We start from the raw sequence: 144,179 nt of genomic DNA, 5'->3' as shown, positions 1-144,179 counted from the left end.
AGCGAGAAAATGTTTCCTCTGGGATCACAGTTAAGAGGTTCTCTCCCAGATCTCTGGGATTCATATTCAAGTTGAAAAATAAATATTATTGGTGGTAATTATTTTTTGCTTTACATACACAGCTCAATAGGTGACAGGAGAGAGCATATAATGAATAGAAGAGTAGTCTGAAACATATAATTTACCGTTAGGAAAAGATTCGTCTGTAGCAGTGATACTTGAAATAATGCTGTTTTACAGCATTATGAAATCGTAACGATAAATTTTGGATATTGTAATAACACCGAGTATTTTCCTTTTTAATTGAAATGTAATAAAAATCATCGTCTCACGAAAAATATTCATACATGCAAGACATAATCATACTTACAAGACTTCTAGATTGTCCAGGTGAGAAAATGTAGTCGAAGTCAATTTCCTTACAAAATTTCCTGTCAGTTTTCTGGAGAGTTATTACGATGGCAGAAAGTACAACAAATTAGTGGAAATAACTGTAAGTTGATGGAGAATTTTTTCTCACTTATCCAAATTTTTTAAGGTTGCTTTACTATTAAAAGTATAGTACAATCAATTTTATCAGGAAACAAAGGAGCTGTGTTTAGGAAAGATGTGTAAGCCAGTGTTCCCATGTGAATTCACGGTGTTGTATACTTATGTCCAGAAATACACACAATAACCAAAATGGCACTATTTGACAAAATTTCGTCAAACTAAGTGAATTTCCATGGATTTGGCGCCGGATTATGACGAATTTCATTGACATTCGTCAAAGCGAGTCAGCTTGACGGATTTGACGATTTCGTCGAATTTTCGCATTTTCTTTAATGCATGCATTTCTGGACATGTCGAGATGAAATCCCACTGGGTTTGAAATGAAATCCAACTGGCACGTAATGTAACATCAACGGACACATGAATCAATGACACAAACCTCAAAGTATACGAATTAAAAACAGGCAACAGCTTCTTATGAGTATGAGCGTGCAAGCTTCATTTACACCGTAACATAGGAATCTGTCTGTGACACGGAGGGAAGAAAGTTCAACAGTTACGTAGGGGTTTAAGTGTTTCACCAATGAAAACCTGTTCTCTTACATGGTTTTTAAATTCTGACATTCTTGAAACGACGAATGAGCTAACATCAGAATTACATTTCTACTGAGATCTCTAATCCAAACAAAGAAATTTCGTATGAGTTAGTCATGATTCTAGAATAATTATCTTCATGATTGCTGACGATAACTGTTGATGTCTAGCTTTCGGGGGGATTCCGTTCCAACGGTTCGTTATCTCCAATATTTCAGGTGGCCGTGGGGACCATAACTACATTTTAAGCATTCGTTAGTCTTAAATCCGGTTCTAATACATCGCTATAAAACGACTAAATTCACGATCAGTGCTTGACCTACAAAATAAGTACTTAAGGCTAAAAAAGTGAAGCAGACTTACATATACTCCAACAGAGGCAACTTTGATAAAGCTTTCTTCTGAATCAAGTTTATTCTATTAATGCCAAAAAGTTTGAAATGAAATTAAAGTCGTGTTAATGTCTGACTTAGTCGTAGAACGAAATATAGATATTCTCATGTGAACGATAGCAGCCGTTTGCATCTACACGCGCAATAACTTTTCCATAGCTTGTGCGCTTGTCCTATGTAATTCCTATTGAGTATAAATGTCTTTATTATAAAGACACTAATAAAACACCAAGTGATCTTTCCCCCCAAAACATAAAATGCTCACTTGTGAGGATAACATGTTATTGGATCGGCTCTGATCGTTCGGGAGAGGGTAGTCCTAAAAAGGAATGTTGTCGGTAGTAGTGTCTAACGCTTCGACAACCTAGTCTGAAGTCAGATACAATGAAATATATGAAGTACATATATTTTGAACTGCGGTTTAGATACGTATGATGCACGATCCTCGCAGTAGATAGCGCTATTTCAGCAATAGCGAAAATCAGACCTGAAAAAAATCAGGCCTGTACGGGACTCGAACCACTGACCTCTGCGATACTAGTGCAGGGCTCTACCAATTGAGCTAACAAGCCAACTGGGAGCAGGCCGTTAAGTTGATTCGTAATAAACCCGTGAAAGTGATAAATCAGATACAATGAAATATATGAAGTTCATATATTTTGAACTGCGGTTTAGATACGTATGATGCACGATCCTCGCAGTAGATAGCGCTATTTATGCAATAGCGAAAATCAGACCTGAAAAAAATCAGCCTGTACGGGACTCGAACCACTGACCTCTGCGATACTAGTGCAGGGCTCTACCAATTGAGCTAACAAGCCAACAGGGAGCAGGCCGTTAAGTTGATTCGTAATAAACCCGTGAAAGTGATAAATCAGATACAATGAAATATATGAAGTTCATATATATTACGAATCAACTTAACGGCCTGCTCCCAGTTGGCTTGTTAGCTCAATTGGTAGAGCGCTGCACTAGTATCGTACTAGTATCGGGTTCGAGTCCCGTACAGGCCTGATTTTTTCAGGTTTTTATAGAAACTGCGCGGTATAAATTTAAATTTAATAAATTTAGCTCTGATTTTCGTTATTGCTTAAATAGCGCTATCTACTGCGAGGATCGTGCACCATACCTAGCCTCAAGTCATCATAAGAGTCTTCAGTCGAATGTGTTAAGCCAGGTTCGTGTAAACTAATTGGTCGGTTAAGCCGTGATTTTACGTGGTCAAGGTATTTGTTCTAGTCGGTTGCGCTACGTTGAAGATACTTTACCGCCGCACAACACAACGAAATCGATTTCTTCTAACCATCACCTGAACGAACAAACACACAGACCAACAGTTTATCAGATAAGTAAAAGAAAATGGTTACACTTCCTTTTCTAGACTGCCTAGTAAGCCTAACCTAGCATGTGCGCCTGGTATGCCTAGCCTGCAGATTAACTATTTTTAACGACTAAGTCAACAGGTGTCAACAATTACCGGCACCATGCAAACGACTTAATCACGACATCTACACCACAGACGAACCGAACAGAACGTCCAAGATTACCGACGGATCGAAACTGATCCTGCGACGGGTTTACACCACTTGAGTCTTAGAGCTACTAGGGTCTGTAAAAATAAGTTTCTAGAAATTTCTAGAAAACCTAGTCCTACTAATAACACGCATACACGAACTTTCTACTGTCATATCATGGAACTTTCTAAAACATTTATAAGGCTAGGTAATTCTCCCTAAATAGTCGCGGAATGTTAAAGAATACTTTGTAATGTATAGAAGGACTCAGTCGAGTAGAAGTGGTTGTCGTTACTGGCAGTGATCACTTGTCTGGAAAGATATACTGAGAGAGTTACTGTGATGTACTTCAGAGATTGTGCGTTTCAAGAACAACTACGAGATTGTGTTAGTGGTGAGCTAAGTTATATGATCTTATAGTGGGCTTTAGTTGCTAAAGTAGCTGGGTTTTTAGGAGTGTAGTGTTCTTTCTGTCGGTTAAATTAGACCGTAACACAGCCAATGCCATCATAGCTAAAGTGACCAATCAGTTCACAAGAACTGCACTTATAACGGCTCAACTCACAACAATTCTAAACTCTGATAATGACTGCTTCTTAGATTGTCGAAACGTCAAATGTATTTACTATATACATAAAAAATAGATTCCATGTTGCCTTGTGTGTGTTTAATAAGGATCACAGAGGTGCAGCTGAGTGTGTCATTGATATTCCTAACACATTTTGACCGTACTGACCCACCACAACGTGAATTTAATTTTTTTGTATGAAATGTGCGCTGACAAACTTATTGTTCAACAGGAGAACACAAAAGGCGAAGAAAAAGACCATGTATGACCACGACGGTGTTTCAGAATTTCTCCGCACGGTTCGGAAAGAAGAGACAGAATTAAACAAAGTCCCACCGTAGCAGCTGAATTAAGAACCTCTGCGAGTTTATGACTTATTGCAGCTAAGACGAATAAAGGTGAACAATATGGGCGGTCCTCCTCATAAGAATGTTGACCAGCGTTGACCGTTATCTTATTAGGATGGAATTGATTTTGTTCTAGAAGCCAGAGTTTCTCTCGGCTGTGCTCTTACGCTTTTCTCCCGTTCTCTAAACTTCCCGCGCGTATTCACACCTCGATATACGCCCGTTAAGAAAAATACAGTTGTAAAGAAACATTTCTCAGCCAATTTGTACCACAGCAATCCAATCGTAAGAATTTGTTAAACAGGTATGAGAGACTTTCAAGGCTCTTGTATAGGAGGGCATATTTCTAGGAACACTTTGCAAGTCATCACCTTGGATCACAAAATTCCGAGGGTTGTCTGAAAGCACAAACAGGCTGATGGGCAATCTAAAGTAAACAAACATGAGAAAAAGTGAGTGCGATTCTAGGTGGGTAGTATCTACACATATAGCTGTTATAGGTAGAATATTGGAAACAGACCAATGAAATTGAGAAATGTGCATCAGCCCTAGACCCAACAGAGCCCGAGAGTTTCACAAGAAACTGAGTTATTTAAGCGAAGCCTGAGATTTTCCGTAATCTGTTACCTCGTTTGCTGCTACATATACTGTCTTCAGCTTGTTCTGAAGAGAAAAAGGAAGTTCACGTGGTTTTCGAATCAATCTCCTTCACATCGATAATACTCAAATCACAACGTACGAGATACCAGAATAACTGACAGAATTGAACTTTTGGGATCTTAACACCTAACCATTTGAAACAAATGACGTCAGCATGCTTGTCAATTAGTTGGCTTGAAACTATCGAAGGAAAGTCGGAAGAGGGCGATGCACTGCCACTTATAACCATAAGATAATCATAAGATCCAACAAACCTTTAAACGGATAGTGCAATTTAAAGTCTGTTCCTTGGATGTTTCTGTCCGACTTGAATGTGACCAGGGCCGTAGCTAGCATGAGGCAAGACGAGGCAATTGCCTCGTCTTAATTTTGGCCTTTTTAAATTTAATCTGAAAGATTGACTCTTCTGAAGAAAAAATACCACGGAAAATCCTTAAAAGAGCATTTCCAAACCTTTAGATTTCAAAGTTTTCAAGGGGGCATGCCCCCAGACCCCTTTAGCGGCTCGCGCCTTCGGCGCTCGAAACTTGCCTCGTCTTGTCCTCAAATCTGGCTACAGCCCTGGTGACTCGCAGAGTATTTACTGTGGACTGAATTAGTTTAGGAATCTCCTCTCCACAGTATCTTCCCAAGGTTTTTTTTACCCAATGTGTTTCCATCGGTCACCTCAAGGTGGTCAGCAGCACAACGAGGGTCATGCTCTAGTTGAAAATACAGCACCTCAAGGCATATCACGTGACCAACTGGTGCGGTTATTAGCCAATAACAACCGGAATTCGGTTTATAAAACCCAGGATAGTAATGTGATAAGATAAAACCAGAAGACGCCACCAATGTTTTCCTGCATACTTGACTGGTTAGAATCGGTAGAACTTGAGTTTTACCTTGATTAGCTGCTGAAGCAGGCTAAGATCCACAATACCCATCGGTCCAGGATAGTCCTCCGGCAGCTATGTAACCCGGCATCCCTTCCGTGTCTACTTTGATGACAAACTTAAAGAAAAATCACACATGCCTAGAATAAACCGAACTCCTTTATCGGAGATCGGATTTTGACATCTATCCTCGCTCTAACAGCTGTTTTATACTCCTTCTATACTAATTTCAGAATAAGCAATAAACAAGGGAAATTTACTAGGTGCAGTAGGACCACCCTCCATAAGATTTTAATTTAGTCACCTCCAACCTATAAGAGGAATCAGAGCAGAAACTTTGAGCACGACTTCAAAATGACCATCGATAACCAAAGAATACTTCTTTCGTCTAACAGCAAAAACACCACGGCCAATCTGTTAACAGAACAAATGTAACTGTGCAATCGACATTGAATGCCTTGGAAAACGTATTGACTTTTTCTAAGAGAAAACAATTTAATCTATGAGCTGTTTTTTCGGTGTTACCTTGCTCTTCGCAAGAGAACGCAGAGAAACTTGTCCATGTCGCCAGTATGGCACCATGTTACTTGAATATTTCCAAATTTGCCTGTGATCTGTTTCAAGTTGGTGATGAATCTCCATGTCTTTAGCACCAGGTCCGAACATTAGAATCCTAAACTTGAGACAACTTCCGTATTTGTCTGCTGATCTGTTGTTCCATGGGCCCAACAACGTAGCTTTTTCTGCAATACCATCGCTGACTACTGCCATTACACCTATTAAAAACGGTTTTTAATACCTTTCCTAACCTCAGTACACCTGTGTACATTAGTCAGGCCAACGAGAAGACACCTCCGCCCCCTATAGGAGAGAGAGAAATCCTCTGCAAGTTCTGCGCCAAAACACATGTTTGGAACAAGCTTAAATGTCCTGCATGGGGTAAGACTTGCTCTAAATGTGGAATTCAAAACCACTTTTCGGTGGCCTGCAAAACCAAACTGTCTCCACCCGCTTTGGCCACGTCCTCTGAACGCCCCACACCGACACATGTCCGCAGGCCAGTGCAGGCAGTGGAAGATTCTGACTTAGATGAATATGTTACTTGTGTCGACGTCAAGAAACAAGTCTGTGCTGTGGAAAAGCCTTATCATAAAGACAAACTGCTTGCGGTAATGCTGTTAAATGGTCACCGAGTCCCATTCCAACTGGACACTGGTGCCACAGTGAACATCTTACCCGAAGAATCCTTCAAAGAAGTATATGGTGAAGACAGTCTACCCCTGCTGGACAATACAGAAGTAACTCTTGTTATGTACAACAAAACGGAGGAAAAGCCAATTGGCAAGAAACGTGTTCAAGTTCTGAACCCCAGAAATGGAAAATAATACAGCGTGGAATTCGTAGTTGTAAAGGGGAAAGGGAAGCCGCTGCTTGGTTTACGAGCCAGTGAGCAAATGCAACTCATATCTGTGGTCCGACAAAACATCATGGCTCTTCAAGCGGAAGAACCATCGCAGAGCAAAACACCACTTACGACAGAATCTATTCTCGGAGAATACGCCGATGTATTCAGAGGAGAAGGAAAGTTAGAAGGTGACCTCCACCTGGAAGTTGACCCGAACGTACCACCAGTCCAACTCCCAACAAGAAAGGTGCCGATCGCCATTAAAGAAAAGCTAAAAGAGGAAATGAATCGCTTGGAAGGCCTTAATATTATCACGCCAGTAAATGTCCCTACCTCTTGGATATCAGCAACTGTCGTCACCCTGAAGAATAAAGGCAATGTTCGACTGTGTGTGGATCCCAAACCACTTAACCGAGCCCTCAAATGGAATCACTACCCTCCGCCGACAATCGAGGATGTCCTTCCTGAGCTCTCAAACGCAAGATGCTTTACTGTGTTAGACGCCAAAAATGGGTTTATGCATGTGTCCTTAGACGAGGAAAGTAGTTACGCAACCACATTTAGCACTCCGTGGGGAAGATACAGATGGCTTCGAATGCCATTTGGGATCTCCCCGGCCCCTGAAGAATTCCAGCGAAGACTGGATCAGGCATTAGAAGGGCTAAATGGATGCAAGGCGATCGCTGATGACATCCTCGTATTTGAATGTGGAGCTAACGACGATGAAGCAGTAAAAAACCACGACGAGAAACTTATTGCTCTCCTCCAACGATGCCGAGAAAAAGGTGTGAAGCTAAACAAGGGAAAACTGCAGCTTAGGCTTAAGGAAGTGGCCTACATGGGTCACATGCTCTCTGACGATGGGCTGCAACCTGACCCTGAAAAAGTCAAGGCAATCAAAGAGATGCCAGAACCGACTGACAAACAGAGCATCCAACGTCTCTTAGGGATGACTAACTACCTGCAAAAGTTTGCTCCGAGACTTTCAGAGGTCACGACTCCTCTACGCGAGCTGACCAAAAATGACAACGAGTTCCAATGGGATGAGCAAGTTCATGGTGCAGCCCTGGATGAGACAAAGAAGATCCTTTCTACGACTCCAGTCCTAAAATACTTTGACCCAAGTGCCACTCCCACACTACCATGTGATGCCTCCATGCATGGCCTGGGAGCATGTCTAATGCAAGACGGACATCCAGTCGCATATGCATCCAGGTCCCTGACCCCCCTTGAGGTCCAGTATGCGCAAATCGAAAAAGAGTTACTGGCCATAGTATTCTGAATGGAGAAGTTTGAAACCTACCTGTATGGAAGGAACGTGCTGGTCGAATCTGATCAAAAGCCCTTGGAGACGATCTTCAAGAAAAGCCTCCTGAACGCACCCAAAAGGCCACAACGAATGTTCCTTAGACTCCAACGCTACGAGTTTGAAGTATCCTACAAAAAGGGAACCTCCCTTCCTATGGCTGATCCCCTGAGTCGCGCGTATCTGACACCTAAGGAAGCTACTGAGGATCAGGAAGATGTCATGACAGTCTCAGATACTAGGTCTCCTGCAGAGATAGAAGCAGAGCAAATGAACATGCTACAGTATCTTCCAGTCAAAAACGAAACTCTTCGCCAAATCCGAAAACTTACTCAAGAAGACGCCATCCTCAAGACCCTCGCTCGCGTCAAGGCTGGCCAGAAAGTAAGTTCTATCTCCCACTGGAAGTTCAAGACTACTTTCGATTCAAAGAAGAACTTGCTCTCCAAAATGGAGTTATTTTCAAAGGAGACCGTGTTGTCATACCGTTTCAAATGAGAGCTGAACTCAAAAGAAAGCTACACTCCAGTCATCTAGGAATACAAGCATGCTTGAGACGGGCGCGGGAAGCTTTCTACTGGCCTTGTATGAACAAAGAGATTGAAGAACATGTCTCCAACTGTCAAGTCTGCAATTCATACCACCAAGGGCAGCAGAGGGAGCCCATGATCTCACACCCAGTACCATCAAGACCGTGGCAGGTCCTTGCCGTTGATCTCTTTGAGCTCCAGGGCCAGGATTACCTTGTCACCACTGATTATTACTCAAATCTCTTTGAAGTGGATAAACCTGCTAGTAAGACAGAAGAAGAAATTGAAAAGCTCAAGCCTCATATGGCAAGACATGGAATCCCGGACAAGATAGTAAGCGACAACAGCCCCCAATTCAGCTCACAGGAATTTCATACAATCAAAGATTTATACGAGTTTGATCACGTAACAAGCTCCCCCACCTACCCGCAGTCAAATGGCAAGGCGGAAAACGCGGTAAAGACTGTGCAGCGAATCATGTTCAAAGCCTCAGAGGCTGGCAGTGATCCCTACTTGGGATTCCTTGACTTTCGCAACACCCCTACAGAAGGGCTGGGAAAGTCTCCAGCTCAGCGCCTCTTTGGCCGCCTTACCAAAACCCTCCTACCTACCTCTTGGCGACTACTAACACAATCTGAATTTGACACCACTTCCCAGCTTCTTCAGGCCCAGAAGAACAAACAAGCCTTCTATTACAACAATGGCACCAAAGAACTCCAGCCACTTGAGCCAGGGAGCACCGTACGTATCAATCCATCCAAATATAAACAACAATGGACCCAAGCAACGGTTGACAAACAAGTTGGTGTACGCTCATACCAAGTTACCACTGACGACGGACGGGTGTATCGTAGGAACCGCCGACACCTGCGTCTCACAGCCGAACTCCCTAAACAATCACCTCTTGACATAGAGATACCTAGCTCCGATCATGGTCCCCTGCCCCTGACCAAAGTTGAACAGGTACCACCAGTCCTTGAATTAAAGCCCCAAGAGGTGGTCAAGCCACAAGCAACACCGAACCCTCCAGCTGATGACGTAACGAGTCCAGAAAGATGTAGCGCTCGGGGAAGAGTCCTACGTAGACCAGCATACCTCCGTGACTATACATGCTGACACTTACCTATGTTGTTTATATTCTCCGAACAATGACTCGAAGAAACGATTTAGTTTTTTTCCTTGTTTATTCTTTCCTCTTTGAATAACGGAGAGAGATGTAACGATGTTAATTTATGTATGTTGAGTTAATTTATACAGTTCACCTTACATCTGAGTTCCCGGATGTATTCGTTCGCTTCGCTTGATGTCTCTGGTGTTTCACTTTCTGTCTCAGCGAACACGTTACAATGGGGGTTTGAGATTTTGATGATCTTATTTGATATTTGGTAAATGAATATTATTATGAAGGTTGAGGACATTTGTCTCGGTTTTCAAGATCCCATAATACACAACCACACATTGTCTATTGCTTCTCAAAAAAGTAGATCAATCTTGTGTAGTAAAAAATTTGAAAATTTTCGTGTTGGTGGAAAGCTTTGAGGTGAAAGACTGAATTCTTACACTATATAGAGGTTTAACCCATTTCACTATTTACGAAATTAATCAAATAATTCAACGCAAGAGTAAAAGAAAGCTACAAAAATAAAACGTACGCTACGTGTAGGTACATTCTTATCTCTATACAAGTTGAAGTCAGGAGAGCAACCATCTACTTTGATAAAGAAAACTTTCTTAGTGACCGAACTTCTCAAAGCAAAACAACGATAAAATTTCTTTATTTACCATCACGATAGGAGCAAGCTGATTCCTTCAACTTCTTTTCGTCCTCAGTCATATCTACCTTATCCTTAAGATCAAACCATCGCAGAATTTTTCCTGTTTCATGTCCACATCCAAGAGAAAGACGATATACTTCCTCCATTCCTATATCAAGGTCCCACATATTGACACCAGTCAGTCTCGATAAGAAAGTTTGATTGTCTTGTTGAAATTCTATAATTGCAACTCCTGACCCTGAAATTAAAAAAAGAATAGGTCTGATGGTTACAATTTCACAGTTCATCCGCAACAGTTCACTTATCATCTACGGGTTTATATCGAATTAATTTGATGGCCTGCTCCCAGTTGGCTTGTTAGCTCAATTGGTAGAGCGCTGCACTAGTATCGCAGAGGTCAGTGGTTCGAATCCCGTACAGGCCTGAAATTTTTTTCAGGTCTGATTTTCACTATTGCTCAAATAGTGCTTTACTGCGAAGGATCGTTCTCATATACAGTTCACTTACAGTGGCGACTTTTGTTCTAAATTTTGATTTGATTTAGACTGGCTTGCATGCAGACCTTCGATAAAAGGGACGCTGGCAAATATTTCATCATTAATCGTGCTCCTTTGTCCTGTTGTTCAGTCTCAGCATTTACTACATAGCATAAGTTTATTTTGCGAAGCATATTTCCTTGATCTGAGGGCTTGGAGATCAGCAGTAAACAGAAATGATAGAATCGTGCGGTTGTAGTGCTATCAAGGGCTAAAATTTACAATACAATCGGCTTGGCAACATCTCACCTGGTAATACCTGTTCGGGGCTAAGCCATCTATTAAAATCAAAAAGCACTCCATCTTTGTAAATTTTCCATAATCCTAGTTGAAAACTCCAAGAGGCACAGACATGATGCCAGACATTTCTTTCTGTGGAGACCCTTGACAAACTACAGAAAAAGGCAGCATTTTTATAGTCATCAGTTTTAATGAGTACACAGTAGGTTTGTAGAGCCAAACAGATCACAGAAAACATCTAAACAATATAAAACCGTCAGTAACACAGTGTCACTTTTTTGTTCCTACCACATTCTGACGTCATCTGTGATCTATTACTGAACAGAAACACGACAACATGGAATCTATTTGTTAAATTGATGAAGAGAATCAAGAAGTTTCTATCAGCCTGCACAAGTTAACAAGCCGAGCAATGGATAGAGATACTTACATAACAATCTCCTTGACAGTCAATCTAACACCACCTACACTGTGATGCAAGCTGAAGGATGCTGTCTCCTTGGTGTTGTTGTCAGATGTATATTTCAGAGACAAAATAACAAAGTTATCCTGTAACCAGTAACATATTGTCATTGCGTCAATGCTTGTCCCTATGGATAACGGAGTAGTGATTCGATGTTGCATGTTCCTATTTGTTTCCAGTGCATAACGCCTGTCATTTAGATTTTCTGCCATGAAAGAAAAGTTCATAACGGCTTGTAAATTATTTATTATAGATATCATTTACCTTAGTTGACCTAACGTTCTTTAACAACTATTACAACTCCAGAAAAATCCAAACAAATAGCAGGTTTGCCGTTTGCATTCTCTACCTTCTTAGTACAGTCTAGAAAGCAGATGTTTCGAAATGAAATAATAGAACAAGAGTTTTTTCTTTCGAATGTCAAGTTTTCTTGTAAAACTCCTTTCTACTTTACACAGTCAAAGCAACCCACTTGATTCTTTCGCGTTACGTTTTCACCGACCACCACATCTAAGTGTGAGTTGGACATGACATTTGCAAAAGTTTTTTATCAGTCTCTGTAGGAATAAATCGACAATCATAACTTACCCTGCAATCTCCGAGATTATGGCTTAAAATGTATTTCTTGTAGGCTATTCGAGGCCCCTTAGTTTACTACTAATAATGCCCGAAACTCTAATTCCATGTTTGAGCAAAAATGCATCCTTGCTCCTGATTGATCACTTGATATACCTAAGCTTGTTTCCCAAAAAAGGCGAGTTTAGTCGCTTCTAGTTTATACACTTCTGCCAATAAAACTCAGTAACACTCTAAAAGCTGCAAGATGTCTTACCCTTGACATTAAAATGATGTGCATATTCTGCAATGGATTTGCCAGCTTTCACCAAGTCAGCTGCCTCCGTTAGACTCCATGTTGACTTGGTATCATTTAGGCTCATCCAACCACACCATTCATCAGACGCATTGCATTTTCCTAGGCCATTGAATGTACAAGGAAAAATATCGGAATACCATAGTTTTAAAAAGAGATGTCTGTAATATGCTTCAACTTTTGTACCAAAAGAAAAAGAAAAAAGGAAAAACGTTACGGGAACCGATCACCATCCTCATTACGCACAGAAAGATCTTTAACTTTCTTACAGGTTCTCTCAGGTCAAGCAAGTCCGCAAAAAGTTCCGTAGTGTATGTATGCACTAGCAAACGACCTGCGTGGCTTCAACACGTTACAGAGTCCGGAAAAATGTATTGCATTGCTTAAATAAAAACTAGCTACACTATCACTCCTCACATTTTTCTTGTTCCATTTCTTACTTGAGATCTTAGAGACTTGATTTTCCCATGGTCCCCCGGGGCCGTTCCCTTGACACTGGGTAGACTTGCCGTATTTTTTGTAATTCAAATGAGGTCTGATTCCTCCCTTACACTGCCCACCGTTTTGTACCGCAAAAATGTCAAATTGTAAATCGTATGCAGCCTTCGCACATCGTCTTATAGCTGCCTCCCTTTGCATGTAACCGTCATCTAATAATGGACTCGTTGCCTCCAGCAATGGAATAGCCCTGTCGGGATAATCTTTATAGCATCCTAAGTATTCAGTTTTCTCGATCTGCAAGGTGACTTTCGGAGAAAAAGAGAGAAATTAATTGAAAGAAATCTTAAATGTTACATGGCCAAATCCTCACCTATGCACATTTAATAGCTAAGTCTACTTTAGCTTAGCTACGAGATCACATCCTTACTTTGGTGCCTTTCATTTACTACACTATTGCAAGAACATCATTGATAAAACTCAGCAAGTGGACAGAGTTAAAGGAATAGGTATTACACAAGCCAGCATAAAAACCACCACAGTACAACTATTGTTACCGAAGTTCCTTTAGTGTATGAGACTGAAGCAAGCAAAGCTGGCAATTAATTTCTGAACAATTCATTGCTCACTCAGTTCCCGCTACTGGATTGAACAGGTTCGTGTCGGTGACCCGGATAACAGGAGTAGCGCTGCAACGGTAATTGATGGAGGGAGTTATTGAAGCGAATTCGACAAGATACGTCGTTTTTTGAAAATCAAAAGTAGATCACCCGCAAAGCAGCCGTAAATTTCAGTTCTCAAAGCCACTCCGTTAACCCAGGTACGAGGATGAGTTCGAAGACACCTGGCCAACATGGACGGGCTAATGGTGTTCATTGATACCGTGTTTTCATTTATGTTAGCAATAAAAACCCAAAACCAAAATATAATATACAATTATAAAAGACATACACCTTAATCATTATCAAAACTTTAACATCAAGTTCATCTAGAAATGATCTTAGACATAATAGGAAGCGGTCGGGGGATTTTAATTTTTTCCATGGAATTATCAACACAATTAGTTTCTGGAATGCCACAGACTTTCATAAAACAAATCAGCGTAAAACACTTGTCATAATCCAAAATAAATTTTAATCTCTGTGGCTTTGTTTTCGTATATAACCAAAACGATTGATCAAAACTGGAAAGAAAATAACAGGTAAGTGCAAGGGAAGTAGATTCGAGTGGAATAGATACTAGTGCCCTTTGAGGACTCACTTCTTGTTAACTACTTTTTTATATGATTGGCTTTTACAAAATTTCTGGACAACATTGAAAAAAAAAAATAAATGAGCGTAACACACATACCTTAGAGTGAAACTTGAGGTTGCTTCCCATTGAGCTGTACGATAAGATAAAAGCGTTGACCAATTCGGCCACCCCGTGTCGTCCCTGGGTTGCCAGGCCTTTTATCATGGCAAGGGTCCCAAGGTCAATCTATGAACAACAGAATTTTTTTTTGTAAAAAATTTATTTTAGAGAAACCCAGATCATAAAGAATTCCCAATATCTCTAATACAATCATTTGCTAAATAAAAGAGAGAAATTTTCAATTTCAATTTTCACAGCCTTTCAGTTGTCGAGTCTTCTCGCGAACTTCAGTGTAACCTGTCTACAGGGTGCTAAACAGACGTCCACAAATAACAGAAACATTTAACCACAGCAGAATGTTGTTTTTCATCAAACTCTATCACATACAGAAGTGGGGTAAGACTTAGGGAGTACACTCAACTATCTCTTCAAGATTCATCTAACAGGGTGAGTCGCTGTATGTCCGTAAACGTTTACAGTAGAACAATGCATGGTCTCACCTGGAGCCACTGGTTCGTGTCTGATACAGCTGCCACCCAGGCTCCAGGTTTATCGCCCTCTTCGACGGTGTACAGCCGCGCACGGTGAGCGGAGCCAAGTTTGACGATGTTATGACAGATGCGTTGGGTATTTGACCATTTTGCATTCCCAGGGGAACGTGACAGGGCGGAATTTCTCGAGTCATATTAACTGTAGCAGCTTCATCTGTTAGAAAGATATAGGAAAGCAATGAAAGAAAAATAAAATGGTCGATCAGGTATTCCAATCAACTTTGTTATAGAAGAATTGAAATATAACGCACCAGCAGGACATCCATAGTACTCAACTCGAAGACAACCAAACAGACTGTATCTGTATGGGTAAATCCTGACAAACTGGGCGGTGCTGCGGGGACAAGATGTTGGATTACCACTGTATGTCGGTCAAAATTACTATCAAATATCTACAGACACACGAACAAAAACATAAGCTGTTTTGTGTGCTTCTAGAGTAGACAAGGGAAGATATAGGAGAGTCACATGACAAGCGCATCATACCTAAGGTGATTTTCAGGTGTTTTTCAACAAGATTAAAAGCTCTCGAATTCTACCAAGGCAGTGTTAGTAGAATAATTAATTGAAGGGATACTCGTGTCCCGGTATTGGAATTCTTCCATGACTTTTATCCTAGGACTGTCTTGCAAATCACAGTATTTCTACAAACGTTCAGCTCCTTTTGGGTAAAATTCCATATAGAACGGTCCACTATAAAAGAAATGCTGGTAAATTCATTTATTTAAAGCGTAATATTTGGACTTTGTACACATCTATCGATGTTTTTAGAGTTTTCGCCAAAATGAACATTTTAACAGGAAGATCCTCATGATAAAAAGACAACAAACTTGTACTGACAACAGTCTGAGAGCTGTTGTAATATTTGCAGGTGAGCGAACTTTACATTACCTTTTATTTTGATTTGATACATTGCTGGTTAAACGGTGTTCGTCAAAATTTGATTTTTATTCGGCCAATGAGCTAAAAGAGATATATCGCCACGCAGGCTTGGATGGGACAAGAAGGACCATGAATGACTTTATAACTAACTAAACTACACAAGCATAAGCCATATCGTCTGCCAAATACAATCGTACACCTCAATCGTCCTACCTTTATGTTTCCATATTGTCGATAGTACAACAGCTGGCTCTTATCATCTCGTTTGTAAGTCAGGAAAAATTTCGTAACCCCATTCTTGTTTTCCTCGAGTAGCGATCTTGCCTATGCTTGCTACGAAGCCAAAGTCAACTTGAAGCCACTGGTACTTTGAACTGGGATACTGACACCAACGCCTGTGAAACCACCTGGGATATATATATATATATCAGGTAAAGCCATATGAAGCCTGGCTCTGTCAGGGGTCAACCGTCTTCTGTAGTAAGATGAAACTGTTATTGCAGAGTCCAAGATTCGGCCGTCTTGCATTCCAAGAGGGCTCAGGCAATCAGGTAGCAGAAGAGGAAGAAATCCTAAACAAAACAAATATACAGGGTCCGAAATTAACTTTTTCCTAAGGGAGCCAACTGGCGACTAAAGAAAAAATTTTGTTTGCCAGATGGACGGGTTTGGTCGCCAAAAACAAGTGTTTGTTTTTTTTTTTTGGTTTCTTGCTTGCCACGCCACGATCGTGGCTTCGCCGCTGAGTTTGCGCAAACTAAAGAAAACTTAATCCCTCTGGAACCCATGGTATAACTTACCTTAATTTATAGTAAAGAACAAAATTTAACCTTTGAACAAAATTTTTTCATTTAACGCAATATACATACTTCACAAAAGCCGTATAACGGTAACAGAGTCCTACATCTCGATGAGCGTGTTTGTCCGTTCGAAGAACGTTCTTGTGAAGGCTTCGGATGTTTTTCTCTTATTATTTCCATTTAGTTGGAACTATGCTTGTACCCTGTTAAGTTCTGTGTATAAGACATATGGGGGCCCTCTTTCTATACCTAGATTCAACTAAGAGTGCTTCGCCGAAACGGAACGAAAACGCAACGACGATCAATGTGCTAGTGCCAGGCCCTCACACTCTCATTGCTCGAACCGGTCCCCACCTAAGTCGATGGCCACGATAAAAAATATTGAGATAATAGAGACACTTTTGTTCTTTTTGTAATGGCTGAAATATAATCGAACATTTATCTAAGTCGCTGAAACATTTCAGAGCGGATGTTTCGTCTCCTGAGAGCAGCAAATCACGAAATGATCGCAAAGAGCTGATAGCCATCTTTCGCATATGTTTTACTCGGTAAGACAACACCATAACTCGCATTTCAGAGCTGGAATTTACAGGTATTTAAGTAAAGTATTAAGGACTAAGCGCATGTGATTCCGCCGACGCTTTCGATCCCGTCACGATTTCGCCACGTCACGTTTTCGTCCGCGATGTCCGTATTGGGAGAAGCCGCTGAAACAATATGGCGCCAGGTAAATAAAAATCGTAAAATCGTCGCTTCGTTTTACTACAATTATCCACGGGAGCTTTAAGTTTTATTTTAAAAAAAGCCCTTTTACCTTGGAATTTCAAATGCCGAGGGGACAAAAGGTTAGTCGCCTACTGGCGACCAGTTCTAAAATTCTGGTCGTCAACACCTAATTTTTGGTCGCATTGGCGACTAGTCAGTTGCAAGTTCGGACCCTGATATACTGAAAATATTATCAATCCAACCGGTACAATCTATGAGGTGACATCATAACATTTCGAGGCACCTGTTGGTTCTATTAGTTACCCGTTTTCTAAAATATTTTACTAACTTCTTGATTTTCTGGTCGTTTTATCGAATATCACTCTGAAACAATTTTTCGTTGTACCGAACATAAACTTAAAAGTCACATTTGGGCTATTTATATTCCTTTTTAACCTCAAGATTGCTTCACAATTATACTCCAAATTACCACGTTAACTGAAACGTTCTGTTGAGTGTCGTAAAATAAGGCAAAAGTTTTTTTAGTTGTCCAATACGTACCCTGATAGGGAGCCCACGGCATTTCATAACAGGGCTCCTTGCTGAAGAACAGATTCTCGATATCAATAGACGTTCCTCAGCACGTACCGGCTATTGTTACTGACAATAAGAAAGAAGTACCCATAAGAAAGCTGAGACCACGAGTACCCAAGAATAATACGAAGGCAGTTGGTGAGTCTGATGATAGAGTAAAAGCCATGTAGCTTTTGTATTTTGGTTCTTCACGTTAAGGAAGTGAAATCCAGAGAAAGTGCGTTTCATAATTGGGAAAGGTTTTCATGAGGTTTTCTTTATTCTACAACACAGAGGGGTAGTGAATGGGAGAAACCCCACAATATTAAAAAAATGCAATGTTGGGTCTAAATTAATGAAACCTTTGTTTTTAGGAGTTTAAGTTAGCCTTTTCTATGGTCTATGTTCACTCTAAGTCTGTGAGGACAAGTTTTTAAGGTATCTACAGGGTAAAACTGAACCACTGTGACACATTACGTCAAATTATTATACGATCGCCTGAACCTTTTCGTCCGGTACCGGGGATCCTTTTGAGCAAATTTAAACTGAACTTCGTTTTCAAAATTAGTTATAACTTTGTTATGTTCACCCTCCACGCTAAGCCATCTTAAAGTACTGTTTGTATACGGAGTAGAATAAAAAGGTCGATGCGCATTGTTGTTAACCTGGGCTGTTCCCTCGGCGTTGATTGTTAGCTGAACAAATTGTCAACCGGTTTTTCTATGAGCCGTAGTCCAAAGCTTTCGAACTGCTTCTGATATATTTAGGAATACTTTTAACTGGACATTACGCCCCGAGCCGATTCTGTACCAGAAGCGGCTACATTTCCACTCATTGCCACTGCACATGGGGGAAGTTACTATTCCCCCTTCGATCTTCACTGCCCTCCGGCCTTAAACTCAGGAAGAGACCCAAAGGGTAAAATCTATTGTTGAAACAAATATTGTACATTTTTGTGAGTCAACCCTCGCCTGTCATGCTAATCATTGTCATTACAGCTCTACTAGAGGTGGTGTATCGGGTGGCTCTTCGACGAAAGCAAAAGTGACAATTTTTACTTGTATGATAGAATTAGTAGTAAATCATGTTTAATCAGTTCAGTTGTAATAGACAGTTGGTGTTACTATTCTCAAAGAAAGAAAACCATAGTTAAAAGCACATCTAACACTTAGAAATGTTAAAATGCAATTATTCAAAAGGCCTTTTTTTGGGACATTTGGAAAAAGCCACGTATTCACTCCCTCACAATTGTAGTTTTAGTCATCGGACTCAGGCGTGGGTTACGTATATTACTACATTTATGGTTCCAATAAAACTTCGGCAGGGCTGTCACAAAAAGGGAAACTAAAAAAAAAACCTTTTTCGTTTCTGCTGTGTTCTTTCAGAAACCAGGATCTAACCGTGTCCCAGTTGCATATGCTGTCGTCAAAGTAGCAGTGTAGACTCTCTGTAGTAATACGAAGCAAACATTTTAAGAATATAGTTTGCACACCACAATGACACGGAATCATTACTCATCGCCAGAATGATTGAGACGCACAAGCAAAAAAACAACAATCGTCAAATCTTGTGCTTGTATACAGTTAGTTTATGTCTTAAAGGCCAGCCACAGGACCAACGTCTCAGTAAAACACAAGTTATGGTGTAAAGGTAGCCCATACGGAATCTTACGGTGCCCAATAAGGGATATTAGATGGAAAACACTTTTCGTAACAAGCAGTGCTACTTATTTATCTGGCACTGCCACTTATAACTTGCACTGCTACTTACAACACAGTGCCAGACAAATAAGTAGTACTGCCACTTATTAAGTAGCAGTACCAGATAAATAAGTGGCAGTGCTAGATAAAAAGTGTTTTTCATCTGATGTCCCTTACTAGGCACCGTAGGGTAGGGTGCTACTACAGTACTTCTTATTCAGTGCCTTGAGCCATGACCGCTATTGCATTATAACTTGTTTATCAGAATGCTTCAAAGTTCTCAGATGGTCAGCAATTCGCATCTTCTTTGGGGGCCCAATTATTTTTATTTTAGTAAGGGAGAATTTTGCGGGCAGTTGCGATCTTCGTCGTAATACACCCGTTTTGTGTATCTCGTGACGTGTAAACTGCATTTCCCTCTGCGTCTAACTTACCCGCGAAGCCAGACACCGCTACGCTGCTGACGCGAAGATTCCACAGCTGGCCAAGGAACTCTAGCAACACGTGTGTACCTCTCCTTGGTGGTGTACATCGAAACGCAAGAGTAGCAGGTGAACTGTTGAAGATAACACTTTCTTCACACTCCGTGTCAAACATGTTGCCATCAGATACTAACATTTTTGTCCATTTTGTATGTTGATCACAGCAGTTAACAAATATGTCTACTGCAGCTGAGAATACCCAGATCCTCTTTTTAAGTGTGATTACCCATTTACCAGCACGTACCTACGCACAGAAAATGAACGGCTTAGAGCTCAGTTTTGATCCATTTCATTTATGAAAACAGAATGAAAATAGATGATCAAACCTACATCTCCCTGAAATAACGGCGCAAAAAGTAGAGACTGATTCATTGATGTCATCAGGCCGTGTCCCTCAAACATACCATCGCCGTCAGTTTTATGCTTGATCATGTTCACTGTTTACAGGAAAAGAAATCCATTTACATTATAGGCCGTTGCAGGAGAAAACATTCAAGATCTTTTCATGTCCTTACTTCTTTCAAACGTATCAAATTTACGATGAGGAATCAAATGAGCGACAGATCCTACAAATGATAAAGTCAGTATGATAAGTTTCTGTGTACTGTGACTTTCATATCATTTTATTATATAGATATTATATATGTACATAACATTTAAGTTGAAATTGTGAGACCTCGACCCTATTCTGAGTTTATGTAAGAATTCGCGCGACGGAGTTCCATAACCGAGAGGCGCAAGGACGTTTGTATGCTGGAGGAGTTGGTGGTCCATGTAGTTCTAATAATATCCATAATTGCTAAACACACCTTTGTAGCTTTCACGTATGAAACCATTCATATTGCTTCGATCGATCGCGCGACATTCAAAACCTTCATGTCATCCCATCTCTTCACCGTTCAGTGGATAACCGCGCTTAAACTGCTGCCTGTCAACTGTCTTTCCGTCGTTCCAAATCCACTTGTCAGCTCCAATCCTCAGCCTTGATCGATGAAATCCAACATAAAGGTCCGTCTCTGCGTTAGTTAAGAGAATAAGTAGCTCTCTTAAAGGAAAAGTACGGTCTAGAAAGTTTATCTCAATTAGAAGACTTTTTCCTCAGCACTTCGAAAATAACTGCCATTTTGTCTAGTTTGATTTGTATTAGCGGCAAGAGCGCTTCGAAGTTGCCCAGTTTTACAACTTTCGTGGTTAGAAAAACGCCATCTTGGATATTACGTCATTGTGACGTACAATAGTCAAACTTAGTTCGACACTTTGTCCTTGTTGACTGGTTTGACCTTTTGTAAAAACAATTTCTAATGCTCCCAATAGTTGAAATGAGGTAAACTGTCCTATCGTTGAAAGTCAAAATACATACTAAAATTCAAAAGGAAAAGGTGTAAGCCTCTACAAGCTACCGGAAAGTGAAATATTAAAGAAAAGTTAGCCGGCCAAAATGACCCGCGACGACGGCTTGCCGAACCCTGTAAAACCTCAGAACTGCCAGAACGAAGACTTCCATGCGCTTTACCAGGCAGTGTACAAATATATCTTGTCTTTCCGAAGTCTGTTATGAGTCCACCGAGTAAATTTTCTTTACCCCAGCAGCCACATTCTCCTCCGGAGAAAAAACTACATGACATTTAATACATCGCTAGCAAATTATCAAGACAAACACGTTTGCGACTAATACAAATTATCCTTCGTCAGACAGGCGCCCATATTTCACTATATCGTATCGATTGGACATGATAAAAATAATATGAAAATATTTATGTCTTCCAACCAACTACTTGACGTAATTATGCAATGCTTATGCTTTCAAAAGAAATCGAAAGTTTCATTTTAGCTTCAGTTATATTAAGGTAATTTCTAATGTAAACACTGTATGACAGAGGCGATTTTCCGGCGCACGTCGAATATGACAAAGCTCTACTTCTCACAAGTCGCGACATTTCAAATATTTAAGAACGAAAAGTACTGCGTTGAAGCTAATTCTAAGCAATAAAGATGAAAAACAATTTTGCAAATTAAAGGTAAATGCTAAAATAAACAAAATTTAATTCGTAACAATTAACTTCTGCCTTTTGTCAGCGTTAATCTTGGCAACTAAGTGTTTGTAATCAATTTTTTCAGTGTTTACGCATACGAAGAATGATCTTCAAGTCTATCATTTTTAACTTGTTGCATACCAACTGCGGCTGATCTTAGTTCCAAATGGCTCGTGTTCCGTTATACACCGAAGCTGGGTTCCTGTAACTGCAAAAATAGTTCGTTTCATTCCGAGGTAGCAGTGTAAAATGAATCCGTAGAGGGCACTGCGGTCTTCTTTAGCAAAGTAACTATCACTCCACAGCTAGGATTTGTTTGAGGAATAAACCTTTGCCTTTCAAATTGAGTCGGTATCCTAGTACAATCAATTCTTAGGAGGATACATTCTCGTTTTCCGTAGGTTTCTTTTGACAGTTGCCGCAAGAGAACCACTAGCGATTTCCAACACGTGGGCGACTGAGCGGTTGACGTTTCTTCTTGAAATTCATTTTCTTGACTTTCTCTCTGTCTTTCTCCCCAACATTAACAGAAGTATCTCCTTCCCCTGAAGACGAGCCATGTTTCGTTTGAAACATAAATGGATGTACTACATCCTCTCGCTAGATTAAAATCCAAGTCGAGAATTCAATAGGTAGCGCCCCCATCGCCGCTGTTTTCCTTGTTTACATCCACTTCAGCAAGGGATATAATTTAGCATGTTTGACTATTGCTGCGTCATAACAAAGATGGCGGATTTCAATTTGAAAATGCCAATTTTTGGAACGTAATTGTTCGAAACTTAAACGCTTTTAGCTCAAATCAATAGCCAGTTAGGATTCAAGCAAGGAACTTTTGAACTAAGTAAACTTTTTCTAGACCGTACTTTCCCTTTAAGGCTGTACTGAAAGTCTCAGAAATCTTCAGTAGAACCAAGTTTCCTCTAAGGCGCCGACAAAACGCACGAGCGCCGTCCCAGGTCATTCTTGTGTTCACAAAGAAACGAAGGCAAGTTGGTCCGACAGTTTTCCAGCCTGGAAACAGCTTCTATTGCTCTCTTCAAGAAAATTTATTGTAAGCATAAGTAAAAATCCTAAACAAATGAACTGAAGATAGATGGTAGAGAGGATGCCTTTGATAAGAACAAATCAAAATGCACGTATACTTTAGCCTACTTCAAATAAAATATAGGCAGTTTGAACGGGAAAAACACCATTCACTTGCGTGGTATCTAGTTATGAGCGATTTTTTTCCTCCCAATTAGATCTAATTGTTACGGGTTTTGCCGCCTTTTTTGTCAGTGGGCCCTGGGACTCACTCGGTCAGCTTAGTTTCCAAGGCTCGTTCGGTTGAGAGCTCGTGTGTTGCGTTTTTTAGTTTCGGTAGGTTTCACTTTATTACCTCAGTTTTTCAGTTTATCATTCATCGTAGCACCATCCATGTAAGTTTTCATCTTTCCGTTATTTTATTGTTTTTGCCTTGTCGTTTTTTCTGTTTTCTGTCTTCGTTTCATCGTTTTCTGTATTTTATTTACATGTAGTTTCACCATTCGACACTGAAAGTAAATAAACCATCGATTTGCATACTCTTCGTGTTTCGGTTGAACACTGCGCTGAGAACGCGACACTAATGTCTTGAATAGGACCTTGATGTCAGATTTAACTCAGTTTTATCTTACAGCGGGCATGTCGCACAGAGGATTCCGAGTTGTTCACAGATCAACTTACTCGGGAGGAGAATGACTGGAATTATGTTTGTCCGAACTGAATAGCAACAGTCGGTTGACTGGTTTGAGACAGTTATCTAATGGAATTGTTAGAATTCATGGTAAACTCAAAAATATCAGTGGTGTTTTCATTTCTCTCAGTGATGAAATAGTCGTATGGGAAACGAGCAGAGTCCTTAAGGTGAAGGACTGAAGATATGATGGACTTTCCTGATCTGGATGGAGGATAAATAAAAAAATCTCGTTTTGTTTTCTGTGCACCTGCTCTGAACAGTTTTAAATGAGAATAACTGTAGCCTGCCATTGGTCGTGGGCTGGTAGTGTATGCACGCGATAAAGCACGTTGTTGTCTTCCTTTGCTGATAAAACGTGAAACACTTGGCGATCTGAAAGAAAGATCACTCTTTTCAGATTATCTTGATGCTTTATTACTCTATGAGAAAAAAAAAATGTGTTGTTGACTTCATTTGTTTGATAAGTACGTGGATCGTAAATTTTTTAGGTCAATTACCCACAATGTGAAACAGTCTTTTAAAAGAAATTGATGTACCCTAAGTCAGTAATGATTTATAATTACATTTTTTTATAACTTGCACTGAAATCATACTTGCATTGCATGCCCAGCTGCCTTATACGATAAAATCCTTTTCGAAACTATTACAATTGGTGTTTCGTGTAATCGTAATGGAGCACCCTCGCTTTTCCGTCGCGCGATCAGTGAGCTCAGAGACTCTCAAAGATTCGTTATTAAAATAAACTGAACATGCTCGGTTAGCTAACTCATATTTCGCCCTCGTCATTTGATATGAGAACGTGAAAGGTACCAACTACGAACCTTGTTTGCATGATACATTTACGAAATGGAATTCATCAAGGCCCGCATCGCCAAATACGAACTTCCTCTGACTCCCTCAATGATGATTTAATTGATGAGGAAAAACAAAAATAACTTTGGTATGCTCCATTTTCCTCAGCTTATCTCTTATCAAAAAATGCCGCCATGATATCAACAAACTCAATTTCAAACGTATTACCAAATTTTCTAATCTCTCTTCTGAAGAGTGGTCGGCTCTAAAAAGTCTTAGAAAACACAAAGACATAGTTATCAAAGCGGCCGATAAGGGCGGCTCAGCCGTTGTTTGGCGCATCGACCTCTACCAAAAAGAAGCTTTGCGGCAACTTTCTGACACCTCTTTTTATCAAAAGGTCGACAAAGACCTCACTACCAGCAATCAAAACTCCGTCAAGAATACGATCAACCAACTCATAACTAAACAAGAATTGCCGGGCACAGCAAAAAATCTCATCATAACCACTCCTAGAACTTCGACAAAGACCTCACTACCAGCAATCAAAACTCCGTCAAGAATACGATCATCCAACTCATAACTAAACAAGAATTGCCGGGCACAGCAAAAAATCTCATCATAACCACTCCTAGAACTTCTCGTATTTACTTTTTACGAATTCAATAACCACTTTGCTAATATTGGTTCAAAACTTGCCAGTGAGATAAATTGTGATAGTGGTAGCTATCAAAGATATCTTACCGCAACAGATAAACGGTTTAAGCTCCAACCCACCAATCCAACTAAAGTATTTTTGCTTTTAAATAAACTAGACAAGTCAAAGGCAACAGGCCTTGACAAAATATCTGCTAGGTTTATCAGGGAATGCGCTGATCTTATTTGTGTGCCGATATGTGATATTTTCAATCAATCTATTAGCCAAGGGACGTTCCCAGACGAGTGGAAATATGCAAGGATTACCCCTCTTTATAAACAGGGTGACCGCGGTGATGCTAACAATTACCGCCCAATATCGGTGATTCCAATAATGGCAAAGGTGTTTGAAAGGATAGTTTATGAACACTTATATGCCTATTTGGAAGAGCACGATATTTTATGTCAAAACCAATCAGGGTTTCGTGCTAATCATTCAACTGTAACAGCTTTGTTGGAAGCGACAGATTCTTGGGCATATAATATTGATAACGAGAAAATCAATGCAGTCATTTTTCTAGATTTCAGATCCTTCCATCGAAACTAAACTATTATGGTATACATGGAAAATCTTTCAGATGGTTTCAGTCATATTTGGAAAACCGAACACAAAAATGCTCTTTCAACGGGTCGCTATCCAGTAGCTACTCGTTGACTTGCCGCGTCCCTCAAGGGACTATCCTCGGTCCATTATTGTTCTTATTATATATCAACGATCTTCCAAATTGCTTATCAAATTGTAAACCGAGAATGTATGCCGATGACACGCACCTCACATATCCGGGAAGCAATCTTGAGAACGTTTAGTTTTGTCTAATTGAAGACCTAGAAAACATCTTCAACTGGCTACAAGCGAACAAACTCACGTTGAACATGACTAAAACCGAATTCATGCTAATAGGGTCGAGGCAGAGACTGAATACTCTCACAGCTTCACCAACAATTAGAATGAACAATACTCAAGTGAGCCAGGTTACAGCTACAAAATCGCTTGGTGTAATAATAGACGATAAACTCGATTGGCATAGTCACATCGAAAAACTAACGAAAAAGATCGCCTCTGGTATCGGGGCCCTAAAGAGAATTAGGCACCTGATCCCAGCATCAACCTTACATCTCATCTACCAAGCTTTAGTAAAACCTCACTTTGATTACTGTGACATTGTTTGGGGTAGCTGTGGGAAAACGCTACGAGACAAACTGCAGAAATTGCAGAATAGAGCAGCCCGTGTGTTGACATTCTCTAACTATGATGCTGATGCAACTGAGCTACTCGATTTTTTTTAGGGTGGAAAAATCTTGCACGCCAGCAGGAAATCCATAAAGCCACCATGATGTTTAGATGTCTGCACGGGCTAGCTCCAAGGTATCTATATTCAAAGTTTACGTGGCGTGACTCTGCTTATGACCTCAGGGACTCTAAAAATAAGCTTAATGTTCCACTACCGCGCACTAATTATTACAGAAAAAGCTTTAGCTACAATGGCGCCACATTATGGAACAGTTTACCACGCGATATAAGGAACACAGAGTCTCTGGGGTTATTTAAACGTAAGATCAATGACATTCTTTAAGTCTAACGCACGGCATTCACGGAAAACAGCTTTAATGTTATAGTATGTAGTTTTAATTTTAAATATCTTAGCGTATGTGATATGTATTTTTATAGGCTGATGAATTGATCGTGTCTAAATAAAGATTACAATACAATACAATACAATACAATACAATACAATACCTAAAATTCACAAACTTAACAACCCGGGTCGGCCCATTGTCTCGGCTTTCAGTTGCCCTACCTAACTTATCTCCAGCTATCTAGACAAAATTATTGCTCCCATCGTCAAAACTTTACCATCATATATTAAAGACAGCCAACACGCTCTTCAAATTTTTCGAGACTTTAATTTCCTTGGCCAAAAAAACTTCTTTTCACCATGGATATTACGTCTCTTTACATGACGAAGGCCTTCTGGCCCTTAAACATTTTTTTGATCAACATACTGATAAGGAACCTAAATCTGAAACACTACTACGCTTAGCCGAACTAGTGCTCACACTCAATTGTTTCTCATTCGGAAACAACTTCTTCAAACAAACCAATGGTGTAGCCATGGGCACCAAAATGGGACCTAGCTATGCCAATCTTTTTGTAGGTTTCGTCGAACATCAATTTATCAGCCAATATAACGGGTCCAAGCCTGAACTCTACGGTCGCTCCATCGACGACTATATCGGCGCTACCTCCTCTACCAGAGAGGAGCTCACTCAATTCATAACCACAGTCAATTCTTTTCACCCGGCTCTGAAATATACCTGTGAAATTTCTGACAATTCTTTATCCTTTTTAGACATCAAAGTTTCAATTGAAGGTAACGGTTTATGCACTCGTGTGTATTACAAACCTACAGACTCGCATAATTACTTGTTATATTCGTCTTCCCATCCATCTCACGTTAAGAATTCCATTCCTTTTTCTCAGTTTCTAAGACTTCGTCGTTTATGCAGTGATGACTCTGATTTCCACCACAAATCAGAGTCAATGTGCCAGTTTTTCGTTCAAGCGGGTTACCACCGCGCCCAACTTATTGATCGACATTCAGCACTACAAACTTCGCATAAGAAAGATTCCGACCGCATTCCATTCACTCTCACGTTTCACCCTCACAACCACTCAGTTAAATCCATCATTCTTAAAAACTTTAAATTACTTCAAAACGATCCAGAGACAAGCACTATCTTTTCGCAGCCTCCGCTCATTTCATTCAAACGCGACAAAAACATAGGAAATTTTTTGGTCAGAAGTTCTTTTCATACTAATGACCAACCAGGCACTTTTTAATGCGCTCGTGCACGATGCAAAACGTGTCCTTTCATTTACAACACTGATAAAATATCGGGACCGAAGCGATCCATTAAGATCACCGATCACTTCAGGTGTACCTCCGCCAGTGTAATATATTGCATAACTTGCACTTATTGCAAAAAGATATACATCGGCGAAACAGGCAGAAGGCTAGGTGACCGATTCCGAGAACACCTTCGAGACGTGGAAAGGAATGACAAGGACACATCGAAACTAGTCGCTAGACATTTTAATTTACCTAATCATTCTAAGCAACATATGGCAATCTGCGGTCTTTCCTTTCACTTAGGTAGCACGGAAAGCCGTAAAAATCTTGAACAAAAGCTCATCTTTCAAACCGGCAGTCTAGATCCCACAGGGATCAACGAACGCTTTTCACTCCACTATTTTATTCTTGTTTTTCTCGTTGCCATGTTCCCACCAATAACGTAGCTCCTTTTTCTGCCTTTAAAAGCACACACAACCCACAATTCCTCTGTTCGCTCCGACGAAGGGCTAACGATCGAAACGTCAGCTTTTGTAATCGTTACGGTGGCCAATTTACCACTTCAACTTTGTTGATATATCCAAATTAAATCGTTACTCCCACCGACGCAGCCCCAAACAGTTTCTTTCGAAACTATCGGCCTTTATTTATCTCTTGTTGAGTGCACTGCTGCTTGATTGGTATCGCTTGTGTATGCTTTATCTATCTGAAATAATCTTTGTCTTACTACAAGGTAGTTTATTATTTTGCACTGAAATCTTTCGCAAGAAGTATTCGTAGAAGTATTTTTCTTTATGCTACCTGTCATAAGGCCAGTTACGCTCTCGCGTCGCTGAGAATTTTCATCAATTGTCACTTTTTTTGTTTCATTGGAAGCGAGATGAGGGGTCTGCACTGTAACTTTCATTGTGGCACTAATTGACCGTATACGCCTGACTATATTATCTTAAATTAGCATAATTGCTTCAATGACTTAAGAGATGCGCGTACTCTAATTGGTCGAGGATTGCGTCATATCTCGCTATAATTACCTCGGGCAAGGTGATTATAGCAGGAGCGCTAAATTTCAAAATGGCTGCCTCGCGTTTTGTCAGGATTAAAGAAGAACTGATGAATGCATCAAAGCAAATTCAATTCCGAAGAACACAAAAGATGCTGCTAAGTTACGTTTGGATTAACACTTTTCAAAAGAAAGATTTTGAGTTTTTTGCTGATTAAATTAATAAAATATTAAAAAATACTTGAATGATTAAATATTTAACTGATTAAGTATAAACCGGCTCGTCATCTCCATGTCATTAATCGAAACAGTGGAAATAGAATGGTTTCAACATCACAAAACAAATATTTACAACAGACATTCAAAAACACCAAAGCAATTCTACTGAAACAATTATCCGCCTCCCGCTCAGTAAATATTGTTGAATGATCCTCGAGACGATTATACAACAATAATCACTGAGCCTGAGGCGAATAATTGTGACTCATTACAGAATGCTGCTATAAATTTGCAACTAAATAGCCCATTTCCGAATTACCTTTGGCCTCTTTATCAAAGCGAGTCCTGGTGCTCATCCTCTCGTGTAACGATAAGTTTTCATTCACATGCAAATTAAACTCATTTTCATAAAAATGGTTGAGCACTAGACCTCCTTTTAAAAATGAGTCCAAGGGTAATTCGGAAATGGCCTCTTATTCCTTTGTTTTCCAATTTCTTTTTTAAATTGTAATAAATATTCAGCCCAGTTCTACAAACCATTAAGTATCCCTGCCTACTTTGAGGATTACGTACTTTCCCAAATCTACACACATTGCATACTAACACCGATTGAGTAGTCGCTCATATCGCTTATGGACCCTCTTTAAATTGGAATAGGAGTTTATGCGGAAAAAAGAAATTGATGACTAACCCGATAGTTGGTTTTCTGAGATACAATGAATATATGAAGTTCATATATTTTGAACTGCGGTATTAGATACGTATGATGCACGATCCTCGCAGTAGATAGGCCGTTAAGTTGAATCAACTTAACGGCCTGCTCCCAGTTGGCTTGTTAGCTCAATTGGTAGAGCGCTGCACTAGTATCGCAGAGGTCAGTGGTTCGAGTCCCGTACAGGCCTGATGTTTTTCAGGTCTGATTTTCGCTATTGCATAAATAGCGCTCTCTACTGCGAGGATCGTGCATCATACGTAGTTGGTTTTCTCTTCACTGATCTCAATTTGTGTTTGCAACTTTTTCAGTACCGTCGGTACTTTGGATGTAAACTATAACACGACGCATGGTTTGGCCGAGAAAGTTGTAATAGAACTTCATACACTGGGTACCAGTCAACAAGGGACTTTGAAGTCTCGCTCTATCTCTTGGACTACCATTTGACGATTCTATGTAAATGTAAAAGCCGTTTCCTATAACAATAAAAGAAAAGTTCTAGCTCCTCCGGGGCGAAAAGCACCTTTTCTATTATTTTAGTAAAAGACATAAATTTTTACAACATATATTTTTGCAACAAAAAGCTCTGTCAGCGTTTCAACTATTAACTAAATGTAAGGAGAAAAATTGTCAAATCGAAGGACAGTGGTAGAAATCTCCCACTGTGAATGTATGGATAACCTCTCTTCTACTTTATACACCATATGTTCCTATGACAAGCTTTGCAAAAGGCAAACAGTTTGGTAGCCTGCAGTGCCGGCGTATTTTGGGCGCACGAGTGCACATTTTCGTATTAGGCCGCCATCTTAGATTTGGTAACTGTGGAGGATTGGGGCGAGGAAATATTTGCCGAGGGAGTAGGTGTTAAGTGGAAAAATGGGCCACGTGGGAGAGGGAGGGGAAAGAAAAATTTTTCCTTCCCCTCCCTCGCGGGCAATATTCTCCCATCCGGCCCGCTCACAGCGGGCGGTATCCGTTTCGCTTGAATCACTTTGCAGAACATCTCAAGTTTCGTTGCAAGTTTCCACAAATAGATCTCATTTTGCAGGCTGGGAAGAATTTTTTTAAGCAAAGGCTTCGGTCACGACCTTTTGGCGATAAATAACATTAATTCTTTCTTCTCTCTCGCTCTGAAATCACTTTGGTTTTTGCGCAAAAATTGAATTCGAACTAAATTTGGGAGTGGTACTAAATTTGTTTTTAAAAAGATTGAAACGCGGCCTAAAAACAATTTGTCATCTAACAATCCTTCAGAAAAGAAAATAAAAGAAAAGGGGTAGCTGTAGTTAACAATTACTTTAATCATGAATACAACTCTCGTTCGTTGATATCTGAATTCTTGGGAAACGTTTTAACTTCTATAAATACACTTTCGCCTATTCTTTGCAAGTTCCTTGAATTTTAACATTTTTTACCGTAAATTTCACAACAGAAACGGAAGGAATTCGATGAACAAAAGTCGCATTAAATCCCCTGCTGTCTAGCTGGAAAAATTCTCACTGACTTCTGCTTCAGTTTCGGTGGAAGAAAGACAGATCTGCACGCACCATTGCAGAAAACAAACAAGCAGACTGACAACTCCAAAACAAACATGTGCATTCACTTAGAATTTGACTTTCCGTGACATTTTAAAACGGAACAGAGGTAAATCTTTGAAGATTGACCGTCGTTGGAAATAAACTGTACTTTCCGTAAGTTCTCTGAGTGCTTTTTTTTTTTTTTTTTTTTTTACGAGAAGATCGTCGCATGGTCATTTAACTCGCGTGTGTTTTTCATACCAGCACTATTGTTTATTCAATTTTTTCCTCTTCAATTGACAGCTGTCACATCATGACGTTACTTATCAACAAATGTTTCAAAGTTTGCTCGGAAGCCTTTCTTAAGTTACCATTTTAAATAAAAATGTTTCGGTGAAAGCTTTCTCTTCAATTTGAATAACATCTGTTTTCTTTACAATCCGCTTGCTAAAAAATTTTTCAGTTCACGGAGGATTTTCTCGTATTAAACTCGCAAATGTCGCCCTAAATCACTCGGGTTCTGCTGACAATCATTTAGTTGTGTGTTAGAAAAAAATAAAAATGTTATTCACCAGCATAGGTCGGTCCGTTCTGGGAAAAACTATGCCCTCTGACTTGAGTACCGCCCGAGGCCGCAGGCCGAGGGTGGTATCCAAGACCTCGGGCACAGTTTTTCCCAACACGGACCTCCCGGCTGGTGAATAACACATATGCATTGAGAAGTAAAGATTTAGTGCAACTGATGAAAAAAAAGAGATGGACTTAAAGAAGTGTCTCGAGCTGAAGCTGTTGTTGTGGGGGTTTTACCACTCGCTTGGCGAATTAACAAGAGGTACCAATACTCTATACTTTTCTTCTTTTATTCTCTTCTCTTCTATTGTTGTTACTACCTTCTACTACCATAGCTATTTCTCTTCTTCTTCTTACTTCAGCGAGGAGTGCCCTCTCATTTAATGTAAAAATCACAGACATGTTTGAGTTAGCTGACCGTGGGAATTTCCAAAACAGGATATTCAGTGAGGGTAAACTCAAGGTCAGTTTTACCAACCCAAACATGACCACCAAACAAACTAGTTATAACAAGCGATTAAAATGTCTAGCACGGTAAGTACTGAGCCAAGTTCAAGCACACACTAAAAATAAATGATCAAAGCTATAGATTCGTCAAAATAACAACGTAGGCGAAAAAATGCGAGACTTAATAAAACAAAAGCTAAACCTAAAAATACTCGAAATATTAATCCTTGAAAACGCTCTACAACAATGTGAAGACTATTGAAAACGGGCTTTAAAGTGTACAAGGCGGTTTCCCTACTTTATTTTTGCGACCGTAACTTGACATTATTCACAAGCTAACTCTCTGCGCGGAATTGAGCGCGGCGGCCCCATGGATTTTTCATTTTAGCAGCTGCTAATGATTTTAATTCTTCATTCAAATTTGCGATTACCTATTGTACTTTCAATGTATAGTTTGTTTATTTGCAGATTCATTAAACCTACGAATACAGCTGCCACATTATATTTGTATATTCTTGGAACTGCACTGAACAGAAATACAACAACACTTGTGTACGAAAACACTACTTCCTTCCTCCAAAGAACCTTTAGCAATCTACGGAACTCTGGGAATGTTTGCTTTAATTTGGACAAAATGTTTATGTAGGTGCAGCTTAACCTTGCAGTCATCTAGACCGCCTATTTGTGAAAGCGAAAGGACTGGAAACTTAAGCTAAAAGTTGGAAATTCACATTTATGATCTACGCCATAAATCAAGCGTGATGCACTGACGTGATTGCTCGGAGACGAAAGAACCATTTTTTATCTGTGAGGTCAGTTGTTAAAACCAAATTGATCTTGTCAAGCTCCCTCACTGACACAGCACCACAGTTTCTTTTGAAACTCACCCCTTTACCACGAGATATCTATGTGGTAATGGTTAACAGAGGAAAGTATATTATTAATATGCAAAATTTAGAGCTACTAGTAGACATTCATGTTAGAAAATAACCACTCAGCCAATCAGCCAACTCGACGTTAGGCTTGTGCATAGGTTTTGAGCTGGATTTCTCTGAGTAAAATAACCGGTTACCAACGCTCTGCTCATTTTTGAATATCAATTCATTCATAAATATCTCAAAATTTTAAAATATATATTCTGAGAATATTTTGAAGACGTTATGTTGGAAACTACAGACAGCAAATAATTAAGGGCACGCTAGCAGATATCATCATACCTTACATTTTCAACAAAATAATCAAGCCCACGAGGAACGCAGTACTCAACCAGGAAAACTGAAATTCATCATGATATTTAGAAAACAGACTTAACTTTCATATCATGATAAAATTACAACACGACTTAAACGGGGTACAATGGTCAAAAAAATAATTGCCATGCAAACTTGAGTCGTTCATTACGGAGAGGAAGTGTTTGAACGCTTTTAAGAACCTTAATGAAATTTTCGATGGAAAATGTCACATATAGTTAGTTCTCCTTGGTGATCCACTGAGACATCGGATGGTGAGGTACGAAAAATAGTTGTAAACTGACCACTCTACCAGTGAAGTGAACTCTCAGTTTTAAGAATTTGGTAGAACTCATTTGTTTGACACATCAATAAGAGTTCTTTTGTGAATTGCTAAAAGTGTAAGTCAAGCCAAGCTAAGCTGGGTAAAAGATAGGAACATCAGACCGAAAGGCAACTTTTATTTGGAGAGGATGACCTAAGATGAATTACATTCAATTCGCATATCAGTTCCATAACTGCAAACTAGGCTAGTCCTTTGTGTAGACTTGAATATTCGAGTAACCCTTTATTTTACAAAGATCTGGTTTAACTGTACAAAAAAGGAAACAAATGTAAGCAAAACGAAAAAACTAAAGCGAAAACATACAAGATTTGTGGACTCGAGGAAAAAGTGAATAAACTAGTGAGAAAATGATCGAACATCCAAAACGAATTTTGACCTCTGCAAGTACGAGCACATGGTTTATCCCATAATATTTAACAATTTAAATGACGTAATTGTACCAGTCCCGCGCGGACTGAACACGTCAAACAAAGTAAACAATTGTAGAACGTTTTGTAACTTACATTCCGGCCCTTAAAAGCTGACGTAATAAACAAAGATTTTAAAAGAAATTTGACGCAAACAAAACGTTATATCTAACAGTTCTGCGGGAGAATATAGAGCTCGAATCATATCAGTTCAGTTCAGTAATGCTTCATTTCATGCCTTCTGACATCTCCACCGACTCCAGGAGAACAATCTTATCAACAGGGCGATCATACAGCGATGTTCAGGTCTTCACAGTTACACTTCTCACGTATCCATCCGTGCTGTTCTTGCGTACAGCAATAATCCGACCAAGAGGCCATGAAGATCTAGGTACTCTATCATCAACCACAAGCACTATGTCATTAACGGCAAAGTTCCGTGATGCGAAGCCCATTTCTTCCTCTCCTGCAATTGCGGCAAGTACTCTTTAATCCATCTTCGCCAAAATACGTCGGCCATATATTGTACCTGGCGCCATCTTCTTCGGGAGTAGCCATCTTCTTTCCTGAACACGCCAGGAGGGAGATTCGGGCCTGACCGTAACAGCAGTAAATGATTCGGCGTAAGAGCTCAGAGTCCGATGGGTCATCTGACGATTTCGTTATCGGACGCCCATTAACAACACATTCTACCTCACACATCAGGGTGGTTAACCCTTCATCATCCAGCGGCTGTTCCTTCACGAGAGCAAGGAGAATCTTTCTGACAGTTCTAATACATCGCTCCCATATGCCGCCAAAATGGGATCTTGATGGTGGATATTCCTTTGCAAGAAGAACTCATGGATCCGACTCTCATTCCACTCAGAGATAGCTTCTTGGAGTTCCTTGTTTCCGCTAACAAAGTTTGACCCGTTATCGGACCTCATCACTTCAGGGATACTTCGTCTTGCAATGAAGCGGCGCAATGAGTTTACAAACGAATCCGTGTCCATACTCTGAGCGACTTCCAAGTGAATGGCTCTGGTAGCCAAACACGTAAACAAGACACCATAACGCTTGACTTGACTTCTGGCCCTCTTTACCCAAAACGGACCAAAACAATTGACGCCTACAAAACTGAAAGGGGGTTTATCAGGTGTGACCCTGTCAGCCGGAAGATCGGCCATCTTCTGAGCTCCAGACGGAGACTGTCTTCCTCTACAGCTAAAACAACGATTTACAACATTTCTCACAGCGACTCTTCCTTTGATAATCCAGTAACTCTTTCTGATCAAAGAGAGCACATATTCTTGACCAGAATGTCCAGAAAGCAAATGGTAATGCCTGACGATCAGATATACAACATGGTGATTCTTTGGCAGTATTATAGGGTGTCTTCGCTCTTGTTCGATTGGTGCGTGCCTCAATCTTCCCCCAACACACAGCAGGCCATTGCGCAACTCCGGATCCAGCTTGGCAATTGAGCTTGATTTCTTGACAGAAAGTGTGCGGCTGGCTCAGACTGATTTCTTGCGCACAACTTCTGATTCTTTATCCTGAAGACACACCAACTCTTCACTAAGGCTTTGCCTTTGTATATACTTCAAGACTTCTATCTCAGCAGAGTGCATTTCTTCTACACTGATGGGACTGGGTTTCCCAGAGATGAGTACTTTGGCTCTGGCTTTCTTTCGTCCGCGACACTCTCGCAGAAGATTAGAACGGTAGCGTAGTATCCACGCCATCAACTTCTTGATGCTATACAAGGAGGAACAGGACTGCACCATTCGGTTTAAGAAGTTAGCTTCAGCTCTAGACGCTACTCAGAAGGCTTCCTTTCTTTCTTTATCTCGAGATCATCTCCCTTTATTTCCACAGGAAAGTCGGGTTAATTGCTTAGGCCAGCAGTCCTCTGCTTCCCAAAGAAAGGAAGGGCCACTGGTCCAGCGGTTTTTGTGGATGAGCTCTTCAGCAGGAAGTCCTCTAGATGCATCGTCAGCAGGGTTAGAACCTGTACCAATATAGTACCACTGGTCTGGTCGCGATCTTTCATGAATTGTTGTAATTCTGTTCGTGACGAGCGTCTGGAACCTCTTTTCCTTGTTCGCGATATAGCTCAACACACATGTGCTATCGGTCCAAAAGAACCTTTCATCCACTGCAACATCCAGCTCGTGCTGCATCATCCTGTTCAATCTAGTGGCAACTACAGCGACTCACAGCTCCATGCGAGGAATAGTAACTGACTTCTGAGGCGTTTGTCGTGACTTCCCTATCAAAAAGGCACAATGGACATTTTTAGCTTCATTGACGACTTGAAGGTACGAAACAGCACCATATCCTTCAGTTAATGCGTCTGAGAAATTGTGAATTTGGCTTGTCACTATGCAGCCAAAGTTCTTGGGTTTTATACGGTCAACGGCGAACTGTTCAAGTTTAGGAAGTTCCCTCAACCAGTCTTGCCAACGCACTAAATCTTCATGTGGAATTCTGTCATCCCAGTCTAATCCTTTCCGGCACAGATCACGCAGAATTGCTTTCGCAGGCAGAATCAACGGGGCAATGAATCCCAGAGGGTCCTAAATTGAGCTTATGAGAGAGAGAATACCCCTCCATGTTGGGGGTCGGTCCTTCACAATAATTTTGAAACGGAATGTATCTGACTGGACATCCCACTGAATGCCGAGGGCACGCTCTACAGGCAAGTTCTCGAGATCGAGCTCTTTGACTGGTCCGGCTCTCTCAGACATGGGGACTGACTGAATGACTTCATAGGCATTTGAAATCCATTTTGTTAAACGAAAAACCCCTCTAGCTAGCAACTGACGTAGTTGATTGACCAATCGACTTGCTTGTTGGTTATCTTCCACAGACTTCAAGCAATCGTCAACATAGAAATTTCTTTTTACTGTTTGAATGGTGTCTTTGTCAAAATGTTCTGCATTGTCATCGGCTGTTTTCTGCAGTGCATAATTGGCACAACTAGGGGACGAAACACCCCCGAAAAGGTGAACTAGCATTTAAAATTATTCTGGTTCTTTATCCGTGTCACCACCCAGCCACCACCGGAAGCGGAGATACCTGCTACCTCGGTTGGTACTTGTACTTGATAAAACATCTTCTCGACGTCAGCCATAATGGCTATGGGCTGTTCTTTACATCTTGTCAGAACTCCACTGAGTGAGTTGGTTAAATGGGGTCCTTGCAATATCTGTTGATTGAGCGAGACATTCTGGAACTTTGCCGCACAGTCGAAGATCACCCTGACCTTGTCGGATTTTTGCGGATAAGTGACAGGATGATGAGGCAAGTACCATGCCAGCGAAATATCACGCTGATCTTCAGGAACCTTTCGTGCATGACCTTTGTTAAACAAGTCATCCATAAATACAGAATATTTCCGGTATAGTTCCGGATCCTTCACCAGTCTCTTCTTCAACAACGCAAGGCGACGTTCAGCGACCAACTTGTTGTTAGGTAGACCAGGAGGGAAGACCTTCCAAGGAAGTGCAATTTCATAATGACCATCGCGAAACTCGGCAGACTCTTCCATCACGGAAAGGGCTCTCTTATCATCTTGCGACAATCCTTTCTCGATGCTGAACTGCGAATCGTTAAATTCCATTTCACAGAAACGTGCGAACTGCTGGTTCAAGAGAACATGAGACTGAATACGGTTTGTAGTACGGCTTGACTTACTCGGCCTACCAAGTGGGCCATTGATGGTCCATCCTAGCAGTGTTCGCACAGCATATGGGCGACCATCTTCACTTCTCTGCACTTCTTGAGGCTCAAGAGCTTTGGGCACATCGCTGCCTATGAGCAATTCGACGTCAGCATCAATACAAGGTAGGTCGATATCTGTTAGATATAACCACCTTTCCACATCACTTTGAACTGCAATGTCATCAAGTGTGACTGGGAGCTTAACTCGCGAGAAAACATCCGACAGCTCAACAACATTACGTCCCTGCAGATCAGAAACTTCCAAATTGACCACCAGACTCTCACTCTTAACATTATCACTATCCATGGTAGTTAGAGACAATGTCGCCTTTCTACCTGTTGTGCCCAGACGTTCTATCAACTTGTCAGTGCAAAACGTAGTATTCGATCCTGGATCCAGAAACGCGTAGGTTTGAACCATGTTCTCCTTTCCCTTAGCTCTGACATTAACTGGAACTATGGCAAGTCCTGTAGCTGTCGCTCCGGCCCCAGTGGCACTACACGTTCCTTTGCACGCAACCACTTCGGTGAAACAGCTTCGTGCTCGGTCATTTTGCTTCTCATTATCTGTGTTGCTCGACTGAGTCTCAGATGGTGATGCAGGTTCTGTTTTGGCTGGTTTGTCATTCTTCGGGTGTAAGAATGTAGAATTTTTTCGATGACCTATCTTACATCCGACTGTCTGGCAGTAGCTCTGCTTGGGGCAAGACATTGCCATATGCCCTGCCACGAGACAATTATCACACAGTCCTCTACTACGCACAAAACTAATTCGCTCGTCGACTGACTTTCCTCAGAACAGCTGGAAGCGTGACAGCCAATGACTCTCCTTATACAGTGGGCACCTAACATTCGACTTCTTCGGCACATTTTCGGTGTCGTCCTTAGGAGGGTCAGTGGGACTTTCTGGGGTAGTTCCATGTGTCGTGAAAGAAGAACTTTTGTGCCCCTTTCATGGTGTTCTATGTCTTCGTTTGGAACCAGCGCCTGCAGCAGTGTTCTTGTCTTCATTTGAATGGATGTTCCCGAACACTGGGTGATTGGCGATTCTAGCCTTTGCTTCGACAAACTCTACAATATCTCCAATAGTAACTTCCCTTTTCAAATCCTCTGTGATTTGGTCAGCCTTTTTGCGCCATCTCTGTCTTAGCCTAAGTGGCAGCCTTCCAATGATCTTTTGGAGAGTGTCAGGGTTTTCGATTTTGCTCAAGTATCCAATTTCTTGGAGCGAGTTCTTACAACTTGTAAGTAGAACAGAGTACCTTTGCAAAGCAGGACCATCATCTGCCTTAATCTGAGGAGATTTTGTTAGTTGATCAATGAGAGCAGTTGCTATTTTGTAGCTTTCACCATATCTATCCTCGAGGAGTGCTCTTGCAGTCTTGTAGCCTTCTATGGGATCCATTGACAAACAGCTTCGCATTAACTCCTTCGCTTCTCCTGACGTATATTGGACGAGATAGTACAAACGAGAGCTCGGGCTGTTTGTCTTTGACTCTATTAAATTCTCAAAGGCTCGTACAAAGTCTGAGTACTTAACAGGATTGCCTGAAAAGACCGAGATTTCGGGCTGTGGCAACGACATCACTAATGTTTGAAGCTGCTGCTGTTTCAGTAACTCTTGAAGCTGTTGATTTTGCTGTTGTTGCAGCTTCTGAACCTCAATTGTGTGACTGACATTCTTGTGACTAAGATCTAGATGTTGTTCTAATAATTTGCTTTCAGCACTTTCACCACAACTTGTATAGGGGGAGTGTGTGTAACCTTTCCATTCACAGGCATCCGGGTTTAAAGGACTGCAATCCTTCTCTGTCTGATCAATCGCAACTTCCACAGTTTCTCTATCTCTATCTTGACATGGGGTGGAAGTCGAAAATTGAGCTACTGGGGTCAGTGTAAGATTTTCTTGACAGTCAGCGACAACCACAGTGGTCCCCTTCTTAGTTTCATGTGAAGTCGGAGACTGACTTGATGGTTTTGGTGGACTTTGCTCCTAGCAATGACTGTACACCTTTTCTTCTGCCTCGGTCTTTGCTAACTCGGTTTCCAGCTCGAAATTCTCTTTCTTCTGCTTCAACAACAGCTCTTGTAACTGAATATCCTGCCGTGTCCTCAATGCGGATGCTTCTACTGACAAGGCAGCTTTCTTAGCAGAGGCTCTCAGCCTTGCACTTGAGGCGGTGCTTGACCGTGAGATACTGGAGCTTGCGTTAGATTTGGACTTACGCCTTCTAGAACCCACAGCAGACTTTGAATTGACTGAACTAATATTACTGATAGAATCTTCGGGATGAAGACTAATGGAAAGATCTAATTCTTCTTGGAGCTTAAACGCAACTGATTGTAACCACGCATCAAATGACTGAAAGACACGGTTCCCACACGCTTCAGTGACTAAGTGTACACAGTTGTGCGGTCCAGTAGGCCTCTCTCGTAAGTAATAATCTATCAATATAAGCTGCGTCTCCTTGGCTGGTAATTTTCTCAATAACAATAAAATTAATTTCAGAAATTTCGTGTTTGGTACAATTGAAATGGACTGCAAGCTCGCACGTTTTTTCGTTTGTTCGCATAGATGACTTGTGATTACGAAAACGCACCTTTAATCCAGTGGAAGTAGAACCCACGTATTGTAAATTGCATTTCTTGCACGAGGCCAAGTAAACAACATTTCTGGAAGAGCAAGACAAGTTTTGGCAAATCTTATAGGTTCGGCCTGTGGAAAAACTCTTAAATTTGGAATCTTGAATTAAAAAATTCTTGCAAAGGTCGCATCTAGAAGAGCATTTAAAACACCCTCCCGTTTCCTTCTCTGCCTGACTAACTTTCCCACCCACACAAAATCTAGAAGGCGCCAGAATGTCTTTGAGGTTTTTGGTACGGCGATATGCTGGAAAAATCGATTTTGATGGAAAGATCTCCGATAATTCAGGTGACGATCTTAAGAGATGAGCATGCTTATGGATAGCCCTCTGAATATCAGGGAGGATAGGATTGTAGTCTAGGACTAACGGAAATACTTTTTTGTTGGACTTCACATTTTTCTTGAGGAGTACTGATCTTTCAATTCTTAGCGCTCTGTCAAATTGATTGTCTACCAGATCTGCATTAAAACCCTGGGATTTAAGATACCCTTTATATTCAACACATCTCTTGTAAAGGGACTCATCCGTAGAACAGTTACGTCTAATGCGTAAAGCAACTCCGTAGGGAGTTTCTCTTTTACAGTGTGCTGGGTGCGAACTGGAAAAGGGTAAATAAAGATGGCTATCTGTAGGCTTAGCATAAATATCAGTAATTATGAACCCGTCTTGAAGGTGCAGTGTGAGATCCAAGACATTGAGGGTGTGCTCAGAGTACACCAGCTCAAATTTGATAGTGGGATAGAGAGAATTGATGTACTCGGTAAACTCTAATAACTTAGGCAAACCATGTGTCCAAACATCGAAAACATTATCCCTATATCTCCACCATAACAATGGTTTCACACCACCTCCAAATTTAGCTTTCTCATCAATTAATCCCATAGCCAAGTCGGCATAACTGCATGCGTTTTTGGGGCCCATAGCCGTGCCATGTTTTTGCACAAAATATTTCCCCGAAAATTGACAATTATTGGCTTGGAGACAAATTTCGATTGCCTCAACAATGCATTCGGTGGATGGAAATTTGATCGATCTAGAATCAATAGCTTTTCTAACAGCTGAAATGCCTAAGTTATTATCAATATTGGGGAACAAAGCCACGACATCCCAGGAGACCAACTGACACCCAGGTGGTAAAGAACTTTCTCAGAATTAAGTGTTTGGATTTAATTGGAGTCTATGATGGTCGTTAATATGATATGCTAATGGAATTACTTTTAATATTCCATAAATGTAAAGTGCGGCTAATATAGGCTAGTTAATAATCAAAGAATACGAGGTAGAGCTAATATTTATCTATTTAGTGTTAACCAATGTAGTGATGCTAATGGTCTATTCAATAAATGTAATGTTCTCGTAACTATACAATCTTAATGCTACTAATAAACTAATGTAGTGATGCTAGGGATAATTTAAAGAAACCTAAAAGGAACTAACTGTTAAAAAATTAATCTATTTATTAAATTAGTTACTAAATCAACTATTAATTATTTACACGAGAATTTTAGTAGTAGTATTGTCTACTTTGCACAGTGCTGGAGCTTCCCACAAATTTTTTAAGTCAGATAAAATGAGACGAAAATGGTCAGAGAATTCTCTTCTTAATATTATCTAGGATATAACGGATTATACCCTCATGATTTTCCTTTCCATTGCGAAAAGTAGCATTATTACGAAACTTCCAAATGCCATACAAGATCGTTTTGATAAGAAAACGGGCCAGTCGCACATTTTTGGGGTTGGCTGGAGCCCACTGAAAGAAGAAAATAGAAATACAAGAGGGGAAGAAATTACCAAGGAGAGAGGAGATCACAGGAGAAAAATACGACCACACTTTTTTGCACGGGAACAGTTAATAAAACAATAATCAATTGTTTCTTTTCGAGAGAAGTAGGCACATTCATCAGAACCGATATAGCCCCAATGTTTTAGGAAATAGCGGACTTTAATGGCCCGAAGGACAACTGACCACAACACATCATTCTTGTGGTTTTCAGAAAAGTCATCTCGAACCAATTTTCACCGATTGTCAAGTTTGAAATCGATAGGAAGAAAGGGGGACCAAAAACGGTGAAGAATCGGGGAAGCAGAATTCTCTCTTAACAGGGCCCGATAGCATTTCTTAGAGGTAAAATCAAAGCCTTGCCACTCTTTGCGGGACACAATCCCGCGAAGAGTGGTAAGCGCCGAAAAACATTTCTCATAATATGGTGTAGAGTCATGCCAACTCGGAGTGGAATTGTCGCGAAGAAAATGCCACTCCGGCCGAAACGAAGCAAGCCTAAATACTAGTAAGTATTTGGTTAAGTGAAAGGACTTCGATTCAGGGTTAGAGAGGTTAGACACTAAAGAGGCTAGCTTTAAGGAGTCACCTTTGATTTGGAAATTGAAAAGTCCGAGGCCACCTTTGTTAAAATGAATAAAGGCTGATAGTTTCTAAAGAAACTGTTTGGGGCTACGTCGGTGGGGGTAACGAAATAATTTGGATATATCAACAAAGTTGAAATGGTAAATTGGCCACCGTAACGATTACAAAAGCTGACGGCGGCAGTCTAAATCCCACAGGGATCAAAGAACGCTTTTCATTCCACTAATTTATTCGTGTTGTTCTCGTTGCCATGTTCCCACCAATAACGTAGCTCCATTTTCTGCCTTTAAAAGCACACACTATTCGCTCCGACGAAGGGCTAACGCTCGAAACGCCAGCTTTTGTAATCGTTACGGTGGCCAATTTACCACCTTTGCTAAAAGGCTGGTGGCAGGTCATTCGACTTACTGTCTCAATACGAGAGCCCCAAACAAAAGGCCAAATTAGCGAATTTACTTTACAAATAACCCATCGAGGGACGCACAGAACCGAAGACAGATAGAGTAGTTTACTGATTCCTAAGACATTGACCGAGAGAGATTTGCCAACGAGCGAGAGAGAACGAGAATTGCAGAGATTAAGATGTTTTTCCAACTTCTCGAGTTTTGGTTGCCAATTATCCTCTTCAGTATCATTGTCGAAAACAACTCCTAAGATTTTTATTTTGGTCAACCACCTAAGGCCATATGGTTGATCGCTCCGTGTACGCCACGCATCCGACCACATGGCCTCCGTTTTGGCGACATTTAGGCGCGCTCCAGAACCGCGTTCATAAATATTAATGGTATCAAAGAGAGATGCCAACGAACGAGTAGATTTAACAGTACAGGTCGTATCATCAGCATATACTCCAACTTTATATCTCATTCCGCGTGCGCCGGGTAAGAGAAGGCCTTCTATGGCGGGATTGTTTCGGATTTTACAGGCGAGAGTTTCAACACATAAAATATACAACAAAGAGGACAGGGAATTCCCCCGTCTCACTCCGCAAGACAAAGGTATCGCCTCAGTTAACCATTCATTAGCGATACTTGCATATTAGCACCATTACTTAATGATGAACCAAAACCAAAACGGTTTAAAAGATTCAATAAAAATGTGCGATTAACTCGATCGAAGGTTTTCTCTTGATCGAGGCTGAGTAGAATGCCAGTTTCGTTAGTGCGCTCAATATAGACTAAAATATTCCGCAATAGGTGTATGTTTGACGTAATTTTCTGACAGGGCACAGAACATGTTTGATCAGGATCAACGATAAACTGTAAAACTTTAGAGAGACGGAGAGAAAGAGACTTGGAACATACCTTATAATCGACATTTAGTAAGGAAATTGGTCTCCAATTTTTAAGATCTTTGTGATCCCTTTTCTTGAAAATGACTCGAGTATTACTAGTTTTCATAGACTCGCACATCTATCCAGCTTGAGAGCATGCACTGAATACCAGGCACAGATATGGACCCAAACGGTCCCAAGAACTTTGAGTAAAACCCGACCGAAAGACTATCAGGGTCGGGAGCTTTGTTTGTGTTCATTTTATTAAGAGCGACTGTAATTTCCTCGAGCGTCAAGTCACCTTCGCAAGAGGATGCCTGATCGGGCGTGAGTTGATGAGACAAGGAAGATAAAAGATCGGTTTGCATCGCGACATCTACCGGCTCTTCGGAAAAGAGTCGAGAGTAAAAATCTACGTGCACTTTCGCAATTTCCTCTTGAGAGAAGACCTCGTTGCCGTCTGAATCGTACACTGAAGAGATGTGCGATATTTCCGCTTTACTTCGCTGTAAATTAAAAAAATATCGGCTGGGGCGTTCGCCCTCTTCTAACCATTTGGCACGACTACGAATCGTAATTTCTTCTGCTTTTTTGGTACGGAGAGCTTTCAGGCGACTTTCCGTATTGAATATAGAATCGGAGACGGTTGTGTCAGCCATTAACTAGACGTTGCCGAAGTCGAATTAATTTATTGGTTAAGAAAACTTCATCTCTGTGTAACCGTCTCCGTTTCTTACAGGAAAAGGAGATCGCTTCTTCCTTAACGGATCGTTTTAGAAACTCCCACCAATCCTGGATGCAAACGAAAGCGTGTAAGAAACGTATGTGATCATCGATTAAATTATCTATAGAAATGCAGAAATCTTTGTCTTTCAAAAGAGAATTGTTAAAATTCCATAAACCAGGACCGCGTTTTATACTACTAGGAAAGTAAAAAACAAGGGAGACAAAGTCGTGATCAGAAAATGAACAAGGAAAAATATCACACTTCGTCTCAGGGGTTGAGGTGGAATAGCCCATTTCCGAATTACCCTTGGCCTCATTTACAAAACGAGGCCTAGTGCTCAACCATTCTTGTGAAAATGAGTTTAATTTGCATATGAATGAAAACTTATTATCATATGAAAAGATGAGCACCAGGACTCGTTTTGAAAGTGAGGCCAAGGGTAATTCGGAAATGGGCTATTGAACCACGTAAATTGCCTTTGATTAGGGTGTAGTTTACGCCATACATCGATAAAAGTGAAAACACTTTTCAATGACTCGTAATCTTTATGAATAGCGACGTTGCCCCCAACTTTTTCTAGAGCGTTATCATAACAGTTAAAATCCCCGCCAATGAGAGTCGCCGGTGATGGAATAAAAAAGTCATGTAGAGAGTCTAAAAAAACTTTTCGTTCAGATGGATTGGTGGGAGCGTAAATATTTACTAAGTTCAGATCGACATCGTTGGTCCTGATCAGGATACTGACGATACGACCGTGCGAATCTTTCTTCCATGATATGACCTCATCTGAAATTCTAGGGTAAACCAAAGTTGCCACTCCGCCTTGTCGGCCGATGGCAGGGGACCAGAAACTACGTCCCGGCCATCGATGGGACACGGCCTTGATCAGAGACTCAGAATTAATAAACGTCTCTTATACAAAGCAAAAATCACAAGACATCTTTTCAATTGAATCAAATAAATAATTGTGGGTGAGGGGATTTTCCATGCCCCCTGCATTGATAGTTAATAATTTGAAAGATTTTAGGAAGAAAGACTCACTTTGAAATCCGTGGAAAAAAGACTCACTTAAAAATTGCAAAGGCTTAGTTGGATTTTCTTGACCTGTTTCTCCCCTTTTTCCTCTCTGGGCTAGGGATCGAGAGTTCAGAAGATTTTCTTTTCAGTTCATGGGTGGTTTCCATATCACCTTCGGGGTTATCAGGAGTAACCAGTGAGGGAGTACATGGTGCAGTGGGCACAGGGATTGAAGAACGAGACTTTCCAGAAACAAGTGTTGGCGTGGTGGGTTTTCGAGAACAGGCAAGAGATGATTCATCAGATAGCTCAGCAGGTGTTCGGCGGGAAGGTGGTTTAATGACAGATTTGATTGAGGCGATAAGTCTTTGTGAAGTGATAAGTGGCGAGTCCAGAGTCGGGGAATCAGAAGAGACAGATGACGGTTGAGAAGATTGCTCGAAGACATCGTGTGAAGGCTGTTCAAGTTGGGAAGGTTGCTCAGGCTCTTTAGGTTGAGAAGGTTGTTCATGTTGTTCCGGTTGTGAAGGTTGATCAGTTTCATTGAAATCGTCTGGCGGTGGGAAGACGGAAGGCAAGTTTTCAACAAGTTCTTCGTTGATGGGCGGATTTGGCTGAGGAAGATTTTCAGAAGATCGTTTGGGTGGAAGAAGAACAGAGGCAAGTGGAGCATTTTCATCAATAGAGCCATGGTCTGATTCGCCAATGTTTAGTTCGCCCGTTTCGTCGTTGGGGTGCAGTGAATGAGTGGAAAAACCCAAGAGTAATCACAGTTGATCCCCAAGTGGCCCTCCTCTTTGCATATAAAATGTGGTAGCCTGAAAGTTCCACTAGCTCCTCTCGCTATTGTGGAGCGTAAAACCAAGCTCAAACTGCTTGGTGTTACATTTGAGGATGACCCTGTGAACTGGGACTCACACATTGATCACGTGCTTGGTAAGGCCAGCAGTCGTATGTATATTTTAAGAGTTTGTTGATTTTATGGCTACCCTAAGGAACAAATTAGATCCGCCCTTCCAAAGCCTAATTATTTTAGTCTTCACATACGCTATCGAGGTGTGGGGTTGCTGTTATTATGATAACTATCTTAAGAGAATAGACAAACTGTTTGCTAGGGCTTTTAAGTCTGGATATTGTTTGAAGAAATATAGTATTTGTGATATTTTAGCCACCAGAGATAGCAAACTATGGATCAAGATCACTTCAAATACCAATGCACTTGATGATCTTTTACCGCCGAGACGTACTAGGCAATTACACAGCAGGGGCCATGATTATATATTACCTAGAGTTCGTACTTCACGTTTTAAATCCACTTTTGTAAATAGATGTCTTTTTAGCATTGTCTGCCATTAATAGTTAGTTGTATTTTCTATCTTATTCTGTTTTGGGTACAATGAAATATATGAAGTTCATATATTTTGAACTGCGGTATTAGATACGTATGATGCACGATCCTCGCAGTAGATAGCGCTATTTAAGCAATAGCGAAAATCAGACCTGAAAAAAATCAGGCCTGTACGGGATTCGAACCACTGACCTCTGTGATACTAGTGCAGCGCTCTACCAATTGAGCTAACAAGCCAACTGGGAGCAGGCCTGTTGTGTTATTTATCGGCGAGCGTAAAAGATCCGAACGACGCCATTCATTCAAGAACTTCAAGTGCCTTTTTACTGCCCGTCACGTGACTCGGTACAAAGTACAAACTATAACAATTTTGACAACACAACATCTCCCCCTTTAAAAACTTTAAAAACTACGGGGAGAAGCCAAAACTACTAAACATGAAGGTAATAAAGTTTGATTTAACTTATAACATGAACTGTGTAAACTTAGAGATCGGACTGTTCAATTCATAAATTTATCCCGCACAGTCACAAGTCCAATCTTCTGGGGGCACTGACTACTCGCCCAGATCTAGTTGTGGTTGCACCAGCTGCACAAGCAGCTGCCGGAACATCCAACTTGATCGCCTCTGGAATTTGCTTGCTCGAATCAGGAAAGCTAGGACCTTGCTTGCTCAAATCAGGACTGCTAGGGTACAGCGGAGTAAGGTCCTTCTGGTTCCTTCTGATAGTTCCTCTGGGGCTGCTAACAATGTATGAACGAGGTGTCTCAGCCTCTTGAGTCACGGTCGCTGGGACTTTCATGTCTCGAATCCAAACCTCGGTTCCCACAGGAATCTTCTTTTGATCTCTTGCGCCATGATGAGAATCAAAGTAAGCCTTTTGCTCTTGCTTTCGAACTTCCTCTCTACCTCGGACTATAGACAAATCAGGCCAACCGGGTTTCAGCTCCACCACAGCAAGTGGAACTCTGGATCTTATCTTTCGACCAAACAGAAGCTCAGCTGGACTGTAACCATTCTCTAATGGTGTTGAGCGATATGCAAGCAACGCCTTAGCAGGATCATCCTCCTTCTTCAGGACATACTTTGCGGTCTGCACCGCCCGTTCAGCCATCCCATTTGATTGGGGGTACTTTGGACTGCTTGTCACACTTGCAAATCCCCATTCCTTTGCAAATTTAATGAATTCAGCTGAACTATACTGAGGACCATTGTCAGATCTGACAGAGTCTGGAATTCCATGTCTCGCAAACATAGATTTCAGCGCCTGAATGACATCTTGCGAAGTCTGGGATGATGAAAGCAAGGCCACCTCAATGTATCGGCTGAAGTAATCCACGACCAGCAAATAGGTGCGGCCCTTTAGCTGAAGCAAATCTGTTCCGATGATCTGCCATGGCCTGTTTGGAACCACTGAAGGAATAAGGGGTTCTGCTCGGGAAGATCGGTGTTCTGCGCATTTGCGGCATCCCTGAACCATATCCTCAATCTGCCTACTAAGGCCTGGCCACCACACAGACATCTTGGCACGGCTGCGACATTTTGTGATGCCCTGATGGCCTTCATGCAAGCGATCAAGAATCTCTATCCTCATGCAGGACGGTATGATGACTCTGGAAGCCTTCAGAAGTAATCCCCGAACTAAGGTAATTTCTCCTCTCTCACTCCAGTACCCTTTTAGTGCCTCCGGAACTCTATCTTTTTCTGGCCAGCCAAGTTGGCAGTAGGCTGTAAGTTGTCGGCATACTTCATCCTCCTCTTGTCGTTCCCTTATCTCTTCCAGACGTCTGTCGCTGGCTGGAATTTCACTCAAAACACTGTGCGCATACAGGGCTATTTCTTCTTCTTGTAAGCCTGACTGCTGCTCCTGGTTTATCGGAGCTCTTGAGAGAGCATCTGCTGTTGTCAAACTCTTGCCTGGAACGTGTGAGATGGAATACTGGAATCTGAGCAGCCTCATTCGTAAACGCTGAATTCTTGGTGGCATTTCATTTAAGTTCTTTGACCCCAGGAGAGGAACTAATGGTTTGTGGTCCGTTTCAATATGAAATGGCTTACCGATGAGGTAGTCCGATAACCTTTCGCATGCCCATGTCACTGCTAGAGCCTCCTTTTCTACTTGGGCGTACCTCTGTTCTGTTGGCGTCAGTGCCCTGGATATGAATGCAACGGGTTTCCAACCGCCATCCTCTTGGGCTTGGGTGAGAACCGCTCCAAGACCAAACGAGGAAGCGTCCGATGATACCCTTGTCTCTTTGGCTGGATCATAGAGGGCTAGTGTTGGCGTAGAGACTAGGGCCTTCTTTACGGCATTGAATGCTTCCCGCTGAGCCCCAGTCCAGAGCCATGCATTGTTCTTACTCAGAAGATCCCTCAGTGGCTTTGTCATGTCCGCCAGGTTAGGAATGTACTTCCCTACTTGATTGACCATGCCCAGGAACCGCCTTAATTGTGCAATGTCAGTTGGTTCCCCCATCTGTGCGACAGCTTCCACTTTAGTGGGGTCGATTTGCACTCCATCTTTGCCGATCACGTGCCCCAGAAATTCCACTTTATCTGTTGAGAACTTGCACTTCTCCAGGTTAAGGGTAACATTAGCATCTGCTAACCGCTCCAGTACTGCAATCAACCTCTTATCATGCTGCTCTTGGGTCTCTCCAAATACTAAGATGTCATCAACTTGACACTCCACCCCATCGAGACCTTCTAGGATCCTCTGCATCGCTTTCTGGAAGTGTTCGGGTGCTGAAGAAATACCGAAGGGCAGTCTTGTGAAACAGTACCTTCCCCATGGTGTGATAAAAGTGGTAAACAGCTTTGAATTCTCACCTAACTTCCTCTGCCAAAATCCACTATTTGCATCCAGCTTAGACATAATCTTTGCGCCAGACAGTTTGGCTAGAGTTTGTTCAGTTGTTGGCATTTGGTGGACCTCTCTCTGAACAGCCTTATTTAACTGGACAAAGTCACCACAAATTCTGACACTGCCATTCCTTTTGGGTACAACAACAATCGGGGAACACCACTGGGTAGGTTGATCGACCTGTTCTATCACTCCCATTTGCTCCATTCGCTCAAGCTCCTTCTTCACTTGAGGTAGTAAAGGAATAGGAATACGCCTTGGGGTACACAGATTAAATGGAGTGACTGATTCATCCAGCTTGATCTCGTAAACACCATCCATGCATCCTAACCCCTGAAACAAGCTGGGGAATCTCTTCTCATAGTTGCTGTCCTTTGAGTCAATACCAGAGATTCTAGCAATTGTCCCGAGCCGGCTTCACGCGCTTCTTCCCAACAAGGACTGTTCAAGGCCAGGAACCACATAAATTTCGTCAGCACAGCATTGCAGGTTATGCGTAAGGGATGCTGTAAATTTACCTTTGCAAAACAGTGGTACTTTGCATGGGCCATACAATTTCTTATCAGGTGGAAGGAGCTTTTCCTGAATTGACAAAAGACCAAAAGTCTTTTCTGATATGACAGAAACATCAGCCCCACTATCAAGCTTGAAACTAACTGGGCAACCATTTACCAGGATTTCAGCTTTCCACGGATGTGCCTGCATGCTGTCAACACCGATCTCTCCAAGAAACACACTGGTATCTGGATCCTCAGAAAACTGATCCTCGGTTACAACTTCTTCAACCTGTTGGGACATGCATACTCGGGCATAATGACCTTTCTTGGAACATTTATGACAAACAGAATTAAGTGCAGGGCAATTCCCTCTGGTGTGATTTGCAGATAATCCACATCGTAAACAGCCACTGGGGTTTGACTTATCTCTAGCGCCAACGACACCTCCACGTTTCTTTGGTGGAAACTTCTGCAACTTTGCTCTGAATTTGGCTCCAATCTCATAGATTTCGGTGGATGTCGACCGCTGACCACTCCTAATGACTTCTTGTTGTTTCTTGACTGACTCGCTTTCCCTGGCCATTTTCACAGCTTTTTCAAGAGTCAAAGTCGATTCCAACTGCATCTTTTCACTTAGTGTAGCATCTTTAACTCCCACCACAATACGATCCCGAATCATCTCTTCTTTCAGGGCGCCAAAATTGCAATGCTCGGCCAAGCAATGAAGCGATGTGATGAATTCCTCGGCGGTTTCGTCAGCCTGGGTTCGCTGGTTGAATTTCGCTCGTTCGTAAATGACATTTCTCCTGACTAGGAAATACTGGTCGAACTTTTCCTTTACTTTGTCGTATTTTAGCCGGTCTCCCTCATCGCCAAACACAAATGTAGTCATAACATCGTCGGCGGCATCGCCCATCGCGTATAGCAACGTGTTTACTTGAATTTCTTCGCTTTTTCTGTGTAGATCACACGCCATCCGATATCGACCGAACCGACGAATCCATTTTTCCCACTCGTCTGGCTTTTTGAAATCGAACATTTCGGGTGCAGTAATCTTGTTAGCCATGATTCCTCCAGAACAGTAGTACGCTTACTTCCCGGGTTTCTTCTGCTGTCGCGGCGAACAATTTCTCTTTTGTCAATATTTAGCTCCGCTCGAGTAACCTCAAAGAACTCTCCTGTATTTTCCTCTAAGGGCCTCGACTATCCAGTTATTCTTCTCGTCAAGGGACTCAAAATCCCACTCCTGACACCATGTTGTGTTATTTATCGGCGAGCGTAAAAGATCCGAACGACGCCATTCATTCAAGAACTTCAAGTGCCTTTTTACTGCCCGTCACGTGACTCGGTACAAAGTACAAACTATAACAATTTTGACAACACAACAAGGCCGTTAAGTTGATTCGTAATAAACCCGTGAAAGTGATAAGTATCAAATTTTTTCAGGTCTGATTTTCGCTATTGCATAAATAGCGCTATCTACTGCGAGGATCGTGCATCATACGTACCTAATACCGCGGTTCAAAATATACGAACTTCATATATTCATTGTATCTGATTTATCACTTTCACGGGTTTATTACGAATCAACTTAACGGCCTGCTCCCAGTTGGCTTGTTAGCTCAATTGGTAGAGCGCTGCACTAGTATCGCAGAGGTCAGTGGTTCGAATCCCGTACAGGCCTGATTTTTTTCAGGTCTGATTTTCGCTATTGCATAAATAGCGCTCTCTACTGCGAGGATCGTGCATCATACGTATCTACAACCGCAGTTCAAAATATAGGAACTTCATATATTCATTGTAACATTATTTCTGTTAACATTATTTCCATTGCCATAATTTCCAGAGGTACGTGCGGCTCTCGAAGCGTACGATTCGCCATTGACAACTGACGAGTCTTCAATAATTCCATCAGCAACTAAAGCTTCAATTAAACCATCGGTATTCATAGCAGAATCCATAGATCACACGTAAAAGCAAAAGTAAAAAAAGGCCCAGAGGCCAACTAACCTTCAATCAACAGTAAATGAGGAAGAACTTTGACTAGTCGAGGAGCACAAAATGACACGTCTGACTAGTATTCTATGGGCTTTCTGGGCCTCATCAGTGCAGTGCTGATGCTAGGATGGGGGAGAACCAATATGGATCCCCAAACGATCTTATGGTATCGTCTAAGCCATGCCAGAGTGCTCAAACAAGAAGAGCCTAGTGAGCTATGTACAATGCTAGCGGCAATGACCACAATATGAGGATCATATACGCCCAAATTTTCTCTGGCACTGATCTCAGCTGGAGACTAGTTGCCGACATTTTGCGGCTATAACTTTGTTACTGTGAATAGTGGACTTGGTGCGACAATACGTGAATCAAGTTTCGATACGTACCATAGAGTTAAGGAATAGATAATACATAGCTCACTTCTAATGTAGTAGTCACTGACTGAATCTGACGGAACAATTTCTCGATTTAGCAGTCGGGCTTGTCTTGAGAAGGGCTGAAATGTCTTGTAAATTTTATTTCAATTCAAATGACAGGTTGATGGACACATTTGTGAGAAACTAGAGCAGAGCTCAATCTGTCCAGTCGGCACTTGCATTTAACCGCGTTCTCACACCAATGAGAGATTATTGTAAACTGGCCATGTCATGTTTGTGCATCCTGAACTTTTTTGGACATGTGTTTCAGCAAAAGATCCTGTAATATTTGCGAAGAATCGTTAAAAATCTAGTATAGATGAAGGTGTTTTTAATTGAAAGGCCCCTTCGACTGATAATAAAATATTCATTTTTCTAAGAGAAACAGATGTGAGATGTTTGCAATGCGGAACGCAGAGTAAAATATCGAGGAGAGAGTGGGACGAGGCCAATTAAAATGGACTTTACATGAGTTACATGATGTAGAAACATATTTTTTGAAAAAACGAATGTTCGCGGGCGCCAGGAGTTTGGGCTAGGCTAGCTTGCATTTGTATCGCAACTCTTAAACATTTTCAGAATTCCAACGACAGAAAATTTGTGTTTGTCGGGTTACCCGTGTTCTAGAAAGTACGAATTTTATTCTTTCACGTCCTTGGATCTCGGCGTATACATATCTCTGAAGAAAAGGATTTGATCTGTATTTGTGATTCAGGTAAGCCCACTGTCACAATCAGCATTCTTTAGTCATTCGAATCATAGCTACTTGAGGTATATCCGTCTAAGTTTTTCCATCGAATATTAGAGCAGTTCAGGGTGTACCTGAACGTGGGTCAATGTTAAACTATTTTCGTATCGATTAGTCCATTTAACCATGGTGTTGTTGTAATTATAGGGTTTTATTTTGTAACTGCTTGTTGAAAACACTCTTGCGCAATTAGAAGGCAGTGAAAGCGTGGTTTCTTTGCCTGTTTGAAGGAACTCGAATATTTATGGTATTAACATGTAAAACTTAATTTCTTACGAAAGAGGTCGATTCCTCTCATCATGTAGAATGAGCGGTAAGTGATCAGGTTGACAAAGACGCTGTGGTTAATAATATTGATCATTGCCTACATCTGCTGCTTATCGCTACAGTTGCCTCAGAACTTTGTCATGTGAGCTTCTTTTTTTCCTCTTGAGATGCTGGTGGGAAACAGGAAACTACTTTTATTTATCCTGATGGAAGAGCTTCAAACACGATTAGAGATACCGTAAATGCTCGAGTTAGCGCCCGGGGCGCTTATTTAATTTTCTAAGGCGAGAGGGGGGCGCTAATTCGAAGGGAGGCGCTTATTTCTATTGGGAGCAAAGTTTTACGAGGAAATTAATAAAGTGAAGCAGCTATGCGTTCACATGGATATTTGTATCAAGGAAATTAGAAGCAAACCTGTGCGACTTTGAAAGGACATTACTATTTATACTATTTAAAAATGTCACATTTTATTAAAAGAACCGTATGGACCGTATATGTCTGGTATATCGTACGGAGTAACGAACCTCATTTTTTCTCGGGGGGGGGGGGGCTCTTATTTGAAGGGGGGTGCTTAGTACAAATTTTGAGCCTTAGGAGGGGCGCTAATTCGAAGTGGGGCGCTTATTTGAGGCTGGGCGCTAATTCGAGCATTTACGGTATCTATAAATATACAATGTTCATAAATTAGATGTAATCTAATCCTTTTTTGTGATAAGCCACACAAGCATTGCACAGTTTGGTTTCTTAAAGAGACAGCCTCATGAGCTGCACATGCATGGGATTATGCATCTTATCTGCTCAAACATTTTGTCTGCCATTTTCAAACTCCTAAGTTTCAAGCAACACTGTTGTACTGCTGTGAGACTAGAAATTCAAAACATAATATGAATTCCTGTGATCAAGCTACATTTAGTGGCTAAAGAGGTATGGACTTTCAATTGTAATGAGGAACAGCCAGATGTGACCCAAACAACATTTTACTTGTTGGTGTAGTTTGTGTTTTACATATTTTGGAAGGTTAAACATAGAATCTATTTGGAAAGTGAATAAAGAGGTGAAATCTACTTTGCATGTGAGACTAACCATCAAAAAGGTCTTTATTCATACAAACCCCCAAAGCAATGATGTATTAGCAGAAAGCTTATGTTAAGATACAGATAGCAGAATCCTTTTCTTAATTGCAAATCTTTACCATTAAGCAGCCTTTTGAGATCCAATATGCATGCTCCAAATTAGCCCAATTTCAACAATGGTGTATGCAAATTCTAGATAGCATCTGGATTTCAAAGGTTAACCTATTGACGTCCAGTGCACCTGTATGTGCCCATGTGGACCCACACCCTTTCTACGCCTTGTGACGTCATCACTTTTAACCCTGGAGCACGACTTTGAGCACGTACTTGAACACATTGAAAATATCTTACAAACGATACCAGAATGAGCGCAACTGAGTGAAGGAGATTGGAGAAATAGCCAAAAAACCATGTAACTTTGACCTGAAAATCTGCACGAAAATCTTGTTCCATTACCCACCTACCTTTCCGAGCATGTGGTTTGAAAATAATGAGTAGTTTCCTAAAAAATCTCTACACCAAAATGAAGCCTACTAAATTTCCAGCAAGTGAGGAGAAACTTCAGGCAAGGAGAGGGGAAAAAAAGGGCAGGAGAAAAAGAGGAAAGTAAAAGTCGTAAGTGGGGCATTACTTTTCTGCGCGTGCCCGAGATTTTCAGGCGGCCATTTTGCATTTGGATCGAAAGGCCGTTGAGTGTATGAGCTGTCAATGGGTTTTTGGTAGGTTTGAGCTTTTAAAACCACAACAGTGACCCAAAATCTGCTCAACTAGCTTCAAAACACAGTTTTTCACAAAAGTTGCGGCCATTAATGGGTTAATGTTAGCAACCTTGTTGTAGGTGGGGACTTTACTAAGTCTTCAAGCAATTCATGAGAAAAGAAGGCATTCATTAGAGGTGGACAAACTATTTCAATCAAATCAAGTTGCAAATAGTTGAATGGGATCTAATGAACATTATGAGAAACAGGATACCAAAGGAAAATTTTATGCATTTGAATCCAGAGCTCTGAGACATAAATCAAGACTGGATTTTGTCTAAGTGGCAAAGCCACTTTTAAAAAAAGGGCAGAGGCCCTGGATCAGGGAAATTAACAATTCTGTTTTAAATGATGAAATTAGTTTAGAAAAATAACAATCAAGTCCATGATAATGTTGTGATGTACATAACAAAAGATTAATATGAGAACTTCATGTAATAAAGATGGGAATGAGAAATACCACAATTTGATATTTGAAAAACAAAGCCAAAAAACTCAAAGATTGCTTTGTAAGTGTAGAAAAGCATCTAGAGAAAATTGATTCAACTCTTAACAACAGCAATAATCTGGATGGATTCATTTCAATTAAAATTTTAATTATTTGTTTGAATTATTGAAATTTGCACTCATTGTTTCTTGTCAACCAATTGTTTCTCACTCTATAAGGCACATGCAGACTAATGCCAATATGAAATGGTAGTCTATTTAATTAGTAATTAAAACATCTCATGATTAGTGACTTAATATTTGAACGATATAAAAATGGGTCTCATGTCATAATATTATGAGTGTTTCACAAGTAATAAGTGTTTTAAACTTACATTTTTAAAAAGCTCAACGTAATCTGGTCATGTTTGTTTTGCCTTATAGAATTAGTATAGTTCAAATAGTCAACAATGTTTGTGCTTTCTGTTTGTAAGGAAATATACATAATGTAGTTTATATCTGGGTCAACAGTTAATCCCATTCTTCTGTCTTTTTAGATGCTGACTCAAAAATTTGTTACCAATGGCCTTGGAAAAATTCAGCACATGGATTTTTTACATTTCAGTTCTCCTTGTTATTGCCACTATGTATACAGTTGCATTTGTAAACAGAAAAGAGTTATCAGTACATGAAGTGCTCACTAACTTGGCTTATGACAATATCACAAAAACCATCTTTATTGGAGGTGAAAATGTGCTATTGAAAGCATCAGAAAATTTAGCAGAACACAAAAGGCAAGCCACTGGGCCCAACCTGGATTATGTAGATTGTTATCATGACCTGGGTGGAACTTGTGCTGGGGAGAATAGAAATAATGTGAACAAACTGCTGCTGATAGACAGTAGTAAAAGACGTCTTATAGTCTGTGGAAGCTTCAATCATGGAGTTTGTCAGATACGAAGTTTAGACACACTAGAAGTAGAAACAAATGGCACTGACTATGTTGTGTCAAGTGTACCCTTACAAGCAGAAGCACTGATAACACCATCTGTGAAAAGTTCAGGAACACGTGCAATTTATGTTGCAACTTCTTGGGACAAGAAATATTTTAAAAATCCTTTGAATTTCTTAAACCCAGCTTTATCAACTCGTGTTATTGATGAGTTAATGAATATCTTTAAACCTGTGAAGGATGATAGCTCTAAAAGCTATATTCAGTACAAAGAAAATGTAGTATATTATGCAAAATTTATTTATGCATTTTCAGCTGGTATTTTTAATTACTTTGTGTCTGTGCAGCAGACCACTGAATCTTATAAAAAATGTAATGGTGCATGTTCAGTTGATCAAGCAATATTCAAGACATTTATAGTTCGTGTCTGTCAAGAAGATGAAGTCTATGCATCTTACATGGAACTGCCACTTGACTGCAAAGGGTCAAATGGAACATCTTTCAACATAGCACAGTCCGCTTATCTCACAAAAGCTGGAGATGGCCTAGCAGTTGATGGATCTGAAGATGTGCTGGTTGTTACATTTTTCAAGGCTGACCAAGGTTGGAGTGGACCTTCGCAAAGCTCTGCTGTGTGTATATTTTCAGTAAAAGAAATCAAGACAGCTCTGGTGTCCAACCTAAAGAACTGTGTGAATAACGCTCCTGACGAAGAGATTAGCCTTCCATGGTTTCCAACACATGTTTTGGCATGTGAAAAGGAGGTAAGTACCCATAAATATACAAATAAAAAGGTTGGAAAAGTTTTAATTTTAATTTAATCATGATTTATATCACAATATACAGAGGGCATCAACAAACAAAAATTTAAACAATTTGATTCATTATTAATTGTTTACTAGATGTTAGCTCAGGGAAGGTGAATAATTGAAAGAAACTATTCTTCAATCAGTGACGATATTTTTTGGTGAATATGAAAGAGGCTGAAAAGGGGAAGTCAACTGATGTCCCTAACATAATGAATTGGTCAATTGAATTTGCCCTACACCTGGCTTATGTATCTACAGTGTATATTAGGTAAACATGTATTCCAATTTCTTCTCACATAGCACATAAAGTAACAGCTTTTGTAGTGCCTCAAAGTCCTGTGGTACCTTTTGCTCACTTGTAAAGCTTCCCCATTCTAGAGTTTAACAAAATGTTACTCATTTTCTTTTCACATTTGTATATGAACATGGGACAAGTGGATATATTTTACTGAATTCATAAAGGAAACAAGATTGATAGACTACTATGAGCATCAATTTAAAATTGTGTTTTTGTTTTTTTTTTTTATAGCAATCTACTCCAACAATAACAGAGAATTTCTGTCCAACTAGCACGTTTTATGCCTATCATCCATTTCGTGGAAAAACGCCTTTGACTAAAAGATCTGTGATGCAATATGAGAAAGGAATGTTAACTGCTGTTGCTGCAATGCCATATTACAATCATACAGTTATTTTTGCAGGTACTGACAGTGGTCAGCTTCTCAAGGTAATTAAATTTAATTGTCAACAATTATTGAATGTTTTGCAGTGTTAAAAGGGGTGGAGGGCTTAATCAAGGAGAGCCACATATTCATCAAACAAATTGAAATTGTTTCCAATAATGCTGCGGTCACAGTGTGTAATGTTCAGGAGTTCGCTTACAGTTTGCTTACAGTTTGCGTAGTTTGTTTGTTATCCTAAATTTTCTCACCCCCGTTCTCACTCTCAGTCAATCAGTACTCGAGTCTACATCTCCTGGGGCCTTGGGCGTGGACTTGGAGGCCTGGACACTACACAGTGTACTCCAAAACAATATTTTAATATATTGCCTGTGTTTGTTTCCAGTTGTTATACATGTTGGTTCTTGTTTCTTAATAGCCTACTGGTGAGTTTGGTCAGCACAAAAGGCAGATTGCAGACGGCAGACCATGATTGCACAACACCCAGGAAGTTGTAAGATGACATGTGCTCATGTACCAGACGAAAAAACAGTCAATATTCTCAGTCTGCATTTTGTACCCAGTCTGCAGTCTGCAATTTGTACCTAGTCTGCATTTTGTACGTAGTCTGCAGTCTGCAGTCTGCATTTTTTACTGACCACTTGTGAGTTTATGTATGCCAGGGAACTGGTACTGAAATAAGGCACCAAAATGAGGACGGTGCTCACTTGGTGGCATGAAACACAAAATAAAAAGTTTAAACATGTTTTTGTGTTTTTACAATATAGATGCAATCTAAGAAAATGAATAAAAATGACATTTTCACCATTGGTATTAAAAACAGTGATAATTCTTGTTATGGTATTCAAAAGACACTGCTGACCTTTGAATGAAAAACTTGCTATTGTTTTTTTACATTCACCAAAAAGTTTTCTGTGGAAGATGAACAACAGCAAGTGGACCCTTACAGTGAGTTGAAAATCAGCTCTGATGAAGTGCGTCGGATTATAGTAACCAGTAACCAACAACATTTGTACATCCTCAGTAAACACAAGGTACAATGTAACTGAATACTGAGTGTCTAATCTTCAATCAAATGGAATGCTTATGCCTGTATGTTTTAACCATGGATGCAAATATCCCTAATAGAAATCATGGTTGAACATGAAAGATGTCAAACAAGTTTATCAGAAATCCTGTAAAACTTTTTAAATTTACTTAATTATAAGTATTAAACAATAGTCCATTTTACAGTTGCGTGCTTGGTTGCCAAGCCTTTGAACAGGAGTGAGGCTAGAGATGACCTTGTTATGATACAAACCTTGCTGCCTTTCAAATGTAAATCACTTTGTTATCATGCTAACTAGATACAGGTCTCTATCACAACAAGGTCATCTTTAGCCTCACTCTGAATCAAAGGCTTGGCAACTAAGTACACAACTGTAAAATGGCCTATTAGAATTGACCACTTTCATAAATGGCTGCTGGATTAATATTCTTTTGTTTAAATTTAAATTAGCCTTTCTGGCCTCGCTTGAGATAATGTATTCTTTTGAATTTTGTACTGGAGAACGACGCCAGAAAGGCTAATTTAAATTTAAATAAAAGAATATTAATCCGGCAGCCATTTATGAAAGTGGTCTATAAGTGTACAGTAATGGGAATCATTGTTTTCCCCTTCTTATTTAAATTGTAGCCATCCAATAAGTCTGATTTACCTGTATGACTTTGCTTCACATCTTCTATTCTTGTTCAAAATGATGCAACATATGACTCATGAGATACTTGAAATACCCCATACTAGGTAAGTAAAGATAATAATTCTGTGAGTGATTAAATTTGATTTACTAAAGGTGACAAAATTACCTGTTGAAGACTGCAGTACTTCTGAATCTTGTGATAGATGCACAAAACCTAATGACCCATTCTGTGGCTGGTGTACATTGTACAAGAGGTAATTTTACATACATCTTGAAGGAGGTTGAAAACTTGTTTTATTTCTCCAATTTGCAATGTTTTTTGTTTGTTTTTTCTCTTAAATAGTGTTATTCTTTTTTAACTGTATATCATAAACTTGGATTAATTAGTTGCAGTGCAAGCTTGAAAGGGTGTAAGGGTTACAAATGTACTGTCAGTGATGTGAAAAGGAAGCTGATAAGAATCTATTTTAGGAATACATTGTACACTTAAACAACATGTTTTTGTGAAAGTGTAGTGTGATCATCCATGTGAGTGTAGTCTTGAGAAGGACTGTTGTCGGTGGTGGTGACTGATGTTTCAGTAAAGTTAGGTCAACCTAACTTTACCGATGGATCAAAACAGACCAATCATGACAGACTTACGCCACTTGAGTCTTACAGCCAATAACATCACGGCAAAACTGTTGTCGAAACGTCAGTCACCACTACCGACAACAGTCCTTCTCAGGACTACACTCACCTGGATGATCACACTACACCTTTACATGTTGTCCCTGGGTTCAAACTATTTACCGCACATCATGAATGTATGGGAAATTGCTATAAAAATGTGAATTTTAAAAATTTGCAGTTTGATGTGTTTGAAAGATCTTGTTGTTCTTTTGCAGATGTTCTCAGAAGACTAGCTGCCCTAGTGCTGATGCACATCCACTGCGATATGTGACAGAGCCATCCAACTGTCCACTATTTGCCTCTATCAGTCCTGAAAAAGTTCCCCATGGTCCAAGTATTGAAGTGTGTGAAGCAACTGAAAGATACAGTAAACATTCATGGGCCAATTTGTTTGAATTTTTTTTCATGTCAAACTTAGCAGCATTAATTTAATGATAGTTTCCAAGAAAAATTTTGGTAAAATCTTGCAGCGCACATGACAGGCTTTGCATTGATAAGTGATTTTGACACGTTATCAACTTCAAAATCCCCAAATTATCAATTTTGCTTTAGTTACTCTCATAATTTCAGTCAACCCTCATTGATTCAGTGATACATGTAGATAATATAGAAATGTCTTTTTTCTTGTCAAAGCTGACCGTAAAGGTATCCAATGTGCCACCATTAGCAGGATTGAAGTGCTTTGTAAATGGGAAAGAACAGAAACCAACAACTGTGGGCCCAGGAAATGAACTAAAGTGTCAAACACCACCGGAGAAAGATTTGCCAAGTATTACAAGTGATACAGGTACAAAATAATGTATATATTTTTGTATTTAAGCTATTAAATAATTGGCTAATTACAGTACAACACACTACTTCAACCTGAGCCAACCAATTCTTAAGACAGTACCATTTTAAAACCAAATAATTGGTTGGAGTTTCTTCAATTTTTGATCTTTGTTATTGCACAAATATATTGATAATATATATATTATTTTCTTGTCTTCTCCTCATTTGTCTTTGTAAATTATATAGCAAGTGATTGTGAACAAAAAGAATTAAAATATCAAAAGAAAAAAAAGAGACTGAAAAGGATGAAAAGTATATCTTGTCTGCTTGACTGATTTTCCCTCTCTCGATGATTGCAGCCAAATAAAGAAAAAAATTATCAGTGACGGGTTTAACTTAGTAATAAAATAATGTTTTTAAAAAAATGGCACAACTTTTTTTCTTGGTGGAAACATATTTCTTTTGCAGTGGGAGCAGTCTCAGGTGGGGAAGATTTGTATAAGCTAGTTGGTTTCATCAATCCCCAGGTTTATTCTTCTTTTTAGATTTTGGAGTAAACAACGTATTGTATTTTACTTCAAGGTGACGTATGGGTGGATCTTGCCCTCTACTCTACTGAGTCGCAGCTGTTATTCCTTGTTAAAAAGCTAGCATTTTATAGCTGTCCTGCAATTAAGGGGTGAGCATGTTGTCCAATGTGACATTCAATTTTGACATCAGACTCATAGCCCTACATGCATCTAATAGTGTAGAGGTTGACTTAAATTCTCTGGAAAACAACAAACTATAAGAAATTGAACTGTTAGTGCTTTCAACTATTTGTTCTCTGAAATGAAAATTATGGTAGTTGCAGAAACTTTGTTCAAGAGATTTGCACTTTTTTAGGCTGGGTCTCTCTAAGGCTTTGAGGATTACTGTAAAAGCTCGCAAATAAGCTGCACTTTTTTTTCCAAAAATCATCACTAGAAATTGGGGGTGTGGCTTATCTGCGGGAACATTTGAAAAAGTGCCTGGTCACTAAGCTCTGAATGTTCTGCTCACGTTTTTGTTGTTATGCAAAAAATCTATGGAAAAACTGTGTTGAATGAAGAAATTCCAGTCAGCAAATACCAGAAAACGACCAATCTTATGTGAAAGTTGGTAGAAACAATGTTCATTATAATAAAAAAGTGCTAAAATTGAAGTAACTGAATGTGAGTAATTATATAACAGACAAGTAGATGAATAAAATATTTACAGAATGATGTAATACAAAAGCGGGTACTAATTACAGCGGGACAACAAACTTGATATTAAAGGTGTGAACTAAAATGCTAGAAAAGTGTTATAATGCTGTAATTGTTTGTTAAGTTCAGGTTTGATCTTGTTTATATTAAAAAAGCTAAAACTCAAAGAAGCTTTTTATGTAAATAAGATCAAACCTGAACTTAACAAACAATTACAGCATTATAACACTTTTCTAGCATTTTAGTTCACACCTTTAATTTCATGTTTGTTGTCGCGCTGTAATTAGTACCTGCTTTTGTATCATATCATACTGTAAATATTTTTTTCATCTACTTGTCTGTTATATAATTACTCACATTCAGTTACTCATTGATTGAAAATGGCATAAGCATGCCGAAACATGTCTTTAAAAAAAGTTGCATATATCTTACAATATTTATCCTACTTGCTACTACTACGACCTTATTAAAATTGATTCAGAAGTATTTTCCATACAATGTAAATGATGAGTTTGCGTTCAATGAACAGTGGATGAAGAAGACTTCTCAAGACTCTACTTTGGATTTCTTTTGATTTCTATCAAAAAGCTTTTTTTCAAACATTTGAGCTGCAAAATTCAGGGTGCAGCTTATCTGTTAGTGCGGCTTATCTGCAGGCTTTTACGGTATTTAGTGAGTTCATTTTTACAGTTTCTTTCATCCTCAAATGTCATGCATACCTTCACTACTTTGTGCAACCACTAATGATTGCACTATTTCTCTTTTGACACACATGATCTACCTGTGTGCTGACCTCCATCTTATGAATAAATCTCTTTGAAATTGTATGTGTAAGCAGGATTACCACCATATGAAATTTTTCTTTAGCTCCATTCAAGAGGTCGATCCCAGTAAGCTACTGAGTATCCATATGTTACGTAATTACTAAAAGAAGGATTGACCTAAAACCACCTACAACCATCTAAAACCACCTACAACCACCCACAACCACCACCTACAACCACCTTCAGAATACTATTGTGTGACAATTTGTGACAATTTAAATGCACACCAGAAATGTTGTCGCATGTCTCGCATGTCATGACCAGGGAAAAACACCAAGAGAATTTTTTACACGTAGTTACTAAAACAAGGAATGACCTACAATGAGCTACCATGGGAACAAGGAATGACCTAAAATGATCCACAATGATTTACAATGACCTACAATGAGCTACAATGACCTGCAGGGAGCTATTATGAGTGTTACGAAAAATTGTGGCGTGGCTTGCGTGACTTTCTAGCCCCATGATGGTGTGATGGCCTTTTTGTTTTGCTGTCTAAAAATATCAATGAGTTAAAGGTGTTGGCTCATAGTCTCGCGGTGCTGTGATACGTGACCTTATTAATGGTTTTGATATGAAAATATCAATGAGTAAAAGGTGTTGACAGGCCAAATATGACTCATAGCCTCATGATAGTGTAAAATTATGGGAGGCTTGTTATATAAGACCCTTAAAGACATCTTAAGCCAAAGGTTTTTGCATTTTTTTTATCATTATCGTCATTAGACATGTCTCATTATAATACACTGTAAATTCATCTCCAAGCTAGAAATTCTGTTATCAAACACGTTACGTTAATGCACATGTCTCCTGTTTTTTTTGTTTTTTTTTTTCGCCTTTTTTCTAAAATCTTCATTTACTTCATTGCAGGGATCTTACAGTAGCTCACTGTAGGTCATTGTAGGTCATTGTAGGTCATTCCTTGTTTTAGTAACTACGTGTAAAAAATTCTCTTGTTTTCCCTGGTCATGACATGCGAGACATGTGACAACATTTCCGTTGTGCATTTACATTGTTACAAGTTGTCACACAATAGTATTCTGAAGGTGGTTGTAGGTGGTTTTAGATGGTTGTAGGTGGTTTTAGGTCATTCCTTCTTTTAGTAATTATGCCATATGTTATTTATTTGACTATTATTCAATCAGGTGGTACATGTACATAACGTATGTTTAATCCTATAAAGTAATAAATTTCACATCCATTTGGAGGAGACAGTGTCAATTATATAGGTATAATGGGCACTATTACTTATCATGATACTATCAACAGATTTTGTAAAAGTTTCCTGAAGCCTGAGTGCTAGGATATTATCTTAGCTTCTTTTTAGCACATTTGCTTGTGCATCCCATGCCTGAGAAAAAGATTTGCTTCTTTCATGTACATTTGTGGAAAAAACATTGTGATTTAACTGCAAATTCATGTGATTTAGATGCATAAATTGTGCAGAAGGAAACTACTCTTGCAACTGGTGCACATATCTTGGGAGATGCACCAGTAACAGCAGTGTGGACTGTCAAGGGGAATTTATAATGCCTCCACAGGTATCTATCAATACTGCATAGTGTACAGTACTGAGCAAGAAACATTTCTCATATGGTCTTGTTTTAGCGTCTTAAATAACATCTTGCGAAAATTCAAAACAAACCTTTTTTCGATACTTACATTTTCATAACTCTCAATAAAGAAACGACAACTTTAAATTTAAATTTACAAGACATGTTTTGGCATTCTCGTGTCATCTTCAGTTGCAAATGAGCTATTAATGGTTGTACATTTGAATTTATATTAAGGTACGTTACAAATAATAATGTGTCCGGACTTGTGTTACAATTTGAAAATTAGATACGCTTAGAATGAAATTAGCTAGCGCATAACTAGACCAAAAAAAAAAAAATTATAATAATAAATAAATAAATAAATAATAAAAGACAAAAGAAACAACATAATTAAAAGGAAAGAGATAAATCTAGATGCTTCAATTGCTGATTAAGAATGGGTTTTTCCCACTTAATATGCAATGCCTCTTTGATCTTAATTTGGAGTTTTGAGGCGGCAGAATCTAAAATCATGAAACATTCTGTTTCACAAGAGTCAAGACAGGCCCTTGATGATTGCAGGTGTCTATAAATATGTGAAGACTTGTCTGACCAGGGGTTCTCATGAGCTCGTGTACAAATGTGGCTAGTGGTCTCACCAATGTAACTGGCATTACAGCCAGCACATGAAAATTTATAAACGACACGCGAACTTAGACCTAGCAGTACTGAATCTTTCACACTGAACATGTTTCTGAGTTTAAACGTACTGAAGACTAATTTAACATCCAAATCAGATTTACAGTAACATTTGAGTAGTTGTCTTAACTTAGCCTGAGCGATCTTTGAAAACCGGCCAACATAAGGAAGTTTATAATGGTGCGAAGAAGGTTTCCTGGAGTCAGTTGAGTCGTTCTGAGTAAGAGAAGGATTATTTTTCTTAGCTAGATACCTGTAAATCATCCCGTTTATGACCCAAGATGGAAAACAGTTTTTCCGTAACAAGAAAATAAGCTATTTTCATTTTATGTGTATCTAATTTTCAAATTGTAACGTAAGTCCGGACACGTCATTATTTGTAACGTACCTTAATATAAATTGAAATGTACAGCTGTTAAAAGCTCATTTGCAACTGAAGATGACATGAGAATGTCAAAACATGTCTTGTAAATTTAAATTTAAAGTTGTCGTGTCTTTATTGAGAGTTATTGTCACTCTGCTGTCTTTACATCCGTTTGGTTACATTTCATCTTTTAAAAAAAAGTGGATATAAACCAAAAAGAAGATATTGTACACAGCTCTGACTGAGAGAACAATTGCTACTGTTCAATACAGTTGCCTTTCATCATCTATCAAATAAATGTCATCTTACAGTTATGTATGTGACAAAAAGTCTTTAAATTGGGAATTCTGCAAATGAATCACTGGAAAGCATGGTGTAATGGTTGTGCCTGCTACATAATGAATAGGGCGGTATCAAGTTTTTAAAGAAACTGTGGCGCTGAATCCGTGGGAGTAACAAGGTAATTGGGGTTTTATCAACTGAGTTAATGAAAATGTAAATTGGCCATCGTAAAGAGTTTTAAAAGCTGGTGGTTCTAGCATTAGTCATCAGGGCCAATTGAAAGGCTAATACTTGAAACATTTTAAAACCCTTTATGGTGGCCAATTTACAACTCCAGTCGCTGTAAGTACATCCTGGTTGACGATAGTGAATAATTATGTTGTGCTCTTTATAGGAACGAGCTGCTGATTCCAAGGGTTGCCCCCAAATAATAGCTGACAAGTCACTTTTTGTTCCTGCACAAGTTAACACCAGCATTAGTGTGCCTGCTAAAAATCTTCCTCCAGAAAAGGTGTTGTTACATACTTAACAAAATGCTCAAATACAAGAGACTTAAAAGTTCTTATTTATGGCTTTGTTGGTTGTTTTAAGTGGAAACTGTTTGATTTTACCCTTGGATTTGAACAGGCCAAATGTTACAGTTAAACAGCCACTAAATAAAAAGCACTTTAATTCGTCAGCCAAAACTACCTTGCCAATGGTAGCCAATGCCAGCTAATAGAAATGAAGAAAACGTTTTGAGCGAGTAGGTTGAGAAGTCCAAATTAAAATCCAACAAGGATGAAATTAACTGGTCCAATGTACTCATACATTTAATATTTAATTCCTGAGTTTCTCAAATTGCATTATTGATACAATTGCTTTGTTTGATTTTGGGGTAATCATGCTCATAATTTCAAATCAGCCTTAGGCCTTGCTATTACTTCTCAATTACACCTCAACCCAACTCAATCCTATCACCATTACTAAGAATATTTTTACAGTAGGCAAGATAAGATTAAAATCTGTTAGATGTGTTTACACCAGAGGTGTGTCTTTTTGTTTTTATGATGACTTTGTAGCTTCTTTTTGGTTTAGTATGGTTATAGTTAAATAATTCAGTGGGTAGGCTGGTGATACTTTGAATCAATAACTATCTACAGGGTGAATTTCACTCTGAAATTGTTTTCTGTGGTTTGATTGTGGCTATTGTTGTTGTGTGGATAGACTGGCTTTACTCATAAATGTTTGTGAGTTGACTGTGATAGTGTTGATATGACCAGGTTGGTCATACCAGGTTGGCAGGTTGACTCTGACTATTGATTATAAACCATCATAACATAAGTGTACCAGTTTATTAGCTGGTAAAGTGATAGAAAGTATGCATAATCGTAGACAGGCTTCAAGTTCATAAATACTGATGTGAATAAACATCTGTGGGTTGAATGTGACCATAAAATTGATGTTTGTGGAATGACTGACCATGTCACTGTTTGCCTGATAAATTGTTTTGATTTCTGTGGATAGGGTGTTGCCTCTTACAAATGTGTTGTAACAGTTGATGGATCAAGGAAGACATCAGTGGCCTATCGAATTAGTGATACAGAGTTAAAGTGCTCTCCTTTGGAAGTATGTGTATTTATGAAAGTTGTTAAATTGTATTTAGAAGTCATGATATTTAAGTGAATCATGGAAAATTATTCAGTAGTGGTTATTGGAAACAAGTGCCTTAAAGCAAAACTCATATTGTTCTTATGACTCCATAGTTACTCTTGGCATCCATTTCACTTATATTTTTCTGTTAAGTCTGCTGACTAGGATGAAAGGCTTTCATGTTCAGTTCCTGTATGGGGTGCAACTGATAGATTGGTTAAAAATTTAGCATTCTTTTGAGAAGTGTCATGTATTCAACCAACAGCTGAGATTAGTAAGCATTAAATTCTACCTATTGAAGAAAAAAAGGGCCCTAATTAAGACTGTGTATTGTCACACTGCACAAGGTTTTGCACACATATTGTGTATATGAGGCATTTGATAGACATGGTTAAATATATTCTTTGAGGGTGACAAGCCATATTTCATTTCAGTATTTATACATGTAGGTCTTCCTCATAAACTTTGTTGATCCTGGATTTGAAAATTCAACTGCAAAAAAAGACAAAATTGATGAACTGTGTCTCAGTCTTTACTTTGGGATGAATAGAACCCTCACTTTTTTTAAAACAGGATCGGTAACTGACTTCTTGCTGTAAAATAACTTATTAAATGCTGATTGTTGTGCAATAAATAATTATTATGGTTAGGTTGTGGGGAAATGGTAGTAACAAACGTTTACATCCTTTTAAAGAAGAAGATAAAAAATTGAAAAAGAAAATGAAAGACTTGTTAGCATCAGGGATCAACCCAAGGTCAAGAAAAGTGCTTTCCTTTTTGAAAGTTTCCAGAGTGTATTACTTATCATTATGAAAACATGCTTTCAGTGAGTAGAGCTCATGGATGAAACATGACTCTCCCTAACCAAAAGTTTTAAAGTACGAAGTCAGTTTGGTGCACTTGACATCTGAGCCCAGCATAGTTCATTTTGCGAGTTTTGGGGCTGGCAGCCACTTTGATTAATAAGTCTTTGAAGTAATTCTTTAAAGGATCTGTGAACCAGTTTCACTTTATTTTTATTGTTAAGTATTTCTACAAAGCATCCATCAAGAAACAGGAGGTGAAATTAGAAGTGATCTTTAGGAATTCAGATGTCCTGTACACGCCAAATACTTTCAAAGGTAATGTTTATAAAGCTTCATTTTTTATTTGGTTTAGAATACAAATATGATGAAGACTGCCACTCACTATGTAGTAGTGGAACTGTTGTAATCATTACATGTTAAATGAGCCTGACACTTCATTGTGAGGCAAACAATTAAACATTCATTTATTATACTGAATAATTGTTAATTTATTGATTAATGTGTGTGATGATTTGAAAATTGCATTCATGTACAGCAGATGATACTTACAGTACAATACTTAAAAATAAACACCATGATATAAAATTTAAAATTACTCAAACTATGGGGAATACACCATTTTCAAGATTTTTAAAACTTAAGTCTTGGTTACATTCATTAGCTAATTATGCAAAAGGAATAACCATTTATCTACAGTACTTTAAGGTCACTAATAATTATACATGAAATAAATACTCAGTTCTGATCGGTTAAGATAAATGCAATTTTCAGGTAATTCAGTGCAGAAGAGAGTAAATTCAGTGCAAAGAAAGTAACAAACCAGACATTCTGATTGGTCAATAATCAAAGAAACTCAGAATTACAATTTGGAATAAATAAGCACAAGTAAATTTTTTCAAAGACCACAAATTGCACTTGCCCTACGGGCTCAGGCAATTTTGTTAGTCTATACTTGTGCTTATTTTATTCCAAATTGCACTTGAAGTCATGCAATTACCTAGACAAATAGGAAGTGATGGAGATCTACGTTCATTGATTTTTCATGTATTTAGTGACAGGTTGCTATTTCCTACAATTTTTGAAATTAGGATAGCTTTCTAAGTTTGTTTAAGGAAGCCATATGTGATAGGTTGCTCGAAGGAAACAGTAAATTTAGATAGAAACTTCAATAAACCTGTTAGAAATGTTGCCTAAACATCTGTTTTGTTTGCTTTGAATTGAAAACAATGTAAAAGTATGTATTATGTCACCTCTAACTTCAGGCTGAGTAATAGTTTAGAAATATGTTATAATTTGAATATATCAACAAAGTTGAAATGGTAAAATGGCCACCGTTACGATTATAAAAACTGACGTTTCGAGCATTAGCCCTTCGTCGGAGCGAATAGGGAAATTGTGGGTTGTGTGTGCTTTTAAAGGCAGAAAAAGGAGCTACGTGATTGGTGGGAACATGGCAACGAGAAAAACACGAATAAATTAGTGGAATGAAAAGCATTCGTTGATACCTGTGGGATTTAGACTGCCAGTTTGAAAGATGAGCTTTTGTTCAAGAGTTTTCTGGCTTTCCGTGCTACCTAAGTGTAAGGAAAGACTGCAGATTGCTATGTGTTGCTTAGAATGGTTAGGTAAATTAAAATGTCTAGCGACTGGTTTCAGTGTGTCCTTGTCATTCCTCTCCACGTCGCGAAGGTGTTTTCGGAATCGGTCACTTAGTCTTCTGCCTGTTTCGCCGATGTAAATCTTTTTGCAATAAGTGCAAGTTATGCAATAGATTACATTGGCGGAGGTGCACGTGAAGTGATTGGTGATCTTAATGGATCGTTTGGGTCCCGATATTTTCTCAGTGTTGTGAATGAAAGGACACGTTTTGCATCATGCACGAGTGCATTTAAAAGTGCCTGGTTGGTCATTAGTCTGAAAAGAACTTCTGACCAAAAATTGCCTAGGTTTTTGTTGCGTTTGAATGAAATGAGCGGAGGCTGCAAAACCTCCGCTCATTTCATTTCATCAAATTTTGTTGATATATTCAAATTATTTCGTTATCCCCACCGACGCAGCCCCAAACAGTTTCTTTAGAAACTATCAACCTTTAGAAATATGTTAATTTGTTAGATAAAATCTTAATTTTTTCAATTTGCTTTTTTTATAAAATAAATATATTCTGGAATTCAAGTAAGATGGAAACCAAGACTGTGCTAAAAGGGGTGAATTAAGGCCTTAAAGACTAGTCAATACCAAAACAAAACTGTAGTGAGGGACCACTTAAAAAGTGCTGTCATTATGATTGATTTGTACATACCTACATGTATTGCTACTTACTCTTGCTACAAAGTACGTAACTTCAAACTTTTTTCACCTTTGGGTGTAAATTATGTTTAGCACTTAAAAGAGTCGACAATTGAATCAATTTCTGAACATAAATATATATATGTTGAGTTAGAAAAATGCAGACTACACTTTGATTCCATCTTATATTAGGCGCTACTAATTGATCGTTCAAAGGCCCTTTTCTTGGATTTTGTTGGCCCTTTAGGTGTGGATTGGACTCAGAGGCCCTGCCAAGGGATCTTATTATGATTAGTATCATTTAAGGGCCCCTCCAGGGATTTTGTTGCTAATTTGCCTTTTCGGGCTCCAAAGGCCTTGTTTTGGGATTTTGTTACGGTTTACAGTTGTTGTAAAAAGTGGGCCTTCCCTTTTTTAATGCTTGCCGCATTGCTTCTTTGCAATTGATTACGCCACTCATATTAACATAATTATTTAGTATTCTTATCTCTTAGTTTTTAGGGTTTGTTTCTTGTATTTTGTCCATTGCTTTCTTTGTAATTAGGTTTTTTGTTTATTAGCACCAGTTCATTAGTCATTATCTGTAATAACGTAATCATTAGCACTTCGATCCTATTTAATGCTCTTTTTTTATTTCAAAAGTTGTAAATAACTGAAGAAGGTCTCTGACCGAAACGTTTTTTATTAAAATTTTTTATATTTTTTACGTCAGAAGTTGTCCATCCTCGCAATTTTTTAAACTTTCTATATATAAAATTATATATATTTTTTTTTAGTGTTGAGCACTGTAACGGAAATCAAAACGAAGAGTTCTTATATAAACATATAGATATATATGTTTTTTTTTTTAGTGTATCTCTACAAGTGTTGGGTATCCATAACAGACTGTAGCAGCTGTCACGTGGAAGCTGATGCAGATTATCAATGTGGGTGGTGCAAATCTGTTTCAAAATGTGTTGTACAAAAAGCTTGTGGAGAAGGTGGAGCGTGGATTCCACCTACATCACGGTGCCTTACAAAACCCAACATTTCTAAGGTATTACATTCAATTTAATTTTATCTTTTCTTAACTTCTAACATATAATAGTTTTTTCTGATTTTCTATCTATCTTGTATCTGTTGTTGAATGCCATAAATATAGTGGTAACATTTTTCATGGAGGTTTCTTTGTTTAGTATCAAGCAATGTAAATGGTTGCTAACAATTAAAGGCAGAAGCAAAATGTTTCCGTCATATAATTTCTTATTTTTTCCTGCCATCATTTCATGGGGCCCTTTCTTCAATTTTAAAGAGAAATGCTGTAATGAGTTCGTTTTTATTTTTTTAACATGTCTTTAGGTATGGCCATTAACTGGTCCAGTGACTGGAGGAACAGAGATAGAAATCCATGGATCTGACCTTGGAAAAAACTTTGATAACATAAAGGATTCTGTCATGGTGGCAGGCATGAAATGTTATCCTGACCAAACCAAATATCAACCCTCAAAAAGGTAAATAACAGAAATGTCTATTAAAACTAAGCAATCTTTTGTTTCTGAGACTTTCATGCCTTGTTGTCTATTGGACACTCAACATGCCAAGTATGAAACCTGGCCTTATTCAAAATTTGTTATAATTCATAGAAATAATGTTGACATAGTGAGCTTGTACTCTTAAATGATTGAATGCTCTGTGCATATTTTCTTTTTTGCAGGATTTTTTGTAACACATCAAATAGTACTGGACCTTTGAGTGGTCCAGTTTCTGTGAAGGTCAATAAAATCGAAGGAAAGTCAAAGCAGCTTTTTTCCTATCAGGTCTGTTGAAAAAATAAACACTGCTATTTTTATAGTAGAGTTTACCAGGGTCTCTATGATCACTAATGGCTGTGGTATGTATACTACTAAGTAGAATGGACTTATTTTTTGGCATACAGCTGTTTGAGCACAATTTTTGTAACACACCTTCACAAGTTTCTTTCACTTAGTTGGGTTTTTCACAACCAGTTAATATTGTCTTTGGAGCATGGCTGTTTTCCCAATCATTTGGAGAGTGGTTTAGAGTTTAAGTTGAAGTAATTTATTTAGATATGATTAACAGTTCATATTTGTTTCAACTTTGTAGCTAACACATCTGAATAGGGTCCAAATGATGAAGATCAAAGATCTTGATGATTATATTCTTTGTATGCAATCTCCTGTTACATATGAAAAGATTCCGTTTTGAATTTGCTGTGGTAGATTGTCTCCCAGTTAATCACAGTTGGGTATTAGGAAGGGAAAGAAAATATCAAACATTTGGCTATGAGGGCCAATTTGTTTCTGTAAGTCATACCTTTGCCATAGTGTGAAAGTTTTACCCTCAAAATGGTGCAGATGAATGCTGCAAAGGAAAACCACTGTTCTTTTGTGGTTAGAAGTAGATGTTAAACTGAGCATTGTAATTGTTCTTGCTCTTTAGTGGTTAAAACAGCCTGGCAACTTACTTTGATTAAGGCCATGGGTTCTACTAGCATTTTCTTTTTGTGTGTATTTGTCCATGGATATTTGGCATATGAAATTAACCTCAGAAATTTTGGTCACACTCACTAAACTTCTATCCAATGGTAGAGGGTTGATGACCACGGTCAAAGTGTCCTTTATAACAACACCTACTCAACCAAGCACTGGGTCATCATATATTGCTAAGAAATTATGTCACAGTTTCTATAAAACTTAAATGTACACAATCTTGCCTCATTAATGAGTTCTCCAGGTATCTTAGGAACTTATGAAAGATGGGTATTGAAAAAGCTGGTATTTGTGGTTAGAAAGATCTATACTATAATCCTTGAAGTAAAACTGTGTTCAATTTTGTCAAAATTAAACTTGTCGCTAATTGCTGAGCTTGGGAAAGCTGGTGCCGTAAAAGTTAGCAGGGAAGGAGCCCGGGGAATTCCAGGCACCACTTGCAGGTCTCCATGGTAACCTGGCAAGCGGGAACCACCCCGGCAGCAGCTGCTAACAGACACCGTCACACCGAAACTTGTCCAGTGGAGATACTTGCAACTTACCATACCCATTACTTACCTCTGCGGTTGAAAATGCCCTTTGGCAGGGAAGGGTGGGGCTAATGAATCTGCTAAAATTTGCTGAAATGGGCAACGATCACAATGATCGATTGCGAGCAAGGCTAGCGTGGTTTGCTCCTTCAAAATCTAGGGGGAACCCCGTAGAGCCTGTGCGAAACTATGCGGAACCGCTGGCTGCATTAGCTTGAGGTTAACCTTGCCTAAATTATATTTAGCCACATTAAATGTTAACTTGTATGTTAAGTTGCATTTGGCAGTAGCATGAGTTTCAATCCTTATTGTGCTGCTAATTTAATTAACAACACAATTCTTTCATGTTTTCACTTGTTTTCATGTTTTCACTTGCCATCAATGTCTACTGTATATGTATAAGCTATTCTTAACTGCTTTGTTCATGTATAAGAAATGTCTTTCTATTCACCCCTAGATCCCAGAGCCAATAGATTTTAATCCCAAGAAGGGTCCTAGATCTGGAGGCACAACTGTAAAAATAGCTGGTCTGAAAATGAATACAGGGAGACACATTACAGCTATGGTTGCTGGCCGAAAGTGTGTTGTTGACAGAGCTAAGTAAGTTCTCCTATTCACCTGTAGGAACAACTGTAAGAAAAAATGATCAGTTTCTCAAGTGGTTTGTTTGCACAGAATTCAGTATTTTTTTTTATTATTTAAAGGGAAAGAGGACACTTATAATAAGATACTGTTGAACATTTAAAAGCATATGGTCAGTGGGTGTCAGTACTAATGATTATATTACAATCTCAAAGAGCAGAATTTACCTTAACCCTTTCACTGCAAACAATTTTTTCACCCTGTGTGTGTCAGTAGTGCATTTTGTCAGTTGTTTTGTCATGTCTCTGATTGTTTGATTGTTTTACAGTATGTAGGGAAGTATTCATGCAAGTACAGCTGTACTATGTTTTAGGGTGTGCTGAGTAAGTCCTATTAGCATATGAGAAATCTGAAACAGGAAGTACTTAGTACGTCCTTGTAGTAGTGAGGGGGTTAAAATGTCTTAGCATTTTAGGTGATACTTAGGATTGCCCCTTGGTTCTATTTTTGTGATGTTTTGCTGGGGGTTGGACTACAATGGTCCATCTGTTATGTTTTGTCAACAGGGTGACAAATAACAGCATATCGTGTACAATTAGCAGAGCATTTAGTAGAAGGAAAAGAAATGCAGTAAATGCCAGTACAGGTGTCACAGTATCATTTGACGGTTTTACTCCAACTGGTCCAAGGGGAATATTTGTATTTACTCCTGATCCTACAGTTACATCTATTGAGCCAGATGAAGTTTTTTTTGGGTAAGTTTTTATTTGGCAGCGAGAGATCACACAGCCCTTTTAGAGTATTTCAGTTCCTAACTATATCATCTTTGTGATAAAATGTACTTTCTTCATCAGCTACAGTATGACACATTGTTGGGCCATGTCTTCTTCTTCTCTATATTTTTGAAGGGCAAACCCTAGTCATGCAACGTGTAATACACAGAAGTGTGACTATGCAGTAAGCATCTCTTTCAAGAAGTGTTGAGCTCCAAATCTTTTCTCCTTGTAGTGGAGGCCTGATGTTGCGCATCAGTGGCACCAATTTGGACACCATTCAGAAACCAAGAATGTATCTCGCATATTTTTCACCCAATGGAACTACTAAATTGAATATCACTGTTCAGGTAAAAGCTGGTAAACTTTATTTTAAATTGATGTCTCACATAAATGTAGGTACGTATGATGCATGATCCTTGCAGTAGAGAGCGCTATTTATGCAATAGTGAAAAATAATTTGTCGCTATTGCATAAATAGCGCTCTCTACAGTGAGGATCGTGCATCATACATATCTATAACCGCAGTTCAAAATATATGAACTTCATATATCCATCGTATAAATATAGGTGTAGTTAATTCAGCCTCACAATTGTAAGGGTCAGGCACACCTTTTTTCAACATTTTTACAGCCAGAAATTGTACAGGAACTCAAATTTTAGTAAATAAAGGCTGATAGTTTCGAAAGAAACTGTTTGGAGCTGCGTCGGTGGGAGTAACGAAATAATTTGGATATATCAACAAAGTTGAAATGGTAAATTGGCCACCGTAATGATTACAAAAGCTGACGTTTCGAGCGTTAGCCCTTCGTCGGACCGACGAAGGGCTAACGCTCGAAACGTCAGCTTTTGTAATCATTACGGTGGCCAATTTACCATTTCAACTTTGTTGATATATTCAAATTTTAGTATCTTGACTTCAACTTGTTCCACCGTTCATGCCACAAACATTGTTGGTTGGCCCATTTCTCCACCCATTTCTCCTGAAAGTATGAAACACAGGAGTGTTTAAAGCAGGACATAGAAGGACATCCAAATGAGATTATTAAAGTACTGAATTGTTATGATATTTTATTATTCATAGGAATGTGAATCAAAAAGCAGCACATTGATGGAATGTCTAAGTCCAAAAGTACCAGATTTTGTGGGAAATGTGTCAAAAGTGCAGGTTCAGTTTTTAATGGATGCTGATATACCATTGCGTTCAAACTACACAAGTTTAACAATGATTCCAAATCCATTCTTTGAGCATTTTGAAGATAATCTCTTTGTGCTGAAGACAGAAAACCTTATCCTTGAGGTATGAGTTACAAAGTCAGTTTATAAGAATATGATTTTGTATCTACCCACTTTACATATAATATGATTATGATTCTTCCCTACTTATCAACATCAGAATGAGTGCAATAGTCTTTTCAGTTATTTGTGCAGGTTGATTTAAAGTTGTATGACATTGGAGGAAGCTATGTGTATAATGTTTCATGGCCAACTTTTTTAAAATTCCATGCGACCATCTTTATGTGTACTCATTGCGTGTATTTTGTATTTTTTATATACAATGTAATGGCTTACTGTAATTTGCAAAACAAAACAAAATAAATATATGTTATTAGTGAAAACTAGAAATCTGTAATTTACAAAATAAAAAAATTGTTACTGATTTGCAAAATAGAAATTGCTTAATGATTTGCTGAACAAATTGAAATCTTTAATTTGCAAAATAACAATTTATAATTTGCATAGTGTTCTCTGTGAAATTGCCACTATGTGAATAAATCAATGTGTCAAAAAATTCATGCGAGTGCCGTCATGGCTGCCTGGGCATCATCGATGCTCATTATTTTATTGTTAATTCTTACTTCAAATGTTATCGAAGACTACTCTGTACGAGCTACTAGATTATTTAACCAACCCGAGTACACTCTAGAGGGGAGAAAACTCCAAGTGAGCGTTCTCCGGCGTGTTTTTGCATCTAAATTTGCTCTCAGGTGGCCAGCTCGTAGTTTCTCAAAGCACGGATGTTTGTGTCTAGCTCTTCTGTGTAGTCTCTTCATTGTGGACCTCACAGTCCACTGCGACGTGTCTAACAACCCTAGGCCAATCTTATGGAGTCATTGGAATTACAACAGTCTTCGCTGCAGTTCTTCTAAGAACAATTATCTTGCAAAGGAAGACAAGGTTATTAAATATTCAAGATCACAACTTTATTCTCTTTGAAAACAAAGTCTCTCACAAAACCCTCACATTGCCTTGGACCTGAAGACAAGTGGGCTTTTTCACAGCTGGGGAATGAGAGCAGGACTTAAAGTGCGACAAAGAACCATTAGAGAACAACCAATTCTATTGAAACTAGCTCCTTGAAATCCCACTTGCCTTTGCTGACTAAGTTGCATGACAACATCCGTGACAAGAATTTGCTTCGAAAGATTCCTTACGCAAAAATCTACGACCTCCCCATTGTCTTGTCTACCAACTTACAAGCACTATGAAATAAGACCGACAAATTGCGACTCATTGCATTGCTCAACAAGGCTGATGTGGTTTGTGTAACGGAGTCCTGGTTATCGCCCCAGACTGATGACTTACTAGTTGCTTTGCCTGGTTATAATTTGATTCGAAGGGACGGTGAAAGCGGTAGTGGTGGGGGTGGTGTTTGCATATATCTCAGGACTTTCTACCCTTGCAAGAGGCTGGTTAACTGTGAAGATCGGAATATCGAGTCATTGTGGATAATGTTAAAACCGTGTAGCCAACCAAGATCTGTTGCATGCATTATATTGTGTGTTATTTATCATTCTATGGCCAATGGTGAAATGGAGAATGCAGCGTTGTGTGATCATGTTCAGACAAACCTTGATACCTTAATGCACTGGTAATCATCACTGGATACTTTAACCCCACGTCAACCACGTTTAATATGAAAGATCTGACCCATGTGAATAACATCGAGCAAATGGTGAAATTTAAAACCAGAGACTCGGGTACCTTGCACTAGTTTCTGACTAACATGCCTAAATTATTTGATCTCTCTCAACTGCCAAAGATTGGTACTTCGGACCACTTTACCATCCTTGCTAGATGTGTGACACCCTCTCTGAACTCTCATATTAATAGAAAACTGCGGGTCAGAGATGTGAGAGAAAGCACCTGGCGACTCTTTGGTAGATGGATGTTAGAGAAGGACTGGGTCCATGTTCTTGAAGCGACCCCGTGTAACGAAAAATTCCAGCTTTTTTCTTCGGAGTTAAAAGGGGCTATTGAGCTTTTATTGCCATGGAGAATTGTTAAAATCAATAGTTCAGATAGACCCTGGATAACAAAGAGGTTAAAGTCATCCATTAAAAAGTGGCAAGAGGCCTTTATTAAGCATGGCAAGGACTCTAGCACCTATAAGATGTGGAGGAATTCTGTCCAGAAAGAAATTAAGTCTGCTAAACATCTCTACTATAGGAATAAAGTTGCTGATCTCGAGTTTGATCACTCGTCTAATAAGAATTGGTGGAATCATATTAAACGCTTGACTGGAAAGGATATTAAGCAGGATTGGTATTATCAATTCTTGGATCGAAACTGCTCGGATTTGCTCTCCCTCTCAAATAAGGTAAACAATTTTTTTTACCAGTTTGACAGATCATTTTACACCTTTAGAACCTCTAGTCTTGGCCCCTCAGGAAGTTCCCCCTGAATTCTTGGTATCTGAGAAGAAAGCCTTCCAGGCCCTCTCATCTGTGAAGATCGGCAAAGCTATTGGCCCTGATTGCATCCCAAACAGGGTATTGAAGGAGTTCACTCAAGAACTAGCACCAGTTGTCCAGGATATTTATAACGCATCCCTGATCGAGGGTTATTTTCCTGATGCCTTGAAGGCCTCATTGCTGTACCCAATCCCTAAAATCTCACCCCTGCAGCAGATGGAGAGCAATTTGCGGCCCATCGCTCTGACATGCACTCTTGCTGAGGTGCTTGAGGGATTCACACGGGACTGCTTGATTACACAAGTGTCTCATCAGATCGACCCTCGTCAGTTTGCTTGTGCAGGACATTCCACTACTAATGCGTTAGGCTATTTGCTACAGGCTGTACGTGAGGCAGTGGATACAGGGAGTTGTAGTGCTAGGCTTTTCTTTGCTGACTACTCTAAAGGTTTTGATATGATTGATCACAATGTGCTAATTGATGAGCTAAGGAACATGCAGTAATAATAATAATAATAATTTATTTCTTATATAGCGCTACTTACAATAACAGATCAATAGGGCTTTACAACTGATATCTCTAAATATTAAAATTTCATCTAATTAAAAAATAAATAGATAAATAAATAATAATTACATATTACAGTTAAATTGGCTATATAGAATCCATAATTTATCTACCATTAAAAGGTTTGCCTAAAAAGAAAAGTCTTAATTGAATTCTTAAAAATTTCTACAGATCGAATATTGCGTAGTTGCAATGGAAGCTCATTCCAGTTAACTGGATAATTGCCTTTCTGTGTAACAGGACTCAGGCTGTGAGGATTGAGAACATTATACCTGAGTGGAAAACTCCCAAGGGCGGTATACCACAGGGCACTAGGTTAGGAGTCATTTTGTTTACAATCTGACAAATAATTTATTGCACTCATGGAACCTTAGAATAAAGTTTGTGGATGTTACCACAGCCCTTGAAATAATCCCCAGGAACAGTGCCAGCCTACTCAATTTTACGTATGATGCATGATCCTCGCAGTAGAGAGCGCTATTTATGCAATAGCGAAAATCAGACCTGAAAAAGATCAGGCCAGTACGGGATTCGAACCATTGACCTCTGCGATACTAGTGTAGCGCTCTACCAATTGAGCTAACAAGCCAACTGGGAGCAGGCCGTTAAGTTGATTCGTAATAAACCCGTGATAATAAATCAGATACAATTAATATATGAAAGTTCATATATTTTAAACAGCAGTTATAGATACGTATGATGCACGATCCTCGCAGTAGAGAGCGCTATTTATGCAATAGCGAAAATCAGACCTGAAAAAAATCAGGCCTGTACAGGATTCAAACCACTGACCTCTGCGATACTAGTGCAGCGCTCTACCAATTGAGCTAACAAGCCAACTGGGAGCAGGCCGTTAAGTTAATTCGTAATAAACCCGTGATAATAAATCAGATACAATGAATATATGAAAGTTCATAATAAATCAGATACAATGAATATATGAAAGTTCATATATTTTGAACTGCGATTATAGATACGTATGATGCAATACGTACCTCAATTGGTAGAGCGCTGCACTAGTATCGCAGGGCTTGTTAGCTCAATTGGTAGAGCGCTGTACTAGTATCGCAGAGGTCAGTGGTTCGAATCCCATACAGGCCTGATTTTTTTCAGATCTGATTTTCGCTATTGCATAAATAGCGCTCTCTACTGTGAGGATCGTGCATCATACATATCTATAACCGCAGTTCAAAATATATGAACTTTCATATATTCATTCTACTCAATTTTGTTACAAACGATATCTATGCCTTTTCTGAAGATTACAGAATAAAATTGAACCCTACTAAATTAAATGCAAGGAAATGCTAATTAATTTTATGAGTAACCATAATTTTATTGTGAATCCTATTGTAATTGGTAGTAACACGGTCGAGAGAGTCACGACATATAAGTTACTGGGCGTTTATGTAAGCAGTGACCTGAATTGGAACCATCATGTAGAAGTTATAGTGCAAAAGTGCAAAGTGCATATGATTTAAGGGGTATAAGGAAATTACAGATACCAGCAGTGAAGATCACAACTTTTGGACTTTAATCTTTCAGGTATCTTGCTGCCTCTGCATGGAATAGCTTATCAGATGAATTAAGAATGTCTGACACTCTAGCCGCTTTTAAACGTGCCATTAGAGTTGTGTATCGAGTGGGGATTAGTATGTAATTGTTAGCATTTTATATGAGTCTTTCGATTTTAAACTTATCTTCATTTGTTTTGTAGTTATATGTTCGGAGATACTAGCACATCTAGTGCTATTCATAAATCTGAATGGAAATAAAGTCTATGTATGTATGTATGTAGGGAAACAGAAGGCTTTACTCTTTAAGTGTCCTTAAGCAATGTGGTGCATCTCTAACTTCACTGGCTAAGGTTTATACAACCATTGTTCGTCCTGTTCTAGAATATGCTGCCCCTGTTTGGCAGAATATACCAGATTTTCTATCTTATAAGATTGAGAGCATTCAGAAAAGGGCTATACGCATTATTTTTCCTTTGATGAATTACACTGAGGCATTAAAAGTCCTTAATTTAACAACTCTAAGTGACAGACGCACCCATCTATGCCAGGTTTATATTGATAGACTCCGGAATGAGACTCACCCCTTGAATTTTATGCTCCCCAAACAGGAAGAGGTTGTGCATAATTATAATCTAAGATCTGGCATTAGCCACTCCATGTATCCTACTTGTAGGACCAAGCGTACGTAGGAGTTCGTCACACATAAGTATACCTAGTGGCTTGTATAATTATGCCTTTTAGTATTATTGGATTTATTGTATTATATTTTAGTATTATATGTTTTGTAAATAGCTCTGTAATTCAGCCGTTTTGTATATTGCTGCAATGAGTCTTAATAAACAGTCTTTAGTCTTTTTATGTGGAAGAAGAGTTGTGCCACTATAAATAGAGAGCATATTACAGTAAAGAGTAAATTAATGTAATTTGAAATATTAGCTGGCCTGTATATAAGGTTGAACTGAAGCTTACAACCCATAAGATTTTGGGTGTAAGAAATGTAAATTGTCGATTAATAATTTGAATGCTTGACATGACCCTTTGTTGACTGAAAACACACATAGAAAATGTTAATCAGTGTATTTTCTAGATAAAATATCATGTTTGCTGGGAAAATGGAACTGACTCAAGCTCTTTGATATTCTTTAGATTGAGGCATATTTATGCTTTTTCTACAGATTTCTGTTTTGCAAATTACAGATTTTCATTTCGTTTCGTGTCATTTTGTTTTGCAAATTACATTAAGCCAAATGTAACTCAGTACATCTGTTTGTTGTTAGAATGCACCTCAACCATGAAATGATATCTTGGCATTTATTGCAATGTTTTATATATTTTCCGACATTTTAACTGTCAGTAAAATTGTCAAGGGTCAATTTTTTAAACTTTTTTTTCGTGTCAAACGGAGTATTATTATTTGAGTGATAGTTTCCAAGAAAATTTTTGTTAAATTATTGAAATGTATGCAAGTTATTTACAAATTGATTTTTGAACTGAATTCTTTAGCCCACTGAAGTGTGAATAGGCAATTATAGCTTGTCAACATAAATGACACGAAAGGGTTTCTTGCGGCAAAACATCTTGGTCTTGAATTTTGATTGCATAAACATCTCCTGATTTCAGTTGCACGGGGAGATCTTGGCTATCTGTTTGTATTCAAAACTAGAATGTGAATGAAGAAAGATAAAAAGGAGAATAGTTTGTTGGTGAAAGTGTAAAAGAAGTGTGGCTTTCAGTACAAGAAGTAGAGAAATTTGAGGCAGAATGGCAAAAGAAAGAAACTAGCAGAAAGGAATAAAGGCTTGTGGTTTAGGCAATCTTTTCTGCTTGCACTTGACTTGCAACTATTAGTTTTCATTGCTGCAGCATGCTTAAGCTGCTTTTAAGTTGCTGAAAGTCTCCTGAGACTCCGCAGGATGCATCTGTGTTTCTGTTAGCATGCATCATTTCAAGGTTCTCAGAGTGTTGACATAACTTGTGATGTGGTCACCTGAAGGCATGTTTTTTGGGAAAACTTTGGAAGCAAAAATAAACCTTCATTGTTATGAAAATGTGCCTTCTTGGAATGAATTACCGGTTAAAGGGTATGTAAACTTTACGGATTGTCTTGAAATTAGGTCTGAAGACACGGTGTTGGAGAATTCCATTTTCAGAATGAATGTCCCATTATGGCCTCCCCCATAATGCATTTCAGTAAAATTTTGATCAACAAACATGACAATTATATCGCAAAGCAACCAACAAGAATATTGAAAAATCCCCTCATGGTTTGAAAACCAATCCCTCACTACTGAAATTAAGTAGATGTTTTGTTTGTGTGTAGATTTGATATGCAGTTAATTCACTCAAAGAAGCATTATCCATTGCAAATTGTTGTTCTTATTGATATATATATATAGTTTATGGTGGTTAGAATTTTTTTTTTGTTAAGGACACCTGCAAAGGCCTACTGTATCCTTAACTCATTAATGGTACACATTGTAAAAATTTACTTCTGCTCATTTGCACCAAATTGCACTTGAAATTATGTTGTTACTAATACATATTGTATCCATGGGATTCTTTTGCTGAGAGCTGAATGTTTGCAATTTGTAACCGTTCATATACGGTGTTCTCTGATTTCAAACCAAACAAAATAATCCTCTCATTATGCTAATCAACAACTAACTTTTGGCCTTAGTTGGTGATAACATTTCTTTCTGTGCTTTTACAATTTACTTTCAGCCTGTAGAATGTTATCTGCACAGTATCTACATGTATATTTACAAATGGTAGAAAAAGACCTTAATTAAAAAGCATTAATTTATTTTGTCAGTACTTAATTAGTTATAATGTATTACTCTCACACTGCATCACTAGGGTGGAAACTTACAAGACGAACTAAGAGAACAAATCTTTGTGACTGTTGGAAGGTTAGCTTGCAAGATAACAAGTGTTGACAAGGTGCATTTATTTATCAGGTGTTTTTTCTACGCACTACTTAAGGACTTGTGTTTATTTATACTCAATTTTCCACTCTTCGTGAACCTTATCACGACATTGTACGTTACCTCACTTAAAGAAAAAATTGTACACCTCAATGGTAGTATTGTATGGAACCATTTTTCAAGTGACTTTGCATTAATCATTTGAGAAACATGGTTAAGGATACGTACTTTTACAAGAACATTTTGTTGCATAGTTTGCTATGATGAGATGCAATTTAAATAACATGTAGTGAACTTCAATATTGTTCTATTCTTTTGTATTTTTGCAGACCCAGCTAGTTTGTCATGTGCCTTCTGAAGATAGCCATTCCCCACAAGCAACTGATGGACTGTATCCTGTTAAGGTACATGTATGTTTAGTAAGCCAGCTTTGACAATGTCAGTTATGTTCCAGATATGTTCCAGTTATGTTCCAGGTAAACTGAGTCAAGTACTCTATTTACCTGTGTATAGTACATGCCCATGTATAATGCATACCCTTGTTTTTAACCAAATTTATCAGAAAAAAAAGTTTTCACCAGAAAAAAAAGAAAAGTTAAATCTTCTTGCAATCATTTATTAAGACAGCAAGAACAAGAAATTTGCTATATTGTTGACACTAATATCTCCTGCTACCTATAGTTATTTATGACATTATCGAAACCAAACATTAGTACTTCAAGCGAGGCCTAGCTAATTTGACAATTCCATGGCCCATTATTATGTGTGAGCAACAATATGTCTGAAAAGTATTGAAGATTTTGTGTCAAATCGTTGTATTTTTAGAATTTTCAACCTATGCAATTTTCTGGCCACAATGAATTCCACTATGTTCTTTTGTACACATAAGAAATTCATAGGTTTTTCACTTATAACAGAAAATCAAGAACTGCTTTGAATAAAGCTGTTGTTTTGAAATATTTCTCACTCACTTTCATCTTGCTTCTCATTGAAAAATTCCATGTAACACGAGATCTCTTAACACAAGGCCATATTTGCATATTCAGTTTGAAATCTGATCAGTGTGCCTGTTTGCACACTTGCAAAAATATTTAGCAATTTTTGTCTTTCATCTTTATTTTTAGAATAAAAACTTAATGATTTTTTTCACTGCAAATAAGTTATTTAATTAAAGCTTTTTTTACTTTCTTTGTTGTGTTTTTAAGTTATGCAAATCAAGACATGCCTGACAAACAATGGAACTCGAGTATAATATGCACTGCAATTTTGATGGTTATTTCTATAGAAATAAAGTGCATATTATACACGGGCAAATACAGTACATGAAGTCAGCATTTAGTGCTAAACCTCCTACCTGCTTTAAACAAGAATGATTTTCTTTCTTGGTCTGACAAACCTTTTTAGGCTTTCAAATTATCTGTACTAGTTCCCCTCAAAAACATTTCTTTGCTTGTGTGATGGGACCTTGTAAGGACAGTAGACTGAAGTGCTTCAAATGATGGATTGGTTGGGATGTCTACATTGTATGTAACAGAAGGCCTTGATGTCATGTTCCACATCCAGTCAGCTAATTGCTGTCGGCAACTTTCTTGTCAGCTGGCATTTTTTACTAATCTCAACCCATGACAAAGAAGTGCTAAAGTCTGGAATATGATTTCATCTTTTCTATCTATCCTCTTCAACTAAGACCCTGTAGATGTAAAAGTCTATTACTGATCTAATGCGCTGTTGAACTACTATGATAATATGACAAAGAAGTGCTAAAGTGTGGAATATGATTTCACCTTTTCTTTCTATTCTCTTTAACTAAGATCCTATAGATGTACAAGTCTATTACTGATGTGGTGCACTGTTGAACCACCATGATAATGTTAAAGTGCTTTTCTTTCTTTTTTGGCTCAGGTTGTTGTTGGCTATCTAGATTTTCCTTTGGGTAATCTTGAGTACTTTAAAGAGGAGGAGAGCAAGGTTATTCCAATTGAAGTTTGGATTGGAGTGGGTGGTGGAGTTCTTCTTATTTTCATCATTGTTGTCATTATTGTTTGCTGCAATCGCCGTTCTCGTCGTAAAAAGACAAAAACTATTAAAAACCTCGAGGTGCAGATGAATAATTTAGAGTCCAAAGTTGCTAGAGAGTGCAGGGAAGGTGAGTGTAAAGTTTGAGTGATATTAAGGGGTGTACTGATATAGAAGATAAAACCTTGCCTGATGGTGGTGTGTTTTCTGCTTAGTCATGTTTTCTGGCTGTAACACAATCATGAATAATACAGTTACAGCCTGTGCAATGCACCTTCCCTCGTGGGATTGTGCACTAGGATATAGAAAGAAAAAAATGTTCTCATCATGTTCTGTACAGTAGTAAATACAGTACTGCTCTCCTATCTTATGATCAGAATTGTTTTTTAATTCTGATTACTTTGTCTCATTTTAGCTTTTGCTGAACTTCAGACAGATGTGACAGATTTGACAAGTGACCTGTCTAGTTCAGGAATGCCATTTTTAGATTTCCGCATGTATGCATTGCATGTGTTGTTCCCTGGTTTAGGTGATCACCCTGTGCTTCACAAGAACAAGGTAAACAAGAGACCAGTCTTGTTCAGGAGTGCCATCTCTAGATTTCCACTTGTATGCATTGCATATGTTGTTCCTTGGTTTAGGTGATCACCCTGTGTTTCACAAGAACAATGTAAACAGTTGAAGAAATGGTGTCTATATTAAGGATATATGGAAAACTTGGAATGCTATCTCTAATACAAATGTGAGCCTTGATATGAAAAGGTATTCTTAGGGTGAGAGTATGCTACATCTAAGTTCTGTGGGTGATGAGAAGGATAATATAGGGTAAGAAAGGACAATTTTTCTGGAGGTCTAAGACTCAAGATTAGTGCATGTTAATATCCCCTGATTGATGTTTGACTTCACGGCTTGAATTGTTATTACTGTTCCTTTTGATGTTGTTAGGAGAAATGAAATTCTGTCTCAGTCACTCGTGGGAGTTAAAAGGTTAGGACCATGAATGTGTACGTTAGTGGATGATTTGATATTCATGTGAACTTTTCTTATTATGTTCTGAAGGGCATTCTCACAGAAAACTGGGAGAAAGGACTTCGACAATTCTCCCAACTAATCTTCAATAAAAAATTTCTTTTGGTATTCATACGGACCTTGGAGTCACAAAATACCTTTCAGATGAAAGACAGGTTGGTTTTGCTCTCTTATTCAAGAAGGAAACTTTTAGAATTTTCAGTTCCTCTTCGACAAGGTTGAGTAAGGGGGACAGATTTTGGGTGAAGGAACAGGTAAATGGAATTACAAAGTTTGGACTACTGTTGTATCAGACAGACAGACATCTATATTTATACAGGATAGCCCCTTCAGTGCAGTAAACACTGGTATCAATGGGGGTCCCAGGGGAGGACATCCATCACACAGTAATCTCGTGCATGGGAAGTTAATGTCTCCTGCCCCTAACCCTGCAGGAGACTGGACCTCCATTTATTCGTCCCTATCCGAGAAGACTAGAATATCTAACCATTTCTTGATGTTATAGAAAGGTAGCATATTCTCAATTATTTTAAGACCCTGAGTGTTGGTCTGGCCGGGGCTCGAACCCTTGACCTCCCGCACAACAGTCCAGCGCTCTATCCATTGAGCTAACCAGGAGGTGTTTTAATCATGAACAACAATATTTCTTAATGCACAAGTATGACTAGTTCCCATAATTAATGAAATTACAATTGTTTACCCCTCACAGGTGCAATGTTGCATCTTTGTTGATGGTGGCTCTGCAAGCTAAGATGGAATATGCTACTGAGTATGTAATCCATATTTATTTGTTGTTCACAATGGAGTGGGGGGTTTCAATTTGTATTTTTACCACAATTGGCAGAAATGTCAACATCTGATAGGCCAATTTGCCATTTTCAATAAATGTACAGATAAAGCTGCTGACATTAACATGGCATGCAAGGTGTCACAAACTGAAAGAATCCTTTTATTTGATGTCAATATTGTGGTAAAAAACAAACTGTCAGTTGTTTAGCATGGTCTGTACTCTTATCAGCAATGATATTCATTATGACAATGGTCAAAATTTGTTGCTGACTTGCTTGACTTTGCCTTGTGAGTCCACAATGTTTTGACCACTATGATGACAAATAATCTTGTTGATAAGAGCACAGACCATGCAAAACCACTGTCTATTTGGTAATCCTATGATATATGTTCCTGAGCAACAAGCACAATAAGTGCAGGAAAAAATTAATAATGTTGAGTGTTGAATGTTGGATTCTGTGATCATATGAAATGGATGATCTTTATAAAATTTCCTAGGGGGACGACTAAGAGTCTCAAACCCAAATTTTGAAAAGCCCTACAAGTGCGAAGTAAAACTGAAGAGTTCATTATGAAAAACCACTTTTGCCATTTGCATGTCTATTTCTTTGAACAACATGTCTGTCTTTGTTGCCAGCATACTAAAGGAGTTACTCTGCGAGTTGATACGCAAGTCAGTTGCAAAGAGTCATCCAAAGCTGCTACTAAGGAGGTAAGTTAGTCATAACTGATGATTTGCCATTGAAATGAATATGTTTGGGTAGATTATATTAAATGTTACCCCTGTGCTAGGATCTGAGATATTAATTTGTCACTAGTAATAAAGTGCCTCACAGTACACTGTGAGATTTGGTTCCAGGTTGTGCACAAAAATATCTGTACAAGGTCTTAGATTTTTTATTTTTTAGAGAATTTTACTATAATTGTTTCCAGCTGCTTTAGTTTCATGGTATTAAGTTTTTTTCTTAAGAATTGGATCCAGAGGCAGCAAGGGGACTGCACATTATAAATATGATTTTAGAATTAAAGAAGATTGGTGAGGATCAAGTGGAGGATAAGAAAGATATCAAACGAAAATAAACAACCAAGAGTTGTCAAAATCTTGTTCATAGGATGTCATAGAAAGAAAAAGTTTTTGCCTACATGTGTGTAGAGGATACTATAACTGTAATTTCTGGCCGTTTACCCGCATGGCCGATTACCTGCACTGGCCGATTATTGCATATGGTGAAAAAAAAAAGTCAACAGATTACCCGCACTGGTGGATAACCCGCACCTTAAAAACAAAGAAAATTTGTACAAAAAGGCTCTAGAATTCACAACGTTTCACACTTGACAGAATGTGAATTCGTGGCCACATTTTGTGCGAGCGATTGTTGAACACCATGTTGAATTGTTGATTTCTCAAAAAAACCGATATCTCTGGTTCTACTGGGCTTCACAAGTCCCTTAAAATGGGAATATTCTCTTCAGCTCAAGCTTAAGTGTTAACTGGAAATTTGTTACTGATGCACTGGATACCCTTGGATTATTTTTGTCATCATCAAGGTTTTGTTTACACGCGCGCCGATAAAAGTTTGTTCTTCACGCAACTAATTGTGCCTGAAATAAACTCGAGTTGGCATCATGTGTTCGTGCCACTCTGTGGCACTCTTAATACAGTAAAATTCATTTGAGAGGTGGAAATGCAGGTAGGGGAGAATTTTTTTCAATTCAACTACCAGTAGATTTCAAAATTGTCACATAACCCACACCTCCCTATTACCCACAGTGCTGTGTGTTTAAGGCAAAATCAACAGATTACCCGTGGGTAAACGGGCGGAAATTACGGTACATGGCCAAGCCAGAGATATGAAATTTCTCCTAGAGTGTTGAAAAATATTTCACAAGTGAGTGTAGCAAATGAGATAAACATTTTTCAACACTTGAAGAGAATAGTAATAATAGTTTATTGAAAAACCAACATCGCAGTCATTACACTGAATTACACTGCTAATACAATGAAAAATCAATTGAAAATTACAAATTTCTTATTGAAGCCATGATGAAGGATTTTTTAAATGGATTGGTATGATAGTGGGGATCAATAAAGAGTCTGATATTTCTGAATGGGTATCTTGTGTTAATGTTGAAAGCTGGGAGTAGGTTGTATAACTTGTGGTTTGGGTCGTTTACTATGTTTACAAACAGTTTCACACATAAAAGTTGAGAATGGCTAGCAAGAGATGTTAAGTTGGAAACTTGCAATCTTCTGGTGTATGATAGACCAGGACCATAAATGATAGATAGGGCCCACTTCAGAATTCTATTTTGTTGCTAAGATTTGATGGTAAAGCGTAGTGAAATACGGGTGAACCATATTGGATGACACTACTTATACATGAAGACTACAACCTCACCATATCCACAACAGAAATTTTTTGCACATTTGAGTTGTCTCAGAAAATACATACATTTTGATGCTCTTTTAATAATATAATTCATATGGCAGTTCCGCTCAAGGTCATTATGGATGATTATGCCAAGGACTTTAGCTTGCCTGACGAGTTTCAGGTCTTTACCATTAATCATTAGGGGGGTGCATTGCAATTTGGACCTGGAGGAAGATATGTGCATTTCTTTACACTTATCTTCATTGAAGGTGAACTTTATATTCATGGATTGGGTGCGAATCGAGTCAATGGCTGGTTGCATTTTACTCGCAATTCCTTTCTGGACAGTTTCAGCTACTGTGAGATTGTCAACATATTTCCAAAGGCTAAATCCATCAACATCTAGGTCATTAATCATAAGGATGTAAAGCCATGGTTCCAGTTTGGTCCCCTGAGGGACACCTGCTGGAACTAAGGATCAATTGGAAAAAATACCATTGCCCAACTTAACTCTGTTGACAGTTGGTCAGAAAATCAATGACCCAGGCCACACACAACCCAGTACAGTAATTCAAGAGATTGGAGCTTCAGAACCAACTGGTGGTGATTGATGAGATCAAAAACGACACTCTCACCAAGTTACCATTGCCATCTGTAGACTTGGAGAAGGGATGGATCGTGCTAATCAGGGTGTATGTGGTGGAGGAACTTTGTACCGTGAGAGATCAATCTGTTTCATGATAGCTGGTTTTATAAAACTTTTGATGGCAAACTTTTCTGCCACTTTGGACAAGATGGGCATCAACAAAATTGGTTGTAAATGTTTCCTAGTGTCCTGGACTGGTTTCTGTTTTGGTAGGGGCATGATATCTGCCTTTTTTCAAAATGAAGGGAGGTGACACTTGCGGTATAAACTTAAGTATGTTGTTAATTTCAGTACCCAGCCAGGAAGACCATCTGGCCCAGAAGCTTTGGATGGTTTGAGGTTAACAAGGAGTTAAAAGACTTTGTCCACTGTGATCATGTCAGCAATCGGAGTTGGCTAAGTTCATGAGATGTTTGTAGCAGAGTGATCTTTGTTCTCTTGATTTAATAGTAAATGCAGATCATTTAAAGGGGAAACAGGATTCATTCCACATAGAGCTTTAACCAACTTCCACCACTGTTTGGGATTATTTCCTTTCAGATGGTTGACTTTGGATTGATAGAAGGTATTTCTGCATCTTTTATGTTTGCAGTTTACCTGAAGAGCTTTGAACTTGATCATGTTGCCATTGGCAAGGGCCTTCTGCCATTTTTGAACAAGCAATTTAAGCTGAGGCTTAACCCAGGCAGGTTTGTCGGAGTAATACTTCATTGTCTTGAAGGGTAACATTATGTCCATTCCAGTGTGAATGACTGTTTCAAAAGTATAAAGGCTGATAGTTTCGAAAGAAACTGTTTGAGGCTGCATCGGTGGGGGTAACGAAATAATTTGGATATATCAAGGAAGTTGAAATGGTAAATTGGCCACCGTAACGATTACAAAAGCTGACTTTTCGAGTGTTAGCCCTTCGTCGGAGTGAATAGAGGAATTGTGGGTTGTGTGTGCTTTTAAAGGCAGAAAATGGAGCTACGTTATTGGTGGGAACATGGAAACAAGAAAAACAAGAATAAATTAGTGGAATGAAAAGCGTTCGTTGATCCCTGTGGGATTTAGACTGCCGGTTTGAAAGATGAGCTTTTGTTCAAGATTTTTACAGCTTTTCGTGTTACCTAAGTGTAAGGAAAGACGGCAGATTGCCATATGTTGCTTAGAATGATTAGGTAAATTAAAATGCCTAGCGACTGGTTTCGATGTGTCCTTGTCATTCCTTTCCACGTCTCGAAGGTGTTGAAGAAAAGAAAGAAGGTGTTGAAGAAAAAAAACTGAAGTAATGCTATTCGGAACAGCAAAAAGATTACGTGGTTTTGATGGCAAAGAACAAAACCTCTCAGTAAATGGATCTCGCATCAACACGACTACAAATTACAAGTACCTAGGTGTCTATCTGGACCCTACATTGAATCTTGACAAGCACTTTTACAAAACATACAAGAAATCTGCAGGAAGACTGAATTTATTACGACGAATCCGTTCTAACACTGACACCTTAAGCGCTGAATGAATCTACAGAGCAATGATAATGCCCATATTCACTTATTGCGGTCAAATTTCGCTTGGCTGGTCAGAGACATGAAGGTGCCAAATAAGAAACCTGGAACAACGTAGTCACAGGATTATTCTGCAAAACTCAAAATGTCTAAACTGTGAACTCCGTCTACCCACAATTGAAAATTTTTTAAAGAAAAAGGCTTGTTTATTTGTTTTTGATTGCCTAAAAGGCAATGTTTGTAGTCCTTTCAAAGAATATTTTAAATTGTTAACCCACGATTTTAATACAAGGAACAGAGGGACCACCGTTGCTCTGCCGAAAGTGAGACTTGACTTTGCTCGGAAAAGTTTTTATTTTTTAGGAGCTTCAGCTTTTAATTTTTTACCTTTAAAAATCGAGCAAATTAGCGGTAGGGTACCATTTAGGGAGTCTTTAGATCAATTTTTTGCATAGGGCATTTAATTAGGTGCGTAGTCATTCTTATCTTATTCTAGTTTTTATCCTTATATTATGTTATTTAGACAGGACCCCATTGATAACAGTGCTCCTGCACTGAAGGGCTATCCTGTATAAATATTCATTATTATTATTATTATTATTATTATTATTATTATTATGTTCTCGGAATCGGTCACCTAGTCTTCTGCCTGTTTCGCCGATGTATATCTTTTTGTAATAAGTGCAAGTTATGCAATAGATTACATTGGCAGAGGTGCACGTGAAGTGATTGGTGATCTTAATGGATCGTTTAGGTCCCGATATTTTATCAGTGTTGTGAATGAAAGGACACGTTTTGCATCGTGCACGAGTGCATTTAAAAGTGCCTGGTTGGTCATTAGTCTGAAAAGAACTTCTGACTAAAAAATTGCCTATTTTTTTGTTGCGTTTGAATGAAATGAGCGGTGGCTGCGAAAAGATAGTGCTTGTCTCTGGATCGTTTTGAAGTAATTTAAAGTTTTTTAAGAAGATGGATTTAACTGAGTGGTTGTGAGGGTGAAATGTGAGAGTGAATGGAATGAGGTCGGAATCTTCCTTATGGGACGTTTTTAGTGCTGAATGTCGATCAATAAGTTGGGCGCGGTGGTAACCCGCTTGAACGACAGAAACAGGGTAACCACGTTTATCGAAAAACTGGTACATTGACTCTGATTTGTGGTGGAAATCAGAGTCATCACTACATAAACGACAAAGTCTTAGAAACTGAGAAAAAGGAATGGAATTCTTAACGTGAGATGGATGCGAAGACGAATATAACAAGTAATTATGCGAGACTGTAGGTTTGTAATACACACTAGTGCATAAACCGTTACCTTCAATTGAAACTTTGATGTCTAAAAAGGATAAAGAATTGTCAGAAATTTCCCAGGTATATTTCAGAGCTGGGTGAAAAGAATTGACTGCAGTTATGAATTGAGTGAGCTCCTCTCTGGTAGGGGAAGTAGCGCTGATACAGTCGTTTGAAGTTTGTTTTGGCCAGGGAAATTAAAGTCTCGAAAAATTTGAAGAGCGTGTTGGCTGTCTTTAATATATGATGGTAAAGTTTTGACGATGGGAGCCATAATTTTGTCTAGATAGCTGGAGATAAGTTCGGTAGGGCAACTGCATGCTGAGACAATGGGCCGACCCGGGTTGTTAGGTTTGTGAATTTTAGGTAAAAAGTAAATATGAGAAGTTCTAGGAGTGGTTATGATGAGATTTTTTGCTGTGGCCGCTAATTCTTGTTTAGTTATGAGTTGGTTGATCATATTCTTCACGGAGTTTTGATTGCTGGCAGTGAGGTCTTTGTCGACCTTTTGATAAAAAGAGGTGTCAGAAAGTTGCTGCAAAGCTTCTTTTTGGTAGAGGTCGGTGCGCCAAACAACGACTGAGCCGCCCTTATCGGCCGCTTTGATAACTATGTCTTTGCGTTTTCTAAGACTTTTTAGAGCCGACCACTCTTCAGAAGAGAGATTAGAAAATTTGGTAATACGTTTGAAATTGAGTTTGTTGATATGGTGGAGGCATTTTTTGATAAAAAAGTCTCATGATGCAAATTGGCCCTCTGGGGGAGTCCATTTAGACTTTCGAGTCTGAAGTGTTTCGAATGTGTCTTTGTTTGAGGTGTTAGAATCATCCTCTTTGTTCTGAAAAAAGGCTTTTAATTGAACACAGCGAAAGAATTTTTCTATGTCTTGTTTAATTGAGAATTCGTCCGTTGTTTTAGAAATGGGAAGGAAATTTAAGTCCTTAGTAAGGACGGATGTTTCAAAAGTAGCCAGCTTATCATCACAGTTTGAGTGTAGATCAAGGATTAACCAGTCAATTTTGTTTTAAAAGGTGCTGAAAGTGGCATGGCAACTAGGTCTTATGTCTCTGACCATGATGTTGTGCTTTGCCACAGATGTTTGCTTTATCCTTAGATCTTGCCAAGATAGATACATGGTTGAAAAGTCCAAATGGTGGTAGCTTTCCAGTAGATGAATGTTCACTTAAGTTGGTTAATACAAGGTCAAGGGTGTTCACACCACAAGTTGGAAAATTGACTTATTTCTTTAACCTAAATTACTTGTAGAATCTACCAACGTCTAGTTTATTAAAATCACCAACAAAGATTAAGCCACAGTTTAGAAAAGTTGATTCTGTGGAGGAAAGCTGACTGGTTAAGTACTCCAACATAGCAGCAGCATTGGCAGAGGGTGGATGGTAGACAATTCCAATAAAAGTGATGAGAGACCTCTTGGTAGACGAAAAGGACGATTTTTAATCCAGAGGACTTCAAAGGGGAGAACGTGATATTGATGTAAGACTTTGTATGGAATAGAATCCTTTATTTACGTACAGATGCTGCCATGAAGACCAATAGTGTGATACATACATGCAATGTTATAACCAGGAATGTCAATGGATTTGTTAGGAATTAAGTCACTCAGCCATTTCTCTGTAAAACAAGCCAGGTTGACAGAGGAATTAAGCACAGTATGACAAATTTCATCAATCTTTGGAGCAAGTGACATCGTGTTAGAGAGCAGAAGAGCTGGGACATGAGCTGAAAGGCAACTCTATTGATTTGAGTTGGTGCTGGAAGCTGGATTCGCAGTTGATGTTGTTGTGGAAAAGGTGTTGTTGTGAATATTGAATAAGTCTATTTGCAAATTGGTTGTTTCACTGCTGATGTTTTGAAGATTTGTAGATTCCATTTCAAGGTTGACAGCAGTAGAGTGTTGTTTTAGTGCACTGGCACAGCAACTGCATCATATGTTGTTCTTGTTGGCTGAAGTTGGGTAAGCGTCTTCCACAATGAAGAGTTCAGTGACTGTGGCTTTAACATTGCAAAAATTGTGTTCAGGGCAGGTCAAGAGTACGCGTAGGCCATTGCAAGACTAGCGGGAGAGAACTGATGTAAACACTTGGGTGTAAAAGCAGCAAAAACCAAGAAAAAAAATGTAAAATTGATAAAAATTGATTGAAATTTGGAAGTAAATAAGGTTTGCTGCCTATTGGGGACTCCCTCGGGACTCTCCAAGCTATGTACTATTCCAGTTATAATATGAACACTTATTTAAACAAAACCACTGTGTCCACTGTTGCACCAGGCAGTCATGCTACATGCCATCTCTCCGATTTCCATGGAACTTTGCCAGTTTAAAGAGGCTACTCCAGAACTCAAACAGACAAACTGGTTTCTGTTTTGGTTGTTTCAGAGGGAGGTTTCTTTCTTCTGGTATTTATTACTTTGGAAATTTACTAAAGTCAGCAACTATGGCTGTGGTACGTTTATTCTGTGGTTTATTACAGTGGAAATTTGCTAAAATCAGCAAATATGGACTTGGCATGGCACAAAACATTCATCGGTGTTTGATTTGATTGGTTATTATCATTATTGCACAGTTTACAATTAGGACATTGCAACAGTAGGAGAGGAGAGGAGATTTTGAAGTCATAGGCCACATCCTTGTTAGCATACAAGTTCCCTTGTTCAACAACTTCGGTTTTTGCAGGCAGTAGATGACAAAACTCTGCCCTCTTGCTTGAAAGGAAATATCACTAGCTCTACCAAATTTATTGACTACACTATTTTTCTAGAAAAATGAGACTGGAAAATGTTGTTTCCACCTTTCTTGAGAAGCACGCAAAATTGTTCACTTTTTTTTTTTCACGATAACACTTCTAGAAGTCCTTCTTTCTGGATGCAGATATCATCTGCATCTGCCATTATTTTTAATGAATGTCATGGCCTTTCCTGAGTGCTCATGCAAGCCACCTATGTATTGTGGGTGTCAAGTTTAGGCGTGAGGGTCTTGCTTCAAAGATTTCTGCATGCTGCTAATGGGCAAGCAACATGGGTTCCTCTTTTTTTAATTTTCTCTCCTGCATTACCATTTTTTTTTATTCCTCAGTGCATTCCCTCAGATTTGGAAGTAGGATCTATGGAAAGCCAATATTGACCAAAACTAAAATCCTCTCTACTACTATTTGTTTCACAGAACCCCTGTCATTTATTACTTTATTTTTCAACAGATTGAGTTTTTATTTGCTATTTATTTCTATTAGAACATGTAACTAGGCCTGACAAGGCTTATGTTTAGTGACTCCCACTCCATACCATCAACTGTGTTTGCAACAACAAAAATGCAAGCAAGACTTTGAGAAAAACAAAGTTAATTACTCCTGAGTGAGTAGTTCACTGTGTCATATATCCCCTTCCCCTACCCTGACAGAATAGGAATAATTAAATTGTCAGTAAGGAATAATTTCAACAAATTGTGACTTGTCATGAACAAGTATTACAATATTTTAACCTTTCACTGAGTAGCTCTAAAATCCCTCAAATTGATTCTGCTTCTTTTACATATTTTTCATCTAAATTTTACATCCAATTTAATAGAATTGTCACCTTTTTTAACATTCTACTATCTTTTGGTGAAAAATCTTTCAGTTTTAGAGGGTAATTCTTTAGGTACAGGTGTTTGCATCATCAACCTTTTTTTCTGGGGGATTTCAATTTGCATTCATGTCACAATCATGTGTATAGTCATACATGACTGTAGAACTTTTGTAACCTTGTAATCAATGAACTTTGATTATGGAAAGACATTCAAAATAATTCATCCTGATGAAATGTCTAACAGTTGATATCCCTTCCAGAACTGAGTCTGTTGCAGAAAAGATGCTAACCAACTGGCTGGCCTTCTGTATGTATGATTTCCTCAAGGTAGGTAACCCAGATCCCTGCTGATCAATGAAATTTTACTTTTTAATAAATTTTAGTTTTGATAGATAAGTGATTATTTGGTTTAATTCATTATAGGGGGTAAGTTTCTAAAGAAGTAATTTGGTTTTATCAACTAAGTTGATAGTATAAATTGGCCACCATAAAGTGTTTAAAAGCTGATGTTTCGACCATTAGCCCCTCGTCAGAGAAACTGTGGTGGGAGTAACAAGGTAATATATATATAAATATATATATATATTTTTACAGAGTTGATAAGGTAAATTGGCTTCTGTAAAGAGTTTTGAAGCTGAAGTTTCAAGCATTAGCCCTTTGTCATTCCCTCTGACGAGGGGCTAATGCTTGAAACATCAGCTTGAAACTCAACTCAGTTGATAAAACCAAAATTACCTAGTTTTAATACTTTTGAGACTTAAATTTTGTTTTGCAGAATGATGCCGGAGAGCCATTGTTCATGTTGTTTAAAGCACTGAAACAACAAACCGAGAAAGGACCAGTAGATGCAGTCACTGGTGAGGCAAGATATTCACTTAGTGAAGACAAACTTCTCAGACAAGCTCTGGAGTTTAAGGTGAATTATTTGATGAGTTATCTTGTAGATTTTTTACAATGTAGGATTACGAACAAGTAATATTTGTTTTCTTGATTGGGATCAATCTCTAAAGTTCTGCTATATTTTTGTTAATTGCTTGACTATGTTCTTTTTTTTCTTTTGCTGTTAGCCTCTAAATGTTACAGTTACTTACGAAAGCAATCAGCCCATGACAGTTTCATTGCTGGATTGTGACACCATCACTCAGGCAAAAGAGAAGATTTTGGATGTTGTGTTCAAGGTGTGAGATTATTTTTGAGACAATATCATCCATCAGGATATTTAAGGCAGGCTTGAAATCTAGGTCCTACACAGCCCACAGTGTACAAAACCTGCAGCTTTAGCAGATTTAGGCAGTAAGTTTGCATCTTGTTTAGGTGGCTGCTGGCTTAAGCCTTGTGTACAATACTCTCTTTAATGACACATGTGATGAACCTTTGAAATACCAATTTAATTGCACTCACTTTTGCTCAGTGCAACAATTGTTTCATCCCTCCTCCATTTTATCATGGTATAGCACAAGCTTTCCTGAGATGGTTACAACTTGATATGCATCACATGATAATCAGAATATTGCAAATATACTGTGCATGCATTCCATTCTTATTGTCTTATTTTCCTTGTTTAAATGTCCATACTATGTACTGATATATGAAAACTTTCAGCCTTCAGGAACGACTACTTTGATTGTTATCATGAAGAATACTAATATATCTTCATGGCATATTTAGGCAGATTTGTCATTTGATTTGTCATTTTTTGTGGTGGTAAAGTTATTTTGTTAACATGCATCGTTATGATTTATTCATGAGAACTCTTTTTATTGTAGAATTCCCCATATTCAAGTCGTTCAGATAAAGATGATCATCAGCTCGGTGAGAATTTTATGAAACTGTTATTTTTGATTGTTAATGTAGGAACTCTGTATTTTAGAATTTCCTTGTTTTTAAACTACTGGTAATCATTATGGTTCCTTTAATTTATGCAGAATGGGAGCAGAGTTCTGGAAGGGTTATCTCTCTGCGGGATGATGATTCTAAGTCATTAATTGAAGGAGAATGGAGGAAGATTAATACACTGAAAGATTATGAGGTAACCTGCAATGGCTGTGTAGCCTTGAGTGGACTGTGTAGCCTTGAGTGGACTGTGTGGCCTTGAGTGGACATTTTTCAGCACTTCTACTTGTCCATTTGTTAACTTTGAATAAAGCTGTGGGTGAAAATTGGTTTCATTTGTATCTTTCTATGGGCTGCTATTAATTTTGGTAGCCATAAAAATAAGAAGTGATTTAAAGCTCATGAGGTATTATTGAAGTCATGAAAATATACTTTCAATAGATAGTATGAATGTTTGAGAAATTAGAAATTATTTAACGAAGAATCCTATCAATCTGCTATCTATGGTAGGTGACCGATGGTGCTACACTGAAACTTGTTACTGGACAAAGATTCTTTTGCAGCTCAACGGACTCTGGTGAGCTGAAGAATTGTATATCTAGAAAAATGCTACATTTCTGAAAACCTACTATTAAACATTAGCCAAGTGGCTTATCCTGATTGAGTTTATCTCATTTTCTATTGCACTAAGCAACCGACACTACATGACTCCCCTTGCATGGAATTTTTGTCAATGTTAGGTCAACTCCCATCTTGTAGAGAAGCAATGTGATAGCATTCAGTATCTTACCCACCAACACAACACAGTGACTCGTGTCTCACAGTAAAGTGATGATTGATGATAACAGATGATTATTTATTTCTTTTCTATTAAGAGTTAAACAAAAAGAATGTACTGCGAGTTGGCTTCAGTCCTGCCGGAAGTTACAGCCCTTTGGCAGCTATGAATACGGATGGACCAGATGAGGGTGGCAAGCTGTGGCATTTGGTATGGGCTCTCTTTTTAAGTTGAAAGTTGATTTTTAAGTTATGCTCTCCCTAGCTAATGAGGCATTTTTCTATCAGTATTTGCATGAGATGGAATGCACACTTTACATTCAGGACTTCTTGAATCATTTTGTGGTTACTAAACATTTACAAAGCTTCATTTATAACCTTTGATTTGTCACATAAAGGCAATGTTTTTTTAAAAAAATGCAAATGACAGATTTTGGTTCATAAATATACAATTTTATTATCAAGTTAGAAGTAACAGTCATTATTATATTTAATATATATTTTTATAATATTTGTAGTCTGGCTTCATTTATTTGCATGGCACAGGTTAAACAAATGGATTACCCAGCTGATAGAGCAGAAGATGATCATAACAGCAAGTTCTTGTCAGAGATTTATCTAACTAGACTGTTGATGACAAAGGTAAGTTCTATCACTGAGTAAAAACCACAGAAACTTTCTCCAGTTGAAATCATTGATCCAGTGATGACTGAGGTTCTTTATTCCTTGTTTCCAAAATGAATTGAAAGAATCCCAATAAATTATAAATAAAGGTTGAAAGTTTCTAAAGAAACTGTGGTGTTGCTTTGATAGCACTTAGCCAATAAATTATAACCTGGTCAGCTTGAACCTTTGGGCCTTGTAACTCAAACAAAAATGAATTTTTTTTAATTTCCTCCAAACATTATTGGCTGTCATTTATAGTTTTCTTGGTTGCTAACACAAGATAATTGTATGGGCTGCAATTATTCTCTTTCTTTGCAGGGTACACTTCAGCAGTTTGTAGATAGGCTTTTTCACACTGTATTCATGAGGTATCGCCGTGGCTGCAGCTTACCTCCAGCTGTCAAGTTCCTGTTTGATCTTCTTGATACACAAGCAAGAGAACTCAACCTATCAGATCCTGAAGTCTTGCATACATGGAAAAACAACAGGTACATGGCAATAAGTAACAAAGGCATTCTGAAAACCTCAAATTGGACAAGTGAATCGGGGTCTAAGTCTCTTTCCTTTTCAAAAGAGGAACCAATTTTTGAACTGTTATAACAGTGTTACTTGTTCAGTAATAAGTTTAAAGTATAGGACATTTCTAGTAAATTATTCATGAAATTGTCAATAAACTGGAAATTAAAAGAATCTTGGATAACTGAATTGGTTAGACTCTCCCGGTTAGCTCAATTGGTTAGAGCCTCCCGGTTAGCTCAATTGGTTAGAGGGCTGGACTGTTGTGCGGGAGGTCGAGGTTGATGGTTTGAGCCCCGGCCGCATCAACACTCAAGGTCTTAAAATAACTGAGGAGAATGCGCTACCTTTCTATAATATCAAGAAATGGATAGACATTCTGGTCTTCTCAGATAAAGACGAATAAACCGTGGGTCCCTTCTCCTGCATCTATTAATTAGTTAATTTGGTTAGGCAGGGGACATTAAAGAACCCACTCACGAGATTACTGTGATGTGGTCTGGCCTGTTTACAGGGAATTGGGGGAAGGGGGCATCTTCAAATAAAGTTTCTTTCGAATGTTTGTAAACTGCTGATGCAGTCCGGCCAAAGTCCCCCAAAAAGTGTTGTGATGTGCATTTGATCATATCTTCATGTTAATTTGCGCAATATAAATATTAAATTATTATTATTATTATTATTATTATTATTATTATTGGATAAATTTTACTTGCAAATATCTAAAAAATCAGGGTAAGTTTGAGCACTCTATTTTCCTTGACATGGTTCCTTGTCCATTGCATTGTTCAAGGTCATCATTGCACAGGTGTAGGAGGAGCAAAACACTTACAGATTTAGTCTAAGAATTCTCCTTTACAGGGGAACAAACCAGGATCTATTTCATCTCCATATTAAATTACTTTAGTAAACAAAGTCAGCAAATTTTATTGGTTACTTGAATTTTCTTTATTGTGAACTTGACATTATAATTGAAGAAAATATGACTACAACATTCGTGTACACAACTGTAATTGATCAGCTTCATTTTAATTGTTTCAGAATTTGCTTTACTTTTGTTTTATACTTCCAAATGTGCCTTAGCTCCAACTATGTATTGCTTGGTCAGAGTAAAGCAAAATGTTTTTGCCTGGTTAAGCTCAAATTCACTGGATGTAATCTTCATATTTTTATTTCTTTTTCAGTCTGCCATTGAGGTTCTGGATAAATATAGTTAAGAATCCGAACTTCATATTTGATGTTTGCAAGTCTGCTATTGTTGACTCATGTTTGTCTGTTGTTGCACAGGTAAGATCTCTAGCTATTACTTGGTGGGCAAACTAACACTCAGACCAAATACTCTGTCTGGGTGGGCTGTTATGGAATGTTCATAATCTGTTCTTATGTGACATGTTAAAATGTTTTCATGAGTTGTGTGCTCTATCAGCTAGTATCACATGCAGCTGTTCTAATGAACTGATACCCAGTTTTTCCTCTCGCTAACCAAAAGGACTGAAAGTACTCACCATCAAATCATTTGGTTGGTAATAACTGCTGACCAACTGGGTTTAATGTATTTCCTATCAAACCATCTGGTTTCAGGTAATGACTGCTCACCAAAGGTGTTAAATAAATGTACTTACTATACCATTAGCTCATCTTGTTGGCAATGACTGCTGACTGGCAAGGGTTAATGTATTTACATCAAACCATCTGGTTGAAAAGGACTGCTGACCAGCGACACACATTTACCCACCATCAACCCATCTGCTGATTGCTAACTTCATGGTTAGGTTAAACATTCTGTTATGTCCAAATTCATTAAGAAATGGTATCCACCCAACCAAGGAAGTATGATGTGCACAATATTTTAAAAGGCATAATGCAAACCATTAAGTGTCCCAACCAGAATGTATCACTCCATACTGTCAGTAAGAACCTCAGATAACTTGACAATAGTTTAGAAATTGATTGATACTGATATCTGTATTAATACATTTTTTCATCTTTTAAGTTGTTTATGGATTCCTGTTCTGTGTCCGAGCATGTCCTTGGAAAGGTAAACTATATCATTTCTCATCTAGTGTTAAACTTCGCTCTGATGTAAAATCCAAATAGTAAATCATTATATTTCTTCTTAATGTGCAGGATTCACCATCAAATAAACTGCTTTATGCAAGAGAAATTCCAGGATATCGCCAAGATGTTGAAAGGTAAGTCACCAATATGTAGCACAAAGAATTTCTTGATGTAAAATGTGAGTTATAAATATATTTATTTTATTTAAATATAATAATTTTCATATTTTTGTTCTCTAGTGCCTGTGTTCTGATTGAATACAAAAATTATAATAATTGTAATAATTATGCAATTTATCAGACAGAATAGTGATTTAAGCTCATCTATGGAAAAGTGAATTACAGGAAAGAAATGAGCAAAAGAAGGGATAAGAATTACACTCTTTTCAGTTTGTTATTGTTTGATGAAAGATTGTGTATTAACATTTACACTGAAAAATTTTAAAGAATGACATGAATATTGTTCCTATCCAGTAAATCCAATTTTTTAAAGAAATTGTAGTAATTGGCTTGTTAACCATCATAGAAAAAGATCACAACTAATCTTGTGGTAAATAGCTCAAAGCGTGTGTTATATTCCTATTTTACAGGTTTTATTCTGATATACAAGCATCACCTTCCCCAACACCTCAAGAGTTGTCAAAGTTCTTTAGTGATTTCTCTATGGTAAGTTTACTACACAAGTAGCCCTTTCGTTTTCGTTAATTGCAAAGGAAATTTTAGAACAAGTGAGCTAGCTGGTAGGTGGCAACAGATGAACCATTTAACAAAGGTTTGTAAACATGCCAAGTGCCAGAAATGATGCCATTATAATGTGAGCAAAGATAAACATCTTCAAAGTGAAAACAAAATGGACTGTTCAAGTTTTGAGGTTTTCCCACTCAGATTACAAGCTTACGGATGGTAATAAACTCAAACACCGCTGGCACTTACATATATAATTATTATGTAATTTCATTTTCCAAAATGGAACACAACTAAAAGTATAACCCAAACTGGCCTAACTGTTAAATTTCATGCGATTCATGATGGTGTTAGAGTAGCCTGCGAAGCAAGCCCTGGGGGAGAGGAGGGGGATTGGGGAGAGCAGAATGTGCAGAGGGGAGAGGGAGGGCTTGCCACAGACCCCCACTAACCAACGAAATTTCCGATCTCGTATGGACGAAAAATTCCCATTGGCTGAGAACAACACGTTGTCAATCAACCCTCAAACTAAACAGTCTTCGTGGCAGCTACCTTTTAGAAAATGGCGGATGACGGTGATTTCGAGAAGTTCTGCCCTCAAGAATCGATGTCGAAGTAGAATATTTGTGGGAGCCATCCACTTGTTCAAGCTCAGGGCCTTGATAAGAATGGCATCTTCATTCTCAAACTTGCCCTTAACCAACCACAACATTGCAAAGCTGATGGACGTTGGATCCAAATCATCAATGTTTAAATTTGTATCCATGGCTGAAGTTGGGGGTTGTCCTTTTGTCGGCGAGTCAAACAACGCTTCCCTGCTAGATGTAGGTTTTGCATGTGCCAGCGAGTGGACACGCAAGCTCTTTCTACCTGGACTTTTTCCTGTCGGTGTTGAGAACTTTCATTTCAACGAAACATCATGGGAATCCGGACATTGAGAAGCAGCCTTATTCAACAATTCATCAAACTGGCAAAAACTGTTAGCTTTTCTTGCACAAAGAAGGCATATAATTTGAGATGTGTACGACTTATTTTCGAAGTGAAAACGGACGGTTTGAAGGCGATCGGCGAAGACACACTGAAATTCTTCCCTTTGACACTGATTAAAAATGTTTACAAAACTCTTGAAGCCACTTCCAAATTTAATTTTTAAATCTCCTCCACAAAACTGGCAAACTACGTCTTCTGGATTAACTTTTGGCTTTCTCCCTCTCTTAGATTTTGATACCAGATTCTCCTTGTCGTCTGACATTTCTCACTCATGTGGAGCAAGTTTTAGTTGTTGTTTTGACAGTTTGCATGGTTCACTGAGCTCTCGCTAATGGTGCTTTCTGATTGGTTAATTTTAAGAGGCGCTGATTGACATATGCACGATGATATGAATATGAAAATAAGGGGCGTTTCGTTTGTTAGTGGGGGTCTGTGGCAAGCCCTCCCTCTCCCCTCTGCACTTTCTTCTCCCCCAATCCCCCCTCCTTTCCCATAGGGTTTGCTTGGCAGGCTAGTGTTAGAGCAATCATGATGGTGTCAGAGGGATAATGCTGAGGTCCCTCTTGGCTAGCTCATGATGGCGATCTCTGATCATCATAGTGAAGCAAGCTTCAGAAATTACATTGTCCACCCTTCAAGTGAACAGTTAATAGCTTGCTCTGATACCTTTCCAATATGTTGAGTGGAAGGCCACATCAGTGCTCTCAGAGGAAACTATCTTTATGTTCCTGTGAATTTGGCTGTTGTTCATTCATGAAGCATACATGTACACATTGAGCAGTTTGTTTTTGAATTACCATATGAAAAAAAACTTGTTTGTTTTTAAGAGCCACAATTTTGGCCAGATTTCTTGAACAATTCACTGAAAATTAGACTAAGAAACTTAAGGCAAGTGTTAAATTCAACCCACCAAACTATTTTAGTTTGTGAAGTATTGCAGGTTGTGAACTTTGAGAGTTTGTGAACTTTGGTAGTTTGACATTTTTTGACAGCTTTAGTCTTGTTAAACCAATCAGATTATTTGAACCGTTCTAACAAGGATTCTGATTGGCTCATGGTAGCATGTTTTAGGAGAGTACAGAACATGCTAGCAACACTGTTGGTCACTTTGGAAAGAAGATGTGTTTTGAAAATCGAAAGTTATGCATTCAATATTGAGAATATGATTCTTTATTATAAAATAAATAGAGAAGCCATGACTGTGCTCTGTTCTTTGTTACAAGCCCATAAAAAGTGACTAGGGCACTCCAGAAATAGTGAGAAACACTCAACTTCGTCTCATGTTTCTCCCCACATTTCTTTCATGCTCTAGGCTTCTCTATTTGTTAAATAAACATCAGCCTCCATATGGCATGCAGATAAACTAAGATATTTGGTTACTGACACCATATGTTCCAGAAGTGAACAGTTTTCTGAGAGTGAAGCTCAAGGAAAATTTTGAGCTTTGTGGAACAGGTTATGTCCAAGGACATAATATACAAACAGGTAAAAATATTTTTGCATCATATGGGGCCTATTGGGTTGATTACCTTTAAACTGCCTGGTTTGCTCAGGTTTTCATGTACCATGAGAGGTTAGGTGGTACATGATGTTACCTACATAGTATCAATTGATGTGTTACTTTTATTTTCACAGGAGCATGGTCAAGAGTTTAATGGTGACAGTGCCCTCCAGGAATTGTATGATTATGTCAGAAAGTATCAAGATCAGGTAATACTTGACATTCCAAACCTGGTATAAGCTGCAGAGTTGAGACATCAACATGAACAAAATATGTTGATGTAATATATCAAACATGAGTGCAAGGGTTTCATCAGGGGTTCCAAACACTGAGAAACATAATTATGGAAGCACAAGGCAGCTGGCCAAGTGCTTTTATTTTTTTGAGGTGTTTGGAACCCCTGATGAAACACAAAGCACAAGTTTTTTTAGATGACTTCTCGAATGAAACAAAAAATATGCAGTGATACAATTTTTTCAGTTGTCCTCCCCAAATGAAAGAACAAGAATTTATGCAGCAATGGAATTTTGCCATTTTTAGTAACATTGCATTAACATGCATGCAGGATTAATTGTTTTGGTGCAGTTGGTGTGTGGCCATGAGTGAAGATGGAGGTTACCAAGAATGCAAGTCAGTCGAAAAGCTATTCCCTTTTTTACCAAATGTAAGAACAAATGGGTGATAACAAACTGGTGAATAACAAATGTCTCGGTTGGTTATAGCTCCTGTTTTCAATCTAGGAGCGCTCTTTGAAGACTTCGATTTACTCAAGGTTGCACAGCTTTTCACCAGCATTGAAGAAATAGATGCAGTAACCTTGAATTACTAGCTTAGGAAGTTTGTGATGGAGGTGGCCATGAAGTTGGGGGAGACATATCAACCAAAGACTGTTTATAAAATAATATTTAGGTCGTTTTTGGAATTGCCGTTAGCAATGTATTAATTATTGAAAATGCTTATTAAAATGCAAGTGTTTGATCTGCGATCAAAACCATGTTTCATCTCGGATCAAAACCCTTAAGATTTTCATCTAAGTGTTCATTGGGAATCAAGGTTCATGCATGTGACCCAAATATGCTTCATTTATTGGCTGTTTCCCTCATGAACTATTAATAAATTTGAGAGCATCACATGGTTTTGATCTCAGATCCAACACTTGCATTTTAAGGAGTCTTTTTCAATAATTTCTATAAATTGCGAACAACAACATTCCAAAAATGACCCGAATATTATTTCAAAAGCAGTCTTCTTCGCCACCTTTATCACAAACTTCCTAAGCCAGTAATTCAAAGTTACTGCATCCATTTCTTCCATGCTGGTGGAAAGCTGTATAACCTTGAGTTAATCATAGTGTTAAGAGCACTCCTGGACCTAAAATGGGAGCTATAACTGACTGAGAAATTTGCCATTGGCCAAGAATTGTTGCTGCCCATTTGTTACTTACATTTGGTATATGAAGGAATAGCTTTTTCAACTAACTTGCGTTCTTTGTAAACCATTTTCAGTTCCCTAAATCTTGCTGCATCATCCTCACTTGTGGTCACACACCAAATACACCAAAATAATTAACCATGCATGCATCTTTAATGTGATGTTATAGAAAATGGCAAAATTGTACCACTGCATGAATTCTTGTTTATTCATTTGGGGAGGACAATGGAAAAAACATATCACATCATATTTTTTGAATGTTTTGTTTGAGAAGTCATCTCAAAAACTTCATGTTTCATTAGGGGTTCCAAACACCTCGAAATGACAAAAGCACTCTGCCTGTGGCCTTGTGCTTTTATCTGTATCTTGGTGTTTAGAACCCCTGATGAAACACTTGCACTTGTTTTCAATATATTATGTCAAAACAGGCTCTGAACTGTTATTAACACCACTGTATAGCTTTAGTGTAGCAGACAGGTAGGTCTTGCTCCTAAACAAAGCAAGGGGAGTGGGGAGTATCGCTTTTTATGCATCTGTTTTGTTAAGTAAATAGGGTATTGGGAAAATTTGCTCATTTTGAGCTGATAGGGGTTTCAAAAGAAGATTTCATTCCACCCCCTCCTCTCCTAATTTTATAGGAACACCTATCTTGGATGCACGGTATGAAAGAAAAAGTGCAAAATCAGTCGTGGGCAAATCTTTTCCAACTGAAACATTCTTTGTTCATCTTTATTGTTTTTCATTTCATAGCTAGCTTTAGTTATCATAGGCCAACATTGCCTTGGTGCAAATCTGCACGCACTGAACCAGATATTTTTAAATAAGCAGTTGACATCATATATTTATAGATATTTAACTCATTATTATTTGTGTTTTGCAAATAACTGAAGTTATTTGGGTAAAAATTTGAAAATGCTGTTAATTTCTTGATAGCTGCAAGATGCTTTGGAAGAGTCTGAATTATCACCCCTGGCTTCTAAGCTTGAACATGTCATTGCTACAATCTCAGATGACTAACAGTATGATTTGAGCTCTTACCTCTGGTCACATATAACATAATTCATTTCATTATTGGTTTAGCCAGTGTGGTATGGCATTCCACTGTGTGATTGGCACATTTCAGATCTAAGTAATGTAACCTTTAAGAAAAAATCATGGAATAAAAAGGTATAACATCATAAGTCAAAGATTAATTGGTTACCAACATTTGATCAGTTAAAAAGTCCAATGGACAGGATAAAAACGGAAGGGGAAAAGTAATAATATACAGTGCTATGTAAGTGCATTTGCCAACTTGAAGTAACTTAAGTAATGAGAAGCAAGGGGACTGAAGGTCAGAGGTCCTTTTTTCTGCTAAAATGATTGTTCTTTCAATGTTAATGTGATTGCATTTGAAAGCCTTAAGAGGAACATTCTTCAGGCCACACCTGGCAAATAGATGAAAACAGTTAGAGAAATAAGAAATAACTGGATGTTTGAGTATTTCATCTGTCAAAACCAAGGTGCCCTGAAAAACATACATATAAGCATTTTACATAGAATATCAGCTTAACTGATGAAACCAAAGTACATTTAATTTAATTTTTTAATTAATACCGATGGAGATTTTTTTTATACCCTTGGAGGGGAAGTATGCTCGGAGACCAAGCATCTTTGTATCTCCACAGTTAAAAAAAGTAATGAAAATCTACTCTCCAGCTTGGTTTGATCCAGAAATTCAGATAAGTATTCAAATGGACTAAAACTTAGCCTAAGGACACCACCAGTTTGAAAAGAAGTCAACTACTTGTTTGTACATGCAAATTAAAGGCACTTTTCACAAACAGTTACAGTTCTGGCATGGTTATTAGTTACTCTTTAGAATCTCAAATGAAAGTCAATTTCAGACTTTCTTAAATACTTTTTAATGGTGGAGATGAAAATTAAATGGTTCCCAGAGTATACTTTTCTTTAAATTTAGAGCAATTTCTGTGTCAAGGAGATCCTATTCTAGAACAAGTTATCAGGTAAATACTAACTGGATGAAATACTTTCATTACTTAATAGAAATTTATATCCATGGCTGGGAAATGTTTATTAAGTTTACCCTTCTCCTATTTATATATAATTTATGTTACACAATTTATTATCCAACTGCATTATGTACAAATAACACACAAATGGAGTACTAATATCCTGCAATATTTTAAGGCTATCTAGACAGTTGGTTGTTTAGCACTGTAAAATAATCAGTTCAACAGGTTAGGTGCACTTTGTGAGTTGTTTTAAAAGGAAAAATATTTGCAACTTAAACAAAAGAAGTAAGTACGAGGTGAAGCAGTTGGATAATAAATAACTTATTACATGTTTTAGTGTGTAATATTTATTTCCTGGATAATTATTTACTAGTAAACTATTGATGGTGTTTCAGCTCTATTGGGTCATATAGTATTGTAGTTACCATATATTTCAAGCCCAAGCTACATGTATATTGTTTGCAATTTGGTGAAGTTTTATTGCTGAGCAAGGAACCTGTTAAAAGGACCTTAGATTTTAAGTGAGCTACCAAAAACAACCAAACAAGTATTTAGGGGCAGTGGTACAGTGGGTAATCTCCTCTTCAACTATGGTTCCTCTTCTAATGCAACACCTAGAAGTCAACATGTCTGTTAATGATTTTGTAGTAGCAAGCATAGGATCTCTCTCAGCAACTGACAGAATGCAGCAGCAATTTCTATAAACTTAGAGGTAAAATAATTCAGTAGGTGCGATACTGAAATTAATTTTGTGACTTGTATCACCAATGGTGCAAGAAAATTGACTCAGGTTGTGAGAGGACTTGTCATGTTACTATTCCGGTAGTGGGATTACAGTATAAGGGGAAATACTGTGTTAGTATTTTTCATCAGATAATGCCAGTTTGTGTAGCACTTGAACTTCCTTGCTGTATACAAATTCTCATTTCCTTAAGGGTCCATGATGAGTTGTTAGTGGTAGCCTGTAGAGATTGAAGAGATGTCTGCTTGTAGATTTAATTGACAAACATGGTTGTGTTGAATTTCCTCCTTTCTCCAAGACAGTGCCACAGACATTTAGGGAGAAGTTAACATTGATCTTCTTATTAATATCAATGTCAATAGCTTTAAGTGAGAACTGTTAAAATAGAAATACCGGTAGTTTCAAGGAAAAAAGTTTGTTTGGTATATTCTTGTTAAGGTTTGCTTAAATACAGCCACTGGTGGGACTAAAGCATTGTCAGGCATATAAACTTTGTGTTTGGGGTTGGAGTGGCTTTATTTTCATCTAAGTATTACTTGAATTCTACAAACAGTTGGTAATGCTATTGTAAATAAAGTACCTGTTTTTTTTTTATGTGAGAGTTGTTTGTTTTTTTTTTTTGTAAAGAAAAGAAACTAGAAACCAGACAACTAGGAGGTTACTTTGGAAACTTTATTTTACTACTACAGCTGTTAACAAACCATTATCCACCACATGGTCATATCATTGTTATCAGGTGATTACAAATTACTCTTAAGGTGGCTCGTACCGGTTTTCATCTTTTTGATGGTTTGTAACTTTGAAAGAATACAACAGAAATACTGACCAAGGCCAGTTGAACACTTTTACGGGGTCGAATTACATAATCATTGGTTATCCAAAAATAAGTGTCATTTCGTCACTAGCAGTTTCCATGGCAACGCTTTCATAGGCTTATTCAGACGCATTTTTTAGCTTGTGGCTTAAATAATTCGAAAACTAACCCGGTAACCCCCTGATTTTTTTCAGTGATTGCTTTTGGCACTTGAAAAGGAAAATGCACAAAAGATTTTTAAAAAATTCTACGGAGCGGAATTTCAGAAAATCTACAAAAAGGGCAATTTTCACACATCGCAAATTTCCTTCCGTAGAATTTTCTATTTTTTTTCTGATGATTCCTTTCGAAGTTATTATCGTATTGGAACAATAAAAAGAAGGGGTCACCGGACTTGTTTTCATGCAATAGCTTTCGTGAGTTTAGCAATTTCCACGCGCGTTCTCGCGCACTTAAAAATCTGGATTCTATAAGATCGACATTTGCTCATGATCTGTTTTAGTTACCGTTGACAATTGCGTGTGCTCGCGCGAGCACCTACGATCTGATGTTTACAGACGTTTACTGCTAAGAAAATCATTAAACAGCCGTCAAAGACAGCCTCATCTTAAAAATCCTACACATGACTTCTGGCTATATCATATTATTTTCCTTGAAGTTTCAAAGTCTTCTTCCACTTCAGATAGATTATCCTTCACTTCAGTTCTTTTTTCGCCGACGCAAGATTTCATATCGGTTGAATATTTCTTTTAAATGTGAAGTGAAGCAACCTTTACTTTTCCGAAAATCGTCTTCGTTATCTTAGTTTCTATCTCCTGCATTCACAGTGGCCGCTCAACACATCAAATACAAGCTCTTAGGTAAACTTCTCACAAAAGTAGAAAAAAAAATCCTCGCGCCGCCATCTTTGTTTTAAATTTTCGTCTTTTAAGGTGGCTCGTACCAGTTTTCATCTTTTTGATGGTTTGTAACTTTTAAAGAATACAACAGAAAGGATGACCAAGGCCAAAATGATTATAAGACCAAATGATTATATAATTCAACCCCGTGAAAGTGTTCAACTGAACACTTTCACGGGGTTGAATTATATAATCATTGGTTATCCAAAAACAGGTGTCAATTCGTCACTACCAGTTTCCATGGCAACGCTTTCATAGACTTATTCAGACGCATTTTTTAGCTTGTGGCTTGAATAATTCGAAAACTAACCCGGTGATCCCTTATTTTTTTCAGTGATTGCTTTTGTCCCTTGAAAAGGAAAATGCACAAAGATTTTGAAAAATTTCTACAGTGCGGAATTTCAGAAAATCTACAAAAAAGGCAATTTTCACACATCGCAAATTTCCTTCCGTAGAATTTTCTATTTTTTTTTTCTGATGATTCCTTGTGAAGTTATTATCATATTGGAACAATAAAAAGAAGGGGTCACCGGACTTGTTTTCATGCAATAGCTTTCGTGAGTTTAGCAATTTCCACGCGCGTTCTCGCGCACTTAAAAATCTGGATTCTATAAGATCGACATTTGCTCATGATCTGTTATAGCTACCGCTGACAATTGCGCGTGCTCGCGCGAGCGCCTACGATCTGATGTTTACAGACGTTTACTGCTAAGAAAATCATTAAACAGCTGTCAAAGAGAGCCTCCCGAGCTCATCTTAAAAATCCTACACACGACTTCTGGCTATATCATATTATTTTCCTTTAAGTTTTAAAGTCTTCTTCCACTTCAGGTAGATTATCCTTCACTTGAATTCTTTTTTTTTTCGCCGTCGCTAGATTTCATATCGGTTGAATATTTCTTTTAGATGTGAAGTAAAGCAACCTTTACTTCTCCCAAAATCGTCTTCTTTATTTTAGTTTCTATCTCCTGCATTCACAGTGGTCACTCAACACATCAAATACACACTCTTAGGTGAACCCATCACAAAAGTAGAAAAAATCCTCGCGCCGCCATCTTTGTTTTAAATTTTCCTCTTCTAATCTCGCGCTTCTTTCACACGTTTCTCTCGCGCGTGACACAAGAGTTATCTGTTCCCCGCGCGAGGAAACTAGTACGAGCCACCTTAGTCTCGCGCTTCCTTCGCACGTTTCTCTCGCGCGTGATGCAAGAGTGATCTGTTCCCCGCGCGAGGAAACTGGTACGAGCCACCTTAACGTGGCTCGTACCAATTTCCTCGCGCGGGGAACAGGTCACTCTCGCGTGACGCGCGCGAGAGACACGTGCGAAAGAAGCGCGAAATCAAAAGATGAAAATTAAAGCAAAGATGGCGGCGCGTGGAATTTTTTCTACTTTTGTGAGAAGTTTACCTAAGAGCTTGTATTTGATGTGTTGAGCGGCCACTGTGAATGCAGGAGATAGAAACTAAGATAACGAAGACGATTTTCGGAAAAATAAAGGTTGCTTCACTTCACATTTAACAGAAATATTCAACCGATATGAAATCTTGCGAAAAAAGAAGAACTCAAGTGAAGGATAATCTACCTGAAGTGGAAGAAGACTTTGAAACTTCAAGGAAAATAATATGATATAGCCAGAATTCATGTGGATTTTTAAGATGAGCTCGGGAGGCTGTCGTTGACGGCTGTTTAATGATTTTCTTAGCAGTAAACGTCTGTAAACTTCAGATCGTAGGTACTCGCGCGAGCACACAGAATTGTCAGCGGTAGCTGAAACAGATCAAGAGCAAATGTCGATCTTATAGAATCCAGATTTTTAGGTGCGCGAGAACGCGCGTGGAAATTGCTAAACTCACGGTTGCTATTGCAGGAAAACAAATCTGGTGACCCCTTCTTTTTATTGTTCCAATATGATAATAACGTCGAAAGGAATCATCAGAAAAAAAAAATAGAAAATTCTACGGAAGGAAATTTGCGATGTGTGAAAATAACCCTTTTTGTAGATTTTCTGAAATTCCGCTCCGTATAATTTTTTTAAAAATCTTTGTGCATTTTCCTTTTCAAGTGCCAAAAGCAATCACTGAAAAAAATCAGGGGGTCACCGGGTTAGTTTTCGAATTATTTAAGCCACAAGCTAAAAAATGCGTCTGAATAAGCCCATGAAAGCGTTTCCATGGAAACTGCTAGTGACGAAATAACACTTATTTTTGGATAACCAATGATTATGTAATTCAACCCCGTAAAAGTGTTCAACTTGTGGAGTTCAAAATGTAAAGTAACAATACTGTAGAATACTCTGCTTGGAAAATAATGGATATCCAGGTCTTAAAGGTGACAGAATTAGCTCTCGAGTTATCGACACATACGATTCTCAAAGGCGATGCGAATTATGGACGTAAAGTGAAAACCGAACTTTCGGACTTCAAGCAGGGCCTGGCGACAATTTGACGATTCGATGGTCCGGTGAATATTATGTTCGAGTAACAATGTGTTCAAAAAGTATAGTTTAATAGAAGATTTTGCCTCAAATCGAAGTTTTTCAGAATTTTCAACATAACGCTGCGCAATTTCTGACCATGAAGGCAAGTAAACAACGATCTAAGCATGAATTTTAACGCGTGGGCTTTGTACACGTAAGAAATTCGTGCGTTTTTCGCTTATAACAGCAAATCAAAAAAACTGTTTTGAATAAATCTGACATCCCGAAATATTTCTTGGCCATCTTAGTCTTGCTTCCTATTGATAGATTCCATGGAACTTGAGATCTCCCCACTCATGGAAAAATTTGCATATTCCCTTTTGAAATATGATCCACATTCCCATTTTCATGCGAAAATACTTAGCGATTTCTATCTTTCATCTTGATTTTTGAGTTAAAACGTAATATGCAATTATCGCTTTTTTCGCCGGAAATAAGTTCTTTAATTAGTCCTCTTTTACTGGAGCTTGTTTTTTGGAAAAGCTGATTTTTGAAAATTTACTGCGCAGTGTGTTTGCCTTCTTGGTTTCTCCAAAATTTTGACTTTTCGTCGGCACGTGTTTACGGTGGCCCATAGGGGCAAAACACAACTCAATTTCTTTTCTAGAAGACAACAATCTTTGCAAGAACACAACAATCTTTGCGAGCACACAACAATCTTTGCGAGAACACAACAATCTTTGCGAAAACAAAACAATCTTTTCGAGAACAAAACAAAAATTTCCAGAACACTAAAATCTTTCTCAGAACACAACGAAAATTCCTGATACACAACAATCATTTTAAAAATACAATGAAATTTTCTGATACACAAACGCAAAGTAAAACAACCAAATTAAGTGAAACACAACAAAATTTCAAAGTACTGATAACTAACCCTGACGCTAAAAGCGACGGGAACCTGGGACTGGCTCTGGTCAATGTCATTAAAAAGCGCCATTTAGTACCGTTCATGTCCATGGGGTTTGATCTGAAATGGCTTCTTCAAGTTCAGTAAGCGATAATCCGGGGGAGGAGAGCATAATTTCATATTACTTTACAAGAGGATATAAGTATGAAGCTATCCCTGAATTTTTAGCGAGGTTTCATGGAATTACGATGTGTGTACGAATATTGAAAAGTATTTTGAGGCAATTGAACTTAAGGAGAAGATTGCTATCTTTTGATATAGATGTTGTACGGGAACAAATCTTGAATGAGCTTAGTGGCCCAGGCTGCCAAGGTGGATATAGAAGTATGTGGCATATCCTACGACTAAAAGATATTCAAGTTCTTAGACATGTTGTAGCTGAACTTATGAGGGAAATTTAAAATGGGGTTGACAGGCCTACACGACTCCCCAGCGCGTGTTTAGAGTACCCTATTCAAAGTTTGGCCGACAGAGCTGAATAATAAAATGCTACGTCAGCGGGTATGCGGTCAACAACGCGGGCTCAAGTGTCCTAGGTCTAAAATTTAGCGAAATTAGTGGAAAATAATAAGGGCTGACCTTTAAAACCGAGGAACTCTGTTTTCGTCAAAGGCACTTTTCTGTTTCCAAAGGTTTAAATGCGAAAATTAATTTTTGAAAATTTTTAGGGGGTGTACCAAATTTTTGGAGGTTGTTTTGTAAAAGAACAGCGGCAAGGAAAACTACGCCTCGAAGCAACAGAATAGGAAATCAACCATGCGAACGACTCAAAATCCGTTATTCCGCTGCAAAACCTGGCGCATGCGTATACGTTATTCAGCTCTGTCAGTTTGGCCCTAACGAGTATGTCTTTGGGCGACCCATCCTCGGAGACCCAGGGGCAGTGAGTCGATTTCAAGTTGAGGGCAGAAGAGCCCCTGGGGACATTGTCCTACAAGACTAGTTCCAAACGGTCGCAGTCATTCTGGCATCTGATTGGTGCCAGAAAATCTTTGTGTTTTTCTGCCCAATCAGAGGGAAGTGTCGTTTGGAGTCCTTTCGTGTGTTTTAACACGCACAGATACAACAAGCTCTGTTGCTCGCTATGTTTGCCTCGGCCGTGCGATGCAGCTTTGCGCGAGGGGAAAAGTTTCAGTCTCAGCACACAATGTAAGAGAAATCGATCAGATTGTCTGCGAAATCTTACCGGAAATTATACTGAATACTTTCGCAGGTATTACAAGAGAATGAGTTTAAAAGTTTGCGAGGTTCGTTTTAAAACATAATAGTTGCAGGCATTGATATGTCGCATTAAACGTTAGATGAGATGTAAGCTTAAATATTTTTAGATTTTTTGTACAATTTGTTGTGACTGAAACTTTTCCAAGGCCGTGAAGTTATTTCGTCGCACGGGCCACGCAGGTATGTCAAGCAATGGCGCTTACGTAGCTTTCTGTGCGCGCCAAATTTTAATCGTTGCTTTGTTGTAAAGTCTTTACAATATGGCCAAACTTGCAGAGAACGTTAAGTACGTGGACGACCTCCAGCAAGCGCTTAAAGAAAGCTTAGCTGTGTTTCCGGTTAGCTAATTAAAATCTGAACAAAAACTAATCATCGAGAACATCGTGGAAAGGAGATATGTTTTCGGACAGTTACCGAAGGGGTTTGAAGAAAGTTAATCTTTCAACTGCTGCGTTGAGTGTTCAAATTCTTGAGCTCGAAAGGCCACGGATCCTCTTCTAGTCCCTTGGTCATTGTCACTTCACCTCTTTAGTCGATAGTTGAAGACCAAGTTAATTACCTTTGATCATTGGGAATCGATGCAGCTTTCATTGGGGAAAACAAAACCAAAGACAAAGAAATATTGGATGGAAAGGGCGAGCTTGCCTTATTGCAAATGTCTGCTTAGTACAGGGTTATCTACCCACATCTAATAAACAAAAGTTTCCACGTTCAGCATTTCTTTTTAATTTTTCAAGCGAAGATTAGATTAGATTTTGGGCGGGCGTGCACAAAAAAATGCGTAAGCGCCAGTTGTTCGACATACCTGCGTGGCCCGTGCGACGAAATAGCTTCACGGGATTGGAAAAGTTTCAGTGACAGCAAATTATACAAAAAAATCTTGAAAGATTTAGGCTTACATCTCATCTAACGTTTAAAGCGACATATCAATGCTTTCAACCATTGTGTTTTATACGAACCTCCCAAACTTTTAAACTCGTTCTCTTGTGATACCTGCGAAAGTATTTAGTATAATTTCCGGTAAGATTTCGCGGACAATCTGATCGATTTCTCTTACATTGTGTGCTGAGACTGAAACTTTTCCCCTCGGTCAAAGCTTCGTCGCACGGCCGAGACAAACATAGCGAGCAACAGGCTTGTTCAATATGTGCATGTTAAAACACACGAAAGGACTCCAAACGACACTTCACTCTGATTGGGCAGAGAAAAAAACAAAGATTTTCTGGCACCAATCAGATGCCAGAACGACTGCGACCGTTTGGAACTAGTCTTGTAGGACAATGTCCCCAGGGGCTCTTCTGCCCTTAAATTGAAATCGACTCACTGTCCCTGGGTATCCGAGGATGTGGGCGACCGTTCTCTTTTGAAAGATACGAGAAGTGGATTTTTATATATTTTGTTCAGTAGTGGTTGTGTTCTATTAAATGCCAGTGTCTCATGAGAATTTGCTTTAGGTTTGGCACTGATGGTTGGTATTGTGTAACAAAAGGCAAGATTCGTTGGTTCGTCTTTTGTTTCTGTTGAAGAGCTAAGTTCCTGTTTTTTAATTCACTTCTGAGGGGGTTGTGCTAACGAGGTCCTCTGGGTAGCCTCTCTTTAGCAAATGCGCATCATTTGCAATATTCCCCTCGAGTTTTGTTTGAGATGAGTTTGTTCTTAGAAGTGTAAGGGTCTCCCCTTTTATGAAGTCTTTTTTAATTCCTTGTGGGTGACAGGAACTAAAGTGTGTATACTGAAATGTCTCAGTTTATTTAAAATGAGTACGCACATCAGGGATTGCGTCTTTTTCAAATCGTTCACTTTTGTTGATGTACAGCTATTTTTTTTACTGTCTTGATCGTTAAGTTGTCTTGATTGATTTTACTGTGACAAAACATGGCGGGCAACAGCATGGAACAGAATGGACTATGCAGAACAAGCGCGAAGGGCCCATGTGACTAAAAATTCAGTGATAGCTTCAGACGTATATGCTCTTGTAAAGTAATATGAAATTATGCTCTCCTCCCCCGGATTATCGCTTACTGAACTTGAAGAAGCCATTTCAGATCAAACCCCATGAACATGAACGGTACAAAATGGCGCCTTTTAATGACATTGACCAGAGCCAGTCCCAGGTTCCCGTCGCTTTTAGCGTCAGGATTAGTTACCAGTACTTTGAAATTTTGTTGTGTTTCACTTAATTTTGTTGTGTTTTAGTTTGCGTTTGTGTATCAGAAAATTTTATTTTATTTTCAAAATGATTGTTGTGTATCAGGAATTTTCGTTGTGTTCTGAAAAATATTTTAGTGTTCTGGAAAATTTTGTTGTGTTCTCTAAACGATTGTTTTGTTCTCGAAAAGATTGTTGTGTTCTCGCAAAGATTGTTCTGTTCTCGCAAAGATTGTTGTGTTCTCGCAAAGATTGTTGTGTTTTAGAAAAGAAATTGAGTTGTGTTTTGCCCCTATGGGCCACCGTACGTGTTACACGTAAGTGTCAGTCCAAAAAATCCTCAACATCCACTGTTGTTTGTTTGACAGCATTTATTTTCTCCCATAAAATTATCACAAGCTATGTTCCCTATGACTTAGCCAATTGCTTACTGTGTGCTACAACAATCAGCTGCATCACTTCACAATAACACTCTCAAATTTTAGATGAAGTGTACGTGTAAATATCCCACTACAATGTAAACATGCTGTGAAACATATTTAACTTATGCATGCAAAGTAATCATGAATTCTCCTTATCTAAACATGTACTAAATATAATCATATGATCACATTAATAAACTCAGAGATGACTAGTCCTTAGTCATGCATTTGACAAAGCAGCAACTCCTGGAAGGGTTTTACCTACAAATGGGAACAACAAGACATCAGCAGCTGAGTATCACTGTGGTACAGGTGACCAGATCAACAAATTTTATTAAACACAACAACAGCAACAACAACAAATTTTATTTAAGCTTAATAAGAAAATTACAATGCTTGGGCCCGCAAGTAGCTAGGACTATTTGACACGGCCACAAGAGGGGAAAATAAAAAAAAGAAAAGAATTCTATAGAAAATGAATATTTATATGTAGAATTATAATATATAGACGAACAATCCTAAAATAAATCTAGTTTGCCGTGTGGCTTATAGACAGAATGAAACAGGAGGGCAGACTGTAGTATATACTGGAAGTACACACAGTTATAATTTTGAGAATTGTACTCTAATATCAGCAATTCTTATATAATCATCCTCTTTTTTCAGAATTTCAAAGAGTTTTTACTTTATTGCGCTTTTAAATTGATTTTTTTAAAGTGGTTTGATAGGAAGTGGAATACTGTTCCAGATCAAGATGCCAGAAATAGAGAAGGCTCTCTTCATATCTTCAGTTCTAACTTGTTCAACATAATAATTTTCATTGGTAACAGATCTAGTCCGGTAACTGTGGACAGAAGCCAGCTTTGTGAACATATTCTTAATGTTATCAGGAACAAGATTATTGTGGACATTGTACATTAAAAGGCTCATTTGCTCAAAGCACAAGAATGATATCGGCAACTGTTTAGTTTGTAAGAATAATGGAACTGCATGAGCTCTTGGATCAGCGAAGAACATTAGCCCAAGGGCTCTCTTCTGAAGAACTAGTAGTTTATGAAGATGCGCTTCAGCAGTGTAACCCCAAGCACAAATGCCATAGCTGATATAGGGTAAGATTAAAGAGCGGTATAAAGTGAGAAGTACATGATGGGGAACAAAATGTCTGAGCTTGGCGATAATTCCAATTGTGTTACTGATTTTCTGACAAACAACAGAGAGAGAGAGATCTTGTTGAATGCCATCACATACATCGTGTGTTAAAACATCCCCATATACATTACAAAATATTAATAAAAAGTGAAAAAAAGGTAGGGCTACCTTCTAGGAGTTCAAGTGAAGCACCTCCCCCAGTGCTGACATGACTGACAAGATCCTCAGTACCATATTTGGCACAGCAAGTGGCTGTATCCCCTCCACCTAACAACAACATTGAAAAATAATGCAAAAATATCATCAGTCTGCTCTAGTCTGCAATGACCTGATACTGAGCTTGGACAACTTGCTTTATTATAAGTACCATCAAGAACCAAGAAGTTCTCTATGGTGATAATAAACACCAACTACTACTTAGGATAGCCACACATTAGACACAGGTATTTTCTTAAGGCTAAGTAATGATCACGGCAGACATATTCAGTGTTGATGGAGCATGTACCTATTATGGTTGTGTTTCCAGCCTTTGTTGCTTCAACGACTGCATTCATGAGACTTTTCGTTCCTGCCTCAAATTTGGCCATCTCAAATACACCCATTGGACTTCAATGCAGAAAGTTCAGAATGAAAATAATGACACAAGTAAAACAAAGGCCAAATGTGTTACAATGATGTGTTCTTCAAATACAAAATGAGCATTTTTTTAAACCAGTAACTAAATCATCTTTCTGTAGTATAACTTACAAAAGAGGAACTGGGGTAAACAACGGACAGCATTTCATGCCATAAAGGATTTTAACTCTCTTAGCCAAGCAATCAGGCAATTCGTTAATCTTAATATTTTTAAACATAATACTTGTGACTTAAGGAATTTCATACCATGTTATTTTAAAATCTGTGATCCATGTGAATTTTAATTTAATGTGTTGTTTCTTTTTATATATTTTATATATTTTTAATTTTAATGTACAAAAATTTTTTTTGTTTTGTTTTTTGTTGGAGATCCTTTTTGAAAACCATATTTTATATTAAAAAGTCATCTCAATAAAGATTATTATTATTATAGATATTGATCACCAAAATTAATGACCGCCCCATTTGTGACATTCTCAATGCAGTGTGGAAGAATGTTAACAGCCTCAATTCTAAATTTAATATCAGTGTTGAGGCAAACCAGCCCACAAAAGCTAATAATCACAGGGCACAAAACAACTGTCCTGAACAATAAAATGTGTATAGATCTTCAGACTAAAGAAAGTAAGTTAAACAGTTCTCTGCACCCTTGTTTGTGCTCTGCCTTGTATCAGAAAGAAAACGGATCAGTATACAAACTGCATTTGGCTACCTGCTGTGTTCACATTTTTATGCAGCCACTTTTTTCTCGTTGTGAAATTATACTTATCAAAGCCAAGAAAGTATTACTTAATGCCATATTCACTATGTAAGTGAACAAACTCCAACTAACTTCTAATTTCAACACACTACTGCGAAAACTTCAAAACTAGTTGGATGAAACTAGGTAAACTTACTCCTCCCAGGTTCTCAAATTATTGGTAAAAGAGTACTTTCAGTTGGATCATCACAAATAAAAACTGTTCAATATCACAGATCTTACTGTGCACTTACCCATTCCACACAATAGTTTTTGCTCCTTCTATAACCTTAACGAATGTCTTGACACTTTCTGGACCAATGTCTAATCCCTAGTGAATCACATAATTTCATAATAAAAATAACTCAATACACAAATTTCAGAAATTGTCCACCCTCCCTCCCAAATATATTTTCAATCCTTCACTTCTTGGAGGGTGAGGATGCTTTTTTAAACTTCTGTCATCGAAAACAGTGCTCAACCCCTTACCAATTTTTATGCAACAAAGAATGCACAAGATAAAAAATGTGCCCTTAAAGTCTAAAAATCTTAAATTATCATTACAAAGTAATAATAATATCATAAGGATGTGTATAAGGATTTATATTTGTAATTGATCACAGGTATACCACAAAATCTTTGGTACACATAGAGATTATGGAACAAGCTCAACAGCAAACCCTGGTTAGCGTGAAGACATGTTAAATATGTATTTTCCTTATGCAAGCATATCAATGCTAACTATAGTGTATTGACTTACCATCCAATCTGCTGGGATTCCTGATGCTAAGGTGGCACTCCCAATCTGTGTATTAGTGGAAACAAAATTTATATGGACAATTTTATGAGATTAAGGGTATTTGAATTAAAATTGAAATGAATTCTTTAATGGAGTCATTCACTGCATACAATACATAGGTTAGTTAGCCACTCCCCATGAGGGCTTTTCAGGGCCAATTCCCACCCATCCCACCCCAGAGGAAGACATCCATGACACAGTAATCTCGTGCGTGGGAAATTAACGTCCCCTACCCCTAACCCTGCAGGAGACGGGGCATACAGTTTATTGGTCCTTATCCAAGAAGACTACATTATCTATCCATTTCTTGATTATAGAAAGGTAGCAATTTCTCCTCACTTATTTTAAGACCACGAGTACTGGTCTGCCCAATGCACTAAATTGGTCTGGCCAGTGCACTGAATTGTTCCTATATTTTAAAATAATGGTTTCCCTAAAGTGCCTTTTAATTTTTGTGTTGGCAAGAGCAACTCATTATTTTATTGTACACATTTTAACCTTAAAAACAAACACAAGAAATGCCAAGAACTCTCACATATAAAGAATACTCTCCAGGTGTACATCCATTTGATGCAGAGTAGCATTGTTCTTTGCCCAAGTTATCTTTTGCCCATGAACAGACAACTCAAGCAAAGAAAACTAGAAACAAAAGATCAGAGTAATGAAATCCTTGTGGCACTGTTACTCCTCTCATAAAAGAGGCTTCACACATGACTGAAGATCCTGATGGACAATGTTATAGCAGAACTACAAAGCAAATATGGCATTGTATAACTTGCCTCTGCATCCTCTGCAAATTTGCTGGCTGTAACAAAATCAACAGGCAAATGGAGGGTCACTCCTTTTTCTTTGGCCTTTTTATAGAGGTCACGAACTATTTTTGAACCTTCTTCATCAAAAAGTGACTTGCCAATCTAAACAAAAAATGTATTTGTTACATAGGTCATAGTCTTACAATGTCATTTTCAAACTAACCATTTCCCTAAATAATTCTTTGCAGATCTTATATTTATATAACTGTAGACAGAAATCCAGCAAACTCTTGTTATTGTGACCACTGTGTCACCAATGGAAGTCAAGTCGAATTCCATTCTTGTCAATGCATTGATAATATTTTGAACTAGTGATGGGGGGGGAGGGGGGGAGGGGGAGTGAGTTTGTTCATGATTGTTTTATAAATAAAAAGTGAAAAAACTTCAAGGTTACAGAGCATCATTTTATATATAACATTCATATCTTATTTTCCAAAAATACACCACTGCAGGAATTGAATCAAGAGAGAGAGCTTGGGGATGATTTTTTTAATACCTCCATGTTACTAAGTACTTTAGTGAATGTGTATGCCATTCCACCTCCAATGATCATCTCATTTACTATTTCCAGTAAGTTTTCAATGAGCTGAATCTTGTCAGCAACCTTGGCTCTAAAAAAAAAATATATCTTTTCTGAATTCACAAAAAGAGATCCAATAAATTTCCCCCATTATTTACACCTTTTTGTCCTTTAAATTATCCCTGGATATACATTTGGAAAATTAATGGCAAGTTATATTAGAGATTTAATCAATCTGCTGAGAATGGTACAGGGACGGCAGAGACCATTTTAAAGTGATAGGGCAAGAAAATCTGGCCAAATACAAACAAACGCTAAGAAGTGTTCATCATTTATCTCGTACAGTTTTACCAAGCCTTTAGCTTGACACCTTTTATTACTTTCAAGTAGTAAAATCCATATTCTGTCCATCTCATCTGGAGCCCTAAGAAATAAATCCCGGCAAAATAAAAGTGGTATGGGGGGGATGGGGGAGGGGGGAGGGGGAGGGGGGAGGGGGGGCAAAATAGGACTCCAGACATCATATAGGTTCATGAATGCTTTTTTAAAGAACCTTTGTTGAGACCAGGAACACCACTTAATCACTTAATTTGTGTCTGGTTCACCGGCTCTCTGTTCATTAGGATGTATCAAATAAATTCAAAGGTCTGATACTAATCCTGCTGTTAAAAGTAAACAACCACTGACAGTAATTACAGTAAGCGACCTTCATTTTCTGAGATAACTTGACAAGTCCACCCTTTAGGAGATATTGTTTACTGCTATGGGGTAATGAGTGGTACTTAAACCCAAGGCTGGCCTTATTGATAAGTTGCTATTTGCCTTTGGTGACAATTGGAACCTGGCAGTGGTAGGTAACATCAAATAAGAAAAAGCAAAATCAATGTTACATAACTTGCACCTTTTGTTTACTCAGAAGTGCTTCCTTTTTTCAATTGACATATTTGAGGATGTTTTTATTTAGATCCTTTGGATAGCTTAAATATTTAATTGCAACTGGAATTTTTTATGTTTTCTGTTGACTATGAGAACCCTGGGAGCTTCTCTTCATGTACTGAAAGGCTTCATTAGCTTTGAATTGCTTGTGGATGTTGAGGAAATAATGTTTTTGACCATTAAAACTGAGCACTGCGTTGTATCCTGCAAATTCAATTCATCCTCTACTATAACAAGCCTAACTTATGTTGTGATGTTTGTGATGTGAAGAGACCATATTACAGGGTTCTTGCACTTTTTCAGGAACTCAATTCAAGGACTTTCAAGGACTCTTTAGGTCATTTTCAAAGACCTTGGCTCTCAAATTCAAGGACCTTTAGCATTAAAAAGGAGCTAACAGAAATAAAAAACATTGCGTGCAGGACCCGCCAAAATGTCCAATAAGCATGACTTCAGACATACACATCAGAGTGATCCCCTGCTAAGTAACCAAGGTTATTTTCAATGTACCAATCAGGTACAAAAAATTATATTATATGAGAAATGTGTCAAACATCATAATTGGACGTAGGATTTGAAAGCAAAACTTGTTTTTGTGATTTGTGCTAGAAACTTACAGTTTCAAAACTGAGAACAAAAGAAAACTTCAACTTTGATTCATCTGCACTTATTTAAGGACCTGAGTCTAAATTCAAGGGTTTTCAAGTCCTTGAAAACAAAAATTAAATTTAAGGACTTTCAAGGACTTTCAAGGAGCACAGGAACCTGATATTATTTTCTTTTTGTATCTCATGAAGGAAGCACATCATCAAAGCATGTCTTCTACATACTACTGTTTGGTGCCTGGTTTTGTTTGAGTGTTTCCCCAGATATGTGCCAACAAATCAGAGGAAACCCATGATGAAGCACTTTACACACCAAGAGTGCATTAAGCACATGAAAAATTGTGCTTACTTCATTAGGTTTTTTCAGTTTTTTTTCTTTATCTTCAATTATAATTATTAGTACCCACCCTCCTAATATGGCCAGGAATGGTCTATCAGGTTTTTTCAAAGCTTTAGAGAAGTAGAATAACTCTTTTTCCATCAGAAATCCTGCAGCCTTCACAGTGTGATCAACCCCCACCATGGAACTGTTGATAAAATAAAAGAATTTAGATTAAACTCTGTTATATCGAGGATCAAAAGACTCAATAATCTCTTCAACCCTTTGGGCTCCCAAAATCTTGTTATTACAGGTAACTGTCATTACTGTCTGCCGTAGGATTCTTATGATCACCTTAGTTCTGAGAATTTGGTTTTGGATTCATTAATAATCCCCAAATTGATGTTTTTTAATCTCATCTCTCTTAACATTAATTGAATTGATATTAATATTGATATTGTAAAGAGAAATCCTGTCTTGGTCACTCATGGCAGTGAAAGGGTTCACATGGCTGTTATCTCAAACAATTTCACATCAAAGGCAGAAATGTTTTGCATGGATAAATATTTTCTTTCATAATATTATAATTATTTTATAGTCTTCCTGAATTGAAGAATTATGGTTGTCATAACATGACAAGATGGATTTCAAAGAAAACACAATACGGCACAAATTACCTGTGAGCTCTGTGAGCTGTGCCAAAAGCATCATTAATGTAAATGTCTCCAAGTTTTGCTAAGGATTCACGAAATTCTTTTACTGACTCTGGGCTTGCTTTAACCTGACATTGTGGCCAAAGATACTGAAACTACTTAGTATATATAAAATCAATTTTTCAAATCAGTTTGCTTTGGCATGTGTTTCACTAACAGCCACTTTCTGTGTGAATAAATTAGTTGCACTATAGTTATCATAATGTATTTTCAAACTCATTAATTATTCATGATGTGATCATTCAACCAAAACACACCAATAGGCCATTTTACAGTTGTGTGCTTAGTTGCCAAGCCTTTGATTCAGAGTGCGGCTAAAGATGACCTTGTTGTGATAGAGACCTGTATCTAGTTAGCATGATAACAAAGTGATTTACATTTGAAAGGAAGCAAGGTTTGTATCATAACAAGGTCATCTCTAGCCTCACTCCTGTTCAAAGGCTTGGCAAGCAAGCACACAACTGTAAAATGGACTATTTCATCACATGCATGTGGTTTGAAACTCTGGTGAAACACTGGAATGATGTGCTATCCATGAGCTTCATATAATATCAAACCCTTGAGTTAACTAGTTAACTTATTTCTTTAACAACAATCTTGCTGAAAACATGTGAAAAACTATGATTAGTGAATATTTCCATTTTCTTTTATAATTTTCTTGAGGCATTGAATGAGAAGCTATTTCAAAAAATTGTGCATTGGGTTTCATCAGAGTTTCCAAACATTGGAAAACAATAAAAGTCTGAGGCCTGTGGCATTGTGCTTTCATTAGCATTCTTGTGTTTGGAAACACTGATGAAACCCTAATATGCACTTATTTTGAAAGAGCACATATAATATCATTGTCATCATGATCATGTAGTCTCTATGCTATTCACTATTGGTACAGTTGGTCATCTAACCATTTTCATCATTAATGTTGTACCATAATAACATAAAGAATTCAAATAAAAAATCTTACATCATAAATATTAATACAGAGATAACATAATTTCAGTCAGACTCATTTTCAATAGTAGTACATTGATCTACCTTCTTTCCTTCACTACTGACACCTTTGCCCTCTTCCTCCACATGAAAACGTAAGTTTTCCAACAAAATCACTGAACCTAATAAAGGTATAACCAGACCTGATTACAAAAACTACATAAAAATATCCCCAAGGAATTAAGACCAGAACAGAACAGAAAAATATCCAATTAGTCTGTAAAAAAGGACAAAGTACAAATATGATCCATTGTCACTAAAGATATGAGAATTACATAAAAAAAAGGATCATTTTCATGCATACTGCACCTTTCAACCATTGGGGAAAGTGTTGATTCACCCAAAATAGATATAAATACAATGAATAGCAAAACTACAATCAATCTACACGTAATAATCAAAAGTAAAAAGAAAGTCAATTAATACCAGGACTAGGGTTTTTGCAAGCTTTTTCCACTGTTGGCCCCACACAGTCTGACAGAAACATCACATCTCTAAACAAATACCAATAATATCTATGTTCATTACCAAATTTCCCAGTTAATTATAGTATTACCTTGTTTTCTTCACGAGAATTACCCAATATAATTATACATGTGCTGCCTATCTTAGGATCATTGATTTCCATTTTCCAGTTTATTACAGGTTAAAACAGCGAAAAATGCTCATGCCAGCATTTACATGGTGTAATAAGGTAATAAGGAATAAAAAAACGATGTGGTAGCAATACAGGGTGTAGTAAGGTAACAAGGGGTAAAAAATTGTATGTGGTAGCAATACACAGACTGAGTGTAATAAGGTTATAGGGTAATAGGGAGAAAAAATGCACGTGGTAGCAACACATGGTGTAATAAGGTAATAAGGAGAAAAAGTGAACATGGCAGCAATACATGGTGTAATAACATACTTATAATGTTCCTGTGTCACGCAATCACTTTATATCACGTAACTTGTGTTAGCTAATGATGTGCATTAATTAGTACCATGTGCTTTGACATCCATTTCCCTTGTAAGTGTGGAAGGTGCAATATTATTTTGCCTTATTTAAGTCTTGGATCCTAACTACCTTTGTGCTTGTTATTAACGTAACGGTGGAATTGAAGTATGGTGTCAGGTTTTGGTACCCATGCATGGTGTAATAAGATAGTAAGGTAAGGCATGTACTAAAACCAGGAACATAGGAACATAGGAACACTGGAACACCGGAACACCCCCAGAACACTGAATTTGAGAGTGTAAAAAAATAAAATGTAGATGTAATTTGTTTACCCACATAACAGGAAAGAGCTTAGAAGCTAGAAGCAGGCACTAAATATATAGTTTCTTAATGTTTCTTATCTTATTTCTTTGTGGTATAAATAAATGTTGTTGTTGTTCCGGTGTTCTGGGGTGTTCCAGTGTTCCGGGGTGTTCCGGTGTTCCTGGTTTTAGTACATGCCATAAGGTAATAAGATAAACAACAACAACAATCTTATATGAAGGATACCACTGCTTTTATGTAAGGTTATGACCTAGAAGAGGGTTATAAGCTTCTGATAATAATCATAAGTATTATAATACCACTTCTACAGTGCTTTCAATAAGACCTGGCACCCACTGGAGCTCCGGCAGGTATTCTGTTGTGAGTCACTCGGTATATTTCACCACACTCAAGTTGCAGTCACCACGCTCAAGTCGCACTCAAGTTGCTCTCCGGTGGGTGCTGTATCGAGGTAGCCACCTATTTCAAATCTTATTGAAAGCACTGCACTAAATCTGATACTGACAATATTATCATAGACTTCAAATCTGTTTCAGACAGTGATCAGTGTCAAAGTTTCACTTGTGACATTAAGTGGGAGGTACACATGGAGAAGTTAGTAAAGACTGTAGCCATGTAACCTAATGAGTCTTATGTCACTAATGTATACATTCAATCCTTAGGTCAATCTACTCTTTTTGAAAGGAGAGGAGCAATAACACTCAGATTGTTACTGCTGACCCACAGCATGAGCTCCACAAGCTTCTCGCAACATTTGCCTTGCTTAGGAATTTGCACAAGTTTGTTCACCCCCCCCCCTTGAAAGACTGAAAGTTGCAAGAAGAGTTTTATCACAACTGTTTAGCTTATAGATTGTAAAAATTCCTAGCTTTATCATTTATTTAAACTTTTATCATCTACACATTTTAAAAATACTTTTATATACATATCTTTTAATATTTCATTGTTAATATAAATATAGTTTAGCCTGTGGCTGTAATGTTTTGGCTTGTCAGAGTTTCTATCTATTATTTCAGTATACTGGGGTATCACCTGCAGATACCTTTACAACTGCAATTGTGAAGTTTTTTGTTCTGTGTTCATGACTCAGACTCAAATTCATTTTAATGATTAATAATAATCATAAATTAGCATGCTGTAAATATGAATTACATACTTGTTTAACAGTTTCTTCAGTTCATCAGCAACAGGGGCTAAGGAGTACTTTCCTTCTATTCTACCATCAGGGCGTCCCAGGTGACTCATCAGTACCACACTCTTAGCCTCATGATCCAAGCAATGTTTGATGGAGGGCAGAGCAGCCACAATACTTCAAGAACAACACACATCTCGATGACTCACATGAAATGTTGAAATGTACCTCGACCTTCCTCCCACCCTCCCCCCCCCCCCCCCCACGCTCGCCTTTCCGGAGATTAATCCAGAAAGGTGGAAGATATCTTGTCAACTTAACTTATAGACGTTACCAGAATTCTTCGATTTCCAAAAAGTAAACAAAATACAAAATCACAAAGAGGTCATCCCGCTCTAAAACAGAGTTTGTTATGCTGTTTTAAGTGCATTGTGTACCTAATGGGTAGGGTGGGAGGGTGCAAGCAAAGTACATTACGTATTCAATTCATGAGTCGGTGCACGATCTCTCATACCGTTGGTTATTCGTGATCTCCTTTCCTTTTAAGGGTACGTTAAAGTCCACTCTGTAGAAGGAAAGAGTCTGTGAGTATTTTTACCGCGGACAGCAATATTATACTCTTGCACTAAACTCAGGAACACCCAAATTATGGGTACCGGTACCAGAAAATATATAGCACTGCTCAGATAGCTTACCTCATCAAAACACGCTTTCCCCTGCAATCCACTGAGCGAATACTCAGTTTGTCAAAAGACATTATGAACCACTCTTATAAACAGAAGGAGAAGAGGTTGACAAAAATCTTACGATCACCTTGTGATATTAACAATGATTTATGACCTTTACCAGTGGTCTGAAAGATGTACTGGTCTCTCTCCTAGAATATGTCATGTAGAAACAAACGATCCGTCCGCAACTCGATCCCACGCAGAAATGGCGGCTGCCATTAGTTTTGTGAGTAAGGCGAATCGCATTTCTACACGTTATTTGCAGTCCTGTTTGTTAAATTTTAGATATTTTCACAAAAGATGTTCGCGAAATTGCAATATGATCGCCAGCAAACGTCCGAAGCACAGAACAGAGCTCGTTCAACCACAAAATGGTATAGGTAAGGTGGATGAGTACTCAGCACATTTGACGTACTTGCACGTGTTTGGGGTTTTTCCTTCCTTCCTTCCTCGGTTAACTAAGTGACAAATCTGTGGAGTTTTATGTAGTGAATGACAATGGCATGGGGAAGGCTGTGCTCCAAGGAAAATTGAAGAGAGCCTAGTGCTCTGAAACTGTGAAATCTAAGGTGCTCAGCATAATTATGTTTTTTGTTTTTTGTTTTTTTTTTTTTATGAAAAAACTAAGATTCTTGAGTCGCCCAAGAGCTTAAGTAAGGCGCCAGGGGCCATCGGACGCTGCTGGACTACAGCCGATCACTCCAGATGCATGAATTTCAATTTAGACTCGTCATCCTCAATTTCAGTTTTTAGAATAACAATTAAATCACTGTCATCCAAAAAGTAATAAAAAGACTCTAAGCAGAGAAAAGTGACTGTAGGAATCAGACATTTTTGCATTTTTTCCTATTTAAAGTATTTCTTACCCTTCAACTCCCATGAGTGACTTGGGGCAGAATTTCTCCTCACGATGTCAATTCAACATCAAGCAGACAAGTGATGAAAATAAAGTCAATTGGGGGGGATTATTAGTTGATCAAATACCAAATTCTCTGGACCTGCTTAAGAATTGTATTGCTAGCAGTGAGGATAATTGCTAATGAGATCTGGGAGTGAAAGGGCTTATTAAAATGATTAATTTCAAATAAAAAAATGTAATGCAAGAATCAGTGACCTTTAAAACCAGAGTTACCATGAAAAGTTTTTCAATGAAGCGAGTAAGTCAGGCTTTTAGAGCATAAGGATGTTTTGCAAATCCTGCTGGTCAAACAAATTGTTAAGATGAAGATTGCGTAGAAGTTTTGCTTTTTAATTAACGGTTTTTAGGTAATTGTTCTTTGTTGTGGCATGTTTATTATACATTTTATATCATGTTTTTACCTGATGACTATTCTAATTTGGTATTAACCCATTAATGGCCGCAGCTTTTGTGGAAAACTGTGTTTTGAAGCTAGTCGAGCAGATTTGGGGTCACTGTTGTGGTTTTAAAGCTCAAACTTACCAAAAACCCCTTGACAGCTCGTACACTCGACGGCCTTTTGATCCAAATGCAAAATGGCGGCCTGAAAATCTCGGGCACGCGCAGAAAGCAAAATTTCGAGATAGTTTTTGGGTTGAAAAGTAATGCCCCACTTACGACTTTTACTTTTTTCTCTTTCTCCTGCCCTTTGTTTCCCCTCTCCTCTCCTGAAGTTTCTCCTCACTTGCTGGAAATTTAGTAGGCTTCATTTTGGTGTAGAGATTTTTTAGGAAACTACTCATTATTTTCAAAGCACATGCTCAGAAAGGTAGGTGGGTAATGGAACAAGATTTTCGTGCAGATTTTCAGGTCAAAGTTACATGGTTTTTGGGCTATTTCTCCAATCTCCTTCACTCAATTGCACTCATTCTGGTATCATTTGTAAGATATTTTCAACCTGTTCAAGTACGTGCTCAAAGTCGTGCTCCAGGGTTAAAAGTGATGACATCACAAGGCGTAGAAAGGGTGTGGGTCCTCATGGGCACATACGGGTGCACTGGATGTCAATAGGTTAAGGAAAAATATGTAGAGAATAAGGATTGAAGATGGAGAAAAATCAAAATTGAATTGGTTTAAAAACCTGTGGGCCAAGGAAAAATTTGAAACACAGCCTACAAATGTAGGCAACTGTATTTTCTCTGGAAGTAATTGCTAACAATCCAAAGAGACTCTTATCAGACAAGTGTTTTGAGGATAAACCAATATTATAATTGCTTGTGTCTAATGATTTAGATCTAACTAAAGAGCCCATAATGTTTAAAAAATATATATAATTTTGCATTTGTATGCAAATACTTATTCTCTGCAATAGCGTGTCAACAGTTTTTGTTTTCTCTTAGTCTGAATTTTTTTTTTGTTTAGTAAATTAACCATTACACACAAAATTGTTCCAATCTTTTCTCTTGCTAATCTTTGGATACTGAAGAAAATGTCTGCAGGTAACACATACACTATTAAAAAATGTGTACAGTCAACACACACAAAATAATTTTCTCAAACAAACATTTGTCATTTCTGTTTCCTGAACAATTTGCTTAAAATACCTTTTATTTTGGTACAGTGGAAAGCTGTATCTATTTTTTAAATTCAGTACAGTTATGCTACTTTTAATCCCCTGCTCTTGTTGACAGAAGCATCTCTAAGGTTGCCATAGTTCAGGAAAAAGTGAGGAAAAAAATTAAATTATTCAAGGTCAGGCAAAAGTCTGAGAATTCCACTTTGATGATATACATTCGTGAAAGAAGTCAGGGAAAGTGGAATTTCAAGTAAATATGAAATCATTCATCTTGTCTTGGTCCTCTTCATAATGAGAGATGTGACACTTCTATTCATGTTTTTTCCTCTATTAATCATTGTTTTCTAACATTTTAAATACTCTTCCACAGTAGATTTCACAGACATGTAAAAAGGTGTTGAATTGGTAGAATTTAGTGTAACCAAATTGAACAAAATTATGTTGTTGGGTTCCCAAGAAAATGTCAACTAATTCATGTACACTCTTTACAATGTATGTGACTTACCGAAAGCATAAAGTTATGGGTGAAGAGGATGGCTTTGAGGGGAGATTGCAGGCCTTTATCAGGATTCATTTGTAAAATTGTCAATTCAGGTGGTCTGGAAAATCTATATATGTTAGGGAAAAGTCAGAGAATTTCAAAAAGGTAGGACTGTGGCAACCACGATCTCACCAATGACTTTAGACCCATACAGATCTTGTGCATTTTATGGACATCAATGGCAGTCAGCTAATATATTTTGCAAAGAAAGTATCAGATAAATTTGTATTAGTGGTGGAAGAAATTAAGAGTCACGAGAGGCCATATGTTACTACAGTATTAGCCAATGCCTGTCATATTTAACTACATTTCTTGAAAAACAAGCTTTTTACATACCAAATACAGGCAGGCAGCTAGGATACCCTTTTAGATATAGTAACTGCTGTAAGGGATGATTCCTGCATGCACTCAGCCAAACCAAGTTTTTCAGGTTTTTTGGCCTAAGGGAACTGTAAATGAGTTCTTGTTCAGTGGTTGTTATTTTTCTTACCTTTTTAGGGTTTGGAGATCCCCATGTGAGGTTGTACCCAAAGATTTCCTGCAGAGCTTTTTCAGAAAATCTTACTGATAAAGATAACTTTTCAAAGGTACTAACAAAACAAAATTATACATGGTTTAACATTTTCCATGGTATTATATAATACTATTATTTATTTACATTATAAGGTTTTGAATTATGATTTATGAATTGAATTACAAAATTAGTGTTATTGACAAAATTGTAATTTCTTTAAATCTAAGGAAGAGGATTTTGAAGCAGGTGATACTGTGCATATTATAAGGGAAAGCGAAAGAGTTATTGGTAAGTTGAAACTATGTCATTGATAAGAATGTAGGATTTATGATTAATTCACAGAGATAACAGAGTTTTTTGGTAAACTCTTTGTAGAACAAGGTGTATTACTTACACTACTTGTAGTTTCGTAGACTATGTAGCCTTCAAGTTTTGTTGTTAGCTCTCTGCATGTGGAAAAGTAACAAGCTTGGAGAAATTTTTGGGTGCTTCTATATGAAAAGACATACCATAAGCAGGAACTTTTTCTATGGTTCTTATTAGACCAAATAAAACTGTACGCGTGCATGTTACATTTCAGTGGTCCTTGTTAATATATTTGGTGTTTCTAGATCCTTGCTAAGTAAACTAGGTTCAGATCTTTAAAACTATCAATTTTCTTTAGGTAAAAAATGCAGGCTCTAACTTTTATTTTGAGTTTGCCACAAGAGCCAGTAAGGTGATCTGGATCCCAACCTATAACTTACATTTTTAGGATATAGAACTACCTGTTTAATGATTAACAAATTGTTTGTTTTCACATCTTAGGTGAAACCCAAAGGCATGAATTTCAAGCAGAAACCAGACAATTATTGGACATTGTAGCCAAAACACTTTATTCTGAGAAAGAGGTACAGTTGTGTGTGTATGTGACGAGAAACAGTACCTGTTTCAATAATATAACCAACTTTTTACAGAGTTATTTTTCACAACTTTGACACATACCGGTAATGCATGTTACATGTATGGTAAAAATTATGGCAATAGATAATTATACCAAGATAATTATAGATAATTATGGCAATAGATAATTATACCAAGATAATTATACTGAACTAATGCAGTAAAACCTTCATGTCACAAGATTTACATAACATACAAAATAATACATATTTTTTCTCACTTTGTGCGATTTGATAACCTTAATAAAGGAAAATGATAAATTTAATGTAGGCACAATGGATGCTTGTTCAAACAGAGCACCAAAAGATAAACTGCTCCAGCTATAAAACTATACAAAGACTATTAATTGGGAACATGATCATTGACAAAGAGTGACAGCAGGTTACATTCTTATGTTGTAGCCATGATGATGAATTACAAGTAACTTGTTTTCTTAACCTGGTGCAGAGCTTTCACTTCTTGTTGTACCTTCCAGGAAAGTACCTTGTTGTACCTTCTAGGAAAGTAGACAGAAGAGTGACCCATCATAGAAATGCCTTCCCCCTCCTTTAAATAAAAGGTCCACAACTTACCTGAGTGTCGTTTGCCTATGTTTATTCAATTGACCATACACTAATTTCAGAGTCATTTTCAATCACTATAGGTTTTTATTCGTGAAATAATATCCAATGCATCTGATGCACTGGAAAAACTTCAATACCAGTTCTTGACTGGAAAAGATGTATTTGAAAATGAACTTCCTCTTGAAATAAACATTGCAACAAATCAAGACAGAGGAACTCTGACTATCCAGGATTATGGCATTGGAATGACAGAAGAAGAATTGTTAGATAACTTGGGCACTATTGCCAGGTCTGGATCCAAAGCTTTCCTTGAGGAACTGGGCAAACTGGAACAAGGAGATTCACGAGAGAAAAGCATTATTGGACAATTTGGCGTGGGCTTCTATTCTACATTTATGGTGGCTGACAGAGTTGATGTGTTCACTCGTTCTTTTTGTCCTGACAGTAAAGGATTCTTATGGACTTCTGATGGGTAACACAAAACATTAATGATAGTCAATCCAATTTTTCTGCTCAGTTAATTCCCTGTAGTCATGTTTTCTCATCCATTATATTTTAATAATAGCTGGTCAATTTTTGAAAAAGTGGCTTCTTTCACCAGTTCTTTTAATTATTATTCTCTGTTTGTTTGTGTCTCTTGCACCATGTTCAGTGATTCCGAAGCAGTTGCTCACTGCTTCATGAGTTTATTTTGTTGATACCAAAAACATAATTGCATATCAATTGGCACAATAAAGCTGTCAAATTAAATTGATTTTTTAATTGAACACAGAAACTACTGGTGAGCCAGAAATTGCTTTGACTCCTCTGAGAGTTACATCTTTCTTTCTTTGTTGGGGAATTCAACAAAAATATGAAATTCATGTCATGCCCAATTGTTTCATGTGTGGAAAATATCAAGGAGTTTCTGGTAAAGAGACGAAAGAATGGGTGTGGCATAAAACACACTTTTAATTGGTCCAGTTTACGTATGTGGAAACTTATGTAACACTTCATCAATTGACTTTTCAGGTCTGGTTCATTTGAGATGGCTGAGACAGAGAATGTAACTAGAGGCACAAAAGTGGTCATGCATCTTAAGGATGACTTTAAAAATTTTTCAATCAAAACAGCAGTTGAAGGTTGGTGTACTAAACAATTTGCCGTCAGCAGACTTATTACATTCTGAAAAAAAGGAATTGGGCACCAATGATATGAAAAATAGGCTCAAAATAATATACTATTCAAGAATTACATGTTATGGTTTTTTGTTGCTGGTTGTGGGACAGTGTTAAACTCTGTGACCATGCACAGAATTAATGCATAGTTCTTGATAATTAATGATACTAATCATTTCTTCTTACAGATATTATTAAAAAATACAGCAACTTTGTGGGTTTCCCAATATATCTGGATGGCACATGCATCAATACAATTCAGGTATGTTGATGATATTTGGATTTTTCTATTATTTTGTTTTTAGTGATAAACTATTTCAGTTATGATAGTAATGTGAAGAGATGTTGATTTTAACAACCAACATGTTTTAAATAAAAAAATTTTTTTCCTTGCAGCCCTGATAGCTTGCAACAATGAGACAATCACTTGACTTATTTACTAAACATTGGCTGACCCGAACAGACACATACTAAAATTGCAATTCCCATTAGAACAAAAAGTACAAACTGTGCAAATCATACATGCCTTTCTATGCAAAGTATTCAATTAAAAAGGAGCTGACAAAAAAAAGAAACCATGTTTGTAATCACGTTTATCTAGCATAGGTATGCACTGGCTATCCAGCTGGATTTCTTCATGGTATTCTGACTGGGAAAACTTTACCTGCAGCATATTTATCCTGGGAAGCAGCTGCTGGGATAATTTTCAGTTTGTTTCACTTTCCACATCATAGAACTCTTTCAAATCCCTTTTACCTCATGGTGTGATGGAGTCATACTGTTAGGTTTATGTATGGACCTAAAAATGTCACTAACTTGACGTTGGTCTGTTAGACAATTTATTTAGATATTAAAACTAGGATTCAATGCTTTACCCCATCAGAACAAAACTAGGATTTCTTCGGTCCCCAAAGTCATGCTATTACCTTCTCTTCATATTTCTGGGGTGACTGAGACAAAAAGCAGAAATTTTTACCAGAGTACATATATCCTATGCGCACGTTAAAATACAAACAATCAGTATAAATACTCAGTGATACTACATTTAAGAAGAGATTTATTGTCCAACAGGCCAAATTGTGTGGGTGAATTTTACAAATATTTCTGGAGTACAAATATTGTGTGATGTTTGTACTTGTCTTGTGTGTTATTTGTACTCTTTAAAGCGCATTTGGATAACCAATTGAAGTTATTGACATGATACCAAATGGCCATACTCTTAAATCATCAAGGTGGATTTTTCCTTCTTTTCACTCCATCCTTGATCAAAATTAAGCTTTGTGAACCTCACAAGGCAAAGAGCACAGTTGCAGAAGAATGCTCAGCTGGGAAGAAAGTCTTTATATCAACCATGATGTCAGCGACAATGATAAATATGGAAATATTTTGTTGCACTGTGCACCTGATATTTTCTTGTCCTTAAGGTACATTTCAGATGATTTGTTTTGCAACCATTTGGCTATATTTTACACATTTGGTAGCTGAGTTACCATGTTTTGAGGTTTCACAGATTTCATCTAGCTGATTTTTACCAGGTTTTGAGATTTTGAGGCTAACTTGGGCACAGATTGAATTTCCAGCATCAATTTGGCCATAATTTTGCAATAAGTTTTTACCATTTGGCCATCAATTTACCTGACTTTTGAATAAACCTTGTCTTCAAACCTCGTCCTCTGTCTTTCGTAATTACCCATATGGTTTAGTTTTAGTGTCCCACCAAATGCTTTTATAATTATATTGGAAGGAGGTGGCAAAGCTTTATTACAATTGCCAATGCCAATTGAAACCATTTTTTCTTATTACTAAATTTACTTCACTTTGAGATGTGTTGTTTGAACATAAACATGTATTCCAGTAAATAGTCTACTCATACATGATGGCGTTTAGGTCACTCATAAGATTGTTGTAATTTTTGTATCCCATCTTTGAGAAGGTAGAAAGGTGTATTGACTTCATTAGCCATATTTGCTCTGTTTTTCTCTTCTTCAGCCTTTGTGGATGCTGGATCCAAATGCTATAAGCACTCAAGAACATGAGGTATTAAAAGGAAGGGACATTTTATTTTGACTTGATGATTTACTGTTGAGTGTATCAATTAGAATGGACTCCCAAATATCAATTGAAACTATCAAATTAAATTCAGTTATTAAAACTTATAAATTGAATTCAGTTATGCAGCTGTAGCAGTCAGCAGAAGTTGAAAACTCATGGTATTTTCATATAGAAAAAAGAACTTATTGGGTGTCTTTTCTTGCAGCCACATCATGTCATATGTAGTTAACATTCCCAGAATAGATATACATGTATAAATCAAGAACAATGTAAATGTGATTTTCATACTTTCAGATTTGTTATCAGATAATTGTAAATCTACTACACATTTTTTTTAAATCTGGATATATCAATTTTTTACTTCTTTTGTTTAAAACCGCTTTTTCCTTACGTTACTTTCTACAAAGGATGTTGCACATGGCTATTGCAAACAGTGAATAGAGTCATATTGCTAAGAAGTCTGCATAAAGTACTTGAAAATTTCTGTTTACAGGAGTTTTATCAGTTTATTGCTAAGAATTACGACAAGCCAAGATACACGCTTCACTACAAGACAGATGCTCCTTTGAACATCCGCAGTATATTTTACATTCCGGAAACTGTTCCACAGCTTTTCACAATGGCAAACACAGAATGTGGTGTATCTCTTTACAGTCGCAAGGTCCTTATTCAATCCAAGGCAGACAAGGTTTTGCCAAACTGGTTGCGATTTGTAAAGGGAGTGGTGGATAGTGAAGATATACCACTTAACCTCAGTAGAGAACTTCTTCAAGATAGTGCCCTTATAACTAAGCTCAGCCAAGTGCTAGAGTCACGAATTGTCAAGTTTCTTCAGCAGCAACAAAAGAAGGACAGAGTTAAGTATGAAAACTTTTTCAAGGAATGTGGTGCTTTCTTCCGTGAGGGAATAGTGAGCAGTAACAGTGAAGATGTTAAACAAGACATAGCCAAGCTGTTGTTGTTTGAGTCATCAAAGGAAAAGGCTGGGGAATTAACCCCACTTTCTGTATATGTATCACGCATGAAACCAACTCAGCAATATGTATACTATTTGTGTGCCCCAAGGTAAGATGACCTTATTCCACTGAAACACTAAAACATTTTGTACCTCTTTAGTATAATTGAAAAACAAAACAAAACAAAAACAGATTGACTATACTGAAACTGCATGTATTTTGGTGCCTAGAGTGAGTCCCTTTTATTAAGAGAATGGAGAAAATGGGTGAAACGTTAAGTCAAGCTTAATCAAACACTTGCAGAATTTCACGTGGTACATTTTTGTTTACAGTCTTCATGTAATCTTGCATGTTAAAATACATCTTTGCCACTGTAGTTTCACTCCCACTTTTTGACATGGTTATTACCAGTGAGAGGATTTACAAAATTTGACTTCAAATTAGATTACTTGGAACCTTCTACATGTAATTGTTACCTCAAATAAATACCATAGCAACATGTGCTCACACTTCTTACAGGGAGCTTGTCATTTAGAGTGTCAGTCGTCATATCATGTTATTTTTATAGTTATAATTTGGATATCTCAACAAAGTTGAAATGGTAAATTGGCCACCGTAACGATTACAATAACTGACGTTTTGAGCGTTAGCTCTTCGTCAGAGCGAATAGAGGAATTGTGGGTTGTGTGTGCTTTTAAAGGCAGAAAATGGAGCTACATTGGTGGGAACATGGCAACGAGAAAAACGTATTTGTGTTTTTCTCGTTGCCATGTTCCCACCAATAACGCAGCTCCATTTTCTGCCTTTAAAAGCACACACAACCCACAATTCCTCTATTCGCTCCGACGAAGGGCTAACACTCGAAACATCAGCTTTTGTGATCATTACGGTGGCCAATTTACCATTTCAACTTTGTTGATATATCCAAATTATTTCGTTACTCCCACCGAAGCAGCCCCAAACAGTTTCTTTCGAAACTATCAGCCTTTATTTTTATAGTTAGTTGTTAATAGGTAGTCTTCCAGAATGAATTTTTTGATTCAGTTGCTAATGAAAAAAACCAGCTCATGATCATACAGGACGCATACACGGTGTGAACCTACCACGACTGATGTAAACGTCATCACAAACCTGACCAGCCTTTATGCATTAAGTCTTTACTGCTTTTTACAGGCTATGATAAGATAGCATTGTCTTTGTTTGTAAGACCACATCTCAGTGATTTTTGGAATTTATTAAATTCATTTAACACTCAGTTAAAAAAAACATTTGGGTGTTATTTTAGAAATGATGATGATGCATTCAATTTGTATTACCATCATCGTAATTGTCATCACTGCTTTTTCTTAATTTTCAGTCGTGAACTTGCAGAGACATCTCCTTACTATGAAGCCCTAAAAAAGGATGATGTTGAGGTGGGTTTTATGATTCATTAACGCACACATACACTTTTCTTGGGTAGGTTTTCTCCCACTGTGTCCCACTTTTTTTCTACGTGATGCAACAGCCCTTTTACATGACCCGAGAAAGTGTGACCTTGTCTTGCAGTGTTTCCATCACAACACTGCAAGGTTGAATTTCATTGATTTGGTATCTCTGCAACGAAGTCATTCATTATCTATAATTCTAAACAACAATAATCTTGCGTTTTCCTCTTTTTCAAGTAACTAGCCTGTGTCTGTACTTTTTTCTTTTTATTTTTTGCTTCTCTGTTCTCGTGCAATTGTAAATTTGAAAAATACAAGTTTTTGTTGTTATTGTTTTGCTTTTGTTGTTGTTGTTTTGTTTATGCTGTTGTATCTTCAAAACATTGTGTCAAAATTTATCCATTATTCTTGGTAAGGCTTGAGTATTTTGTGAGCTTAAACAGTACAGTGACTATCATGTTTTCATGGTACAATAGGTATTGTTTACTTATAATGAACAAGATGAGGTAACTCTTCATTACCTTAGTAAATTTGATGAGAAGAGAATCATGGCTGCTGAGAATTACTTTTCAGTTGAGAGAGAAGTAAAAACATCAACAGACATAATTGATGCAGATAAGACATCTGGTAAGTACTTTGGTCTCCAAATTAACATGACTAGCTCAATTCTGATTAGCATAAAGCACCCAGCTAATTTCAAACCCAAGTAGTTTTTACTCAAGTAAAAGTCACGTCACACTTACAGCTAAAAGTCACCTACAGAAGTGACCTTACCAAACATGCTTATCAGGTTTGCCAACAACTCTGCCATGGTGCAATCACCTTCACGGTTCACAGCTTCAATTTTAATGGTATCAGAAAAACAATTTGCTAAGCTCAGTCTTCAAAAGTTGAACTGTTATGAGAACACTGAAGCAATTAATTGTTTACTGTTACCATAATAATTTATTGCTGTGATTGTAGACTCGCCCACTCTGACATCATGCATTGTTGTAATCACCTAGTGCAAGGTGCTTTTAAATTTGATGAACTAATTTTGAAAATGATTGAAAGTTTTTTTGCTCAGATTACCTGAGTTATTAAAAATACTTATTATTCACCTTGAATAATATGAGAGACATATACCTCTGACAGTTGGTTGGGGAGCTCTGCTTCAAAATTACCCTATGGTTGGTTTCTGACTAGTTACATGGATATAATCTTTGCTCCAGATTCTCTAACAGATGAGCAAGCAAAAGACTTAGCAGACTGGATAAGTTTAACCTTGGGAAAGGAAAAAGTCCCTGTAGTTAAGGTTTGAATTTGTAGTTCAGCCTCAATCATTGTTTTTAAATTATGGAACGTGATTTAGTAAGACAGCCCTTAAATCAACCCAAATCAAAACACTCATTGTTCTCAGTTGTCCATATTTCTCACAAATCCTCTAGAGGAGATTGTGAAAAGTGGAGAGGTCCTTGTATAGGCATTTCTTTTTTGATCCTTGTATGCAATAATGAGATGTTATTGATTATGTACCAGTCAGAAAAAGTTTAGAACATTTTTCTCAAGCTGTCAAAAAGTCAGTCACTGTCACCAACAACAGTCCTTTTCTTCATAAGGGTGCCTCGGGTTACCGTAAATGTAGTTTCATCATTGGTTCATTGTTCACAAGTGAAAGCTAACACTTTCATTCAAGATGTGAATCATGTGTGTCTAATTTGTGGACAGGTATCCAAACATCTGAGTCAGACCAGTCATCCTGTGATGGTCACTGTGCCTGACATGGTGGCAGCTAAACATTGGCTCAAAGTCATGAAAGCACAGCAGCACCAGGATATCGACAATACAAAGTATCACTTTTTTCAACCTACATTGGAGATAAATCCCAGGTATGTAACTAAGCCAAGGTTGATACC

General features: G+C 38.1%; 5 protein-coding genes across 6 annotated transcripts in view; 2 read left to right on the top strand and 3 right to left on the bottom strand.

The window, feature by feature from the left end:
- Nucleotides 1–37,187: 37,187 nt before the first annotated feature.
- On the bottom strand, nucleotides 37,188–39,015 carry LOC148723556 (uncharacterized). The gene has a single exon (XM_088734455.1). It carries the CDS (start codon nucleotides 39,013–39,015, stop codon nucleotides 37,585–37,587), a length of 1,431 nt encoding a protein of 476 aa, XP_088590581.1. The 3' UTR covers nucleotides 37,188–37,584.
- An 11,941-nt stretch (nucleotides 39,016–50,956) lies between these two features.
- Nucleotides 50,957–52,102, bottom strand: LOC148723555 (uncharacterized). The gene has a single exon (XM_088734454.1). The coding sequence runs from the start codon at nucleotides 52,100–52,102 to the stop codon at nucleotides 50,957–50,959; it is 1,146 nt and encodes a 381-aa protein (XP_088590580.1).
- A 1,865-nt stretch (nucleotides 52,103–53,967) lies between these two features.
- LOC111326064 (plexin A3) lies at nucleotides 53,968–112,025 on the top strand. Its single transcript, XM_022929995.2, has 41 exons — nucleotides 53,968–54,165; nucleotides 57,280–58,438; nucleotides 59,013–59,210; nucleotides 60,072–60,197; nucleotides 60,996–61,096; nucleotides 61,730–61,856; nucleotides 62,148–62,301; nucleotides 62,868–62,964; nucleotides 65,765–65,876; nucleotides 67,610–67,726; nucleotides 68,722–68,823; nucleotides 69,875–69,968; nucleotides 72,791–72,975; nucleotides 73,278–73,429; nucleotides 73,633–73,735; nucleotides 75,416–75,558; nucleotides 76,107–76,295; nucleotides 76,549–76,663; nucleotides 77,398–77,613; nucleotides 84,950–85,033; nucleotides 85,347–85,421; nucleotides 86,920–87,163; nucleotides 87,449–87,591; nucleotides 88,093–88,217; nucleotides 88,772–88,831; nucleotides 89,489–89,563; nucleotides 98,483–98,549; nucleotides 98,998–99,138; nucleotides 99,290–99,400; nucleotides 99,989–100,034; nucleotides 100,148–100,251; nucleotides 100,566–100,632; nucleotides 100,931–101,043; nucleotides 101,379–101,474; nucleotides 101,817–101,986; nucleotides 103,196–103,298; nucleotides 104,005–104,049; nucleotides 104,139–104,203; nucleotides 104,659–104,734; nucleotides 107,378–107,452; nucleotides 109,608–112,025. Exons 2-41 carry the CDS (start codon nucleotides 57,305–57,307, stop codon nucleotides 109,689–109,691), a joined length of 5,634 nt encoding a protein of 1,877 aa, XP_022785730.1. The 5' UTR covers nucleotides 53,968–54,165; nucleotides 57,280–57,304; the 3' UTR covers nucleotides 109,692–112,025.
- An 8,228-nt stretch (nucleotides 112,026–120,253) lies between these two features.
- On the bottom strand, nucleotides 120,254–131,815 carry LOC111326065 (phosphoglycerate kinase 1). 2 transcript variants are annotated; one of them, XM_088733297.1, is made up of 14 exons: nucleotides 131,626–131,813; nucleotides 131,445–131,495; nucleotides 130,955–131,107; nucleotides 128,964–129,031; nucleotides 128,583–128,659; nucleotides 127,515–127,618; nucleotides 126,926–127,045; nucleotides 124,954–125,068; nucleotides 124,425–124,559; nucleotides 123,607–123,651; nucleotides 123,101–123,177; nucleotides 121,977–122,077; nucleotides 121,640–121,738; nucleotides 120,254–120,583 (listed from the first exon to the last, which is right to left on the bottom strand). In XM_088733297.1, exons 1-14 carry the CDS (start codon nucleotides 131,685–131,687, stop codon nucleotides 120,543–120,545), a joined length of 1,248 nt encoding a protein of 415 aa, XP_088589423.1. In that variant the 5' UTR covers nucleotides 131,688–131,813; the 3' UTR covers nucleotides 120,254–120,542. The 2 variants fall into 2 exon arrangements, with proteins under 2 accessions (XP_088589423.1, XP_088589422.1); XM_088733296.1 differs by having other exon boundaries at nucleotides 120,394–120,583; nucleotides 127,515–127,639; nucleotides 131,626–131,815.
- A 14-nt stretch (nucleotides 131,816–131,829) lies between these two features.
- The window catches only part of LOC111326070 (heat shock protein 75 kDa, mitochondrial), a 17,324-nt gene continuing 4,974 nt past the window's right edge, over nucleotides 131,830–144,179 (top strand). The window contains exons 1-13 of the mRNA XM_022929999.2: nucleotides 131,830–132,038; nucleotides 135,172–135,260; nucleotides 135,415–135,475; nucleotides 135,995–136,077; nucleotides 136,773–137,164; nucleotides 137,704–137,813; nucleotides 138,038–138,111; nucleotides 139,839–139,886; nucleotides 140,395–140,966; nucleotides 142,215–142,272; nucleotides 142,761–142,911; nucleotides 143,496–143,578; nucleotides 143,992–144,152. Of these exons, the coding sequence (XP_022785734.2) occupies nucleotides 131,864–132,038; nucleotides 135,172–135,260; nucleotides 135,415–135,475; nucleotides 135,995–136,077; nucleotides 136,773–137,164; nucleotides 137,704–137,813; nucleotides 138,038–138,111; nucleotides 139,839–139,886; nucleotides 140,395–140,966; nucleotides 142,215–142,272; nucleotides 142,761–142,911; nucleotides 143,496–143,578; nucleotides 143,992–144,152 (2,057 nt within the window). The 5' untranslated portion in view covers nucleotides 131,830–131,863. The remainder of the gene's footprint in view (nucleotides 132,039–135,171; nucleotides 135,261–135,414; nucleotides 135,476–135,994; nucleotides 136,078–136,772; nucleotides 137,165–137,703; nucleotides 137,814–138,037; nucleotides 138,112–139,838; nucleotides 139,887–140,394; nucleotides 140,967–142,214; nucleotides 142,273–142,760; nucleotides 142,912–143,495; nucleotides 143,579–143,991; nucleotides 144,153–144,179) is intronic.

Source organism: Stylophora pistillata, chromosome 9, assembly GCF_964205215.1.
Source record: "Stylophora pistillata chromosome 9, jaStyPist1.2, whole genome shotgun sequence".
Taxonomy (NCBI): Eukaryota; Metazoa; Cnidaria; class Anthozoa; order Scleractinia; family Pocilloporidae; genus Stylophora; species Stylophora pistillata.
This window is presented reverse-complemented; position numbering and strand designations above follow the sequence as displayed.

Bases quoted from the DNA above. Each gene is read 5' to 3' on its own strand.
- LOC148723556 (XM_088734455.1), bottom strand. From the start codon at position 39,015: ATGGCAATGTCTTGCCCCAAGCAGAGCTACTGCCAGACAGTCGGATGT.
- LOC148723555 (XM_088734454.1), bottom strand. From the start codon at position 52,102: ATGGCTAACAAGATTACTGCACCCGAAATGTTCGATTTCAAAAAGCCA.
- LOC111326064 (XM_022929995.2), top strand. From the start codon at position 57,305: ATGGCCTTGGAAAAATTCAGCACATGGATTTTTTACATTTCAGTTCTC. The intron at 76,664-77,397 runs GTAAAAGCTGGT...TATTATTCATAG, and splicing joins AATTGAATATCACTGTTCAG to GAATGTGAATCAAAAAGCAG. The intron at 85,034-85,346 runs GTGCATTTATTT...GTATTTTTGCAG, and splicing joins AGATAACAAGTGTTGACAAG to ACCCAGCTAGTTTGTCATGT.
- LOC111326065 (XM_088733296.1), bottom strand. From the start codon at position 131,687: ATGTCTTTTGACAAACTGAGTATTCGCTCAGTGGATTGCAGGGGAAAG. The intron at 124,560-124,953 runs GTATTAAAAAAA...TTTTTTGTTTAG, and splicing joins AAGTACTTAGTAACATGGAG to ATTGGCAAGTCACTTTTTGA. The intron at 123,178-123,606 runs GTAAGTCAATAC...GTGATTCACTAG, and splicing joins GAATCCCAGCAGATTGGATG to GGATTAGACATTGGTCCAGA.